The 144179-nt window shown below is 40.8% G+C and overlaps 4 protein-coding genes across 4 annotated transcripts in view; 1 reads left to right on the top strand and 3 right to left on the bottom strand.

Annotated features, from left to right (window-relative positions):
- Positions 1-30582: 30582 nt before the first annotated feature.
- Positions 30583-31737, bottom strand: LOC132118643 (sodium/hydrogen exchanger 8-like). The gene is made up of 3 exons (XM_059528616.1): positions 31724-31737; positions 31420-31567; positions 30583-31341 (listed from the first exon to the last, which is right to left on the bottom strand). The coding sequence occupies exons 1-3, from the start codon at positions 31735-31737 to the stop codon at positions 31228-31230; spliced, it is 276 nt and encodes a 91-aa protein (XP_059384599.1). The 3' UTR covers positions 30583-31227.
- A 48315-nt stretch (positions 31738-80052) lies between these two features.
- On the bottom strand, positions 80053-107951 carry LOC132117855 (sodium/hydrogen exchanger 8-like). The gene is made up of 8 exons (XM_059527171.1): positions 107685-107951; positions 104311-104391; positions 103535-103593; positions 84096-84179; positions 83698-83799; positions 83481-83515; positions 83242-83385; positions 80053-80195 (listed from the first exon to the last, which is right to left on the bottom strand). The coding sequence occupies exons 1-8, from the start codon at positions 107779-107781 to the stop codon at positions 80144-80146; spliced, it is 654 nt and encodes a 217-aa protein (XP_059383154.1). The 5' UTR covers positions 107782-107951; the 3' UTR covers positions 80053-80143.
- Positions 107952-108829: 878 nt separating this feature from the next.
- On the top strand, positions 108830-128345 carry LOC132117856 (beta-1,4-galactosyltransferase 5-like). Its single transcript, XM_059527172.1, has 9 exons — positions 108830-109105; positions 123440-123559; positions 123978-124091; positions 124477-124604; positions 125668-125784; positions 126113-126300; positions 126421-126543; positions 127415-127516; positions 128107-128345. Exons 1-9 carry the CDS (start codon positions 108997-108999, stop codon positions 128252-128254), a joined length of 1149 nt encoding a protein of 382 aa, XP_059383155.1. The 5' UTR covers positions 108830-108996; the 3' UTR covers positions 128255-128345.
- An 8080-nt stretch (positions 128346-136425) lies between these two features.
- LOC132117854 (EMILIN-3-like) overlaps positions 136426-144179 on the bottom strand; it is a 12283-nt gene continuing 4529 nt past the window's right edge. Inside the window, exons 2-5 of the mRNA XM_059527170.1 lie at positions 141808-141930; positions 141093-141353; positions 139819-140353; positions 136426-138182 (exon numbers count right to left, since the gene is read on the bottom strand). Of these exons, the coding sequence (XP_059383153.1) occupies positions 136905-138182; positions 139819-140353; positions 141093-141353; positions 141808-141930 (2197 nt within the window). The 3' untranslated portion in view covers positions 136426-136904. The remainder of the gene's footprint in view (positions 138183-139818; positions 140354-141092; positions 141354-141807; positions 141931-144179) is intronic.

The following is a 144179-nucleotide window of genomic DNA, read 5'->3' as shown; positions in this document are numbered from 1 at the left end:
AATCATGTAAATTTCCTGCACCTGTCATAGACGTCCAAATGACATCCAAAAAATTACCCAGTTCAGGTCCAATGTTGAACGTAAATATGACGTCCAAGTTGGGTCATGGTTGGATGTCCAAATAGTGGACCTAGTTTGGACGTCGAAAAAAATTACCCAGTTCAAAGGTCCAATGTTGAACGTCAATATGACGTCCAAGTTGGGTCATGGTTGGACGTCCAAATAGTGGACCTAGTTTGGACGTCGAAAAAAATTACCCAGTTCAAAAGTCCAATGTTGAAGGTCTATATGACGTCCAAGTTGAGTCATGGTTGGACGTCCAAATAGTGGACCTAGTTTGGACGTCGAATAGATGTCCAGAATTGGTCATGGACCGACGGACCCAATATAGACATGATCTGCACGTCTATCCGACGTCCAATGTTTAGTGGGTTATTTGGAGACATTCTCGAACAAATCCTATGCAGCACTGCCAACAAATTCCTGATGAATTGCATTTATGGCGAGGTCTCACTCTCCTCTGGTCGACGTGCGCAGGCGTGCATTCCCGAGAGAAATGCTCATAAGGAGTTCCACCATCATCTACATCATTAGATCCATGATCAAAAAACTACAGAAACTTGTACAACCCAGAAGTAAGATTTTTGGCACAGAAAACTCCATTCATCCAAATTGGCCATGTTTAGCACGAAAATCCACCTCTTTAACACTGAACAACTCTGAATCCATGAAACACCATTGTAGCCCCCTTTAAGCAATTTGTGATACATACGACTCCTTGCTGCGGCACGAGGAGCATGTAATATGCATTAAAGCTGTGAGTTGCATAATGGAGGGTGGTAGTCCAGCAGGGGAAGCATACACCCTTTGGAAACTTAGGATGATGTCCAGTTTGAATGAAAATGCTCCATATAAACACCTCAGTCAGAATAAAATTGCCCAAGCCGAAAGGGTAATCTGTTGAAAGGGGTGGGATAACCTTCTATAAACCAAACTAAATTAAAATTCTGCCATGTAAACGTGTTAAACCGATTACTTGTATCTATATAACCACATCAATAGTCGTAGTCTTTAAAATGGGAACGTGATGTCGGCAACGCTGTGCATTCAGTGATTAGTAGACATTACAGTAGAGACTGGGAAATAGTGGACGAAAAAGATAAAATTATACAATAACACACATTAGAATGGAATCTGGAATCTCATGACCAGAGCATAAAGCTGATGTAATGAGCAAAATTGACTGCTTTTCAGCTTAGAAACAACACTATGATAGTGAATAGCTCAATGAAAACACTTGACCAAAATTCATTGTCATTGTATGAATTATACAGATTCATATACCCATTTGTAAATGTTGTACGATAGCTCGTTGCAAGCACTATCTGCGTTCATAAGCCGCCCCCTCATGATTCATTGTTTAACGAAACCTGGTGAGAAATCGTGTATTTTCCATGTAAGCACAGAATTATTATTATTATTATTATTATTTATTATTATTATTTTATTTATTTATATCTATTTTTTTAATTTATTTTTTTTTATATCAGAATACAATTCATTTCAGAGCTGCATACAGAAGGTCTTAGGCTGTGGCTAGTTCCCCTTAACCCTTTAATGTTCACTCCAAGAAAAAAACAATGTAATTTTTTTTTTGCATTTTTTAGGTTATTGGGGCACTAATAACACAATTAATAAAACTAAATAATTATATACCACCCAGTTTTTTAAATATAGGCCTCTACCAAATGGTTGAGATGCTGCTTGATGGTAAAAGTTCCTATTATATAATTATAAATGTATAATAGCATTTAAATGATCATTTAATACCTACAAAGACAAAAACAAAGTTGAAAATGTAAAAATACCATGAAACAATTCATGTCAAATAAATTTTATTTCAACAAAAGAACTTCGCTCCCATTTTCTGCATAAAATTCCAACAATTTTAACGACAATTGTATTGTCAAAAACATATGGGGCCCTCTCCAACTTCTCAGCTCTGCTGTGTATAATCTCCAAAGAACTTTTGTTCTTGCATTTAATGAACTCAAAAATTAAACATCTTTCAAATAAAATGCGCAAACAAAATAGGACCTATGGGAACCTTGGCCACGTTATATTCGATGGTATGCTGCGAAGCATTCCCTCTCTCCGATCAAGCACAGGAAAACATTGCACTTCCCACATTTCCATCTTGACACACCCTTTGGGCAGAGGCAGCACCGCCCCGGTTGTCAGTATAAAGTGGCAAATGTCCATAGTTGTCGTAGCGTACATCTGGTTGTGGTTTGGGGGGTCTTCGGGGGAGGCACTTCTTCTCACCGGACATTTGTGGTGCAGAGACACGACAGAACACTTTAAAGCCACACTTGTCAGGTTTATTGGCAATGTATTCGCGGAGATTGCCAGTCCTTGTGCCTTTATAAGACACCATGACTTCATCCACACTGTGCTTGTAGGTGGATGGGATGAGGAGACATTGCTTACGAAGCATCTCAAAAAGGGGTCGGATTTTGTAAAATCGGTCAGGGCTCCCATCACACTGCTGATTATCATTGAAGTGAATGTAGCGACGTAATTGCTTGAATCTCCTCTGCGGCATGATATCAGCAATCACGTTGAAGCGTGATGCTGGGTGCCAGTAGTCCTCCATGGCCGGGAAGTCGAAAACACCCATCAAAAGTAGCATAGCAAGGAAATCTGCAATCTCACCAGGGTTAGTCTTGATCGGATCCCCCAACGCCTGGGCAGAGTAGAGATTTGTTTGATGAGCAATATGTTGAATCATATCATCAGTGAAGATCCCTTTGAAGTATTGGAAGGGTGTCTTGACAGCATCAGGGGGTGCAAAACTTGAATCAGGAACCTGGAATTCCTCAATATCGATATGCTTCCAGATTTTCCTGGCTTCTTTATCTTTCTTTTCAGCCATTTTCTTCTTCTTTGTGACTGGGGGTGACATAAGAGCCACATCCAGCTCTTCCATGGCTGTTTTTAGGGTGTTTTTCCCTTTTATCTTCCTCTTAGCAGATGTCCTTGTTGAGGGCATCTCCTCCTCATCCGATTCAGTGGAAAGATCCCTAATCATTTCTGCTTGTTTGGGCAGATAATCAGGATCCCCTATGTCATCATCATTATCACTAAGATCAGCCTCGGAGTCTTGAGGATCTTCTGGTACAAGGGCCAGGAAATTTCGTGGCCTTGAACCATAAAATGATTTAGTATCCATCTTTTGCTTCTAAAACACAGAAATACAAGGCAGGAATAAGGAAGCGATGCACCATTATATATAAATGCCAGCATGTTACAAAATCATACATATTAAACCATTTAAGTATAATAACACTATAACTGTAACATATTGATAACAATGCATGAACAGCAGTGTTTTTATTCCATGGAAAATAGTGCATTTTAATAGAATTAGCATAACTTCACCAAACTGTTACCATGCGGTTGAGCTGTCATTCCATGCCAAGGTTTACCATGGAGTGCCAACTCAACCGTATGGTCAAGCATGTTTTAAAAAAATTATTTGACCATTATAAGAGGTTTCTATTTTGCATCATTTTACATAATTCCGTTAAGTAACGTGTTAGATTATATAAAATGTTGAAAAAACGAACTCACCTTTGAAAGTACAGCCAAAAATAGTCCAAATGTAAGAGGTGATTTTTCCATTTTAATCTTGCTAGCAGCATGACGAGTGAAAAGTTCTACTGTCAAAAAATAGAGTGACCTCTAGTGGATGTTTGGAGCATAGCATACCTCAACGAAGTTGTAGAGATGACCCAATCAGCTTGAGTTTAGTTCCACACATTTTTCAATAAGATATAGGGACACAAAAAGTGATCTACCAAATGGTTGAGCAGAACATTTAATGAATTAACATGCCTATTTTGGCGTTTTCCAGTTTACCTTCTCATGCAGTTAACATTGTGGATTTTGTATTTTTTTTTCAGCCAGCATCACTACAGAACCTTAATGTTCTCATGCGTCACACGACAGTATCAATAATTCTGTGTCACATCTGAATGGATGAAGCGGATTATCACTTTACATTGTTGCGCAAACGCAGCACTGTGCGGGAGACTCTGTTCTTGCATGCAGCTGGCGGATGCAGTGTGTAGCGCCACTTCACACTTTTTTGGCAGTTTGGTGTGATTTAGAAAACAGTGCCTAATGTGGGGGAGGTTTCCCTTGCTTCGGTGATCAGCTCTCGACTCAACCAGTCCAGAAATGTCCCAGTGCTCCCGATGGCATTTGAGCGGAGTACTCTCGCTGCAGCAGACACGCGCACTCAGTAGATGATGGGCGGGGCAATTTGAAATGACAGAACTGATAATGCACCAATTACAACAAAGAATCACTAGTTTCACAACTGTATGGTACACCATTAAAGGAAAACAATTCATGATAGTAAATTACAGACTTGGGAAGCAACAAAACAAGTGGGTATACTAGCGTATGGCCCCGACAACACCACTGGTGTGGTACGATAGAAGACGGCCTTAGTGTGTATGCAATCATGTTCGGGCCACATGACTGAGCACACGAATGAACACTAGAGGTTCAAATATTAGTCTGTTAATTCCAAGCAAGTGCCAGCAGTTATTAAAGATAATGCAACCATTGGTGTTTATTCTTCTCTGGTAATATGCATGTCATCGTAGGCCACTTGGTATGTCCCAAAATCGAAAGCACGAGCACATGTAAACACCTCATCGGATTAGATAACGTCTCATGTAAACAGTCCACCGAATCTTTAAATCTGAATGAAAAAATAAAATGCATGTAAACGTGGCTATTGAAATCAAGTACTTATACGCCTATGTATAGAAGCCATAGAGGGATAAATGGTGCTTTTGAAGCTGCGTGCATCTGAAACACTCACACAGCTAATGTGACATCAACCTTAGAAATAAACACCAGTGACATTGAGATTTTGCCACTAAATACAGCGAACCCCAGTTGAAACGCTTAAAGGAGAATGCTGGTCTCATTTAACCGTTCTCATGGCCTTATCGGCGTGTCCTTAGAGCGATTGCATGCTCTAGCTGCGTATTGCTCCAGGTGTATGAACACAGATGTATGAATGCTGCTGCTAATATGCTTAATATTTGTTCCTGCAACCGATGCAAAATTATGTTAACCACCAGGCAACATGCACAGTGACATGGATTAAAAGAGCATTCACTTATCTTAGATGCGGATTTCAGATGTTCTGAAACAAACTGGAACAGTTTGATTTGCAAGCAGCGATGCGATCAGTTAATTGCAAGCAGCGATGCGATGGAAGAGACACTGAAGAATGGGAATTTAAATAGACCGCAGGTGATAGGTGTCAAGACTGGATTGGTACACGTCAGGAACAGCTGACTGTCAGCTGATGCAAGCGTGACTAAGTGGCCTGACTGAACTAACGCGATGCTCGATATTTGGTTATTAGATATCTGTAATATTCTAGTTGTTGAATATAGATTCGTAATTCTGATGGGTTACATAGTTCTTGCATATAGGCACTAGGGGGCAGTGGGTGAATAGGAGGTGATGCAATGTATGCAGCAGAAGAAAAAAGGAATTAAACAAGAGACCGCATGTGTAGAAGTTCAAAGAGGAGTCCTGTCATCATTTATAAAAAAATAATACAATACCTAACCTCTATTGTTCTGTATTTGGTAGTGATTTTGATCACTGCTTAGGTTAATACTACCAGTATATTTCATAAAATGTATTAGAGTTTGTCTAGAAAAAATGGTATACACCTCGTCAGAGGACAAAATTGGTTGAATTAACAAATAAAATTTAATATTCAAATAGGGGCCGAGGGCGCCCGCTTAAGGCGCCGCCGCGCTGTTTTGTTTTTATTTTGATTACTAAAATGGGATTTGATTGTCTGCCGGTTCCCGCCTCCTTCTTCCCGTAATTAGGAAGTTTAATGCGTTACAGAGGGATAACCAGTTTGCTATATGATTAAGAGATATCTGTCTCATTAAAAACAGCCTAAGTATGATTTATGACCTCTGGTATAAACATGGAAAGAAAATATACAGAGATTGTGTAAGATGTTATTTTATCTTTTATGGTTATCAAATAATGATAAAAAATGAAAAAGGGGAAGGAGGGCTGTGGAGGAAATGTTATTTTCTGCATTATTTGCTTCAATGTTCTAGAGTCTCTGAGGGCTTCAGTATGCTTGAGTTTTCGATGGGCTGAGAGATGACAGGAAATCTATTTGTGTATGTGTGCAAGATGAGTGTGAGAGAAATGTTATTTCAGTTTCTTAGAAATCCTGGCTACTTAGAAAATGATTTGCATTGATTTGGCTTTTTACAGTTTACATAAGTGTAAAATCTTATATATGATCAATAAAATGCATGCTGTTAACGAAACTTTATTCAGATTTTAGAATGTGCACTTTGTCATTTGTAATACATTTGTTGAGGATCCCGTCCATCTGATGTTCATCATGTTCATTTGATGTTTGCTAAGGTTATGTATATGATGCGTAACTTTTTAATATGCAGGAGAAATTCACAGTATTAAACAAATAACAAAATTTACATACATAGGATGTTTGCGTTGTAAGAACATACAGGAATACTCCCGATATAAAACCACTTGACACAAGACTTGTTAGGTGATGTTTTCTTGTTAAAATCATACAATTTATTCTTAATTCAATAGAATTTATGGGAATACTAGAGTACACCAATATGGCTGTCATGGGGCTGCTACAGCGCAGGAACACAGAGCAAGGAACGAGGAGACCAGGAGTTCAGATCCAAGGAGTTTAATCGACATATAGTAGGGAATCACATGTAGCACATGGGGATGACATAAACAAATACCGGACAGTGCTACTGGATCTTAGTGCTGCGTTTGACACTATTGACCACAACATTCTTTTGCATAGACTAAGATGTCTAAGTGGTGCCCGCAGAATAACACATGTTTCATAGACAATTGGATGAGCTTTTGGGGCAGACCTGACCTGTTGAAAAGAGATGGTCTTCATCCCTTCTGGGGTGGCGCCACTCTTCTCTCTAGAAATATGGAACAGTCTTAGAGTTTATACTTGACTAAAGCCCCTTTCACACTGCCATTCCGGCAAATACACGGGTAAAGTGTTTCGGCAATTGTTCCCGGGTCGCTAGATTTTGCACTTTCACACGGCCAGTGATTACCCGGGATATGTGCGTGCTTTCAAACACAACCCGTAAAAAGATCCCGTAACGGCACGTGACATCAGGCAGTGACGTGTAATTTACGAGTTGAAAACGTTAGGCACGTTATACTTTCACTGAAGCAAGCGAACGATCTCGGCGTCAGCGCGGAAAGTGAGGAACTAACTGATCTCTGCTTCATTACAGTTTGCTCATATATTTTCATCGCGAACATTGATCTTCCTTCAAAACAGGCGGTATCGCGCGTCACCACTTCAACACGGCATTAGATCTGGCTTTTGTTCACACAGCGCTCGTCCCGGGTCGAACCCGGTAATGTTACTAGGTCCCCGACCCGGGTTCAATGCCAGAATCAATCCCGGGACTTGGTTGCTTTCACACAGAAGGCGACCCGGCAATGTTCCGGCAATATGATTACTGATCATAATCTAGATGTGCTCCGTTTGACAGAAACCTGACTAAAACCTGATGATTACATTATTTTAAATGAGTCCACTCGCCAAGATTACTGTTATAATCATGAGCCGCGTCCAAAAGGCAAAGGGGGAGGTGTTGCTTCAATTTATAACAATGTTTTCAGGATTTCTCAGAGGGCAGGCTTCAAGTATAACTCGTTTGAAGTAATGGTGCTTCATATAACATTATCCAGAGAAACCAGGGCACCATACAGACTTTATTAAAGAGTTTGTTGATTTTACATCAGAGTTAGTTCTGGCTGCAGATAAAGTTTTAATAGTTGGTGATTTTAATATCCATGTTGATAATGAAAAAGATGCATTGGGATCAGCATTTATAGACATTCTGAACTCTGTTGGGGTAATGCTTTACATTGTCGGAATCATACTCTAGATTTAATACTGTCACATGAAATTGATGTTGATGGTGTTGAAATTATGCAGCCAAGAGATGATATCTCCAATCATTATTCATGTAATAATCAAAACTCCATAATCATCGGGAAGAAGGAAGCGGGAACCGGCGGACAATCAAAATGAAACTTTAATAATCAAAATAAACACAAAACAGCGCATCAGCCCCTCGTGGATGACTGATGCGCACAAATAAAAACCAAAACATAAAATAAATCCCAGGCCTGGTCCTCTCTCGTCCTTCACCGTCGTCACTCCTGTTTTATATCCTTCCATTTCCTCCATGGGACTCAAGACCAGTGGGTCGAACAGGTGTTCGTTCATTTCCCAATCACTCCACTGGCCTCGCTCGTTCCCACGTCCCTCCGCCCCGCCCTACTCGTATCATACCCCCATCGCCCCTCCTTCCGGGGAGGACCGCTCACAGGGACCTGCGGGAACCTGGGGGTAGGACAGACGAGGCGAGAGAAAAGGAGATGGAAGGAGGAGCAACAGAGACGAGAGAAAAAAAAAAAAATTCCGGTTCCCAGGCGCACTGCTGCTCGGCCCTCCACCAGCTGGGTGATCTCCTCCGCGGTGCCTGGCGGTGGCACTGGACAGCCCTCAGCGGACAACACGACACTCCTCCGCTGCCCGGTGGACAGCGACAGCTCCTCCGGTTTTGGGCAGCCGGCAGGAGTCCCCTGTTCCCTGCTCCTCCCCGTTCCGGCGGATGGCAGCAGGCTCCGGCCCCCTGGCGAACGGCGCCGACTACTCCGCTCCCGACTACTCATGCATTTATGACCTCAAGGTTAGGTAATTGTAATGCTTTACTTGGTGGTTGTTCTGCATGCTTAGTAAACAAACTACAGCTAGTCCAAAATGCAGCAGCAAGAGTTCTTACTAGAACCAGGAAGTATGACCATATTGGCCCGGTCCTGTCAACACTGCACTGGCTCCCTATCAAACATCGTATAGATTTTAAAATATTGTTTATTACTTATAAAGACCTGAATGGTTTAGCACCTCAGTATTTGAATGAGCTCTTGTTTCAATTTAATCCTCCATGTCCGCTGCAATTGTCACAGGTCGGGGTAGCCGTGGCACCGTGCCGACCGACCTCCCCGTTAACCCCTTGGCAGTGCCCTTCCGAGGAGCTACCCCACAGCCCAGAGACGACAGACAACAGAGTATGGCGAGTATGGCACTGGGGGAAAAGCTCTCAAATACAGTGACGCAGATCCTCACTCCTTGTGGCCGTTCTGTCTTTTACGAAGGGGTGGGCGCAGAGGACTCGATGAAGGTACTATTTACCGTTGATTTCTACTTCCCAGGATCCGGATTCGACTAGACGGGCTAGGCACCACTACAGGAGGCGGGAATTCTTCCGAAGACGGGCCGGAACCGACAAGGGAAGGACAGGAAAGTGGCAGCACTAATTCCACAGCAGCAGTTGGACGAGAGTGAATGTGCTCACGTTAAGCATCTGTTCCACAGGGTCAGCCTGGACCGCGGCCGGGAAGGATCATCGGCTTGGGCAGAAACGGCACTACAGGAGGCTCGGGACAGCGTCAATGTGGGTAATTAGCTGTATCATCTATTCTTCGGCTTATGTGTTTCAGGATCAATGCACCACCGAAACGGCCTCAGGCTCTGGACTCGGGCTGTTCGGTATAACTTCAAGAGAGCGTACTCACAATGGGCGTTCAGCTGTGATGGCTCAGCATATAGGCATCAATGCAACAGCATAAAGAGAGGAGACATTCAGAACGTTCAGTGTAACTTCAAGAGAGAGTACTCACAATGGGCGTTCAGCTGTGGTGACTCAGCATAGAAGACAGCGCTTTAGACTGTGGGGACTGCGCATATAGGCATCAATGCAACAGCATAAAGAGAGGAGACATTCAGAACGTTCAGTGTAACTTCAAGAGAGAGTACTCACAATGGGCGTTCAGCTGTGGTGACTCAGCATAGAAGACAGCGCTTTAGACTGTGGGGACTCCGCATATAGATGTCAAAGCAACAGCATAAAGAGAGGAGACCTTCAGAACGTTCAATGTAACTTCAAGAGAGAGTACTCACAATGGGTGTTCAGCTGTGGTGGCTCAGCACAGAAGACAGCGCTTTAGACTGTGGTGACTCAGCATATAGATGTCAATGCAACAGCATAAAGAGAGGAGACCTTCAGAACGTTCAATGTAACTTTAAGAGAGAGTACTCACAATGGGCGTTCAGCTGTGGTGGCTCAGCATAGAAGACAGCGCTTTAGACTGTGGTGACTCAGCATATAGATGTCAATGCAACAGCATAAAGAGAGGAGACATTCAGAACATTCAGTGTAGCTTCAAGAGAGAGTACTCACAATGGGCATTCAGCTGTGGTGGCTCCGCATAGAAGACCGCGCTTTAGAAATGGGCGTTCAGAATGGGCGTTCAGCTGTGGTGGCTCAGCATAGAAGACAGCGCTTTAGACTGTGGTCACTCAGCATATAGATGTCAATGCAACAGCATAAAGAGAGGAGACCTTCAGAACGTTCAATGTAACTTCAAGAGAGAGTACTCACAATGGGCGTTCAGCTGTGGTGGCTCAGCATAGAAGACAGCGCTTTAGACTGTGGTTGCGTTCAACTTAGATGCTTGGATCCTCCGTCCATCGACACGTTGTCACTGCACTCTTTCCCTCGCTGCAAACACTGTACTTCACCCCACACTTCGCCCTCACCGCAATATCACTCTCATTAATCGTGCAAAGTTCAGCAGACACCGCAGTACCACTCCAATTCCCAAAACTAGAACAATGTTCAAGTCCAGCAAGATATTTCCATGCAGGTCGATGGTGGACATCTAGTGAAACAACACAGCTTTACTCCTGATAACACAGTCAAGGATGTTCCTCTACGGTCTCCCTTTTTTTCTCACTACACAAAGTAGAACACTTATCTTTCAAGTGGTATCTCCGTTGTATAATCCTTCCCTCCTCAACTCCACTGCCGGTAATTCATCACCACATGCACGGATTCGCTGGAAGAAGCTGGCCAGATGGACTAAGCACGTCTTCCCAGCACTGCACTTGCTGATTTTTCCCAAGAAACTCGCGCCACAAATTATCAACGTCACAGCTTAAAACACACACACACACTCCTGTAGAACGCTGCTTTTATCTGTCTCTCTCGCATATCACTCGCGTCTTTGTTCTCCTCCCACAGGTGCGGCCAATCTCTCATAATTAATGTGAGCTGTCTCAGGCTCATGCGCAATAGCCACCGGAATCGAACTCGGGGATTCCAGAAAGACGTCCGGGGGGGGGGGGGGGGGGGGGGGGGGGGGCTGGGGCAAAAAGAAAAGTTCCGGCTTTTAGTCAACGCGTGACACAATTTCAAAACTCAGGCAATTTGATAATACCTAGAATATCAAAATCAACTGCGGCTGGCAGATCCTTTTCCTATTTGGCGCCTAAACTCTGGAATAACCTACCTAACATTGTTCGGCAGGCAGACACACTCTTGCAGTTTAAATCTAGATTAAAGACCCATCTCTTTAACCTGGCTTACACATAACACACTAATGTGCTTCTAATATCCTAAACTGGGAACACTTCCCATAACACCCGATGTACTTGCTACATCATTAGAAGAATGGCATCTATGCTAATATTAGTCTGTTTCTTTCTTATTCCGAGGTCACTGTAGCCACCAGATCCAGTCTGTATCCAGATCAGAGGGTCACTTCATTCACCCGGATCCAATATACCCGGATCCATTCTTTAAACTGAACTGAGATGATGACATTACTGAATTCAATGAACTGCCTTTAACTTTCATTTTGCAGTATTGACACACTGTTTTCCTAATTAATTTAGTTCAGTTGCTTTGACACAATTTTTTGTTTAAAAAAGCGCTATATAAATAAAGGTGACTTGACTTGACAGAGAACTGGAAACTTAGAACACTATTTAAAGGCATGACTAGAAAAGGAGAGAGTGAGCTCTGGGACTGGAGCCAACACTGGAGTGAGCTGTGGGGCTGGAGCTGAAACAGGAGCAAGCTCTGGGGCTGTAGCGGACACTGGAGCAAGCTCTGGGGATGACTGGAGATCCAGAGCCCTTTCTGGGCTTAACAGGGAATCAGGAGCCCTCCCTGGGCAAAACGGGGAATCAGGAGCCCTGCCTGGGCTAAATGGGAAATCAGGAGCCCTCCGTGGGCTTAACTCTGGAACAGGAGACAAAACATGGCACAATGGCAGCATGATGGCTACCCTTCTAAGACATCATGAGCAATCCAGTTTTCTATTATAGATCAATGATGTATAAACTTATAATAATGGATTACTACGGTCAAAGGGATTTAATAGACACACGCACACAGTGACCATAAAATCATCAAGACACATCAGATTTTCTCTAATATATCACTTTACCCCAAACATCATGTTATCATAATCCTTGAAAGTCATACTCTTTAAATGTATTGCAATTATCGCATGTAGAAATAGTTGGTAATATACAGTTATCTTGATAATATGTACATAGCAATAATAAATTTTAAGTGTATTTCCTTAATTTTCCCAAGTACCAAAAACAGAACAGTTAACATTAGAGCTTGTCAATACTACAGCCTTTTGTAATTGAGCCCCAGGGCTGGTTTAATACCAGGTTCATTTATTCAGTCCTAGTTACAAAGCTACATAACAGTATATCCTAAATCTGTGTTTTCCAAATATATTGTAATTTTAAAAACGATGAATTTTTTTTTTTTTTACAAATAAATCTGTCTCTCTCAAAAAGCGTACAGCCTCTTCTTTAGCTCCTGAACAAGAAGATTGTGTAGAGTACTTTCTTTCATAAAAGAGTAAGCAAGTGATACATATGCATTATAAGACAACTAATAATGCAGTTATGTCAGTTATTTTATGAAGCAAAATTATATACAAGATTAAAAACTTTTTGACATTGTTCTTTGGAGAGGAACTCCATCTTTCAGTAGATCTGAATTTCACAGTTGAATCTGCTGGTTTTGAAGATGAACTTTATTCACTTCATTTTTTTCTTTGTCATGTCACTTGTAATGTACGGAGCCCCACACATGACATGCAAGAAAAAATAAATAAATTGTGCGCACAATTTATAAATCGATTTACAAAATAGTAAATCGAGGGAAAGCAATAGTAATTGTGTGCACGTTTTAGTACACTGAGGGAACGAATTAGTAAATCATGAACCGATTTAGCCTACTATTTTTTCTTGCATGTCATGTGCGGGGCTCCGTAGTAATGTCTTGTTAGAACAGATTTATCCAGATGATATTTTACGACTTGATGCATTACTGTGTCATATTTGGTGAGGATGCAGCATCAGACATGTAAGTGCTGGATCTGAAGAAGATCTACTCACTGTTTTTTGTATGTCTGTGTAGAGTAGATAATTGACTGAAATGCTCCCCACATTCAGTGCAGTAGTATGTTTTTTCTCCAGTGTGGGTCCTTTTGTCTGTTTTCAGATTTGTTGAATGATTGAATCTCTTGTCACAGTTGTGAACACTTGTAAGGTTTCTCCAGTGTGAATCATCTCATGCCATTTTAAACACACTTACATGCTTTACTATCAGCACCTCAGTCTCTAACCTTGATCCGCATAAAACATGCCAAGAGCTGATCAAGTCCACAGCTTCCCATGGGGAGGCCACTGGCAGCCTGACAGCCAGTGGGTACAAAGATGCTGAAGTCACTCTACTACAAAAATCACAACAAGAGTCTTTCACTTCAGACATTGAACAGTTAAGAGCTGGTAAACCTCTCGCTCATAAAATTCACTTAAAAGCATTGGCACCTGAAATTGACAGTGAGACCCATCTGATTCGAGTTGGAGGTCGTCTACGTCACAGTACCAACCTTGAGCGAGACACTGTACATCCCATCGTTCTTGATGCTAAGCATCCAATTACACAGCTCATCATACAAAGTTATGATACCAAACTCCACCACCCAGGGTATGAGAGAGTGTTTGCTGAACTTCGATGCAAGTACTGGATTCTCTGCAGTAGGGAACCGGTTAAGCAGTTTCAAAGAAGCTGTGTAGAGTGCCAAAAATGGAGAAAGAATCCAGATATCCCCAAAATGGCAGACCTACCTCTAGCCAGAGTACGTTTATTCCAGCCTGCGTTTTACTCCACAGGTGTGGACTGTTTCGGTCCTTATGCTGTCAAGGTTGGTATTGGGACTGAAAAGAAATGGGGTATCATTTTCAAGTGCCTAACCACTCGAGCAGTGTATATTGATGTCCTATACAACCTTGATGCTGACTCTTTCCTCATGGCCCTCAGACGTTTCATGTACGATGTAGAGGTTGCTGGGAACGAGAAATTTGTTCTCTCAAGCAGGCACTGACAGCCACCATTGGAGCTCACTCAGTAATCTGTGAGGTGCTACAAACAGTGCTAGTTGAAATTGAGGGCATTCTAAACACAAAACCCTTGGGCTATACTTGATAATACCTCTGATATTGCAGACCCAGACCCCATTTCTCCAAACTCCCTCTTGATGGGGCGGCCAGATTCCTCACTACCTCCAGTGGTATACCCAGAATCAGAGATCATAAGCAGGCGGTTATGGCATCAAAGCCAAGTCCTCGCTGACCACTTCTGGAAGCACTCTCTCTCTCTCTCTCTTTTACCGAGACTGATTGACATGCAGGCAGCCAATCAGCATTCACTGATCAACGTGCAGGCAAATATCCCACCCTCAGCGCTTAGTGTGAAGTTGAGAGTGAGTCCATCGGAGTGCTGATGCAGATGCTAAACTTTGACATTGCATGTCATATGTAGCTCCACTCATTTTACGGGTTTTGTGCCTCAATGTAAAGTAAGTGTAATATATCTTATCTTTGAAACGATCGTGTGTGTAATATGGTTGACTTAGCTGTATATTACATTTCGCTGTCTGATGTGCTGTAATTGTTATGCTAATGCTTACATATTAACATGTCTTTAGCGCAAATGTTCATAGTTGCTTAAGTTAACGTTATCTATGTACATTTCACTTGTGTTTCTGTGTAGTTTGTTTATTAGTCCTCATTTCTGAGATATTCTAAAGCTGTGAACAACTTAATGCACATCAGCACGGGGCATTTCCAGACAAAGCACCTCTGATACCATATGCATATGTTTAATTATATGTATATGGTATAAAAAGTTTGTTTACTTTAATGTATTAACATGTTTAATTGTTTATTTCACTAAATGTTCATCATGTGTATTCGTGTTTACTCTTCATTTGTGTTTTATAGAAAAACCACAGATACCCTTATCAATCACTGAGTTGTTGTGGTGACAAATAAACGGGTTACTCCCATATAATCCATCTTTGACTACGTCTCTTACCGGACACCCTGTGGCAGGTTTCAACCTAATCAGCTACTTACCAAATGAGACTTTGCTATTGAAACAAAACTATTTTTTTTACTCAGCGAGGGACAAATATTCTCAAAAAGAAAAAGGGCCTGCTGTTTTCTCCTGCTAGAGATAACACCCTTTGCTGCTTTGACTGCAGGGGCCTGCTGTTCATCCCCAGCAGAGGATGAACACCCCTCGCTACTTAAATGAAAGAGGGGCCTGCTATTCTCTCCCTCCTTTTGAGGGGAGAATACCCCTCTGCTAGCCAGTAGGCTGCATTAAGAATATCTCAATAACATTGTCTTTTCTTTTTTGCAGGAATGGAACAATGATGGTTTTGAAGGGTTCTTCTTCAGGCAGTAATACCTCTCATTATGTTTGGGGGGTTATTTTTTAAGCTCTTGTATGTTCAATTAATTTGGGAGCAAGAACCCCCCATAAGGAACCATACCGCCAAAGATAAATTGTGTTCAATAAACTCAAGTAACTTGCCGAAGTGGTCCTGTCTGAAATAGTTTATAGTAGTACTTTTGTCATACATTATGATTATATATTTATGAATTTGTTGTTTTTATTTACAGTGAAGTTGTCTATATGTGATAGATGGTTTTTTACACACACAAGAGTGATGATCAGGTCAACACATTGAGGCATATAAACTCTACACTAATTTAAAAAAAACTTGTATGGTACTCATAATTTCTGTATCGTAGGGTGATAAGTTCTGAAAAAGTGGTATCGAGACAGCACTACAGAACCTTTAATGATCTCATAACACACAACTGTATAATACAGTTCTGTGTGATATCTGAATGGATCAAGCAACTTTTATCACTTTACATTGTGGTGAAAGTGCAATGCATGTTCGTCAGAGCTGTGCAGGTGACTGATCCCGCTCTGCTTTTGCCCACGGATGGTAGATACATCGGGTAGCACCGCACACTTTTGGAATATTTGCTTTTTTGCAGTTTTGCATACAATATAAATTAAAAACAGTGCCTAATATGGGGGAGTTCTCCATCACTTCGGCAATTGGCGATTGGCTGTAGAATGATGCTGTTGACTTAGAGCTGCTTTACAGCAGAATGTGAATTTGATACTATTTTGAAGCTGCTGTGAAACAATCTGTATTGTATAAGGCACTTTAGAAATGAATTTGACTTTCTGATTTGGCTTGTGTGCATGTTCAGTACAGATATATAGATAGACAGATAGGTAACACTTTAGAATAAGGTTCCATTAGTTAATGTTAGCTAAAAATTATAAATTAAAAGGAACAAACAATGAACAATACATGTATTACTGTATTTATTAATTTTTGTTAATGTTAATGAAATGCAGTTATTCATTGTTAGTTCATGCTAATTCACAGTGCATGAACTAATGTTAACAAGCACAACTTTTGATTTGAATAATGCATTAGTAAATGTTGAAATTAATATTAACTAAGATTAATAAATACTGTAGTAAGCTTGTTTTTGCTTAGTTCATGTTAAAAGTTGTTAACTAACATTAACTAATGAAACCTTTTCTAAAGTGTTACCGATAGATAGATAGATAGATAGATAGATAGATAGATAGATAGATAGATAGATAGATAGATAGATAGAAATGCAAGGAGGTAAAATATATATTTTTTAAATAAAAATAACAGTGCGGTTTTGGGGTTTAGCACATCACCCACCTTCAAGAGGAGCTGACATGTGCTCAACGTCGGCACAGACAAGCTGGAAGTGAAAGTTCAAGTGCCCAGAAAGACCTGTTAAAAAGACTCCAGTATGCCGAACAGCTACTAGAGAAAGCTAAGACAGACATCAGAGACAAGAATTCTGAAATCAGTGCTTTGGAAGACCACCTTGAAAGGTAGAGAACTGAAATGGACAATCTGACCCAACAACTAGACGATACCAATGATGAGCTCTACATCGTCAGAAAAGAACTTAAATATGCTTACGAGAAGAAACAAGAACAAAGGAAAGAGAAACATCTCTTAGCCTCATCACTGCTGAGCAGAGCAGAGTCCCACATCCAAGAACTGGCATATGATGAAAGGAGAGAAGGGCCACAACCCAAAACCTCACCTGCCTTCGCCACACAACCCTTTCCTGTCAACGAAAGAAAACCTCCTGTCCAAGCAGACCTTGGAGCTGCACATGGGATGACCATCAAAGACCTCTGCAAGCTGTCTAAAAACATCAGCAGGTTCAAGCGAACTCCAAAGAGGGCCACGAAATTCAGGCTTACCTGCAAGATATCGAATTTCATCTGGAAATGAGACCTCATATGACCAACAGAGACAGGTTATACATCCATGTCCAGTCACAAGGTACAAACTTTCTAGATCGACAGCCTAGTCATACAAAGTGTCTGTACATGGACTGTTGACTGCCTTGGAAACCAAACAAGGTCGAAAAGAGACTTCACAAGTTCCCTACAACCGACTCGACAAGTCTACTTTGGTGCACACAACAAACCTGACCTTGATGAGGATGTAAACTTCAAAAGCCTCTTTCTAAGAAATCTGCACCCTGGAATCAGCCACCATCTAGGCATCATGGCCTGTCCGCGGTCCATGACCATCCTACAGTTGCGTGACCTAACACAGAGGGCCTATAACAAGCAGAATCTGCGGGCGGCAGATCAGAATATGCTTTTAATATCCAAATCCGTTAAAGGATTTTTAGACTGCATTAATTAGGTAAACCGGAACCGGGAACACTTCCCATAACACCCTATGTACTTGCTACATCATTAGAAGAATGGCATCTACGCTAATATTTGTCTGTTTCTCTCTTATTCCGAGGTCACTGTAGCCACCAGATCCAGTTTGTATCCACATCAGAGGGTCACTGCAGTCACCCGGATCCAGTACGTATCCAGACCAGATGGTGGATCAGCACCTAGAAAGGACCTCTACTGCCCTGAAAGACAGCGGAGACCAGGACAACTAGAGCCCCAGATACAGATCCCCTGTAAATACCTTGTCTCAGAGGAGCACCAGGACAAGACCACAGGAAACAGATGATTCTTCTGCACAATCTGACTTTGCTGCAGCCTGGAATTGAACTACTGGTTTTGTCTGGTGAAAGGAGAACTGGCCCCCCAACTGAGCCTGGTTTCTCCCAAGGTTTTTTTCTCCATTCTGTCACCGATGGATAAATGCACAGACACTATTTAACTGAACAGAGATGACATCACTGAATTCAATTATGAACTGCCTTTAACTATCATTTTGCATTATTGACACACTGTTTTCCTAATGAATGTTGTTCAGTTGCTTTGACGCAATGTATTTTGTTTAAAGCGCTATATAAATAAAGGTGACTTGATTTGAATTTGTGAGAAAAACAAAATACAGTTATTCAATAAACTCTTCTCGCAGCCACAGATGTGGAGGAGCCTTCAATGAGTATCGTTCCTGGGAACATTGTTCAACTCAACCCAAATGAGAATGGTGGTTGCGACAGAACACACTCTGATCATGCAACATCCTGCGGCTTCCTTCAAGGCCAGAGCTTCTTGCCCCCTTAAGGTATTTCAATAGATGCTGGGCCTTATGGTCACACCTTTTCCAGTGCTACAGTTCGGCCTGCTTCGTATTCGTCCCCTTCAGTACTGGCTGAATCCATGGGTTCCAAGCCATGCAGGACGTCACAGACACCTGCTTGTCCTGCTAGACCAGGCCTGTGTAACAGCCCTGACCCCTTGAAAGAAAATTGGATGGAACAGGTTGACCTGGTAATGGTCTGCAGGAAAAAGGTGGTTTTGACAGATGCTTGGGGAACTCTGTGCGAAGGAAAACCGGCCACTGGTCTTCACATCAACTGCCACGAAATGCTGTCAGTATGTCAGGCCTGTCAAACCTTCCTACCAGACCTGAGGGGACATCATGTTCTGGTGTGCTCGGACAGCTTGACTGTGGTGTCCTACATAAATCGCCAGGAAGGGCTTTCCTCGAGGTGGAGCGCCACCTGGAATGGGCTCAGCTCAACCTGTACTCAATGAGAGCAGTGCACGTTCCAGGCAAACTGAACCAAGGAGTGGACATGTTGTCATGAAGCAAAGTCCCCTCAGAAAAGTGGATGCTTCATCCGCAGACGGTTCAAAATAATTGGGAGATCTTTGGCAAGGCATAAGTGGAACTCTCATTGCCCAATTTATAAATCCAAGGACACGGACATGGACACGTTGGCCCACGACTGGCCCAACCTCCTTCTCTATGCTTTCAACAGGTAACCAGACGAATCCGGGAACAAGAATGCAAGGTTCTCCCAGTGGCCCTGCTCTAGAGAAACCAGCATTGGTTTTCAGAGCTGTCGCAGCTGTTCATAGTATCCCTGTGGCCCATTCCACTGAGGTGGGATCTCCTCTCTCAGGCTCTGCATCTTTGGCCACTTGACGGGAGCCTGCAAGCCTTTCAGAGTGTGTTCTAAACACCATTTCTCAGACTAGAACTCTGTCTACAAGACAGCTCTATGCCCTTTAGTGGTCAGTATTCTCCTCCTGGTGCTTAACCCACGGTCAAACGAATGGGAGACTTACAGGCGCAGTCTGTGAGCCCTACCTGCCTGGAGTTCGGGCCTGGTGACTATTAGGTCATCCTGAAACCGAGGCATGTTTATATACCTAAGGTGCTCTCTTGTCCAATCAGGGCACAGGTCATTTCACTCTCTGCATTTCCCCCCTCAAAAGAGGGCCAGGAGTTGAATTTACTCTGCCCCATTTAGGCAGTTTGAACAGCTCTTTGTTTGCTTTGGTGGATGTGCTAAAGAGCATCCAGTCACAAAGCAGAGACTTTCTAAGTGGATAGTTGATGCTATTATGCTAGCCTACTCTACCTTGGGCTTGCAATGCCCCATTGGAATACGAGCCCATTCAACTAGAGGTGTCACCTCTTCTTGGGCATGGTCTAGCGGCGTGTCTATTGTAGAAATTTGTGTGGCGGCCAGTTGGGCCTCGCTGTCCACATTTGCTAGGTTTTATAACCTGGACATCCCTGCCTTGCAGGATAGAATTCTTTCTGCATAACTGGCATGTACCTGCTTATGCATTACCGCTATGAGCAGGAGTTTGGCTGTAACATGCTCAAATCAGAGGATTTATTCATGCGCTCTTGGCCCTCATGAGTGCCGGGGCTGTGCAAGTCTTCTGGAACAATCATTCAGGCCGGGCGTGACCTCTGTGAGCTTAGCCAGTTCGCCTTGGGAGGTGTTTACTATTCTTGACCCTTTGGGCTCTGAGGTGCCTAGGGCAAGGTCACACATTTAGTCATTCCTTTGCCATAGCATGGCGTGATTGTACTGGTTACCATAGCAGACGCAGTACAAGTATCGATAGGGAATGTACTCGGTTACACACGTAACCTCTATTCCCTGAGATATGGGAATGAGCAGAATCATACTATAGAGGGCATATATAATTACAGTTATATATCATCTTCTCAACCACAACAACTCACCCTGAAGATGAAATACGTTCTCATCTAGCTCTCATCCATTTTCATGCAATCAGATTATCCATCTTCTACATCACTGCTGTGTGTGTGGGGCTGCCATATCTGATTTGGGCTTTTTATTTTCTGCACCTTCAGAGAAAGACCAGAGGCTGGATCTCTCAGCCTTCATCCTCCTCCTCCTTCTCTGTGACCTTTTTTTCAGCTGCCCCTTTATCCATATATATTGTCAAAACTTTTTTCTTTACTTTTCCCCCTGGCCTTGACATAGTCATTGTGGACACTGGACATTTTTATCTGAAAATCTGTAGCCTTCACCTGCAACATCTGGTGGTTCTGGGGTGGGTTCTGACACTGAAATACCCACATATCTCAGCTTATATTTTCTCATCCCCATTACATCATAATCTCCATCACTGTATTTCTTTTTCCTTTAAGGCTGGTGACACACTGGCTGCATGGCGTGAGCGTGGCATTTCTGCTGCGTGTCAGTTGCGTGGCGGCTGCTTCGCGTTTTCTGTGTCTTTACACACCAGAACCATGCCAGACGCGGCGCTGGTGCGCTGCTGCTGCTGTAGGTGACATGGAGGGAGGCCGCCGACAGACCAGGATCTTGTCTTCATGACAACAATTTCAACTTTTTTTTTACACACCTACACCTTCATGTTAAGCATATATATAAAGCCTACTGATAAAGGACACCGTCAACAGTATTGATCCTCTGCTGAAGGATGAACAGCAGTCCCCTGCAACTATAGCAGCAAAGGGTGTTCCCATCTCCTTCTCATTCAATTTTGCCATCTTCATCTCCATTAACAAAACAGCAGCTCCCCTTTTTTTTCTTTTTTTACATAGCAGCGAGTTTTCTCTCCAGCTGGAGAAAACAGCAGTTCCTTCCTCGTTCTTCTCATTCTCCATCTCCTTCTCCATTCCTTCTCATTCGCCTCCTCATTCTTCTCATCCCCCATCTCCTTCTCCATTTCATTCTTCTCATCCTCCTCCTCATTCTTCTCATCCTCCATCTCCTTCTCCATTTCCTTCTTCTCATCCTCCTCCTCATTCTTCTCGTCATTCTTCTTATCCTCCTCCTCATCTCCTTCTCCATATCCTTCTCAGCCTCTTCCTCATTCTTATTATCCTCCTCATTCTTCTTATCCTCCTCCTCATTCTCCATTTGCTTCTCATTCTCCTCTTCATTCTTCATCTCCTTCTCTATCTCCTTTTCATCCTCCTCCTCATTCTTCTCCTCCTCCTCTTCATTCTCCTCTTTCCCTTGCGGTCAGTGTCTTATTTTATTATTATTAAATGTACGTAGTACGAAATATCCACTGGTTATAACCAACGCTTCTATATTTAACTGTAGATCAGCTATAGACCATTACTCTGCATCACAAGCCTGTCCAAAATCGGTTCATGAGGAGAAACAGACATGTCTAAATCACATACTTATCACTATAAAGTAAATAAAATGCAGAATTGTCAAATACGCAGACATTTCAGAACATTTCGTGAGCACATACTCCCCACTTAATACGGTGCCATATTTTTCAAGAATAAAGTTAACATGATCAAAAGTTTTTTTTTTTTTTTATGCTAATACAGAGGGGTATATATGCTTGATCGGTGTAGGATGATGACGTGACTCAATACAACAGCTGACTACATTAAAAGCTTTTACCGTTCTAACACAGATTTGGGGCCTTTATTGGAACTGAAATGTTGAATAAACCCCAAAACACACATGATCGTAGTTATGTGGTGAGTCTGGCCTATCATGAACAGCTGTGTTGTCATCAGCGCTCCAGCTGTCACTCTGGAGAAACTGCAGGCTGAATCAGCCGGCTGCTCTCGAACGCTATCGCGATACTTGATGCCACACGTGACGGTCATGTGCGTCGGCGCAATCTCAGTCGGACAATATTCTACCCGGTATGAAATGCTTCAGTCAGATTGCAATTGGTTTGCACAGTGCTGGTGAGGCGAACACGCCTGATGCTCAGCGAGTCAGCTGCCTAAGATCGGATGCAGCCAGTACTTCTCACTTCTCTAGTGATTCCCGATGGTTTCGGAGGATGGTTAGTCTTTGTCGCCCTCTGTTGTTCAGAGAAAGGTACACCTGGGTTCTTACGCCCTCGAGTAAATCCAAGCACTTCCAAAGACATTTAATTTCTAGCACTTTAGACTCGGTAAATTACCTTTTTTTTTTTTTTTTTTGCATAAATACTCTTAGTTAAGCACATGCACAGATACCCCATGGACACACTTACTTGTAAAACGTTGGGATTTTAAGGCACATTAGCAATTTCATTGTTCTAGACAAATCATCAAATTGCCACAGGCGGCACATTTGGACCGGTACAACGGTTTGTATGAATGTCCATACAATAATGATGTCCTTAAAATTTGTCACAATAACGATTAATGTTTGTGGGATAATGACACATCATGTTCATACATCCTTCGATATGTGATTTTTGTAGCATAAGAGATGGTTAATCCATTCGGGATTTAATTTACAGAACGTGCAATATATCCCTAATTGATGACTGACGATTCCACTGCATTTTGCGGACTATGCCACAAATTAATCCTTGTTTACATCGTTCCGCTGTTGTGATGATGATGTTCGAGAGAGTCCAGTCAAGTGACACATGATCTGACACAACTGTAGCATTCAACACCATGTGTGTGATTATAAAATGCCAATAATACCTACCCTGATGCTGGGGAACCCTGCATATGATTGTATGCATTGCAGTCTTAGAATGTAGTATAACTGAGCAGGGATAATATATTGTTTTGTTTTTTTTATAGGAGGGCTTGCGTTAATAGAGCACTCCACAGCCACAGGCGCAGACTCAAGTGGAGCTGGTTATAAAATGAACAATGGTTACCCATTCAGTAGAGAGGCAAATATTAACCCAATGCGCGCATTTCCAGGCACTTATTTAAATCCAAGCGCCTATATAATTAACCCTGAAAACACTGCATTAATTTCCAGCATTTTCGAGGATTCGAGCAGTCCTATATCTTGAAAGCAAAGACCTTATTAGTTTGTGGAGTGGGGCGGGATCTCCTACGAAAATAGGGGTAGCGAAGGGTGCTCTATAAACAACTGAAGATCAGCGAGCACCTGTAAAGCAGTACCCTTTTTTTTTTTAAATATACAGTACAGACCAAAAGTTTGGACACACCTTGTCATTCAAAGAGTTTTCTTTATTTTCATGACTATGAAAATTGTAGATTCACACTGAAGGCATCAAAACTATGAATTAACACATGTGGAATTATATATGGAATTATATACAGTACATAACAAAAAAGTGTGAAAAAACTGAAAATATGTAATATTCTAGGTTCTTCAAAGTAGCCACCTTCTGCTTTGATTACTGCTTTGCACACTCTTGCCATTCTCTTGATGAGCTTCAAGAGGTAGTCACCTGAAATGGTCTTCCAACAGTCTTAAAGGAGTTCTCTGTCTGCGGTCCAGCTCACCCCTAAACCATCTCGATTGGGTTCAGGTCCGGTGACTGTGGAGGCCAGGTCATCTGGCGCAGCACCCCATCACTCTCCTTCTTGGTCAAATAGCCCTTGATGCCTTCAGTGTGACTCTACAATTTTCATAGTCATGAAAATAAAGAAAACTCTTTGAATGAGAAGGTGTGTCCAAACTTTTGGTCTGTACTGTATATCAAATGGTCAGCTTTAATTTAGGCAACAGTATAAGCCCTTGTCGGATACGTTTTAGCATTTATACGAGCAAAGTTACGAACTGTACATGTAGTATTAAGCACTTGATCGTGTTTGAGCAACAACAGATCACTGATTAAACCCAGTGTGTTGGAGTAGTCAGATAAGTTTGATGAAAGCATCTCCCATAGATGAAATAAAATGAAAAAAAAATGCTTAGTTTCGTGAAGACGTCCAGAGATGAATTAATGTTGAAATTGGCAGTTGTTCATGGATGCTTGATTTTGTTGAATATATAGCGGGGAGCAGATCTCGTGTGAAGTTGTGAGTCGGTCATATTAGTACACTCTGACGATGAATCGCGTGCGAAGTATCTATATCAAGAGCTCGCTCATATCAATTCGGTCTGTTGCTTGGCAAACAACACGGCGAATTCATTTAAGTTCACAACTGAAATCTGGTGAGATACTCTGTGGGAATCCTGCAAAAACCTGATTTAATGCTTCCTATGGAGATAGATTCGCCGTCTGATAGTTCCTGAGTGAGCAATGGCTCTCGTGAGCAGTTTGAGCCTTTCGAGCCGTTGAGCATACTTACCGAGCAATAGTGCCACATATATATGTCCCGTGTCTAATAGGAGAGTGGTAGTGATTGGAGCGATTTTACAGCTGACCGCATCAGCTGTTTACAGCCTTGCTTCCGTGTCCTGACTGAACTAACAATGCGCTCGATTTGTGTACAAAATGACATATAAACATATTTTGCCCGGAAATGCTTCCAACACGCTTGCGTGTCGTGTGAAAAATAGGCGTCGGTTCTATTTCTAGCATGCACGCGTTTTCCAGAGACGCGCGTTTCATGCAGGCAGTCTGCAATCTCTAACCTGTTAACATGGGAGCCGAATTAACAACGGAGACGCTTACGCCACGCATCCAGTGTGTCACCAGCAGGGGCGTAGCACCAAATTTTGGGCCCTGGGTACAAACCATCTTGCTGGGCCCCCAATACCATAGTGATACCAATGGGTAAGGTATTGCATTTTTATCATAAAAACACTTAAAATGTAAACAAAATAGGCCACACTCTGATTAATATATTTTTGTTTTATTGTCGAAAGTACTACTTACTGAGATGACAAAAGGTCTAGCAGGTCCAAACCTGGACTAAATCAAATATACTGTAAAGCAGTTCTGAAAATGACCATACCAAATGAGAAAAACTTTGGTCTGAAACACAAACTAAATAATGTCAGTTTTTACTAAATGCCCATTGACGGGTCTTTGCATGCGCAAATTTGCTGATCAGGTCTTTAAAGTCCAGTTTTTTGGCCAACTGACTTTCTACAGAGAGTATGCCAAGGCTGTTCAGTCTATCCTGGGACATTGTTGATCTTAAATAGTTCTTTACAAGTTTAAGTTTACTGAAAGCACGTTCCCCTCCAGCAACAGTCACTGGTAGTGTACAAAAGATCCTCAAGCCAATGCAAACTTCTCCAAAAATGCTTTCTAGCTGCATTTTATATATGGCATTCAGCAGCTCCAGTGGTGAATGAGTATTTGGAAATGTGTCTCCATGAATTGCTTTTAAATGAAGCATTTCATTTTCAAATTCTGCTGTAAGGTCTTTGTTGTATTTTTTTTATTAGAGTTTGACACGAAATCTTCATCTGATCTTCTGTCATGTCAGTAATCTTGAGAAAAGCTGCAAATGTGTCACATACAGATGCTGTGGTCTGAAACCTTGCGGTCAAGTCACTTATAATAGAATCCAGTGCCACATAAAATATGTTATGTTTGAATGCTTGTTCTGCATTTTCTTCAGATGTATCCCCTTCTGTCTCGTCATCATACATCCTTTTTCTTCTCTTCTTTCTTTTATCTTCACCTTTGAACTGAGTTGGGATCTCCATTGTCTGAGCAACCAGTGTGGCCTCACCAAGCAGGCTGTCCCATTCATTGCGAAGTGCTTGCATTTACTCTTTTAAACTTGCGATGTTTGCAGCCTCCACATCCAGTGAAATATTTCCTGCTTGAAGAATAATATTTCGATTCTCAATGCACTGCAGAATCTTTACCCATACAGTGAGGAGAAGAACTGCATCAAACTTTGAAAAATAATCTTTAAGACCATTTGCCTCATATTTTGCCTCATTGGTCAGATTGCAGTTGGCAATTACACTGTCTAATGCTTCAATAATTGAAGGCAAATGAGTCGCCACAACTCGAACAGCCGCAATACGAGCACTCCAACGAGTCTCTGACAGACGATGAAGAGAGCAACCAGTTTTGTCTTTCAAAATTGCCCATCGTTCTGGACTGGCGCTGAAAAATGTGTACAGACAATTAATACATCCAAAAAAAGTTGAAACCTGAGGACAGGACTGCGCAGCATGTACTCCTACCAGATTGAGAGTGTGGGATGCACAAGGCCTGTATGTTTCAACTGGGTTTTGTTGTAAAATCTGAGCCTGAACACCTTTCACTTTGCCTGACATATTCGCACCATTGTCATACCCTTGCCCTCGACAGTCTTCCAATGGTACGCCGCTGTCTTTCAACATGTCTAGGATCATTTGTGAAATTTCCTTGCCTGACTTTTTATTAAAGTCTTTGAACTGGAGGAATCTTTCTGTCATCTCCCAAACACCACTGTTTTTGTCTTGATGCACATATCTTAGTAGTAGCACATTTTGCTCTGTGTGAGATATGTCAGGTGTAGAGTCACAGATCACTGAGTAATAAATTGCCTCTTCTCTTTCTGCAAGAATGCTGTTCAGAACTTTTTTGCCACATAGTTCAATGAACTCATTCTGTGTTTCAGGACTAAGGTAATGAGTTAGCCGTGATGCCTTCTTCTTTTCTCTTACTTTTTCAAGATGCTCATGTAAAATGGGGTCATAATGTGCTAACAACTCAAGAGTGCCGAGAAAATTTCCATTATGGACATTGTCTAGTTCCAGGGTTTTGCCTCTGAATGCAAGATTTCTTGAAGCCAAATGAATGGTCACATCCAAAAGCCTCTCCAATAATAATGTGTTCTTTTCAATTTCTGTCAGTATTTGTCGTTCAACGTGACTATCCACACCTCCTGCTGCCAATATGGAGTGCTGAAGACTTTTCCATTTTAAATAGCACTGCTTATGGGGGGCATGTGTCTCATGTTTTGGAAACTTTTCATACATTTTTTTCCATCTGACATTTGCTGTTTTAAGCCCATCTTTGCTATTTAGTGCACTTTTTGATGGTGTTTTCTGCTCATGAGAGAAGAGCAGACATGGGATGCAGTATAGAGCTTTTGCACTTTCACTATATATAAGCCAATCTCTTCTGATTTTCTCACGGCCATTTGCGGACTTTACATACTGAAGGTAAGTTGGGAATGGTTTGCCCCCCATATCTTTAGGTGTGATATTTCCAATACCAGGTTTTGCTCCACCTTCACTGGCTAGCATTTGATATAGTTTTCCTGTGCTTATCAGTAAGAGTTGTTGGCCATAATCCTGGGTCCTCTGACAATCCCTCTCCAGTATCCCTAAGTCTCTCATTCTCTTCTCTTTCCTCTTCAGCTCTGTCCTCCTGCTCCTGACTACCTTCATCACATTCTTCACTTTCCCTCTGATCACTTATATGAATATCAACCTCATCTTCTATTTCTGCCTCTGCTACAAGAGGAAATAAGCAAAATGGGTACATTGTTATTGTACACATTTAAACTTTAAACTGTAATTAGTAATTACACTTTAAAGTTTAAATGTGTACAATAACAATGTACTAATTTTGCTTATTTCCTCTTAACACTTAATTACTAATTACTAAGTGTTAAAAAGCTCACCTTGTCTCACTGTCACACTCACATCCACCTCACTGTCACTGCTTTCACCTAGCCATGATGAGGGGCCTGCTGCTGCAGGGTCTGACTCTGAAACTGAAATATATGTCTTCAAATGGTTGCTAAAATATCCTTTATTGTCACAATACCTTTTTTTTTAAAGTGTAGGCTAAGTACAAGATAATTGATGATTATTTGTCTGTTTAAAATAAATGCAGACTAGACTATAGAATCACAGGGTAAACTAACCGCCAAACTAGACATTCAGTCTTTGAATTATGTTTTAAAATAAGTCATTTTTCAATCATTAAGATGTGCATTATTATACTGAGAACAATCCTGTACTTAATGTAAGAGCGTGTGCGAGCTAATTTGCATAACAATGCGGTAAAATAGGCGCTAACAATCTGTGTTTTCGCGGGTGTTAGATTTTGACAATGGAGGGAAATATACAGTGTTTTCATGTAAACTTCTGACTCTGAGAGTGGGGAGAACTGCAGCAGAAGAGGAGACAAGCGTTTAGGCAGCTGCCTGGAGTGGCAGTGTGTTGAGCTCCGTCTGCTTCTCACTCCCTGTTATTTACGTAAGGGATAATGTATAACGTTAGATTACATTATCCTCCGCTTCGTGTCGGGGTCCTGTTCAGACTGTCGGGGTTGTTATTCGCTATAACGATCGCCTCTCTATACATTATCCCGCTTATTACATGGCTACCCACAAAATAAATAAATAATTTGCCACGAATTATTGATTTAAAAAGGACTTTATTGATTTAAAAACGATTGTATTGCTTCCGCCAAAGAAAATAGTCCGTTCCGCGTCCATAGCAACGCGCTGTTTTTCATGGCAACGGTCTGTTATACTTCGCAGCGGTCTGTTATCAAGAAATAACAGACCGCATTCTACATTGGAATTCAGCCAAGCCATGTAATAATCAGAAACATTGTTTGCTCACTATGAAGGGTGTGATACTATAAAGTATTGGTATATTATTCATAAATGCAAACATAAATGTATGCTATTCTACCAGGAGTAGATATTTATGTTAAAACAATGTCAATGCTTGATGATGCATTTGGAGCTCACCTCTCTTTTCAAAAAAATTTGTGAGCAACTGCTTGCCCTCATTTGCCCTTCTCTCTTTATTCTGCTTCTCTTTTCGTTTTTGAGCCCCTGATTTTCCTTTCTTAAGGAGAGACATGACTCTTCATGGCTCACTCCAGCTCCTGTCTCATCAACTGATTCAATCACCGCGGGTCCGCAGCAGAAGCACCTGACCTGCGGGTTGTACCATTTGCATTGATTCGAGAGGGGTGTGGGGGCCTGCACAGCATGAAAATGACTTTTTTATACCAAACCAGCGCCTAACTACAATTTTAGTTTTGCACAGGAACTTTTTTAGTTGTACATAAATGCTATACAAATGTTAGTGCATGTATATGTATGTATAGAAAACTGACTTCTAAGGGCCCCCCCCCGCCTCGGGCCCTGGGTACTCGGTACCCTTTACCCCCCCAGTCCGACGCCCCTGGTCACCAGCCTAACGTGTGCAAAATTATTGCTTTTCAGTGGCCTTACTGGTGAATCTCTCGGATTTGGCTCAGTTCTGGCTCCTGTGTGTTTATTGGTTGTCACAGGCATAACAGGCATGTGCAGGTACAATGTGTTCAGACCTCCCCTTTTCACATACAACTATTTTGGTACACAATGTCTCGCTGTTTGTTAAGTTTGACAGTGATTCAGAGCTTCTCCTGTGTGTGCTGGACTGCAGAGGGAATCTCAGCACTCAGACAAAACAGACACACATATAGCTCAATTATGAACAGAAAGCAGTCTGAACTGATTTGTCATTGGTTGCTTTAACTTGTATTTGCTTATTAATATTTTGTATTTTGTACTTATTAAATAAATTGGTTATACAGCTAAAACACCTTTATAAAACTATAATAATCTAAGCAATGACTTAATGATCACTTAAATGCAAATATATATTAAAACATTTGTTGAATCTGAGATCACTTGAATTTGCCTTTTTTTTTTTTTTTTTTACATTTTCAGCAATATTAAAAAATACCAACCCTTGTTCAAGAGTGGTGCTTAATGCAGCATTTTCTGAAAGACACACACATAAAATACATTCATAACCAAAAGTGTTTAAATGATCTATGAATACTAAAAACAGTGTTTAAGTTCATAATCCATCATTTATTCATGTTTTTTGCCACTTTCCCACTACAGCTTTGTGCATAACAACACATTAATTATGCACAGACAGAATTCCTTCATTCACAATTTCATTAGAATAAATTATAAACTCAAGTCTGCTACAAAATAGTGTCGAGAAACATTCTAAAATACTTTTTCTCCCATTTAAAAACACAACACAAATAAATATTTAATAAAAAGAAAAAAGGTCACGTTTGTTAAATTAATTCCAAACACAAACATTCATTGGTGTCATTTTCCTGTATGTGTGTGTGAGAAACAAAACCCTCCAGAAAAAGTAGCACAAGAATCACGTGTTACATTACGGTGTTTTATCCAATTAAAAAAATTGAGAAAGGTGTCCAATATTGCTGTTTATTTTTTTGCTTTGTGCGTCAGATTCTCTTCAGCCTTCCACTTTATTTTTTTTATCAGTGTTTTCTTCTAGGGCCTGATCACAACCAGAAACAACCCCAGGCTTTTTTACCACATACTCCTATTCTTTTCCTCATTTAGCTGTGAAGATCTCCAATCTTGGAGTTCTTTGCGAGTCCATCATAATGCAGTAGAGTCCGGATATTGGGCTCGTCTGGGTTCTAACTCAGTCACATCTCTCCTCATATGACTGTCTCAGAGCAGTTCTGCCTCATCGTCCTCATCCTCAGAGCCTGACGGACCCTGCCGCACCTCCTCATACCACTTATTAGTGAGGGTTTTCATCTGAATCCGCCCATGCAGCAGATCCTTAGAGAGGAAAAACTACAGATTTTTTTTTTCTACATTTAACTGGACTAATCTGCATAAAGGTTTGAGCAGTCTCACCTCTTGTGTGAGTCTACGGGTGAAGAAAGGGTTCAGATACTTGGCGTCAAGCCACAGGAAACCCTTCAGATCCTGCTTCTGAAAAATCTGAGCTTCATACTCTTCCTCTGTCAGCTCCGACAAATGTTCAGATTCAATGGCATTAACCCTGAGAGAACAGAGAGAGAGAGAGAGAGAGAGAGAGAGAGAGAGAGAGAGAGAAGGTCATGCATGTTTGCTCTGTTCCAAAACTTAGCTGCTATGCATCTTAATAAATAAGAGCTAGTGAATAAGAAGCCACTAATCTGAAATCTGCATATATTACCCCTCTGGATTCATGATCTCCACTACATTGGGCAGATTTATTAGTATTAGTATTTATTAAATTACATCATTATATTATACATTTAAAATATTTAAAATAAATCTAAATAAACAAATGGCATATACTGTGTTTATTTATTCAAAACCCTAAGCATTTACCCTTTCTTTCTGATTAATGATTCATGTTTTAGTGTTAATACCCAAAGTAGCACAATAGCTTTTATTCTGCATCTGTATAAGACTTATTCATGAAACATGAGCAGATTTCTGTGAAATTTTTTTTTTAATCATAAAAGTATTTATACTTTCAAAACATTAATACAAAAAAATGACAGCTGCTCTGAAACACACAAACCATTTGTAGTTTTTCAAGAGAACTGATGATACTGAATTTTGACAATATTTACCATAATCTTGAGTTTGTTTGCCCATATAAACAATGGAAACGTTGTGCTAACATTCACAGATGTTTTTAATAGAGTGATAACTCTTTTCTAGTTATCTTAGTGTTTTATTGTGATATGTTTATCAAAATAAACTGCTAAAAAATGCAGACCCTACTGGTATTTAATCATTATACTGTAGGTCTTCATCAATCATTACAAAACATTGCATCTGCTTGATCTGCAATTACATACGCAAGCATTGCATGAGTACCACTATGGAAAACAGAAAGTTTCTAACTTTACTTCTCCATTTTCAACTCATTCCCAAAAGTGGCACATCTCGCACAAAGGCTGCATTAACACTTGGCATTGATCATGCAGATCGGATCATCAGTCAAATAGAACACAACGTGTTTACACTTGGCTACATCAGCTTACTTTTCTATCTGGATAACCGAACGGATCTGTCTTTCCCTGACCTGCTCTTATCGCTCTGATCATGGTTGTCTCTCTCTATTAGTGCTATTGGATCTTAGTGCTGCGTTCGACACTATTGACCACAACATTCTTTTGCATAGACTAGAACACTTTGTTGGCATTAATGGAAGTGCATTAGCATGGTTTAAATCGTACTTATATGTCTGCCATCAATTCGTAGCAGTGAATGTAGAGGTATCATATCGATCACAAGTATGGAGTACCTCAAGGCTCAGTACTAGGGCCGTTACTCTTCACGCTTTACATGTTACCCTTGGGTGATATCATCAGGAAACACGGTGTTAGCTTTCACTGTTATGCTGATGATGCTCAGCTCTATATTTCTTCGCAGCCCGGCAAAACGTACCAATTTGAAAAATTAATGGAATGCATAGTTGATATAAAAAACTGGATGACGAGTAATTTCTTACTGCTAAATTCGGAAAAAAACTGAGATGTTAATTATAGGACCTAAAATCTCTGCTTGTAATAACCTAGAACACTGTCTAAGGCTTGATGGCTAATCTGTCAATTCGTTGTCCTCAGTTAGGAACCTAGGTGTGCTTTTTGATAGCAATCTTTACTTAGAAAGCCACGTTTCTAGCATTTGTAAAACTGCATTTTTCCATCTAAAAAATACATCTAAATTACGGCCTATGCTCTCAATGTCAAATGCAGAAATGTTAATCCATGCATTTATGACCTCAAGGTTAGATTATTGTAATGCTTTATTGGGTGGTTGTTCTGCACGCTTGGTAAACAAACTCCAGTTAGTCCAAAATGCAGCAGCTAGAATACTTACTAGAACCAGGAAGTATGACCATATTTGCCCTGTTCTGTCAACATTGCACTGGCTCCCTATCCAACATTGCATAGATTTTAAAATCTTGCTTATTACTTATAAAGCCCTGAATGGTTTAGCACCTCAGTATTTGAATGAGCTCTTGTTACATTATAATCCTTCACGTCAGTTGTGTTCTCAAAACTCAGGCAATTTGATAATACCTAGAATATCAAAATCAACTGCGGGCGGCAGATCCTTTTCCTATTTGGCACCTAAACTCTGGAATAACCTATCTAACATTTTTCGGGAGGCAGACACACTCTTGCAGTTTAAATCTATATTTAAGACCCATCTCTTTAACCTGGCTTACACATAACACACTAATATGCTTCTAATATCCAAATCTGTTAAAGGATTTTTAGGCTGCATTAATTAGGGAAACGGGAACACTTCCCATAACACCTGATGTACATGCTACATCATTAGAAGAATGGCATCTACGCTAATATTTGTCTGTTTCTCTCTTATTCCCAGGTCACCGTAGCCACCAGATCCAGTCTGTATCCAGATAAGAGGGTCACTGCAGTCACCCGGATTCAGTACGTATCCAGACCAGATGGTGTATCAGCACCTAGAAAGGACCTCTACAGCCTTGAAAGAAAGCAGAGACCAGGACATCTAGAGCCCCAGATACAGATCCCCTGTAAAGACCTCGTCTCAGATGACCACCGGGACATGACCACAGGAAACAGATGATTCTTCTGCACAATCTGACTTTGCTGCAGCCTGGAATTGAACTGTTGGTTTTGTCTGGTCAGAAGAGAACTGGCCCCCCCGACTGAGCCTGGTTTCTCCCAAGGTGTTTTCTCCATTCTGTCACCAATGGAGTTTTGGTTCCTTGCTGCTGTCGCCTCTGGCTTGCTTAGTTAGGGTCACTTCATTTACAGTGATATTGTTGACCTGATTGCAAATGATTGCATGGATGCTATTTAAACTGAATTGAGATGATGACACAACTGAATTCAATCATGAACTGCCTTTAACGGTTATTTTGCATTATTGACACAGTGTTTTCCTAATTAATGTTGTTCAGTTGCTTTGACGCAATATTTTTTGTTTAAAGCGCTATATAAATAAAGGTGACTTGACTTTAAACTTGTCTTTTCAATGTGCATACAGGTTGCATGTTAATGCCAAGTGTAAACACAGTCAAAGTCAAACAGACTTTTCATCCCGCCAAAGCCTGTCGGTAGTTTAGCTAGTCTAGACTGTTCCTGCTGGTTCATACTTGACAAACTGTAAATAAGCGAACATTCACACCAAAAATACGAAATGTTTTACATGCACAAAAAAAAAAAAAAAAGACAAGAGTTCTCTCACCATTTTCTCAGTTTTGCTCAAGTTGATATATTTTTTGTTCTTGCGCCGTGATTGGCTTTCCTCAATGTCCATGATGCGGATGAGGGGCATGGTCCCGCCCCCCAGCAGCAGGATGGTGAAGAGCACGATGACTATGGTGGTGGTGGCGATCAGCTGCCGCTTCTCTATGGGCTCCAGACCCAGATGTAGACTGAGGGCGTACGGGATCGCACCCCGCAGACCTGGGGCCTCATTTATAAAGCGTGCGTACGCACAAAACGGGGCTGGAAACGTACGTACGCCAGTTCCCACGCAAAGGTTGTGATCTATAAAAAACAAACTTGACGGGAGAATGTGCGCACCTTTAAGCAAACTTTGAGCCGTGCGTACGCACATTCTGGAGACAAAGGGAATTGGCGACACCGATGGTGAGGTCGTGAACTGAAGTTAGATTGTAGAAAATAAATGTGAGAAGAACGATTATAAGAATGAATGACATTTAATTTTCACTCCATTTCATACGTTATATCCACATTATCATGAAGATTAAATCCAACAGTGTTATTTGTGCCGATTGTTTTAGGCTATATACATCTAGTAAAATCCAAACGTAATTCAAAATGTATTAAAAGTAAAATAAAATAATAATCAGCGCTGCCTTACAGTCACATTGTCCACAACGGGAGCACAGGAGGACATGGCGCGATACATGTGATAGCCTACAGAATAGCATGAAATACCCTTTTATTAGAGAACTGCAGAACACAGTGTAAAAAGGAAATATTTTCCTTAATGTACATAGCCTATATCATAAAATGTCAAAGTCTGCAAATACAGTCATGAAGCACAATCGCTACTCATCATCGGTTCTAACTATTACGGTGTTCATTACAAAACCGTCAAGAAGCATGTGTTCACTATAACATTTTCGTCTTAAATTTTCGCCCACAAATTAATTAAGTGATTTTGTCAAGGTGTTAATGATCAGTCTATTTGCTAGAAACATATAAATTCTCCGGTGACCCGGGTATGTAATGCTTCATGATGGCACTCCTGGCACTGTTGGAGGATTACGCTAATGGCAGAATAAGGAGAGAACGAGTTTTCAGGGACCATGATGATTTCCTGGCCCATGATGATGACTGGCTAATAAGCCGATTTAGATTCCCTAGAGCTGTGCTCTTGGATCTATGTGCTGAATTGGGTCCAGTATTAGAGAGGGCAACACGCCGGAACCATGCCATCCCAGTCCAAATACAAGTCCTCACCACTCTGGGGTTCTTGGCAACCGGCTGTTTCCAGCGGGAATTGGCAGACAGGTAAATTAATAATATAAAAAAACTATAAGTAATCCTCAAATTTGTCTCTAAGACCTTTTTGTATATGAAATAATTCTATTGGAATCTATCATCTCACCCTATAGGTCTGGTATATCACAGCCGTCCCTGAGTGCCATAATATCTGTCGTTTTAAATGGTATACTTAATATGGTTAGTCGATACATCAGGTTCCCCTACACTGTGCGAGAACAGGCCGAAATTAAAACGCAATTTGCAGCAATGTCTGGTTTCCCAAATGTAATCGGCGCAATTGACTGCACTCATGTTGCTATAAGGGCACCATCTGAAAATGAATTTGCTTATGTTAATAGAAAGCATGTGCATTCTATTAATGTGCAAATCATATGTGACTCCAACATGACCCTCACAAACATTGTGGCACGCTGGCCTGGTTCAACACATGATTCCTTTATCTTGACACATAGCAGTGTAGGGAACAGACTAAATGCAGGCGCAGTACGTGATGGCTGGCTTCTTGGTGAGTTTAACAATATTAAAAAGTAGAAACTGTAACAATTTTGTTTTTAATATAATTATAACCTGCAGGCGACAGTGGCTACCCCCTGAGACGCTGGCTCCTCACCCCATTTTTAAACCCGCAGAGCGCAGAGGAAACTCATTATAACGAGGTCCACTCTCGTGCCCGCGCAGTTGTGGAGCGTGCCATCGGCATCCTGAAATGCAGATGGCGTGCTCTGGATGCCTCGGGTGGCAGACTTTTATACCATCCAGCAAAAGTGTGCAAGATTGTCAGGGCGTGTAGTGTTTTGCACAATATAGCACTGAGAAACGGTATTCCTCTCCCTCCTGATCTCCCTCTACCCCAGCATTACGACCCCGAGCCACAGCCCCCTGGCCGACAAGAGGGATATCAACGAGGTGCAAGAATCCGTGAGGATGTCATGCGGCGTTTGTAAAGAAAGACAAAACTCAAGGTTCATGTTTTAACTGCATCTTTTAATGATTGTGCAATTTCTTGCATCACTTCTCTCATCTGCCGTAGCTCATCTGCAACCCTGTTGACAGCGTTTATTGTCTCTCGCTGTAACTGCAGGACTGCGTCAGTGAGTACCCGACCACTTTTGGACGTGCCAGACGCAGAAGGGGCACTGCTTTGAGCCGGACGCTGTGCATCTGCATCTGAGAACCCCTCACCCTGAACCTCCTGTTCATTTACAGCTTCAGACTCCGGAAGGACTGGAGGACAAACAATTGGCAACATTTATCCATTTATCACCCCACACACTCAAATGTACAGCGTTAATGATTAAAAATCGGTTTAACCTTGCTCCTCTGTGGTTTCAGTCACGTCAGTGTCTCCCTCCTTTTCCGACACAATACCACACACGCTGACCTCCCCAATTATAGCCGCGATTTTGCTGTCCACTGATGTGAGATCAGCTGTACATGGGCCCCCACCAGTTGCAGCCACGCTCTGGCGGTGGGAGGACAGTTTTCTCTTTGCCTCCACCTTGAATGAATGAGAATCTTTATTTCACATATTTTGCATACTGTAAGCACATGTAAATAAATCTTTTTGAAAATCAATATTGCTATTTATATAGGTGTATAGCCTAATAAAACACAAATGTAATATGTTGGTAAAAAAAAAATTTGTATACCTTCAGGTCGGACCATTTTTTCTTTAATTCTGCAACTGTCCGTTCTGTCCCACTGACACAATTGACGGCAGAAGCAATACTTTGCCACTCGCACTGCTTCTTTTTATTAGTGACCCCACTGCTGTGGCCACCAAATAACACAGTTTTCCGAGCCTCCACCTCCCCTACAAGTGTTTCAATCTCAGTATCTGAGAAATTACGTTTTTTTCCTCTTTTCTCACCTGTCGCCATTATTAAAATTAGGCTAACAGAAATGCACGTTTTCACTTTCTTGGATTAATTAATTGGCGGGTCGCATGCCAGTTTTCCAGGTATATATGGGATTCCACTCTCATTTACATGCTGATCAGCAATCATGAGGTGATTTGCATTGACTATTTATGGTTAAAAATGGGCGTGTACAGGGCGGGATATGAGGCTGGTTCACGTACGCACATCTGCGGGTGATCTGTGATTTATAAAGGGAACATTGCTTACAGGTGTGCGTACGCACGGTTTTATAAATCGGAATATTTTTTGGCGTACGCCATTTTTGGCTTTTGGGCGCACGTAAACTTTTAGTAAAGATCCTACGCATAGTTTTATAAATGAGACCCCTGAGCATTAGCACAGAGGACGTGTGCTTAGATTCAACTATACAGGCAGTTTCATAACGTTTTATGACACATATACACATATGGAATATGTGTATTTCTAAATAAACAAATTACATATAATAAGGAGCCCGAGATTGTGCGTGAGGTTGAGAGGTTCCGACTAGCGATAGTCGGGCTCACCTCTACGCACAGCTTGGGCTCTGGAACCACACTCCTCGAGAGAGGATGGACTCTTCACCACTCTGGAGTTGCCCATGGTGAGAGGCGGCGGGCTGGTGTGGGTTTGCTTATAGCCCCACCAGCTCAGCTGCCATGTGTTGGAGTTTACCCCGGTGAACGAGAGGGTCGCTTCCCTGCGTCTTCGGGTCGGGGATAGGTCTCTCACTGTCGTTTGTGCCTACGGGCCAAACGGCAGTGCAGAGTAACCGGCCTTCTTGGAGTCTCTGGTAGGGGTGCTGGAAAGTGCTCCGACTGGGGACTCCGTCGTTTTACTGGGGGACTTCAACGCCCACGTGGGCAACGACAGTGATACCTGGAGGGGCGTGATTGGGAGGAACGGCCCCCCTGATCTGAACCCGAGCGGTGTTCAGTTATTGGACTTCTGTGCTAGTTACAGCTTGTCCATAACGAACACCATGTTCAAGCATAAGGGTGTCCATCAGTACACGTGGCACCAGGACACCCTAGGCCGTAGGTCGATGATCGACTTTGTGGTCGTTTCATCTGACCTCCGGCCGTATGTCTTGGACACTCGGGTAAAGAGAGGGGCGGAGCTGTCAACTGATCACCACCTGGTGGTGAGTTGGATCCGATGGCGGGGGAGGAAGCTGGACAGACTCGGCAGACCCAAACGTACTGTGAGGGTCTGCTGGGAACGTTTGGCCGAGTCTCCTGTCAGAGAGATCTTCAACTCCCACCTCCGGCAGAGCTTCGACCGGATCCCGAGGGAGGCTGGAGATATTGAGTCTGAGTGGACCATGTTCTCCACCTCCATTGTCGAAGCGGTCGCTCGGAGCTGTGGCCGTAAGGTCTCCGGTGCCTGTCGAGACGGCAATCCCCGAACCCGGTGGTGGACACCGGAAGTAAGGGATGCTGTCAAGCTGAAGAAGGATTCCTATCGGGCCTGGTTGGCTTGTGGGACTCCTGAGGCAGCTGACAGGTACCGGCAGGCCAAGCGGACTGCAGCCCGGGTGGTTGTGGAGGCAAAAACTCGGGCCTGGGAGGAGTTCGGTGAGGCCATGGAGAAGGACTATCGGTCGGCCTCGAAGAGATTCTGGCAAACCGTCCGGCGCCTCAGGAGAGGGAAGCAGTGCCCTACCAACGCTGTTTACAGTAGAGGTGGGGAGCTGTTGACCTCAACTGGGGATGTCGTTGGACGGTGGAAGGAATACTTCGAGGATCTCCTCAATCCCGCTGTCACATCTTCCATTGAGGAAGCAGAGGCTGAGGGCTCAGATGTGGACTCGTCCATCACCCAAGCTGAAGTCACCGAGGTAGTCAAGAAACTCCTCGGTGGCAAGGCACCGGGGTGGATGAGATCCGCCCTGAGTACCTCAAGTCTCTGGATGTTGTGGGGCTGTCTTGGCTGACACGCCTCTGCAGCATCGCGTGCCAGTCGGGGACGGTGCCTCTGGGATGGCAGACCGGGGTGGTGGTCCCTCTTTTTAAGAAGGGGGACCGGAGGGTGTGTTCCAACTACAGGGGGATCACACTTCTCAGCCTCCCTGGGAAAGTCTATGCCAGGGTACTGGAGAGGAGAATCCGGCCGATAGTAGAACCTCGGATTCAGGAGGAACAGTGTGGTTTTCGTCCAGGCCGTGGAACACTGGACCAGCTCTATACCCTCTACAGGGTGCTGGAGGGTTCATGTGCTTTGTGGATTTGGAGAAGGCATTCGACTGTGTCCCTTGCGGCGGCCTGTGGAGGGTGCTCCGGGAGTATGGGGTCCGGGGCCCTTTGCTAAGGGCTATACGGTCCCTGTACGACCGGAGCAGGAGCTTGGTTCGTATTGCCAGCAGTAAGTCAGACTTGTTCCCGGTGCGTGTTGGACTCCGGCAGGGCTGCCCTTTGTCGCCGGTTCTGTTCATGATTTTTATGGACAGAATTTCTAGGCGCAGCCAGGGGCCGGAGGGGGTCAGGTTTGGTGACAACACGATTTCGTCTCTGCTCTTTGCGGATGATGTTGTCGTGTTGGCCTCATCAAGCCAAGACCTTTAGCATGCACTGGGACGGTTTGCAGCCGAGTGTGAAGCAGCTGGGATGAGAATCAGCACCTCCAAATCCGAGGCCATGGTCCTCAGTCGGAAAAGGGTGGCTTGCCCTCTTCAGGTTGGTGGAGAGTTCCTGCCTCAAGTGGAGGAGTTTAAGTATCTTGGGGTCTTGTTCACGAGTGAGGGAAGGATGGAACGGGAGATTGACAGACAGATCGGTGCAGCTTCTGCAGTAATGCGGTCGATGTACTGGTCTGTCGTGGTGAAGAAAGAGCTGAGCCGCAAGGCGAAGCTCTCGATTTACCGGTCAATCTACGTTCCTACTCTCACCTATGGTCATGAGCTTTGGGTCATGACCGAAAGGACAAGATCCCGGATACAGGCGGCCGAAATGAGCTTTCTCCGCAGGGTGGCTGGGCGATCCCTTAGAGATAGGGTGAGAAGCTCAGTCACCCGGGAGGAGCTCAGAGTAGAGCCGCTGCTCCTCCACATCGAGAGGGGTCAGCTGAGGTGGCTCGGGCATCTGTTTCGAATGCCTCCTGGAAGCCTTCCCGGGAAGGTGTTCCGGGCGCGTCCCACTGGGAGGAGACCACAGGGAAGACCTAGGACACGCTGGAGAGACTATGTCTCCCGGCTGGCCTGGGAACGCCTCGGTGTCCCCCCAGAAGAGCTGGAGGAAGTGTCTAGGGAGAGGGAAGTCTGGGTTTCTCTGCTTAGACTGCTGCCCCCGCGACCCGGCCCCGGATAAGCGGAAGATGATGGATGGATGGACATATCATAAAAAACTGACAAACCACTAAAACTCAAATGTAATTTAAAATGGTGAAGGAATATTAACTAGTTTCTGCAATCTGAAATATACTCTAAAATAATAAAAAAAAATACTTAAAGGGGTCATGAACTGAGAAATCGAAATTCCCTTGATCTTTTGACATTATAGTTCATTGTACTATGAAAACATTATGTAAGTTTCTCGTCAGTCTAAAAACAGCTTATATTGAAGGCAGTCAAAACAACAGCTTTTGGAATTTGCCACTCTATGATGTTATAGTGTGAATAAGCACTGCCTCTGCAGATCAACGCCTGCTCCTACATAACTGTATAGCCCCACCCACAAATTCCACATCACTGCCTGTTTAGCACCACCCACCGATTCTACAATGCTGCCTGTTTAGCCCCGCCCACCAATTCTACAGCTCTGCCTGTTTAGCCCCGCCCACCAATTCTACATTACTGCCTGTCTAGCCCCGCCCACCAATTCTACATTACTGCCTGTCTAGCCCTGCCCACCGATTCTGACAATGCATCACGCCTTATAAACAAAACCATATCTGCATTTGTGATCGGAGAAACGACAAACAACAAGCCTTCTCTACACTATTCAAAACTCGCGTTTTAATCATCAGTGGCAAATCCTTTACAAATGTAAACGTACTTACAGACTGTAAGTCAGAACAGCCAGCATTGTAGTCTTCTCTCCCAGGACCAGCAAACACTCCTCCATAAAATGTGCTGCACACATCTGAAAATTTGGGTTTAACTGTACAGGTACAGTGTTGTAAAAACAACTTAACCACTGATTTCTAGTTGTGTCCTCTTTTGTAAGTGAAGAGGAAGACGTAGAGAAGTGGGGTGTGTTTAAACGAAGCATTGTAGGAGGGCGTGGACGAGTCTTAACTTTTATAAAGAATATCTATTTGGGTTTGAGACTTTAGTCTTTTCAACTTTAAGGATATTATCTATTCATGAACAGCTTGCAACACTCCAAAGAGAAAGGAAAACTTGAAATTGCATCATATGACCCCTTTAGTGAAGTTCTAGACCGCATCAGTAAGAACTTAGTCTTTTGTTCACTTCATTTTACCATGAATACATTTACAAACAAGGCAAAACTGGACGCAGGATTTTCAAAAATATTGAAACTAAAAGACCTGTGCCGAATATATTACAATTTGACAGTAAATATGAATAATTGTTTTTATTACATGGACGCTATTGTTTTGTCTGTCATTACAGATCATTTGATATGTACAGAGTATTTATGCATTTTTAACCTAAATCACAGCAGCGTCCATCTATGAGTAATGTACTGTACAATGTCAAACACAACTATAAGCCAAACATAGCAGTGGACTATTACAAAATAAAACAGTACAAAATAAAAACAGAGGCAGTTCATGACCCCTTTAAGATGTTGTTGAATAAAATGTTTAATAAAAGTCAATTTCCATGTAATTAAGAACTAGCAAGTAAAATGTGCATAACTGATATGTCAATATGATGTTGGATAAAGAAATGTAAATGTTTAAAACATAAAAAGTGAAAATAGAAACGGTTACTGCAGTTTACATTTACATTTAGCAGACATGCTTATCCAAAGCGACTTACAAATGAGGACAATTAAAATATAAAAATTAAAACAGAATAAGACAAACTCACTTAAATCATTCAAACCATATGGAAATTAAAATGAATCATCTTTTGGGGTTTCTTACCACTGAACCACATGATGAACATCATTTTGGGGGTGATTTTATGATCTCTGAAGAAGTTGAGCAGAAAGGAGAGGGGGGAGATATTTACAGCCCGACCAACGAGAACCAGAACCTGTGGAAAACCAGAACAGGAAAACGTACTCGGTTACTAAACGTAACCTCGGTTCTCTCTAGAAGAGCGAACGAGTACTGCATCTTAGCTAAGGCGCTACGGGAAAAGTCTCTTTTCACGAAATACTGACGCAAAAAATTATCCTTAATTTTGTATTTTTGTAAAGCGCATTTGCAGCAGTACACAGCCATAGGCGAGACGGCTCGTTCGCTCATTGGCTTGTTCTGCGGCAACTGCACAGCCTATCGAGCGCAGGCTGATGCAAAATCAGACCAAAATGGCGGCCAGTCGGGGACGGTGCCTCTGGGATGGCAGACCGGGGTGGTGGTCCCTCTTTTTAAGAAGGGGGACCGGAGGGTGTGTTCCAACTACAGGGGGATCACACTTCTCAGCCTCCCTGGGAAAGTCTATGCCAGGGTACTGGAGAGGAGAATCCGGCCGATAGTAGAACCTCGGATTCAGGAGGAACAGTGTGGTTTTCGTCCAGGCCGTGGAACACTGGACCAGCTCTATACCCTCTACAGGGTGCTGGAGGGTTCATGTGCTTTGTGGATTTGGAGAAGGCATTCGACTGTGTCCCTTGCGGCGGCCTGTGGAGGGTGCTCCGGGAGTATGGGGTCCGGGGCCCTTTGCTAAGGGCTATACGGTCCCTGTACGACCGGAGCAGGAGCTTGGTTCATATTGCCAGCAGTAAGTCAGACTTGTTCCCGGTGCGTGTTGGACTCCGGCAGGGCTGCCCTTTGTCGCCGGTTCTGTTCATGATTTTTATGGACAGAATTTCTAGGCGCAGCCAGGGGCCGGAGGGGGTCAGGTTTGGTGACAACACGATTTCGTCTCTGCTCTTTGCGGATGATGTTGTCGTGTTGGCCTCATCAAGCCAGGACCTTCAGCATGCACTGGGACGGTTTGCAGCCGAGTGTGAAGCAGCTGGGATGAGAATCAGCACCTCCAAATCCGAGGCCATGGTCCTCAGTCGGAAAAGGGTGGCTTGCCCTCTTCAGGTTGGTGGAGAGTTCCTGCCTCAAGTGGAGGAGTTTAAGTATCTTGGGGTCTTGTTCACGAGTGAGGGAAGGATGGAACGGGAGATTGACAGACAGATCGGTGCAGCTTCTGCAGTAATGCGGTCGATGTACTGGTCTGTCGTGGTGAAGAAAGAGCTGAGCCGCAAGGCGAAGCTCTCGATTTACCGGTCAATCTACGTTCCTACTCTCACCTATGGTCATGAGCTTTGGGTCATGACCGAAAGGACAAGATCCCGGATACAGGCGGCCGAAATGAGCTTTCTCCGCAGGGTGGCTGGGCGATCCCTTAGAGATAGGGTGAGAAGCTCAGTCACCCGGGAGGAGCTCAGAGTAGAGCCGCTGCTCCTCCACATCGAGAGGGGTCAGCTGAGGTGGCTCGGGCATCTGTTTCGAATGCCTCCTGGAAGCCTTCCCGGGAAGGTGTTAGAAGGGCTTCGCGCCCTTCTTGCCACTTCCCGCCGAAACGGATGTGGCCCAACCTATAAAAGGAGCTCGAAAAGGCTGACTCACCTGATTTATTTCATCGCCGAAGCGAACCAGAGTGAATCGTATGCACGGCAGAGAACGCAGTACTCGTTCGCTCTTCTAGAGAGAACCGAGGTTACGTTTAGTAACCGAGTACGTTCTCTTACGAGAGCTCTCTCGTACTGCGTCTTAGCTAAGACGCTACGGGAACCCAATGTAAAACGCCGTGCGCGCAGGGATCACACACCAATTAACCTGAAGCAACGCCAAGGAGCAACCTCCAGGTTATAGAACCTGATAAATGTAGACGGCGAGGCCCAACCTGCCGCCATACATATATCCTACAAGGAGATCCCAGTAGACCACACCCACGACGAGGTGACGCCTCTTGTGGAGTGTGCTCTGACGCCCAACGGGCACTGAAGGCCCCTGGAAGCGTAAGCTAACGCTATGGCATCAACTATCCATCTGGATAGAGTCTGTCTCGAAACAGCCATTCCCTTGGAACGTCCACCGAACGAGACAAACAGCTGCTCCGTCTGCCGAAAGGCAGCAGAGCGAGACACGTAAGCTCTTAAAACCCTGACAGGGCAAAGAAGACTCGAGTCTCCATCCTCCCCTGACACTGTCAGGGCAGACAGGGCAAAAACCTGAGCCCGAAACGGTGTGTTGAGGGATTTCGGCACATAACCGTGCCTAGGTTTGAGTATGACCCTTGAGTCATTGGGCCCAAACTCCAAGCACGACTGGCTCACCGAGAGCGTGTGCAAATCACCCACACGCTTCACAGAAGCGAGAGTCAACAAGAATACTGTCTTGAACGACAGATGCTGAAGGCTAACCGATTGGATAGGCTCAAAAGGGGGACCCTTCAAGGCCTCCAAAACCGCCGCGAGGTCCCACATAGGGACTGACGGAGGTCTGGGAGGATTCAGCCTCCTAGCTCCTCTGAGGAACCGGATGACTAAATCGTTCCTTCCTATTGACTGACCGGACGCCGTTTCAGAAAACGCCGCGATGGCCGCCACATAAACTTTGAGCGTGGATGGGGCTCTGCCCTTATCCAACAGCTCCTGTAGGAAGGAGAGGACCTCCGTCACCTCACAACTAAGGGGTGAATAACCTCGAGCTGTGCACCAGCTGGAGAACACCGACCACTTTGAGGCATACAGACGTTGTTTCGACGGAGCTCTAGCCTGAGTGATGGTATTTAGCACTCCCACTGCGAGATCAGCGGGTAACCGTTGAGCGCCCACACATGGAGGGACCACAACTCCGGTTGAGGGTGCCAAATCGAGCCCCTGGCCTGCGAGAGGAGGTCCCTCCTCAACGGTACCGGCCACGGGGCGACATCTAACTGCATCAAATCTGGGAACCATGGTTGGTTCTTCCAAAGAGGTGCTACAAGCAGTATTGAACATCTCGTTTCTCTCACCCGTTCTATCACCTGCGGAAGGAGGGAGACGGGAGGGAATGCATAAAGCGGGCAGCACGGCCATCTCCGTGACAGCGCGCTTTCGTTCTTGGAAAAGAACGCGGGGCAGTGAGCGTTTTCATGGGACGCAAAGAGGTCCACCTCCGCCATGCCAAATCTCTCCCACAACAGCCGGACTGTTTGCGGGTGTAGAGACCATTCGCCCGTAGGAACATTGCCTCTGGACAGCCTGTCTGGACCCAGATTCTGCAGTCCAGGCACATGCACTGCTCTCAGCGAGCGCACGTTGCGCTGAGCCCAAACCAGGAGGCGTTCACTCAGCCTGCACAGGTTTCGGGACCCGAGACCGCCCTGGCGATTTATGTAGGACACCACGGACATGTTGTCCGAACGGACTACGACGTGGTGATCCTTGATATGGGGACAAAAGCGCATCAGCGCGTTCTCCACTGCCAGCATTTCCAGGCAGTTGATATGATGGAGCTTTTCCCGTTCTGACCATAGGCAAAAGGACGGTATGCCTTCGAGCAGCGCTCCCCATCCCGAAATGGAGGCCAGACGCCCACGCTCTGCGCGGCACCCGAGCCTTCAGCCAGAACTGCAGGGGGCGCATGCAGAGCAGGCCCAACCGCAGAACCGGAGATGCTGAGGCCATGAGACCCAGCATCTTTTGACAGTGTTTGAGCGACACGGTCGCGCCGCAGCGGAAAGAACTCGCTGCGCGCTGAATGCCCATCGCGCGCTGTGGTGACAGCCGCGCCGTCATGGAACGCGAGTTCAGAACTATACCCAGAAACAGGATCGTCTGACTGGGGTTCAGCGAACTCTACGCCCAATTGACACTGAGGCCAAGCTTCTCGAGGTGATCAAGTAAAACGGCCCTGTGGTCCACGAGCTCCGCTCGTGATCGGGCCAGAACCAGCCAGTCGTCCAAATAATTCAGCACTCGTATGCCTCTGAGTCTGAGAGGAGCGAGCGCTGCATCCATGCACCTCGTAAACGTACGAGGAGCTACGGACAAGCCGAATGGCAGGACTGTAAACTGGTATGCCTGGCCCTCGAAGGCGAATCTCAAATATCGCCTGTGGTTTGACGCTATCTGTATTTGAAAATACGCGTCCTTCAGATCTATTGACATGAACCAGTCCCCTCTGCGAATCTGAGTGAGGAGCTTCCTGGTCGTGAGCATTTTGAAACTGCGTTTCATCAATGCCTTGTTCAGCTGTCTTAGATCCAGTATGGGCCTGAGACCCCCGTCTCTCTTGGGCACCAGAAAGTATCTGCTGTACAGCCCCCCCTCGCTTTGAGCTTGAGACACAGGCTCTACAGCCCCTGTGCTCAACAGTTTTGATATTTCGGCACGAAGTATGTGTGCTACTTCTGTTTTGACCGTAGTTTCGGCGCGCGCTGAAAAGCGCGGTGGGCGTCGAGAAAACTGTAGCGAGTAGCCTCTCTTTATAATGCCTAGCACCCAATTCGAAACCCCTGGAAGCGCTGACCATGCATCTGCATGAATGGCTAAGGGCTGGATGCGAAACGCGCTCTGTTGACTGGGCAACGGCGGCGCTCGAGTGTGCTGCGCATCTGAGGCGGGGAGCGCGCTGATCACAGCGGGCAGATCGCTCTTCCTCGACCCCGTTCCGGCGCTTAACCGACTGGGGGGAGGCTGAGCGGGTCCCGTGGGACTCGATATATCTGCGAGTAACCGTGGGCTGCATGTGTGCACATTTACCAATTTCAACTCGCTGTCTGCCTGTGCAGAATGTACGTGCACGGGCCTCGTTTTTACAGAAGCCCTGCGCCGTATGTGACATAGTGTATGTGGGCACTGGGAAGTGGGCACGTTTACTATGCGGCGCGCTCGACCAATCTGTGTCGATCTTATGTGCGCTAGCCCTGTGTGCAGGGCTGTGCTTACATGTGGAGATGGGCACTGGGTAGTGGGCATCGTCACCGCATTTATAGCACCATCGGCCGTGGCCGGACCAGCGTGCACGGGTTTCGTTTTTACAGAAACCACATGACGCGTGTGACATAGTAATTGTGGGCACTGAGGGGTGGGCACGCTTACTATGCAGTGTGCGCGACCGACTTGAGTCGACATTATGGGCGCAGGCCCTGTGTGCAGGGCTGTGCTTACATGTGGAGATGGACACTGAGGAGTGGGCATCGTCACAACATTTATAGCACCATCGGCCGTGGCCGGAACACCAGAAAAAACACTCTTTTTGTGAAACATCTGGGTAGCCGTGATAACGGCTTTTGTGTGCAGGCAAGCGGGCACTCGTGCAGGCTTGCGCATTGCAGAAGACACTGAGGCAGTCACAACACTTGGAACTGCAACAGCGGCGCGCTTGGGTGAGAGCTCGGCCACAGCGGAACTCGAACACCGGCGTTTTCCCAGCAGTGCTAGGATGCTTTCGGGGCTTCTGGCTTCACCGCAATCCTCTGCCGCGGCTCCCTGAGAGCTCTGTGGGGCCGGTCTAGAGCGGCTAGCTGCAGAACCGGAGCGCTTCGGCAAGAAGTGCTCGAACACCTGCGAAGCTTTCTGGTCCTCGGCGAATCTCTCCACAAACTCGTTGACGGAAGATCCGAAGAGGCCGGCAGGAGTTAGCGGCGCATCAAGGAACGCAGCGCGCTCAGACTCCTTGATGTCAGAAAGCGTCAGCCACAAATGCCTCTCAGCCACCGTAGCGGAAGCCATAACCCGTCCCATGGCCTGTGCAGCGGACTTAGTAGCGCAGAGGGAGAGATCCGAAGCACTCCTCAGATCCGCGAGACAGATCGCTTCAGGTCCCATCTCATCCAGCTTACGGAGAAGATCGCCCTGGAAAATCTGTAGCGTAGCCATGGTGTGTAACGCAAACGCAGCCTGCCCAGCAGCAGAGAATATCCGTGCGAGCAGCGATGACGTCATGCGGCAGGCTTTGGATGGCAACGCCGCCCTAGTCCGCCGTCCAGCAGAGGGAGGACAAAGGTGCGCTGCTATAGCCTGTTCCACCGGCGGAAGTGACAGGTAGCCTCTGTTCTTAGCGAAACAGATGAGCGGATTCTCGCTGAGAATGGAGCGTCCCAAGCTTTCGCCACTTCTTCGTGAAGCTCAGGAAGAAAAGGGGTGTGCTTTGAGCTTGAGGAAGAGCGCTCATCCGGAAGATAGCTACCATCCAGCCGGGAACGTGAAGGGGGCGCTGGTGCAGATCACTCAAGGCCGAGGCTCGCCGCGGCCAGCAAGAGTACACGCATCAGCTCCTTATCGATATCCCCCCGTCTGCTGGGCCTCTGAGCAGTGGGCGCGAGATCCACGGAGCTCGCCCAACCCTCACTGCCCGAAGCAAGCAGAGAGCACGTGTCTTCTTCCTCCGATGCGGGCCTGAGATCCACTTCCTCAGATGACGGGAAGTGATGCAGGGGAGGCCGGCGAAGCGGAGGGAACCGGCGAGCTCGGCCGAGCTGGAGGCGGTTCTGGTAGGCGCTGCGAGCGGCGCTTCTTACGGCGCAGCGGATGATGCAGGCTTCGAGAAGGATGCCAGGCGAGTCCTCAGAGTCACCATAGGCATTAACTCGCAATGAGGGCATCCGCCGTCAGCGAGCGCGAGCGCTGCATGGTCTTCACCCAGACAGGAGACGCAGATGACGTGAGGATCTCCTTTGCTGAGCGGGGCTCTGCACGAGCCGCACGAGGGCATTTTTAAAAAGACGCAGCTCTTTTGTGAATGTGCGTCGCAGGGCGAACACACACACAGGATATAACAGAACAAGGATGTAAAGGATATGGGCGCCGGATAGCGCAGCAGGAACGGCAGTGGAAGGCGGCGATGCCAGCGGCTACAGGATGGCTCGTCCTGCTGATATGCTCTTCCAGACGGCGCTTGCTTCCTCGTGATCCAGTGATGCGTGAGCTTCGCTGAAGAGATGAAAAATCAGGTGAGTCAGCCTTTTCGAGCTCCTTTTATAGGTTGGGCCACACCCGTTTCGGCGGGTTATTGGTCTGATGTTGCATCAGCCTGCGCTCGATAGGCTGTGCAGTTGCCGCAGAACAAGCCAATGAGCGAACGAGCCGTCTCGCCTATGGCTGTGTACTGCTGCAAATGTGATTTACAAAAATACAAAATTAAGGATAATTTTTTGCTTCAGTATTTCGTGAAAAGAGACTTTTCCCGTAGCGTCTTAGCTAAGACGCAGTATGAGAGAGCTCTCGTAAGAGAACCCAAACGACTAAGTTTGGAATTTTGATTTAAAAGTGACATCAGATCAAATTCCAAAGAGCCAGTGACATATCACACATTCAGCAAGCATTCATGTTTCATGAGATATTAAATAGCAGAAAGAGCCATTATGCTCTGGAATGAGACAGACAGGTGAAAACAAGCACTTTGGCAACACGTACTAGACACCAGATGACAAAAGACAGCTCGAACTTATGAGGGAAACTGAAGATAGACAACCCCAGGAATGCAAACACACACGTTTCTGTGGAATCCAAACACAAAAGAGAAGAATAAGGTTCATGTTAACTGCAGCTCCTTCTGTAGCAGCAGGTTTGTGAGGCACTCACCGCACATGAAGGCCATGGTTCGAAGAGTCTGCTGCATGAGAATCTGAGTGGCTGGCGATAAGTTATGATGAGTGTAATGAGAACAGAATGGCCATGATCCCTACAGACAGAAAGAAATTCAATTCTAATGAAATTTGATGCTGAAATCACAACAGTATTTCACTAATAAAATAGTATTACACATGTCTCAACTCAGCAGGATCTGTTTTTAAACTCACCGGAGAGTTTGATGCCCTCAGCGAGACCATAAGGTAGGTATGCAAATATAATCATCATCCCAAACTCCAGAGATGGTGTCTTCCTCAGGTCAAAGTGTTTCAGAGCCTGCATACTCTCATTCAGAAATGTAATCACAGGACCTCAGTAGAAATCTGAGTTCTTAAAATAAACACTCATATAATATCTATCTATCTATCTATCTATCTATCTATCTATCTATCTATCTATCTATCTATCTATCTATCTATCTATCTAATAGTTTGTCATTGTACCACTCTGTTTGCAGTACTTCTTACAGTGAGTGTCCAGTATCATTTTATAAATATTACTGTTTTGTGTCACTGCTGTACTGTAATTTGTCCTGCTGATGCATTTACCCTCAATTTTACCTATTAATTATAGCCATTCAACATTACAGTATAATTGAAAGCCATTATTTTAAACATTTAATAGGCTCTGATATATATTTATTTTAAATATATATATTTATACAACATTTAATTTAAATGATTTTAAAACAATCTTCACATAATTATATGATATATGCATAAACTATACATATGAATCTTTATTCAAGCTACAAAAGTTAATCAGCAAATAGAACCGTCCACATATCTGACACATATCCGATTTTCTCCCAACTCTTTACGGTTATTTAAGACTTTATAACGCATTTAAGACAACGTTTACAAGGTTACCCACCAAAACCGCGCATTTTGATATAATTGTGTGTTTTAATGGGCTGAAGCGCTACTGGTGCGCTGTCTAAAGCGGCTCCGAATACAGCCGAATGCGCAGCCTTTCAAACTATACTTCACTGCACCGTTTAGGTGGTGTAACCTCAGGTATGTGTTGCTGCATTTTCAGCTTACGAAGTATAAAGAAAGAAATAGTTAATCTTCAGAAATGAAGCATCAGTATCTTCTCACGTAAATGTTATTAAAACTGTGTCTAGGGACAAGCTGGCCATCACTGCTCTGATTTTATCAATGTCAATGTCAATGTCACCTTTATTTATATAGCGCTTTAAACAAAATACATTGCGTCAAAGCAACTGAACAACATTCATTAGGAAAACAGTGTCAATAATGCAAAAATGAGAGTTAAAGGCAGTTCATCATTGGATTCAGTTATGTCATCTCTGTTCAGTTAAATAGTGTCTGTGCATTTATTTGCAATCAAGTCAACGATATCGCTGTAGATGAAGTGTCCCCAACTAAGCAAGCCAGAGGCGACAGCGGCAAGGAACCGAAACTCCATCGGTGACAGAATGGAGAAAAAAACCTTGGGAGAAACCAGGCTCAGTTGGGGGGCCAGTTCTCCTCTGACCAGACGAAACCAGTAGTTCAATTCCAGGCTGCAGCAAAGTCAGATTGTGCAGAAGAATCATCTGTTTCCTGTGGTCTTGTCCTGGTGCTCCTCTGAGACAAGGTCTTTACAGGGGATCTGTATCTGGGGCTCTAGTTGTCCTGGTCTCCGCTGTCTTTCAGGGATGTAGAGGTCCTTTCTAGGTGCTGATCCAGCATCTGGTCTGGATACGTACTGGATCCGGGTGACTGCAGTGACCCTCTGATCTGGACACAGACTGGATCTGGTGGCCACGGTGACCTCGGAACAAGAGAGAAACAGACAAATATTAGCGTAGATGCCATTCTTCTAATGATGTAGCAAGTACATAGGTTGTTATGGGAAGTGTTTCCGGTTCCGGTTTACCTAATTAATGTAGCCTAAAAATCCTTTAACGGATTTGGATAATAAAAGCATATTAGTATGTTATGTGTATGCCAGGTTAAAGAGATGGGTCTTTAATCTAGATTTAAACTGCAAGAGTGTGTCTGCCTCCCGAACAATGTTAGGTAGGTTATTCCAGAGTTTGGGCGCCAAATAGGAAAAGGATCTGCCGCCTGCAGTTGATTTTGATATTCTAGGTATTATCAAATTGCCTGAGTTTTGAGAACGTAGCGGACGTAGAGGATTATAATGTAAAAGGAGCTCATTCAAATACTGAGGTGCTAAACCATTCAGGGCTTTATAAGTAATAAGCAATATTTTAAAATCTATACGATGCTTGATAGGGAGCCAGTGCAGTGTTGACAGGACCGGGCTAATATGGTCATACTTCCTGGTTCTAGTAAGAACTCTTGCTGCTGCATTTTGGACTAGCTGTAGTTTGTTTACTAAGCGTGCAGAACAACCACCCAATAAAGCATTACAATAATCTAACCTTGAGGTCATAAATGATATATATATATCAGTCCATTTGTATCCTTTTATTTAATTCACTCTCGTCGCTTATGACAGAACAGCTAACCAATCACATTATCTTGTCTTATAAAATGTTTATTTTATTCATTTATGTCAGAAAAAGTGAATCTCTTTAAAAACTGGCTGTTATTTTCACTTTATTGTATTGTTATAATTCGTAAAAGTTGTACCTCTGTCCTCTGCACAATCTGACTTTGCTGCAGCCTGGAATTGAACTACTGGTTTCGTCTGGTCAGAGGAGAACTGGTCCCCAAACTGAGCCTGGTTTCTCCCAAGGTTTTGTTCTCCATTCTGTCACCGATGGAGTTTCGGTTCCTTGCTGCTGTCGCCTCTGGCTTGCTTAGTTGTGGTCACTTCATTTACAGTGATATTGTTGACTTGATTGCAAATAAATGCACAGACACTATTTAAACTGAACTTTAAAGTATGATAAAGTATAAAAAATTGTATTAACAATTTATTAATGATGCACTCATAAAGCTAATTAATAAAAACCATTAATAGATAAATGTAGTAATGTTTCCAAATTAATAAATGGTAAATTAACCCATTACCTACCAACCAAAATACATTAAAACACAAAAAATCATTAGGATACAATAGCAGAGATGAGACCAGTGAGTGTGCCCAAAGCTGCCGACCCAAAGAACATCTTCAGGAAGTAGCCAAGCGCTTGCATGAAGGTTTCCCAGCCTGTAGAGACATCTGAGCCTGCAAAGCCCTCCGCTGTACTGAAATACCAACAACAACACAAACATCAACCACTGCTCACATCTACTAACACAATAAAGACTGAGAGCCTTATCATACACCCGGCGCAATGTGGCGCAAGGCGCAGCGCAAGTGTGTTTGCTAGTTTCAGTCCGGTGACATTCGCATTTTCCCATTCAGCGCCAAGTCGTTTATTTAGCAAATGCATTTGCGCCCATGGGCCTGCTGGTGTTAAAAAGAGGTGTGTTCAGGTGCATTGCTATTTTAAGGAGCTAAAAATAGACTGCGCCATAGACCAACTCAAACCTGGTCTAAAGTGTGGCGCAATGTTTTTTCTTTGTTATTTGAAGAGTGTACACACTGCTTATTAAACACAGGGATGCACAGCAGCACACAAACATGCCAAATATTAAAAATTAAAGGATTGCAATATATATATATAAATGCCTACATGTCATAATGGATAGTCATCGCATGTATCAGAATTAGGCTGTTTGCTCGTACACGAGCAGCTCCGCTTCATCTCGGAGACGTGTTCTGTCTTTGCGCTTGCCAAATTCTGCCGTGTAAATAGCAAATCCGTCCTGGCACGAGCGCAACTGGCTCTTAAAGGGAATGGAAGATGAGACTCTGATTGGCTCATTGCACGTTACGCTCAAAAAACATCCATTACTCATTAAGAGAGTAGGGATAACCCGTTTAGACCATGTGCCCGGCTGCGCCAACCGTTTTTCCGTCGTTAAAATAGCAAAAGTGGTTTTGGACATGCCCTGAGTGCACCTGCGCCGTGCGCTTTACACTTTGCGTTTATATCATTAAAATAGGGCCCTGAAAATGAAATAATAATATGACTGAATTGTTCCACATTTAAATCAGGGCCTGCAACATGCACATCGGACAATTTTTACAATTAGAATTTTGTAAATAGTATAAATGCATTAACCAGAAAGCAGTTTTGTAAAATGATTAACTGAATTATATGCATATTGTTTGTACCATCCTCTAATTACTTACTTGTCCAACAGGCACACTGATCATACCTAATCTTTAACAAATAGCTTGTATTTGGTCAGCAGGGGGCATCAGAGTCATAATTACATTCCTACTGTACATTCATGGGCAACAACAGGTCAAACACTGGAGTGCTCATTTCTCAACTTCCACCGGGAATATTACATACTACAAAAATTCAGAGCTTGAACCATGAGATTCAATGACTGAGCCACATTGAGCTGTTGATACTTCAAAACAAAGTGTCATATGTTGAGTATCCAGCAAATGCATTAATTTGTCTCTGCTCATTTAACCGATAGGAGAAAGTATTTTAAACATTGAACAGATTACATCACAAAATGATAATAAAACCATAATGATGGGTAGAAGGTAAGATCTTTTGTTTATTTGTTTAATTAAAAAATCCACTTATCCATAACTATAACATGGACCCATGCATTGGAAATGCCCATTTCTTAAAAAAAAAAAACAGTTCACCCAAAGGTGAATATTCAGTCATCATCTAGTAACCCTAAAGTTGTTTAAAACCTGTATGATTTTCTTTCTTAAGCTGATAACAAAAATTTTATTTCGAAGTATGTAGGTAACCAAACAATAGGTTGTAGCCATTGACTTCCATGGTATTTTTGTCTATTCCATACATCTATTCAAGTTGTAGCAGGTCATGATAAAGATCAACAAATATCTTATCATGCAGGATAGTTTGGTGCATGGGTGTAAAACTACACCTAGAGAAGAATTACTGCTTTCTAGGAAACACACAAACAGCTGATAACAGCAGCTCCACAGACTCATCAATTATGAATGAGATCATTTTACTAACCAACACTCAGGAGATAGTCATAGTACACGCTCACAGTAAACACTCACAATGAGCACAGACAACTCTCCAGCTGAGCTGAGAGGAGACTAGATGAGGAGAGACGTGACGGGTAGGGCTGCAACAAACGATTATTTTGATAATCGGTTAATTTAACGATTATTAGAACAATACATCAACTAATCATTGATTATTTCACTGATTAATAAGTTGACTTCATTGATTATATATCTTCTGCAGTTAGTTAAAATATCAAGCTATAACAAATAAATAAAGGTAAGCATTTCAGCTTTTGAAAGTCCTTATGTAATTACAATTACACAATTCATTTATACAAATAAATATATCTGGCACACAAAATAAGGCTCTTTCATTAGGTCATATGAAATCAAACAACTACTTGACGACAAAAATATTTGTTGACAATTTTTTATCGTCAATGTTTTCGATAATGTTGACTGCCCTTTTTTTCAGAAACAAGACAAAAGACTAGATGAGAAGAGAATAAGACAAGATGAGGAGAGACAAGGGACAAGATGAGGCAAGAGAGGAGAAGAGGCAAGACAAGTAAAGACAAGTGACAAAAGACAAGAAAAGCCATGATGAGGCAAAAGAGACTACACTGTAAAATCCATTAGTTTACCTTGGATATAGTTAGTTATCTTTACTTAGTTGTTATACTTGGTTTAATTAAGTTACAGCTAATTTTAGGCAAGTAAAACAACTTGCTGCAATGAGTAACTCTTAAAATATTCAAGTAGCCACAACAAAACCGATGACATTAATTCACCAGTGAGAGGCAGCAGGGCGCTAATGTGTTGCTAATGCACCATAAAACAACAGAAGAAGAAATAAGGACAGTAAGAGAGCAAGTGCAACAAGCAACAGTTTGATTTGAATAAGTGCGCCAAATTTGCTGAAACTGGTAAGAGGGAGAGCGACTGCTTATTTGCATTTTTACCACTGGTAAAAAAATAATAATTGTGTGTCAGTGTATTTTTCTGTGCGCTGCACATTTCAACGGACTGACCTTGTCAGCACTGGTGTTAGCTAACAGATACCAAAGATCTTTGCTGTTCTGCTGTTAGAACAAAGACTGTAGAAATACAGAACTTGTGGCGAATTTAAAACGTAAATTTTCAAACTGAAAAACTTGTAACGTTAAAGCATGAAAATTCCTAAGTACAATTCAAGAACATGCCAGAAGTAGTCAAGATGAGCTCACAGCAGGTTTTAACATCAATCTTTATGTTGCACATGTGCCACAGATAATTAATTGTTTACTGTAATCTTTTGCAGTGTTCCCTCTGTAATTTTATAACACTGAAGCTTTGCTCACTTTTCAGATTAAAGTTATTTTTCAGTTTATAATTTTATTGTCAATATTTTTTACTACGTCACAATCATAGTTATTACGCGATCACACATTTAAGGTTTAATCTGGGTGAGATTTTTGTCTTGCTGTAATGACTTCGCCGTTGAAACACTTCATATATAGACAGATATAGATATTTATTACTTATACTGCAATACAGACAAAATGCTGCTTTTCAATTGGTTTTACAACTGAGGCCTTAATTAGATATGTAGAAATTTGCTTTCTTTCTTGTAAATCATGCAAATATCAAGGAATTAATGTGTCTGTAATCTACAATTCACAACAATAGTGGAACTAGTCTTTAAATGAAGAATTATTTGTCATATTTAAAAAAATACTTGTGGCATCTGTCTTCTCTGAACAGCGGTCTGAACACTGAAGGTACAGTGTTTCATTTTTAAACTGTTATACAGCAGTAGAACAGTTTTTGGCTCAGTTGTGCTACACTTTATTACTTTTCTTTCTTTCTTTTTCCAAACAGATCTAAGAAAACACTAAAACACTTCACACCCTACAACCTCTAAAAATGTATGTTGTATGTTTAATAATAATATTTAAAATAAACATTGACTTCTTTATTGACACTTTGACAAACATATTTGTACTGTAATTTTTGAATGTCTTAAACTTTGTTTTTCTATTTTTACTTCTAGAACCCAGGTTTGACAGAACCCATCTGAGGCCTACCTGTTTTACTTCGTGATCACCCCAGATACTTCTCCAACTAACCTGCTTTGTAAGATCTCATAGCTACACCTTAAAGAACATCATTTGGGGGAAGTTTCCTGTGTATTTACTTAGATACTTTTATAAAGATTAACATTAATTATATACATAGTTCAACAAAAAAATGAAAACTATTCCACTTAATCTCCCTCCTCTCATTTTATCCCATAAAAAAGTGTGCATCTTCAAGACATTAATGAAGATATTAAGCCCAAAACTTTGAAACCCAAGAAACCATAAAATAAATCCATATGAATGGAGCAGTATAATCTACTTTTGGGCTAAACTGTTCAATGAAGGTAAGGAGCAGTTTCAGTTATATTTCCGCTTGAACTTGGTTTGGCATAGTCTGCTCTGGAATTAGCTGAACACGCTGAACCGTGCTGTAGAAAGCCTGCTGTGACATTGCTGCTCAGGATTGTCATTTGCCTTTTACTTAGCCAACAGTGTCTCTGTAGCTGGCAAAGCGTGCCATTTGAGTGAAGTAAACAAGTTAATAGTAAAATTTAAAGAAATATTTCATCTTTCATAAAGTGTGCGATTTACACTTAGTGCCGTATCTTAAAGGGTTACTTTATAAAATGAACATTTTGTCATTAATCACTTATCCCAATGTCGTTCCAAACCCGTAAAAGCTTCAGAACACAATTTAAGATATTGAAGATGCACACTCTCTGCATCACTGTAGCAACATTTTGTAGAATATGACCTGAACACAGTCAGCGTACACTCTTCTGTGTCAGCTGCGCAAATCAAAGGCGCTACAGTGATTCGAAGAAACAGAGGAGACGAATTGTTGAATAAAGTCGTTATTTTTGTTTTCTTCGTGTGGCAGATTGGTTAAGTTCCCTCACCTGCATTTAAAATGACAGCCAATCAGAACCAGGTATGTGTAATATAAGGGCTGGGAGTAGGCCACCTGGTATGCCTCACTGCTAGCTCCGGCCTTTGGGCGTGTGGGCTTCTGCCTAAAAGGTATGTTTTTAGTTGTTTGGTAAATGTGACGTGAACTTGTGCATATCAAATGATGTTATTTACTTATTGAAGTTGGAATTGGATCTTGTTCGCAACTTCGCGATGGTGTATTTGGTGTATTATGGTGGCTGTATTTTTAGTCTTGTGTTCCGATAATTGTAAACCTAATAAACATGTGCATTAATACCTTCTAGTCTCTGCCCTAGCTGGTAACGAACCTGTGTCTAAAAATCTGTTAATTTGTTAGTTCCCCTCACTTTGAAGGGGTGGCGTAGTCAGCATTGATAACCTTAGGGTTTTAGTATTCCTAGGGTCCTATATTAAGCTCTTCCCGCCCTGCTACATTCGCATACAAAAAGTATTTTCATCACTTCATATAGTTATAGTTGAACAACTGATGGCAGATGGACTATACTGATGATTTCATACTTTTCTGGACCTTGACAGTGTAACTTACTTGGTAGTTAATGGCACAGTCACAAGCCTCCCGGTTTTCATCAAAAATATCTTAAATTGTGTTCCAATGACGAACAAAGCTTTTATGGGTTTGGAACGACATTGGGGTAAGTGATGACAAGAATTTCAAGTTTGGATGAACTAACCCAATGGCATATGGCAGTGTAGGCAGGACAGATAACAACTGATCGTCCATCATTTCCCTGCTAATATTGTTTTTATTTGGTTTTATACAGGTGTCTGATGTTTATGCAGTCTGGGCTCTAGTATCTGTTGGGATGCTGACTATCAATGAAGATGAAGTACTTCTCCAAATCTTCTCTGCCTTGACCCTGTCTTTTCTGCCATCATTGTTCAGGGTAGTACTGCAAAGAACAGTCTCCAGAATCTACCTCGAGCATTTGTTTCCAGACCGTCATGTGCTATGTTTGGATCACTGTTACATTTGGACCACTGCTACATTTGGATTACCCTAGTACTGTGAAGAACACTGACAGTGTGAAGCTTGACTCGGGACAGAAAAAAAAAAAAAACATTGGCAAATTGTGCGGCCACTCCAGTGCCAAACTTAAACTCATCATACTGCTACCTCCACTGTTTTCAAGAAGCATACCTAAATCAGATTGTTTTTGCTTTGTTTCAAAATGTTTGCAAGAAAAATTAAAACTGCATTGAAAAACAAAAAATACATTACCTTTAACTTTGAACTGTCACTATCTTAAATTTGTGTAATGGTATGTGTGTGATGAATTGAACATTGTTGTCAGTAATTTGTAATGGATGTTTGAAGCACTTAAGTTACTGGAGTAATGCTAACTTTTTTTTTTTAAGGAAATCGGTTTGTATGCTTTTAGCAAGTAAAATAGATTGCTGTTCAAGTAAATAAAATGTAGAAATTCCAAGCTGCAGGAAATGTTACATGAGTTAGCTCAACTTTAATAAAAGTTGTTTGAAATACGCACATAGTATATTGTACTTATTCATTTAGTTGTGGAAAATAGTAATTCTGAGTTACCATAACTTGCATGTAAGTTTACAACATTAAATAAAACTTTATGAAAGCAAATTACTATTCTTATTTCACTTTACTTTTTTTTATTTCAAGGCAATCGATTTGCTTACTTTTTTTAAGTAAGGTTTACTAATTGGAATTTACAGTGTACATGAGAATAGACAAGATGAGAGATGAGAAAAGAAATGTTAAGAAGAGACTAAGAGAAGACATGAGACAAGGCTAGAAGAGAAGAGACAAAAGACAAGAAAATAAAAGACTTAAGAAAAGACAAGACGACATAACAAAAATAAAATGAGAAGATATAATGAGAAATATGATGAGGCTTGCTGAAATGGAATGTTCAAAAGACTAGCTGAAAAGAGACAAGATGAGAACCAAAGAGAACAAGAAACGTCACTATGACGAGTGGGGCGGGGCCAAGAGCCGTGGGAACGGAGCGAGGCCGGTGGAGTGATTGGGAAATGAGCGACACCTGCTCCACTCACCGGTCTCGAGTCCCACGGAGGAGATTGGAAGGATACAAAAGAGGAGCGACGACAGTGAAGGACGAGAGAGGACCAGGCCTGGGCTTTATTTTGTGTTTGGTTTTTATTTGTGCGCGGCAGTCGTCCGCGAGGGGCTGTTGCGCTGTTTTGTGTTTATTTGGTTATTCAAGTTTTATTTTGAATGTCTGCCGGATCCCGCCTCCTCCTTCCCGTGGTGATGTTTTTAATCCGTTACAGTCACGAAGAGACTACAAGACAAACAAGATGTGAGACGAGACCAAAAGGAAAGAGACAAGAGAAATCAGATGATCTGAAAAGAGAAGATACACAAGATGCAACCATTAAATACAAGATGACTTGATTAGAAGAGACATAAGACGAGATGAAAAAAATAAAAGAAGGGATGAGAAGCGCAAGGTAAAAGAGACAAGATGAGGAGTGAGAAGAGAACAAGAAACAGACTACAAGATAAAGAAACATGAGACAGGACTAGAATGAAAGAAACAAGAAAAGAAAATAAAAGAAAACAGATGATTTAAAAAGTGAAGAGAGACAAGCTGAGATTAGACCAAATGACATCAGAGACGAGACTAGATGAAAAGAGATATGATTAATCTACCACAAGACATGAGAGAAATAAAAGGGATGGAAACAAAATAGATTAAACTATATAAAATAAGAGAAAATAAAAATAAGAGACACACAGAGACTGAAAAAAGTCAAAACACACAATACGGCTACTGCAAACCACACTGAGCGACTAAAGATGCATGAACGTCAGTATGTGCCACAGAGGACCACATCTCACCCTTCCTGTTCAACTTGTTTGTAACATGACATCCTCTGGATACATGAAGCTGTCAAGTTCATTCTCATTCATACCGAGAACACCTGTGTGAATCTACAAAAACACGGGTAACATGAGGGTCAAATGTCCCATCAACAAATGCCCTGTACAACATTTAAGAAGGATATAATAAACAAGTCACAGTACGTAAGGCCAAGAACTCCTCGCACATTACCACTCCCTGTGAGGTCAGCGGGTTAATGATGGTTTTGATATTCCATTAGAATCAGCAGTTTCTACACACACAGAGAACTGGGTACAATCCTGTTGCTACAACAAAACCAGCATGATGGTGTGTATTGCCTAGTGGACTGACATTAATAATGTGTGTAAAACTACACAAGCACAAAAATAAGTCCTTCAAACATTGTTTAATGGAAGATGTGACACTGTATAAATGTACAGATGAGTATGAGCCGGTTATAAATATAGAAACGCTCATGTTATATATGGATCTGATTTAGTTGTGCTCAGCAAATTCAGGATTGGCCCAGCCGCCCTGATCCAAATCCACAGTTGTAATCTCCCATGATTCAAGAGCTTTCAAAGTGTTGTCTCGTGCATCTAATGTTCAGTTACTGCACATTATTATAAAGGACCAATATTTCCTGGAACTACTCTAATGAGCCTGATGTGTCCAAACACAAGAAAAGAGTTTTGACAATTAGAGGTATTCAATTCCACCCATTAGTCATAAGTGGATCTGATGGCTAATTTAAGAACATGTCTTGAAAGACCTCCACAATAGAGCACTAAATGACTAAGCAAACAGGTCAGTTAAGCATCATATATTTGGTTTTTATTAACTGTTTTTTTCTCTAAACGGACTGTTAGTTTTTCCACCCTCTCTGACGTTTGTTTTCCAACTTTAAACTTATGATTTCCGTACGTAAATGACTACTTTTATGACTGGCTGGCCTCAAGACTTAGATTTCACCTCAATCAGAAATACAGAAACTTTAATAAAAAGGGATTTAAGGAATATTCAGAATTAAAAAAATGCATTATGATCTCACCTTTAATGAATATTTTTAGTATATGAAGTGAGTTCTTGCTGGTGCAGCTGGGATTAAAGTGGACTAAAGAAACAACCATACATTTATATCAACTACATGGGGAAGAGTGTGGACACCTCCTTCTAATGAATAGGTTTGGCTTTTCCAGTGAATACTTACTTTTAAACTACACCACACAAATTACATTCTAGAGATCTGTGTGGAAAGTAGAGCTCTTTAGCCATAGAAATGTTGTCTATGTTTGGAGAAAGAAGGCTCAGATGCTCAACCCAAAGAACACCATCTCCAGAGTGAAACCATCTCCAAAGAAATCATGAAAATGGAAGACTTTGAGAAGATTTTGATAGACATCCCAAGGCAATCTGCAACAAAAGATGATTTTGTGTGACATTTTGTCTTCCAGCATGATAACGACCCAAAGCATACCTCACTTCTGGTGAACAACTACCTCCGAATGAGCAAAGTGAACATCCTTGACTGGCTTGCATGAAGCCCAGATTCGAATCCAACAGAAAATCTGTGGATCTTGAAGACAAGAGTCCATGCCAGGAGACCAACAAATCTGGAGGAGCTTGAGAGGTTTGCTAAGGAGGAATGGGCTGCAACTCCTCAGGAGACATGCTTGAGACTTGTTGAGAAACACTACAAATGACTAAAGGCTGTTATCAAGCAGAAGGGATGCCCCATTGGATATTAACATCAGAGGGCTAATAATTTTGACATCTTTAATTCGGTTAATTATGGTTATAATTTTGTTTTTATTTGTATTCCAAACACGCCAAGCTTCCTAAATAAACTATTATTTAGAATTAGATTTATATCTATTATTTATTTAGTTTAGAAATACTTTGTTGAAAAAATCTTCTCTCTATTAAACAGCACTTGGGAATTATTTAAAAAATAATTAAATATTCTAAACAGGGCTAATAATTTTGTCCTCAACACCGGACCTGAACCCAATCCAGATGGTTTAGGGGTGAGCTGGACCGCAGACAGAAGGCAAAAGGGCCAACAAGTGCCAAGCATCTCTCCGGGAACTCCTTCAAGACTGTTGGAAGACCATTTCAGGTGACTACCTCTTGAAGCTCATCAAGAGAATGCCAAGAGTGTGCAAAGCAGTAATCAAAGCAAAAGGTGGCTACTTTGAAGAACCTACAATATGACATATTTTCAGTTGTTTCACACTTTTTTGTTATGTATATAATTCCATATATAATTCCACATGTGTTAATTCATAGTTTTGATGCCTTCAGTGTGACTCTACAATTTTCATAGTCATGAAAATAAAGAAAACTCTTTGAATGAGAAGGTGTCCAAACTTTTGGTCTGTACTGTATATATATATATATATATATATATATATATATTAGGGGTGTAACTGTGGGGGCAGGGTTCATGTCATTTTACCAGCAATGCTAAGGAACAATAGATTCACTTAACTTAATAATAACAACATAAAAATAACTTGACTTTTTCTTTATTAACTTTGGCTTCACATTTTTAGTGCAGTCAGCATAACCGAGTAAACAAAAATGAAATAAGTACTTCCAATTTAGACTAGTCAGAATAAAACATTTATCTCTTAAATGCAGTCAGCTTACTTGAGTAAACTAAAATTAAATATATAACTCCAAGACTAGTCAAAAATAAACACTGGCTCTCTTTGTCCTCCCACCATGCAAATGGACTTGACTCCACTGGAAGAGTTGGCACTTTCCTATAACGCTCTATAACCTTGCTATAACCTCTTCTTTAACCATTTGATATGGAGACTTGGATGCAGGAGTGCACTGGAAATAACTTTCCAAACAGTTCAGAGATTTGGTGCCTTTTTTGCTGGAGGATCATCACTGCTGGATGCCACATCTAACTGCTCCTCTGAGAGCAATTTTCACGTCATAGTTCAGACGCGGACCGGGCCTCCAGCCTCTTTTAGACTTCTCCTTACTTTTATATTTTAGACATCCATTAATTAGTGATGAAAACAAATTGCCTTGCTGGTGGAAACAACATGAGACCGTGCTACCGCGACTGTCAAGAGCGACTCGGTGGTGTTTAGTGTCCCGCAGCAGCAGCGCAGCTCAACAGTTCTGCGTTCAAATACACACAATAGGCTTAAGCTTGCAAAGCACCGGCAAAGGTAAATACCATAAATGTGACAGGGGGAAATAGTAAGGAGATATTTGAATTACTTACTAATAAAATAGTGTTTTCTGAGTCTGTGTCACAAGGATGAAGTTGCCTGTCTCGCCGTCTCCTTATTAGATGCGCCGAGAAGAGCATCTTCACAGATTATGATTATAATGAAAGTTTTTGTTTTAGATTTGTTAATTTCATCAAGTAGTCATTTAAAGCTTTCTATAGATATATTTATCATGTCTGTGAGGCATGTTTTCACTGAGTGTCGGTTCAATTTTGTACGAGTTATGAATGATATCCGTCATTCTCAACAACGATGTTGGGGTGATGTCTCTGGAGATGCGCTTGCATATTAGACGTGTTTCCGGTCGTATAAGTAAGTTTTGAGAAACCGTTATGACAGATTGTGTGTGCTTTGTCTACGACACAAATTCCATTCCTGTACTCCACTGGAAAACCAAAATGTTCCCACACAAGAAATGTGTCCGGGGGATCTTCAATCTCAGGCGGAGCAGCCATCCTGCGTATACAGTAGTAACCGAGTGTGACGCTCACTCCCAAGTCACGTGACATGACATGCACTTGGAAAACAGTAACTTTGGAATATAATATTTAGAACAGAATTTAAAAAGCTCTTAGATTCCTAATCTAAGAATTAGTCGTTACCAATACAATTTAATCAAATGTATGGAAAGAAAATTGTTTAAATTAATAGATTAGTTAGAGATAAGTGACATTAACCTCAACAATGGGCAGCAGGAGAGTTCCCCAGTTCGTATCGTGGGTGGTGTATCGCGATCTTTCGGTTCGGTTTGTGATATTGTTACACCCCTAATATAAATATAAAAATAGCATATTTCATCCGACCAATAAAAGAAAAGTGTTTTTAATACAAAAAAAAGTCAACCTTCAAATAATTATGTTCAGTTATGCACTCAATACTTGGTCGGGAATCCTTTTGCAGAAATGACTGCTTCAATGCGGCGTGGCATGAAGGCAATCAGCCTGTGGCACTGCTGAGGTGTTATGGAGGCCCAGGATGCTTCGATAGCGGCCTTAAGCTCATCCAGAGTGTTGGGTCTTGCGTCTCTCAACTTTCTCTTCACAATATCCCACAGATTCTCTATGGGGTTCAGGTCAGGAGAGTTGGCAGGCCAATTGAGCACAGTAATACCATGGTCAGTAAACCATTTACCAGTGGTTTTGGCACTGTGAGCAGGTGCCAGGTCGTGCTGAAAAACAAAATCTTCATCTCCATAAAGCTTTTCAGCAGATGGAAGCATGAAGTGCTCCAAAATCTCCTGATAGCTAGCTGCATTGACCCTGCCCTTGATAAAACACAGTGGACCAACACCAGCAGCTGACATGGCACCCCAAACCATCACTGACTGTGGGTACTTGACACTGGACTTCAGGCATTTTGGCATTTCCTTCTCCCCAGTCTTCCTCCAGACTCTGGCACCTTGATTTCCGAATGACATGCAGAATTTGCTTTCATCCGAAAAAAGTACTTTGGACCACTGAGCAACAGTCCAGTGCTGCTTCTCTGTAGCCCAGGTCAGGTCAGGTGCTTCTGCCGCTGTTTCTGGTTCAAAAGTGGCTTGACTTGGTGAATGCGGCACCTGTAGCCCATTTCCTGCACACGCCTGTGCACGGTGGCTCTGGATGTTTCTACTCCAGACTCAGTCCACTGCTTCTGCAGGTCCCCCAAGGTCTGGAATCGGTCCTTCTACACAATCTTCCTCAGGGTCCGGTCACTTCTTCTCGTTGTGCAGCGTTTTTTGCCACACTTTTTCCTTCCCACAGACTTCCCACTGAGGTGCCTTGATACAGCACTCTGGGAACAGCCTGTTCGTTCAGAAATTTCTTTCTGTGTCTTACCCTCTTGCTTGAGGGTGTCAATGATGGCCTTCTGGACAGCAGTCAGGTCGGCAGTCTTACCCATGATTGCGGTTTTGAGTAATGAACCAGGCTCGGAGTTTTTAAAAGCCTCAGGAATCTTTTGCAGGTGTTTAGAGTTAATTAGTTGATTCAGATGATTAGGTTAATAGCTCGTTTAGAGAACCTTTTCATGATATGCTAATTTTTTGAGACAGGAATTTTGGGTTTTCATGAGCTGTATGCCAAAATCATCAGTATTAAAACAATAAAAGACCTGAAATATTTCAGTTGGTGTGCAACGAATCTAAAATATATGAAAGTTTAATTTTTATCATTACATTATGGAAAATAATGAACTATTAGCATATTGTGATAAAAGTTCATTATTTTCCATATATATATATATATATATATATATATATATATATATATATATATAGTGTGTGTGTGTTTGTGTGTTACCAAATGTTCCTTCTGCCTTTTTCCTTTTAGGTAACATTTTATAATAACTTTCATTAATACATCATTAACAAGCATTAAGTAAGTCTTAATGTATCAATAGTTAATATATATTCTAAACATTAAATAATGCGCTTGTTAATGTTCACTAAAAACTTTATAAAACATTAACTAATAATTTAATTTCCATTTAAATTAAAATGCTTAAAAATCTCATTAAACTTCTAATTCATATGTTCATGCACATCTTGTAAATCTACAAATGATTTTAACAGATGTTATACAATGATTGAGAGCTTTTGCTGCTGCCGAGGTGTGATACGGGTAAGGGGTTAGTAGTAGGGCTGTCAACATGGCTGACCAAAAACTAAATTCAAATTTGCAATTAAATATGATTAATTATATTATTTAATTATATTCGAATTTAAAATGCATAATTTCAGTTAGGGTGAAGAAAAGCTTTTGGCTTCTCTTCTGAGGCCACAAGAGGGCGCATCGAGCAAAATATTAATAATGCACGTTTATTCTAAGCATTAGAAAATATGACTGTGAGAAAAGTGCATAATATTTAAAATAGTTTATAAACCCATTATAATTAAGCTTAAAGAACTATAAACAAAACAGCATCATGTGTGCATGCATAGTTTAATACAAAGGGGTGAAAGCCAATCACACAGACTAGATTTTCATTTAAACGAGATGCTGAATAGAAAATGTGTGAAATATGCGTTCTGTGTGAATGGCTTGGTTTAAGTTTTGACCCAAGCAAAATCTTTTCCACACTGATGTTCTCTTTTTCCGCAATATTTTAAATGAACATCGCAGTAGCACTGCATCTAATTGCTTCAAATGTATAGGTTTACAGAAACATTATAATGCAATGATAGTTTAATATTGTCATCGCATCTCGTGCGCCACTGATAAAGGCCAAAGTATAATTTGTCCGTCCGCATCCACGCACCATCCACATTATGTCATTTTCGTCATTGAGAGGGCTCGTGGACAGCCGCGCATCCGTCCACGCGGTCTCAAAAAGTGCCTGCACGTGGACGGTGTGCAGCTGTCAGTGTTGCCAGACGTACGATAATTATCGTATTTGTACGATAATTTTTACCTCTGTACGATGTACGATCAATAATGAAAAAAATCCCGTAATGTACGATAATTTCAGAATTTTATGAAAATTTAAATGATGGTAGTTGCAGTCATAGGGCTTCTTTACTCATACACGAAATCGGCTCATTACAGACACTCTAAATGCGTTCGTGTGCACCTCAGAGTGTGTTAAGAATGCAGGAGGGTGCCCTGCTTTAAAGCCAACGAGCACTAGTTGCGGTCCATGACAGAAAGAACCCCTTCAACATCTGGCAGCACGCAGGATTCCGATGACAGCGGCTCAGATGTGGAGTTAACTGCACCACGCAGCAACAGATAAAGTCCTTCTTCACTGGATGCGACAAAGCAAGTGTTAAAAATCATTTAAATATGTTTTAATCAGGGGCGTAGATTACGCGGGGGACTCGCACTTTTTCGGGCAAGTGTGTTCGTAAAGAGGTTTTCAAATGTGAATAAATATATATTTAAACTCAAAGAAACAGGATAGTCTGCAAATAACCTGATGTTTTTTTCTGACCCAGAAGGCGAAATGAACATCACGGAGCGCTAAACACTCCTGCAGTGTGTGTGTGTGTGTGTGTGTGTGTGTGTGTGTGTTTCATTCATAGTCGAAGCCGGAGGGCGCTCTCGCGCAGAAAGCGTCCACCTATCGCTGTTTGAAAACAATTGTTTTTTTTTTAAGTCCAAGAAAATCTCCAGCAGGTGATAAATAAAGTATATGAATAATGTAGTGCTAACTAACATAGCATTTATTACAGTATAAAAACTATTCTGCCTTATTATGTGATAAAAAGTGTTTGTAAACAAATCATTATTTGTTATTGTCCAGCAGTTATATATTTCTAGCCAATTAAAAGCTAGAGATTAGAGAAAAATTAAAGTTGCCTATAGTATCCACTACCAGTCAGAAGTTTTTGAACAGTAGGCTTAGCTTGTTAATGTTTTTAAAGAAGTTTCTTCTGTTCACCAAGCCTGCATTTATTTGATCCATGTACTGCAAATCAGTGAAATTTTGAAATATTTGTACTAGCCTATTTAAAATAGCGGTTTTCTATTTTAATATATTTTAAAATGTAATTTATTGAGATTTCAAAGCTGATTTTTTTAATCATCATTAGCCTACTCAAGTCACACAATCCTTCAGAAATAATTCTGATATACTGATTTGCTGCAAAAAAAAAACAAACAAACAAACAAACAAAAAAAACCTTGTATTATGATAATGTTGAAAACAACGGAGTAGAATTTTTTCTGGTTTCTTTGATGAATAGAAAGTTCAGAAGAGCAACATTTATCTGAAATATAAATCTCTGTAATCATTGTAGAAATCATTGTAAAATGATGTCTTTATCATCACTTTTGATCAATTTAAAGAATCCTTCCTAAAAAAAAGTATTAATTTCTATAATTTATAAAAAAAAAATAAAAATCACATAAATATTGATCTGAAAGAATGCTGAAAAAAAATTTACTCATACGTTTTAAATGTTGATAATCAGCAAATCATCATATTATAATGATTTCTGATTAATGTGACACTGAAGACTGGAGCAATGATGCTGAAAATACACCTTTGATCAGAGGAATAAATTACCTTTAAAATTCAAATAGAAAACAGTATAAATATTTCAAAATATTACTGTTTTTGCTGTACTTTGGATCAAATAAATGCAGGCTTGGTGAGCAGAAGAGATTTCTTTCAAAACATAAAAAATCTTACTTTAAAAAAAAAACTGTTTACTGGTAGGCTATATAGATTACATAAATGTTATATCGTAATGTTTTATGTGTCTGTGTGAGTGTGTAATTTCTGTCCCCCTCACTTCTGAAAAGATGGCTACGCCCCTGGTTTTAATATGCGCCACGCCGGAGACAGTCACTGAAAATAATGGGATAGTATTTTGTCTCACTGCCTCCGTCCAACAATACGCCTTGTTATCTATCGTGGAAATTTGCAGGTCGTGTCGAAATGTTGTTGGTTTAGAATAGACAAATAACTCTTTTGACTCGTGTACGATAATTTTCTTCCAAATACGATAATTTTGAACTTCTGGTACGATACTTGGGCATTTCCAATCTGGCAACACTGGCAGCTGTCAACAGCGCATCCACGAGGTGAATGATGAGACAGAAGTGATACTGCTTGTCCAGCTCGTCAGCATTTTGAAAGCTGTGCTCACGAGGCTGTGTGTGAGACGGAACAAAACGCAGAATGTGAAGTATACCCAGGGCGGGCCTTAAAGCAGCCTCCTTAACGGACACCTAAAATTCGAATGCCATGATTTTGCATTTGAATGAGGATTTTTATTTAAATTCGAAGAATATTCGAAATTCTATTTTTTTTTTGACAGCCCTAGTAAGCAGTGAACAGGGGTCAATTTGATTACTCTAAGGGAACACGATTAAATCTTTTTATATTGCCTTGTTTGGATAAATGATGAAGTATAAAGTAACATTTACAAATGATCAATAATCTCCACTTTAATTTGGTTAATGCAAAAATATGAACACATTATTAAAAAATGGTTTGTAATGATGTGAAAACAAGGTGAATTCCGGTCATTTAGGACACTTAAAATGAGGTATTAATGATTAGTAAATGTTTATAAACATTTACATTTGATGAATAACTTCCTCTTTGGATTGGGTACTGCAAAAACATGAACAAATTATTAATACATTATTTAAGTTGTGCAAATAGTAGAAGTCTACACAAAAAAGACCAAATACATGACCTTCACAGGCTGTGATTATTAGTTAATGAACATATTAACATGAATAATTTGTGTAGTGCTGAAAATGACTAATTAAGTTATATTTTTACATTTGTAAATGTAAAAATGAGCATTAGGTAATATGTGAACTGAAGTTTAATGACATTTGTAAGCATTCAAAAGTACATTAACACAAACTTGTAATCATTTTATAATTTCAGTTAAAACCATAACTAGATTTTTTAAATGCACTGACAGTTTAATGATGTTTGTCAACATGAACTAATGATATGTTAAGCATTATATGATGTTTGTTAATGATTTATTAATGAAAGTTATTATAAAGTGTTACCAATAATTGTATTAAAATAATGTGCCTAAAGCACACGCACAGTACCAGATATTTAGTTTCGCAGATTTAATATGGGTATTTCTGTATGTGAAAGCAAATTCATCTCTCACATGCTGCCATGTCGGTTCGTGTTCTCCCTTACGTGTGGTCATAAATCATGAGACATGAAAGCAGAAAATGAGCAGAAGGCTGAAACCGACAGAATGAGGATGTCTGCAGGCCACAAGGCCAACGGCAGCTTGGCCACAAACTAGAAAAGGAGAGTGCCTGACACACTGCATGGCAGCCTGCTGAGATACAATGTGTGACCAGTTTATGGGTGAGATATCAGATACAGCAACCCAATCCTGCCACACAACAGTTTCTCCCAAATGTTGCTGGTCGAGGCTCAGCCAGATTGTCTGTGAAACTCTCTTGAACAAGTCTGCATTTAATTACTATTGCTATTGCTACTTGAAATACAGTGGGTACGGAAAGTATTCAGACCCCCTTAAATTTTTCACTCTGTTATATTGCAGCCATTTGCTAAAATCATTTAAGTTCATTTTTTTCCTCATTAATGTACACACAGCACCCCATATTGACAGAAAAACACAGAATTGTTGTCATTTTTGCACATTTATAAAAAAAGAAAAACTGAAATATCACATGATTGAGTATTCGGACCCTTTGCTCAGTATTTAGTAAAAGCACCCTTTTGATTGAATACAGCCGTGAATCTTTTTGGGAAAGATGCAACAAGTTTTTCACACCTGGATTTGGGGATCCTCTGCCATTCCTCCTCACAGATCCTCTCCAGTTCTGTCAGGTTGGATGGTAAACGTTGGTGGACAGCCATTCGTGCTCTCCAGAGATGCTTAATTTGGTTTAAGTCAGGGCTCTGGCTGGGCCATTCAAGAACAGTCACAGAGTTGTTGTGAAGCCACTACCTAGTTATTTTAGCTGTGTGCTTAGGATCATTGTCTGTTGGAAGGTGAACCTTCGGCCCAGTCTGAGGTCCTGAGCACTCTGGAGAAGGTTTTCGTCCAGGATATCCCTGTACTTGTCTGGAGCATTCATCTTTCCCTCGATTGCAGCCAGTCGTCCTGTCCATGCAGCTGATAAACACCCCCACAGCATGATGCTGCCACCACCATGCTTCACTGTTAGGACTGTATTGGACAGGTGAGGAGCAGTGCCTGGTTTTCTCCACACATACTGCTTAGAATTAAGGCCAAAAAATTATATCTGGGTCTCATCAGACCATAGATTCCTTCAGGTGTTTTTTAGCAAACTCCATGGGGGCTTTCATGTGTCTTGCACTGAGGAGAGGCTTCCATCGGGCCACTCTGCCATAAAGCCCGACTGGTGGAGGGCTGCAGTGATGGTTGACTTTCTACAACTTTCTCCCACCTCCCGACTGCATCTCTGGAGCTCAGCCACAGTGATCTTTGGGCTCTTCTTTACCTCTCTCACCAAGGCACTTCTCCCCCGATACCTAAGTTTGGCCGGACGGCCAGCTTTAGGAAGGGTTCTGGTCATCCCAAAACGTCTTCCATTTAAGGATTATGGAGGCCACTGTGCTCTTAGGAACCTTAAGTGCAGCAGAAATGTTTTTGTAACCTTAGCCAGATCTGACCCCTGCCACAATTCTGTCTCTGAGCTCTTCAGGCAGTTCCTTTGACCTCATGACTCTCATTTACTCTGACATGCACTGTGAGCTGTAAGGTCTTATATAGACAGGTGTGTGGCTTTCCTAATCCAGTCCAATCAGTATAATCAAACACAGCTGGACTCAAATGAAGATGTAGAACCATCTCAAGGATGATCAGAAGAAATGGACAGCACCTGAGTTAAATATATGAGTGTCACAGCAAAGGGTCTGAATACTTAGGACCATGTGATATTTCAGTTTTTCTTTTTTAATCTGCAAAAATGTGTGTACATTAATGAGGGGAAAAAAATGAATTTAAATGATTTTAGCAAATGGCTGCAATATAACAAAAAGTGAAAATTTAAGGGGGTCTGAATACTTTCCGTACCCACTGTACATGACTTCTGTATGGATTACAATTACATTTCTTATGATTGGCTGGCCTCCACATCTCATTAAAGGGGTCATGAAACCAAAATTCCCTTGATCTTTTTTTTTTTTTGCTATTTTGTGTTTATTTTGATCTTTCACTTCAGTACAATCACAACACAATATATTTCAGTTTACATAATGCTCATTACGATCACAAAGTGTTTTAACAAATGCAGGTATGAACATTTACTTGCTGTGTTTTAAGTATGACTTGTACTTTAGGTTTGTTCGATTGTTTCAATATATAATTTATTTTCCTCTTTTACAATTTTTTATAAAAAAAAAAAAAAAAAAAAAAAAAAGGGGCAACAAAATAAAAATAGAAACTATATACATCCAGGGAAAGAACATGTGTGTTGGTTAAACTCAATCCTTAACAACCTCAGATGACTTATTCTATTCTCAAATGACTTATGGAAATGATTATTACATACACATACAAACATATATTATTAACATATACATTATATATTAATCTTGATCTATTTAAGTATAGAAGCAAAATCTGATCTTCTTTCGGATACATATGCAACCCAATTCCTCTATTTTTCCAGAAAAACATATTTTAAGTTAACAAAAAGGTAATCTTTTCCATCATATAAATCTCTATGGTCACATCTATCCAGTCATCTAATGTCGGTCTCTCTTGTTGCAACCATTTGCGAGTGATTGCCTTCTTACTGGCTGCTAAAAGGACGCCCATCAGATATTTGTTATCTACTGCAATAGTTTCTAAGCTAACACAACCAAAATACAGTAGTTTGAATTCTAAAGGTATGTCTCTTCTAAAAATATGTTCAAGAGCATTATTTAATTCTTTCCAATATTCCTGAATATGTAGGCATTCCCAAAATATACGATAATGGTTTGCTTCATTGCATACACAGTTTCGCCAACATTTTGAAGTGTTATTACTGTATTTGGCTGTTTGCATTGGTGTTATAAAATATCTAATAATGTTTTTCCAACAATACTCCTTCCAATTTAGTGACCTAGTTGATTTCCACTGAAATTTCCATACAGTTGACCACTCTTCATCAGAAAAAAATATTCCACTTTCTGTCATCCATTTCTCTTTGATATAACTTGTAGAGTGTTTTTTCATATTTATTAAGCTCTTGTATATCTGAGAGACTATCTTATATCTAATACCTGATGTATATGCTTTTTTAAGCAATTCTATTAGTGGATTAAGATTATCTTTGAATTTTCCTTTTATTTTTTTTATCATAACTTAGAGCCTGAAGGTATCTGTAAAAATCTTGATTTTCTAGTGAGATCTTTTCCTTCAATATTTGAAAGCTTAGGATTTCGCCTTTCTCAATGATTGTGCAAAAAGAAGTTATTCCCTTATTTGTCCACAACTTGAATCTATTATCCGACTGATTTGGAGTGAAGTCTGAATCATAAGCAATCCATTTAAGAATGGAAGTATATTCCAATAATTTAAATTATTTTATCACAGATGCCCAAACATTTAAAGTAAGCTTTGTTCATGGGTCTTCTAGCGTATCTATATATTGTCTTAAATTATTATCTGCTAATATTACTTGTACAGGGATATTCTTTGTAGTATAGTTTTCCATATCCTTCCAAGGAGCATTATAATGTGGGTCACACCAATTCACCACTGTCCTAATTTGTGCTGCTGTATAATAATCTTTTAATGAAGGAAGAGCCCACCCTCCTTTTTCCTTTGGGAGCTGCAATGTTTTAAAGCGTAGTCTGGGCTTTTTCCCTTGCCAAATAAAACGTGAAAGCAATTTATCCCACTCTATGAATTGTTTTCCGGTTATTTCTACAGGTAGGCATTGGAATAGATAAAGATATTTTGGTAATACATTCATTTTAATTGCTTCAATCCTTGAGCTAAAACTAAAAAAGGGAATTAGATTCAATCTGGCTAAATCTTCTCTGATTTTTACAGTTAGTGGATCAAAATTCTTTCTTTGTAATTTTTCTATATTTTTCGTCAAATGGATACCTATTACAAACACGCCAGGTTCCACCTCCACGCAATCACTACGCACGCCCTCACCGGAATACTAAGCACATCCACCTGATCCTCATCACCACCCAATCACCTCGGCACCATAAAAACCACACACACGCACTCAATCGATGTCCGGTCTCGTTCGCGACAAGGTCTTACCTGTATGCTAACTCTAAGGACTAACTCTTCTTCTACTTACCTCTCTCCATCGATTATCAGAAGATCCAGATCCCCAGTGTGTATGTGTGTGGTTCACCTTCCTCCTCTGACGTCTTCACCCAGCCTGCACGGATCCATCCCTCACTCCACCCTACACTACCTGCTCCTCTGCTTGTGTCTGTTCAATAAACCATTCTGTCTGTTACTCCTCAGCCTCCCGAGTGATCCGTAACAGAAGACCGGAACAACACCGCCAGGCACAAGCATGAGCCTCACGGACCCCTTTCAAGATCTGGTTAATGCACTCCGAAGGACACTCACGGCTACAACTACATCCCCAACACCAGCGAGCACTTCCGTCAACAATGCCAGCACTTCCTCACCTTCCGTTCACGCCAGTCCCATGGCCCGGCCAGCGCCCTACTCTGGTGTGGCAGAGGAATGCAGCGGTTTCCTCCTACAATGCTCGCTGGTCCTGGAGATGCAACCACACTTGTACCCCACTGAGAGATCTAAAGTAGCCTTTGTAATTTCTCAACTGCAAGGTAAAGCACTACTTTGGGCTGATTCAATATGGACTCAAAATAACCCAGTTATCCAGTCTTATTCCAGTTTCATCGACCATTCCGTGAAGTTTTCGGCAGACCATCTTGGGACTCTTCCATTGGTGAGAAGCTGTATAATCTCAAACAGGGAAAAAATGTCTGTCAATGAATATGCCCTTATGTTTAGGACTCTAGCGGCCTCCGGTGGATGGAACGAACAGGCTTTACTGACTACCTACTGTCAGGGAATGGAACCTCGAGTGCGGTTGCATCTCACTGCATTCGAGGACACCATCGGGCTAGAACGATTCATCCAGCTGTCCATCCGCTTCGCCACTCGTATGCAGTCATGCCTCGAAGAGCACCAGGGCCAGGCGTATTCCTCTAAGCCACTCTGCCGACCAGAGGCCGTCAGCTCCCCAGAACCAGCCAGTGAACCCATGCTACTAGACTCCTATCGTCTCTCTATGGCTGAACGACAGAGACGGCTGGCCCAGAATCTGTGCCTCTACTGTGCAGCCCCGGGGCATGCCATCGCTGTATGCCCCGTCCGTCCTCCTCGTTCCATGGTGAGTGCCATTCTCCCTTCAAGATACCAAATGAAACCACTGACCACTGTTGTGACACTTACTGCCGCTGACATATCTCTTCCAGTTTCTGCCCTCCTCGATTCTGGGTCAGCCGACAACTTCATCTCCTGCGCCCTCTGCCGTCAGCTCAAGCTCGCTACCACGGCAACGCCGTCAGCCTACCAAGTCCACACTATCACCGGCAAGCCGTTAAGCATGAGATGCGTGCGTCATAGTGTGGGTCCCATATCCCTCCAAACCGGACTACTCCATCATGAGGAAATCCATCTTCTGGTTCTGGAGGAATCCACTGATGACGTGATTCTAGTGCACCCGTGGTTAGAGCAGCACAACCCCGTAATCTTCTGGAGGACGGGCGGAGTCCTGAAGTGGGGCAACGCCTGTTTCAAGAGCTGCATCTCAGGTTATCCAGTTCCAGCCACACCTTCCCCTGAACCTCTTCCAGTCTGTTCCACATCAATAGAGAGCCCAGTGGAAAACCAATCCATCGCCATCCCTCACTTCTACGCCCCCTTCAGTGACGTCTTCTGCCCCAAACGGGCCTCCAAGCTGCCTCCACACCGGCCATGGGACTGTGCAATCGATCTGCTGCCGGGTGAACCAGTGCCTAAAGGAAGGATATACCCCCTATCCATTCCTGAGGAGAAGGCCATGGAGGAGTACATCAAGGAGGCGCTGGCTCAGCGTTATATTCGTCCATCGACCTCCCCTGCTGCTTCGAGTTTCTTCTTTGTGGAGAAAAAGGACGGAGGTTTAAGACCATGCATTGATTATCGGGCTCTCAACAATATAACAGTGAAGTTCAGGTACCCACTTCCCCTCGTCCCAGCTGCCTTGGAACATCTCCGTGGTGCCACTGTGTTCACCAAGTTGGACCTCCTCTGGATACGGTCCAGAGGAACGTTCCTGGGTCCCACGCAACGACATCCTGGATGCTAACTTACTCGACACCTTCCACTCTAATCATCCTGACCGACCAGCTCCCAGGGGAAGAGGACGTCCACCACGTCGTCGGGGCCTCCCGAGTGATCCGTAAAAATACCTAAATATTTAAATTACTTTGTATGCCATTTTAACAAATATGTATTTTTTATATTTACAGGGGGATTATAATTATATGAAATTATTTCCGTTTCATCAATATTTAATTTATATCCAGAAAGAGGGCCAGAACTCTGAAATTGTTTCATTAGTTGAGGCAAAGACTTGGTTAGATCTCCAAGATAAATCAGTATATCATCTGCATAGCAGGCTATTTTGTGTTCCCTTGATCTTTTGACATACAGAAAATCACTGTAATATAAAAACTTGTTATTCTGAAAACTACTGAGCCCCACACATGACATGCTAGATAAAATAAAGAAATTGTGTGCACGATTTACTAATTCGTTCCTTTGATGTACTAAAACATACACACAATTACTATTTTGTTCCTACAATTTGCTAAATTAGTTTTGTGCAAACTTCATATAGCCAAAACTGTAAATTCTACATCTTGTTACAAGTATGGTAGAACCATCACTTCTACCACAAAAGACTGCTTTGTAAGTAATCTTCCTGATGTATCCGAATTCCTTAGCATATCAAAAACCTCAGAACAACTTGATGATGTAACAAAAACTATGGACTTTCTCTTTTCTAGCATTTTAAATACAGTTGCTCCTTTACGCTTAAGGAAGGTTAAGGAAAACAGTCTGACACCATAGTATAATGTGCACTCTCGCACCATAAAGAGAGCAGCTCAGAAAATGGCGCCCAGCTGGAGGAAAACAAAACTAGAGGTATTTCGTATTACATGGTGGGAAAGTAACCTATCCTACAGAAAAGCATTAAAAACTGCTAGATCCGATTACTTTTCTTTGCATCAACAAGTGTTGACATTTCCCAACATCACAGCAGTAATGACTTTATGAACTATTTTAATTCTAAAATCAATACTATTAGAGATAACGGGAAGTCGTGGCCTAATGGTTAGAGAGTCGGACTCCCAATCGAAAGGTTGTGAGTTCGAGTCCCGGGCCGGCAGGAATTGTGGGTGGGGGGAGTGCATGTACAGTTCTCTCTCCACCTTCAATACCACGACTTAGGTGCCCTTGAGCAAGGCATCGAACCCCCAACTGCTCCCCGGGCGCCGCAGCATAAATGGCTGCCCACTGCTCCGGGTGTGTGCTCACAGTGTGTGTGTGTGTGTTCACTGCTCTGTGTGTGTGCATTTCGGATGGGTTAAATGCAGAGCACAAATTCTGAGTATGGGTCACCATACTTGGCTGAATGTCACTTCACTTCACTTCACTAAAATTGTAACCATTCAGCCATCAGCTACAGTATCGCATCAGACAGTGCACTATAGACCCCCTGATGAACAGTTACACTCATTCTCTACTATAGGAGAGGAAGAATTGTATAAATTTGTTAAATCATCTAAACCACCAACATGTATATTAGACCCTATTCCATCTAAGTTCCTAAAAGAGGTGCTTACAGAAGTCATAGATTCTGACTATTATTAATTCCTCATTGTCATTAGGATATGTCCCCAAAACCTTCAAACTGGCTGTCATTAAGCCTTTGATCAAAAAACCACAACTTGACTCCAAAGAACTAGTTAATTATAGACCAATCTCGAATCTATTTTTTCTGTCCAAGATATTAGAAAAGGTAGCATCCTCACAATTATATTCTTTCTTAGAGAAAAATGGTATCTGTGAGGATTTCCAGTCAGGATTTAAACTGTATCATAGTACTGAGACTGCTTTCCTTAGAGTTACAAATGACCTGCTCTTATCATCTGATCGTGGTTGTATCTCTCTATTAGTTCTATTTGATCTTAGTGCTGCATTCAACACTATTGACCACAACATTCTTTTGCATAGACTAGAACACTTTGTTGGCATTAATGGAAGTGCATTAGCATGGTTTAAATCGTTCTTATATGACCGCCATCAATTCGTAGCAGTGACTGAAGTCTTTTTGGTTTTGTTTTGCCGTGGCCACGAGATAAATGCATAAACAAACCCGCGTGACCAGAGCAACCTGAGATTATCAGAGATTGATAAAATATTTTTATCCATCCCAAAGTCCGTTGATTATATCACTGCTGTTTAACCCCGTCCACCTATTCTACATCACTGCCAGTTTGGCCACACCCACCGATTCTACATCACTGCCAGTTTAGCCACGCCCCCACATATAATATGTCACTGCCTGTTTGGCCCCGCCCACTGATTCTACATTACTGCCTGTTTAGCTCCTCTTTCTGATTCACACATGTAGTGTTTACGTGAGCCGCAAATGCAAGTTTACACAGAAACCAAATGATAAAGATGCTCCGAATACGAGATGCTATTTAATTCCAAGTAGAGGTCTTCACGGGTCCAAAGATTTGTGCCCGAACCCGAAAGAGACCCGTAATGTACCACACCGAACCAACCCAGACCCGTCTATTATTTCAAAAGCTGGACCCGGACCCGTGTAGATTAGACCCGATTGTCACTTATTCCACCTTAAATTGCTATTACAAGTCTTACCTAATTTAAGTAGCCGTAGTCTCTCTTCCTTGTACCTGACTGCCTGTGATGCATTACAATCCTCAGACAAGAAAGTTATCGATGTTATTCCTCTCGTTATTCCAAGTCCAAGCTTAATCCACTCATTATTTCAGCTTCAAAAGTAGGGCTGTGCGATATGGACAAAAAAAAGCTTTCACGATTTTTTGATCAATTTTGCGATTTCGATTTTAATCATGATTTTGACACACACAGGCATTTACAGTAAGAAATGCATTCAGTATAAATTTGAAACATATTTCCAAAAGAAAACCAATGAGAGCTTTATCAAAAAGTTGTAACATGTCTCTAGAATAGACTTGTCAAAATAATCACTCAGTAAAGATGTCAAACAAAATCTAGACACATGGCAAAAAATTATAATTAAAAAAATAAAATAAAACGTGTTCAGGGATGTTTTTTTTTTTTTTTTTGCCATGCATTGGTCATAAAGCTCACTGTAGCGGTGCCTCAGGTGTTATATGTTTTGCCCAATATATTTATTGCCCAAGGTTCACACGTACTCCGTTTGCAGTGCGTATACAGTAAGTCACGTGTACGCAGTTCAGAAGCAGCAACGAGAGCGCATTATTGTAACGCGAAAGCACATTAAAATAATGCACGAGCCGAATCGATCCGCTCACATTCAGATTTCCTTTGCTCTGTTAACAAAACCAGATGCGCGTGCTCAGATCATAGACTGTACAAGGCTCAGATACACGCTGCATTACAACGTGTCTCCTCTCGCTCAACCTGTGTCCTGTGCACTCACAACTCTCTCTGTGCTCATGCGCAAGATATTAAATCTTTTCGCACCTTTCTATTTATAACCTTTTCTGTTCTCATCTTTTTACCGAGTGCAGTGTGAACGTTCTGATCCGTTAACATGGGCTCGAAAAAAAAGGCTACGCATCACAGACAGAGTGTGTGAACCTGGAGTTAGGCATATGACCAGTCTGCTCTGTTCCTGATTGGTTCAGATAACATACTGCAGGGGGTCGGGGCTGCGAAAAATCGTGCTATAAAGCCATTTATAAATCGCGCACACTCAAATCGCGATTTTATTTCGATTTCGATTAATCGCACAGCCCTATTCAAAAGTCCACTTGATGTCACGGTGACGTATGACAAATACAACTGTGCACATGTACATTCTGACTAGAGTTAACTTCGACTGTTTGCTCTTTTGAACTATAATAACGATCGCTCGTGCAATACCATGGCCGCTGACGTTATTTATTTGCTATCATCTCTATGCTCTCTGCTCTGCGTCGAGTCTGAATCTGACCACTAAAACTTTAAGATCTAACGGTTTATTTATATTAGTATAAAAATGGGAGAAAATGTAAATCGCAGTTTGGCGGTCGAAGTCATTGTGTCCCTTACTGGTTGCCATAGAAACATGACACGCGCTTGAGACTGAACATGCGTGCTAGCTGGATCAACCTAAAATACGCTTTTTAACGTAATTTGAGCGCAATCGAAAACATTCATGTGACTGTTCACCTCATATCTTGTTGCAGATTTGAAATATATTTAACATGAGTGTGTCAAGTCTGCAAGCATTATTACCGTGTGTGCACTTGCATTAACTCTGAGTCTGTGCGCTCTGCTTCTAACGGCAGAGAGAGAGAGCACTTTTCTTTTCTTATTTTACAAGTTGCAAGTTACAAAAAACACAAGCAATGTCTGATCACGGCCGGGTATTCTCCGAGTCCAATGACTCGGATCGCACGGTTATTACACATAATGTTAAACAGACCCGGCACCCGAAGTAATAGATTTGGACCCGACCCGGCTGATCATTTAAAATATAGGCCCGAACCCGTAGGGGTCCAGGGTCCGGTCTTCGGTTGACAGGTTTTGGGTGTACTGTGAAGGCCTCTAGTTCCAAGTTGTGGAAAAACTTTCTTTCTGATCCTACCGTTAGGAGTGAATGAACTTTATTTTTTAACAAAGATCCAGTCAGAACTTGGTCCTTTGTTCACTTCATTTTACCACAGATTTGTTTACAAACAAAGCACAATTCGACGTGGGTTTTTTAAACTAAAATACTATATTGGAATATACTGGATTTAACAGTATACCATAAGGAGTGAATTAAATATTTTTTAACGAAGATCCAGTCATTACTTGGTCCTTTGTTCACTTCATTTTACCACAGATTTGTTTACAAACAAAGCACAATTCGATGTGGGTTTTTTAAACTAAAATACTATATTGAAATATACTGGATTTAACAATAATACTGAAATACACAATAACTGATGTTATTTTGTGGTCACTATGGCTTTCTCTGTTATTATACTGTAGATCGTTTGATATGTATTGAGTTTTTATTAGTTTTTAACCTACATCACAGCAGCGTCTATCTATGAGGAATGTAGGTTGTCAAACACACAACTATTAGCCAATCATAGCAGTGGGCTTTTACTTCTGAGTCTACAATCCTCCAGGCCTATATTATAAGACATTATAAGTGGACCAGTTCATGACCCCTTTAAGACCATCAGATTAGATTTCACTTCAATATCAGAAAAAAAGGCTTTATTTTTATGGGCTTTTTTATTTCTTTTAATTGCGACAGAAACGTAGAAAGACAATAGGAAAGCACTGGGTGGAGAGAGGTGAGCTGGATCTGCAAAGGACCTAACGAACTCAGGTCACCGTGAGAGCAATTGCAATATATGTCAACGCATATCACTATCAAAGTCTCAAAAGTTGATGACTGGAGAGTAACCAGTGCTAACAGATATTTCAACCCTATAAATAATTAACAGTGTTATTATTTAATTATTGTTTCCTACAAACGTCAGTAAGGGTGAAACTTCACACGCATGGCAACAGGCTATTAGTGGTATATCAGTAATCCAGAAAACTAAATTCCTTCACCCTTTTAGATTTGATTTGTTTCCATGATTTTTCCATGTACTCCCTATAGAACCCTATAGAGTAGTAATTCAAAACAGCGTTTTTGGCTTGTGGAGGACATTATACCACCCATGGCTAATAATAGTACTTGACAGGTCCTGGTTCAAGACCAGCAGGCTTTAGAGGCCCGTGCAGAGCTGATTTTATTACATTGTAAACATGCAGAATGGGGATGGGACTGCACATATGTTTCAGTAAAATCGTCAAAAATATTTTATAGAAGACATAAAGAGAGTTTGGCGTACTTTGTTAACACGATGGACACTGCATCATTCAGGATGCTCTCTCCAAACACCAGCATATTGAGCACAGGATCCACATTCAGAGCGTTAAATATGGCGATAGTGGCGACTGGATCCACGGCGGAGATCAGAGACCCAAAGGCAAAACTGGAGAAAAAAAACGAAGACATGTATGTACATGTCGAATCCTCTTAAAACACTTTGCTCAATAGTTTCAGGAATTGCCCGAGCCAAATTCTCACCTGTCAGTCATTGTCATCTTGTAAATAACATCAGCCTATTGAATAGAAACATGGAAACATAACAGTCATAATCACTGAGATATCATACCGAAGGAGCTGTTAAGGTGTGCCAACTAGTTGAACTAGATAAACCACTTAATGAACTCACTTTTACGTCTGTTTACATGGAAAGACATTGGAGAAGCTGTTAATGCCTAACAAAACAGAAATAGGATACCTGTCCCAGGAAATAGATTCCTCCTCCCACGATGAAGGCTGAGATCGCTGTTCCAAAAACGGCAAATAATGTGATTGAGCCTATGTTTTGGAAGAAATTACCCTGCGAAATAAACAACCGATTGACCAATCTGTTTATATCAGTATCACAGTTATGTGTATAACAAAAGTTGATGACTTGAGGGCAACCAATATGACCACAAAACTACTAATATTGTTTTTATTTACAAATTTCTGTAATGAAGTTGTAAGGGAGAGACTACACACATACTGTAGCTCGTTAGGGGAAAGCAACAGAAAGACATGCTTTATTGCTATTCTAACTTTCTTTTTATCACTTTCAATTCAGATTCTTTCTTCCTTCTAAAAATTATTAATATTATATATAGTATTGCTTACCTTATGTAATGAGTATCCAGACTCAAAAATGATTGGCGGTAAAAGTAATAGGAAAAACATATTGGGACGAAACATCTCTTCTTCCTGTGAAAGAAAGAAAGAAAGAAAGAAAGAAAGAAAGAAAGAACAATTACCATGTGTACTTGAACAAGCAGACTCGCACTTCATTTTGGATAATGTTCATATATAATTTATATTGTAATCATTTATAGTATATCAATCATAACTCGGTTGACTGCATGACAAAGTTGGTTGTCTCTTCCTTTTCAAATTTCCTATAAAGTTGGGTTGAGAGCTGGGTTGCGAGCTATGATGACTTTCACCTTGATATTTTAGCGCGGATGTATACCTAGCCGAATCTGTAGGGGGCGAGAACCTTTAAACTCTTTAAAGGTCTTTAAACCTGTGTGTATGCCCACTGTGAAATTACCACATCAAAGTGACGTGCTAACATGGATGCAACTGAAGCCTGCGAGTTTGCGTGAACGCTGGAATCCGTTAACATGGGTGCGTAAAAAAAATACGCAACGCATACGCACTGCAGACGAAGTATGTGTGAAACAGGACTAAGGTTGTTTGACCTCGTGCAATGTGGAATTCGTTTACAGCTTTCTCAAGCAGTTTGTGATGCATTTTGGAAACAGGAGATGAGCCCCTGGTCTAATGCACCACCTGGCTTGAGCAGTGTTCAAATTGAGGGGGGGCTGGGGGGGTCCGGGACCCCCCATAAGCATCAAGGGACCCCCCCATAAGGCCCAAAAAAATGATCTTGGGGGGGGGTTCCCCTGGTTCTTCATTAAAACTAAAATAGAAACAATATTTGGCATAGCCCTATCTATTTTTTATCAAAGTATTGCGCTGCCGCTCACATAAAACGCTACTTCAAATTAGATGTGCGTCTGAAAATACGCTCAAGTGCACCACACACTGTGTTCTGAAAGAATTTACAGACTGCGGACGCGACGTTGCTGTGTGATTGGCTGACAGAGTGATCCTTCCTCGTTATTTTACCTCACGATGACGGTACGATAATATTTATTTGTTTTATGATTGTTTGGTACACTTAATTTACTGATACTGAATAAGTGTTTATCTTAGAATCGGACAGTCACTTTTATTATAATCTTGGTCTGTCAAATAATTGTTGTTTTTTATCTTATGATGCTAGCTCACTATCGGATTGTTAGTTGTAAATTAGCCATCTAACGTAATTCTAAGAAAAAAAAGCTAGCATTGCACCCATTCTGAATTAAACAAATGATTTTAAATCTAGTAACCTTAAAGCTGCATGTCCACCAAAGCGGTTTTCCCCGCAGCTAGCATATTTTTTCAGTTGCTCTCAATGGGAAACGCCAGGAGCGTGCCGAGCGATGAGCGTTCGGGCGTCTTTTTCTCACCCCGAGAGTTGAAGAATGTTCAACTTTGGATAAAGCGCTGCGCTCATCACTGTCACTTTCTAGTCATCTAACCAATCAAGAGTGCAGGAGGGGCGGGCCAAATTACACACAGATCAACTATCACAACTGTCATTTTGTTACAACCACATGTCAACAAGCGCAACAACAAGAAAAATGGAATAGAAATGAATATTGCTGGTTTCTGAGCATCCAGAGCATTTAAGTCAGAAACAAATTATCTACCAAATCAGATACAAGTAACAGTTTAGCGGTTATTCCATATCATAGCAACCAAAGCATCTCAACTGAAAAAAACGCAGCCCACAAAAAGCGCTCTCAATAGCTCACAGCTGGGCTGGCTAAAAACAGTTTGGTGGACACAGGACCTTACTGCTCAAAAACAGTGTTAATTTAATTAAGGAAAATTTTACTTATGAACATATTCATCAGGTGAAGGCTTTTTTTGTGTCAACGATGACAAAGCAGGGTTGCTAACTCTCACAAATTGTGCGTGAGACGCACATGCATTGATTAGTACACCGAAGACAAACATGCAGATCAACCGTTTTTGTTATGAATTGTATCCTATTTTCCGTTATTACGTATAGCATAATACAATTAGTGTATTAGGTGGGTGACCCCCCAAGAGCTTTGACACAATTCGAACACTGGGCTTGAGAAACCCCTTCTCAAAGACTTTATTTTATTTGGGTAGCACACATATTCTGAATGCCATCGGCAGAATTCAAATGAGCCATTTTAATCTAGATTAATCTAGATTAATTCCAAGATTACAGTGAGATTAATCTATGCCCACCACTAATATATATATATACACACACACACACACACACACATATATATATATATTAGGGATGTAGCGGTACGTGTATTCGTACCGGACCGTTTCGGTACAGGGCTTTCGGTACGGTGCACGTGTGTACCGAATGACCGAATGCAATATTTTGTGTGCAGAATATTTTTGTGTTTCCAAACGAACATATTAAGTGGCGGAAGTCTCCGCGTTCAGCTCAAATCCCGCCCTGCAGCTGATTCTAAGGCCGGCGACACACTGGCTGCGTGGCGTGAGCATGGCATTTCTGCTGCGTGTCAGATGCGTGACGGCTGCTTCTCGTTTTCTGTGTCTTTACACATCAGAATCGTGCCTGACGCGGTGCTGGCACGCTGCTGCTACTGTAGGTGACATACAGGGAGGCTGCCGACAGACCAGGATCTTGTCTTCACGACAATATCTATACTTCATGTTGAGCATAAATATAAAGCCTACTAATAAAGGACACCGTCAACAGCATTTGCGGCAAAATAGACTATGTTTGACAGGTGCAATATGTCAGTGTGTCACCGGCATAAGGTTTTCAAAAGGCATCACGAGAGTGTGAACATCACTACAACTAGGAAAAAAACGATTGTAATTCAAACGCAGCTCCCGTCGGCATTTAAACAGACCTTTGCTCTTAATTCTGATTGGTCCAACGCAATAACGAAATCTGAGCAGGTCTAAAAACTGAAACTGTTGATGCTGCATTTTACACTTTGGAAAAGTTATATATATATATATATATTTTTTAAATATGAGCAGGCCTACAAGCTGGGATTGGTAATGCTGCACTGTAATCATAGTTATTTATTTATATTTTTCATTATATTTTATTATATGATATTGGTTTGAGACTGAGAGTATTTTATTTAGTGGAGAACTTTGCAGCAGTATTTTATTTCTTATTCTTTTTTTATTTTATATATATTTTATTAAAAAGTATTTTAAAAAAGTGTAAACAAATTGTTAAAAAAAGTTTATAGTAATAAACAACCTGCAGTTTAATGTTTGCAATTTTTTCCCTTACTGTATCGAAAATGAACCGAACCGTGACTTTAAAACCGAGGTACGTACCGAACCGTGATTTTTGCGTACCGTTACACCCCTAATATATATATATATATATATATATATATATAGAACGGTCAATGTGCATCTTGTATAGCCGTACAGATTTATTGTCCTCTAAAATAACTCAACATACAGCCATTGTTGTCTAAATAACTGGCAACAAAAGTGAGTACACCCTAACATGAACATGTCAAAACTGTCCAAAGTGTCAATATTCTGTGTGAGCACCATTGTTATCAAGCAATGCCTTAATCCTCCTGAGCATGGAGTTCACCAGACCTGCACAGGTTATAGCTGGGATGTTCGAAACACGGTGCTTCTCCGATTGAGGATGCCGCACTGGTGCTTAATAGGGTTCAGGTCTGGAGACATACTTGGCCACTCCATTATCATCATCATCTTTCTCAGCAAGGCCGTTGTCATGTTGGCGGTGTTTGGGTTAGTTATCATGTTGGAAAACTGTCATTTGGCCAAGTTTCTGAAGGGAGGGCATCATGTTCTGCTTCAGAATGTAACAGTACATGCTGGAATCCATGTTTCCCTCAATGAAGCACAGCTCCCCAGTACCAGCAGCACTCATACAGTCCCACACCATGATGCTACCATGTTTGATTGTAGGCAAGACACTCCTCTCAAGGGTGTCACCACACATGATGGACACCATCTGAGCTAAACATGTTTAGACCAGACATGGTTCCAGTAATTCTTTCTTTTGGACAGGTTGTCTTCATCAAACTGTTTGCAGGCTTTCTTGTGAGTTAGCTTCATAAGAGGCTTCCTTCTGGGACGATGGCCATGCAAACTGCCCTTCCACTTCTGCAACCTCTAAAGCAATGCAAGCAGCACTCATGCGTCTGTTTTTGAAGCCAGCTTCTGCACCTGATGCACAGCACAAGGACTCCACTTCTTTGACTTTGACTCTTGCGAGACCTGTTCCAAATGGAACCCATCTTTGTAAACCTCTGTATGACCCTGGCCACTGTACTATAACTCATTTTAAGGGTGTTACAGATCTTCTTATAGCCTAGGCCATCTTTCTGGAGACCAACAATTATAACTCTTAACTCCTCAGAGAGTTCTTTTCCATGAGGTGCCATGTTGAGCATCCAGTGGTCAGTGTGAGAGAATTTTATTTAAAGCACCAAATTTTAAATGCTCTAATTCAAGATGCACAAATTTGTATGGTCCTGTTAAGCAGACAAAAACATTAACATGATGAATAGGACATGTTGCTTGCATGGTTAAACAACATACAGCTGTTGTCACTTAGGGTGTACTCACTGTTGTTGCCAGCTATATTGACAATAATGTCTGTATGTTGAGTTATTTTGAGAGGACAGTAAATCTGTACTTCTATACAAGCAGCAAACTGATTACTCTAAAATATATCCAAGTTTCCTGTCTATAGTATTGTCCCTTGAGAAGATATACTAAAATGGTTGATGAAAAGTGAGGGGTGTACTCAATTTTGTGAGATACTGTATATTATCACACTTCATTTTAAAGGTCTAATTCTCGGTATTAAATAATAAACCATTAAGTATGACTTCAGCCTTAAACTCATAATTTGCTGCTTATTAATAGTTAGTAAGGTAGTTATTAAGTTACATTACTTGGTAGGATTAGGATGTAGAATATGCTCATGCAGAGAGTCATTGGTCCATTTGAGAGATAGGTGGCGGTAATGCACTTGCACCTGCACCTGCTTGAGAACGCGCACAGGAGGACGCGCTCAGGAGAGCTGTTACAGTTTGGACACTATGTGAATCAGAGGTAAAAAACTATATAAAAACTGTTCAGTTTTTTGCACAGACCAATCGTTTTGTATCTTTACACATCAGTGTATAGTCACGAGCCGCAGGGTTTAATTTGGTTTTGTTTGTATATGTTTTTTGTTTAGCCGTGATTCCCATCCACTTCCATTATAAGAGTGATATTATGAAATGGTTTTAGCTAAAAATCTCAGTTTGTGTTGAACTGAAGAAACAAAGTCACTGACATCTTGGATGCCCTGGGGGTAAGCAGTTTAACATCAAATTTTAATTTTTGGGTGAACTATCCCTTTAAAAGTGAGAATTGGTCCCTTTACCTAAGTGTTACCAAGTATATGTGTGTGTGCATGTAAATACATACATTACACTTGAGCACAAAGCAGAACTATTTCTCTGTGATAATAATGGTATGTGTGCAGAACTGCACAAAGACACACTTTATGCCTTTAACCACCAGTGCAACACATTGAATCATTTGCATGCTCTCATTCTTCAAGTTCCTGTTCAAGGAGGCCTTGCTCTAACATATTCTCTTTCAGTTCCACAATGATCCATTACTTTTGGAGATCAATGAGGGGAGGGGGGGGGGGGGGGGGGGGGAGCTACATTTCTGGTTCATGATAGCTTCAAAAAAAAAAAAAAAGCATGGGAACTAAAGCTGTTTTTAGTGGTTGCTAACCAAACGTTCATGTTGCAACAATGATTGATAATGCAGCATTTCTTCTGATTGCATCTCAAAATCTTTGCTGGGACTGCAAGAACATTTTAAAGCATTATAGGAAAGCTTCTGATGCCAAAGTTGTTACAATTAGAAGGCAGCAAAATCATGTACACATGTAGACACCGTTTCCATGAAGAGTATTGCTTCTCAAATCAGAAGCATTACTATTCATGGAAACGGTGTCTACGTGTGAACACAAACACTTTTAGAAGCTCGAAAAATATGTCAGAACATGTTTCATAACACAAAGGAAATGCACATTGCATTCTCAGAGCTGTCGCAAGTCCTACTTCAGCGAACTTTACTAAAACCACAGGGATTTAAACTGTTCCTGGAGCCCAGGACAATCCCAGGATGCATTGCAACAGGAAATTTTAGCTTGTAAATACTGAACAAGAATGATAAAATTTATTTTTAATTGGATTGAACTCAGCATTTATATGCAATGTTTTTGTGCTTTAGTATAGTTTTTAGTTTAAAATCTGACTTTTAAAACACTTGGGGAATTATATTAACATCAAGAGCTAAAGGTCTATTCATGCCTCAAGCGAAACAAAAACAGCTGTCAACATGTTATTCCTATAAGACCTTGCACATCTTTGAAAAAATACAAAAACTAAATATTTGCATTGAAACCTGAGAGATTTCTGTACCTTTTGTTGGAAGTCCATTCCACCAAACCTTGATGCTTTATAAAATGTGGTTTAATCCAAGTCTTTTGAAGAGACTATTCATTTGTGTTTTGAAATTGAATTAAAGTCTTGAGGGTTTGGAATGGCTGTGAGTGAGTAAATAATTTTTATTTCCAAAATTAAAATTTTTCTGTGACTTAAATTTTTTCACATGTACAACATTTTGTCAAGACACGTGGTTGCATGTGCATCGGGTGCGAAGTATGAGTATTTAGGCCGACGAGTAAAGGTGCACAGAGTCCATCTGTAGCAGTGACAAGACAACAGCATGTCATAGCCTCAGGAGGACACGCTGCTAGCAAGAACCAGCATGTTATTCTGAGGTTAACCTCAATCAATCAATCGCTCCAATTTATTGCAAACTCTTTTTTGTTTTAGCTCAGCTAAAACTGTGTAGCAAATTATCTCAAAAGGGAAATGTATATAAATATTAAAAAATATATATAATTATTTATATCAGCTGCCAGTAATAACTGTAGCAGATTTAATATTGTCACCAACTAACTGTTCGTCCAGCGAACATTCAATGTAATTTCATATCAACTCGTGACCACAGAAAATAACCTTTTTATAGTACTACTGCATTAGAGCATTTTAGCTAGATCGGAATCGTAAAGAGACATTATTCGCAAGCAGGACCAGAAACTCATGTAATTTGTGCTCAAAAGTTTTATTAACTAAACACTAGCACACATAACTAATTTAAACAAACAAACATACAATCACTCATACATGGGGGAAGGGCAAATGAGACTTGATGGATGAAACCATTAGGAAAACCAGAGAATAAAGCCCTGAAAAGAGTCAGATATCCACCTGAGTAAAACTATCAGTGCCATTTACAACAGGGACTATAGCTTACACTAAACCTGTTTCGTTTAATTAAATGTACAATACTTGCATTGCCTTGTTCTTTGCCTTGTTCCGGATGCAGTCTCGAATGAAAGTCTCGATGGTTTCAAGGTTTGGACTTGCGATTACGTTCTTCTGAGTTTGGAGTGATGAACTCCAAAGATGTTCTGAATCGATGGTGACTGGGAGTTTCTTCCCAGGTGGAAAGTGAAGAAGAGCTAAAAGAGACATCAGCTGAGATCCTAGGATCTTTGATGAATGGAAGGTCAAGGCCAAAGCCTGGTTCAAACTTAAGGGCTCCAGAAGAATTCTAGCTCAGCATCCCCATCTTCTATGAATCTAACAGAACCGCATGCTGGTTGTGTAGATGTCTGCCAGGGACACCGCGGTGCTCTGGCCCTAATAAGACATTCATGTGTAGTCAGTTTCACTGATTATTGGGAGTATTAAAGTGAACTTAAAGTGAACAGAAGTAACTGACAGGTTCAGTAACTATAAAGGCAGCACTCTTAACTCGCCTTCTGTATATAATCCATTCATTTGACATTTTATTTTTCATCCCATCTGAAATTGTGATGATACATCAATAACTACAGCAAAGGACCCTCAAAAAAATAATATATTGTCAAAATATATCTGTTCATTAAGTCTTGGAGTGTATATGTAGACAAATGGGTTACATGATCATGTTTTTTTATTGATTGATTGCATTAATTAATAACTCACTTTACTAACTTTAATATTCTGTATTCTTACCGAGCGGTAACCTCCCACTCTCTTTTGTAAAGCCAACAAGGTGTCACAGTGTCTGGTCTGTGTTTCCCTGGGGGTCCACTAGTGGTCTCACTTCCCCATAGTCACCCCACTGAAGGCACTACATTTCCCACAAAGCCTTGTCCCTTCATCACTGTTAATTGCACACCTGTTAATTGCACTCAGCTGTCTCCACTTTCATCGTTTTCACCTGTCTATATAAACCGGTCTGTTTCTATCGGTTTCATGGAGTCCTTGTTTTCTGTCACCCGGCTTTCTCTTGTTCCCTTGTGTTTTTCTTGTTTCTTGTTTTTGGACTGATTTTGTGGTTATGACCTCTTGCCTGTTTTTGGATGTGATTTTGGATTACCCCATTAAAATACTGTGAGTGGATCTCTCGTTTCCTTTGTGCATTCGTTACAGAAGGACTCCATCAATGCCCAGATCCAGCAGTGTGGGATTTCATATCCGTTCCCCAGCCAGCATGGAGGAGCGGAGGGGGAGGTTCCTAAATTTGATCACCCTCCGTCAAGAGGGGAGTGAAGTGGGTGGTTTGGCACAAAGATTCTGGACCATGGCGGTAGGAATGGGATACAATGATGAGGCACTTAAAGACCTTTTTAATGCCTGCCTTCATAACCCTGTGCCTGAGTGCGAGAGGAGCTGGAGATCCTGGATTTTTGGGGGTTCACCATGTACCTACAACATCAGTCTCAGTGGGATACCCCAGCCACACCTGTCTCTCCAGGTGTGATGGCCGACTCTAAACCTGTGTCTCCAGACAGGAGGACCGCCAGCCCAGCGCCACTGCACAGGGTGGTCGCCAGCCCAGCGCCACTGCACAAGATGGCCGACAGCCCAGCCCCACAGCACAAGGTGGCCACCAGCCCAGCGCCACTGCACAAAATAGCCACCGGCACAGTGCCACTGCACAAGATGGCAGCCATCCCAGCGCCACTGCACAAGATGGCCGCCAGCCCAGCACCACTGCACAAGATAGCAGCCAGCCCAGCGCCACTGCACAAGATGGCCGCCAGCCCAGTGCCACTGCACAAAATAGCCCCCGGCACAGTGCCATTGCACAAGAAGGCAGCCACAGGTGACCCTCCAGAATCTAGCCAGGTCCCTGTTGACCCTCCAGAGTCGAGTCAGGTTCTCGTTGACCCTCCAGAGTCGAGTCAGGTCCCCGTTGAGTCGAGTAAGGTTCCCGTTGACCCTCCAGTGTCGAGTCAGGTTCCCGTTGACCCTCCAGAGTCGAGTCAGGTCGCCGTTGACCCTCCAGAGTCAAGTTAGGTCCCCGTTGAGTCGAGTCAAGTCCCCATTGAGTCGAGTCAGGTTCTCGTTGAGTCGAGTCAGGTCCCCGTTGAGTCGAGTCAGGTCCCCATTGACCGTCCTGAGTCAGGTCAAGTAACCATTAACACTCATGAGTCAAGTACTACCACAGTTAGACCTCAGGAGTCAAGTCAAGTCACCAGTGTTCTTCATAGGCAAGGTCAAGTCACCAGTGTTCTTCATGGGCAAGGTCAAGTCACCACTGTTCTTCATAGGCAAGGTCAAGTCACCAGTGTTCTTCATGGGCAAGGTCAAGTCACCAGTGTTCTTAGTGGGCAAAGTCAAGTCACCAATCTTCATGAGCAAGGGCAAGTCACCAATGATCTTCATGAGCAAGGGCAAGTCGATAAATGATCTTCATGAGCAAAGTCAAGTCACCGTTCATCCTCCTGAGTCAAGTCAATTCACCGTTGATCTACTGAAACGAAGTCAAGCCACAGTTGATCTTCCTGAACCCAGTAAAATCACCAAAGATCTACCAGAGCCTCTTCACATCTCTGCTGAACTACCAGAGCCTCTTCACGTCTCTGCTGAACTACCAGAGCCTCTTCACATCTCTGCTGAACTACCAGAGCCTCTTCACATCTCTGCTGAATTACCAGAGCCTCTTCATGTCTCTGCATAACTTCCAGAGCCTCGTCACATCTCAGCTGAACTTCCTGAGCGCTCGTCCTATCCTGTCATGGCCAAGATGGCCACCAGCCCAGCGGCACTGCGCAAGGTGGCAGCCAGCCCACCGCCACTGCACAAAATGTCCGCCGGCACAGTGCCACTGTATAAGATGGCAGCCACAGGTGACCGTCCAGAGTCGAGTCAGGTCCCCGTGGACCCTCCAGAGTCGAGTCAAGTCACCATTAACACTCATGAGTCAAGTTCTACCACAGTTAGACCTAAGGAGTCAAGTCAAGTCACCACTGTTCTTCATGGGCAAGGTCAAGTCACCAGTGTTCTTCATGAGCAAGGGCAAGTCACCAATGATCTTCATGAGCAAGGGCAAGTCACCAATGATCTTCATGAGCAAGGGCAACTCACCGTTGATCTTCATGAGCAAAGTCAAGTCACCGTTGATCTTTTCCTGAGTCAAGTCACCGTTGATCCTCCTGAATCAAGTCAAGTCACCGTTGATCTTCTTGAACGAAGTCAAGCCACAGTTGATCTTCCTGAACCCAATCAAATCACCACGGATCTACCAGAGCCTCTTCATGTCTCTGCTGAACTACCAGAGCCTCTTCGCGTCTCTGCTGAACTACCAGAGCCTCTTCACGTCTCTGCTGAACTACCAGAGCCTCTTCATGTCTCTGCTGAACTACCAGAGCCTCTTCACGTCTCTGCGGAACTTCCAGAGCCTCTTCATGTCTCTGCTGAACTACCAGAGCCTCTTCACGTCTCTGGGGAACTTCCAGAGCCTCGTCACGTCTCAGCCGAACTTCCTGACTGCTCGTCCTATCCTGTCATGGCCATGGAGGCCATCCAGGAACTCACCGCCTGCCCTGTCATGGCCATGAAGACCATCTACCATCTCATCAGGGCCACAGAGGCCTCCCTTAACCTGTTCATGTTCTCTATTTCAGGCTTACCTAACCAGACTTGCTCTCCTGTGCCATCGATCCCACTGTGGTGGTCTTCTGCGCCACCCTGGTGGGTTTCTGTCTCGACCACACGGCTGTGGTGGTCCTCTGCGCCGCCCTGGTGGGCTTCTGTCTCGACCGCCAGGCTGTGGTGGTCTTCTGCACCACCCTGGTGGGCTTCTGTCTCATCTGCTCGCTGTGGTGGTTCTCTGCGCCGCCCTGGTGGGCTTCTGTCTCGACCACATGGAGGTGGTGGTCCTCTGCGCCGCCCTGGTGGGCATCTGTCTTGTCTGCTCAGCTGTGGTGGCCCTCTGCTCCACCCTGGTGGGCCTCTGTCTCGAACGCACGACGGTGGTGGTTCTCTGCACTGCCCTGGTGGGCGTCAGTCCCGTCTGCTCGGCTGTGGTGGGCTCCAGTTCCATCTGTGCCATCCCGATGGGCTCCAGTTCCACCTGCTCCACCCAGGATTCCTGCCCTGTCGGCTCTGCCCTGGGCCCCTGAACTTTCCATTCCCTCCTGACCTCCTGTTTTTTTTCACTTCCGGTCTCTGTTTCCCTCTATGGACCTGGCCCTCCGTCCCTCCCCCTTATCTTCCACCAGTCCACCTGACTGATGACTGACGTGAAGATGACGCACGAGCTCAGTCTGCAGATAGAGATGGATCAATGTTTTATTAATCAATTGCCGTATTTAATAAATAAGAAGCAAATATATAGCAGACAATGTAATGAGGCGCCTGCACGATCACTTGCATTGCATGTGAACTGGAGGGCGCCAAAACTCAGCTTGTGCCTCACAGATTTGAGAAAGATAGCCTATATATTACAGAAAGCTTGAAATGTCTACTTTTAAACGAAAATATTCAAACCAAAATAAATAGGCTACTCTCTGATTATGTAATTCATATGAAATGTCCATTTCTCTCTGGCGTTCATGGCAAGTCCGCATCGTCAATTTCACCTTTGCAGCGACACAGATAACACAAGTTTATTACTAAACAATTAAATGTCTCCTTGCTAATTTAGACACATTCATAATCATTAATTTAACCAGAGCTTTATGTATGCGGTCATAACGCTTATTATCCTGTAGGCTATAGCAGGGCCGTATTAAGACAGTGTGGTGCCCCTGGGCACTATACCTCAAAAGCTCATGTAAGTTATTAACTTGTCCAACTACCGTATTTTTCGGACTATAAGTCGCACCTAAGTATAAGTCGCATCAGTCCAAAAATACGTAATGACAAGGAAAAAAACATATATAAGTCGTACTGGACTATAAGTAGCATTTATTTAGAACCAAGAGAAAACATTACCGTCTACAGCCGCGAGAGGGCACTCTTTGTTTTCAGTGGAATATTCAGAAATGCGCTCTCCTCTCACGAGCTCTGATCGGAAACTGGACCTCACTGTCTGCTGAACTTGCAGAAACATCAAAATAGACATAGCCAGACTAGACTATTTTAGTACATATTATGAGCTTATTGAAGAATTTTATTTTATAATTATCGACAAAATTAGAATATATATATATTTTTTTTTTTTTGCCTAGTTCCTATGTCTATGGCCCAATGACGCTACGATGAACATTTACAACTTTTAAAAAATGCGGGTCAGGAAGTGGGTTGGGCAAAATATTTTCTTTTTCTTTTTTTGCGGCCCGAGTTGCGGGCGGGTTAGTTGAAAATGTTGGTCGGGTGCGGGTTGTTTGTACATTGACCCGCGCATCACTGATGCCAACACCACTGGACAAATGTCTTGGAGTTTTGAAATATGCATGGGGTTGTTAACATTTTTTTAAATGTGTCTCATGCTCACCAAGGCTGCATTTATTTGATCAAAAATACAGTGAAAACAGTATTGTTGTGCATATAATTTTTAATACATTTTTAAAAAATACATGTATTTCTTAAATAGAATTTATTCTCTTGATGCAAAACTGAATCCCACCCCTAGGGATGGGTAATGATTGTCAGCTACAGTAACTATCCAACCACCAATTAGTTGACTGGCAAAAACAGATATTTAATGTTTTTCCTGTGTTTGTTTCGATATCTCTCATGCCTGCTGTGCTTGAACTGTTTGCTTAGAATAACCCTTCCAGAGAAGAGAGTTGATTGTTTACATTTATGCCCTGTAAAGCAGCAGTATCGAGGACCGGTCCCGGTCCATGCGTCATTTGGTACTGGGCCACACAAGAAAGAATAAATAACTTACATTAAAGCTGCAGTCAGTAACTTTTGGCGCTCACGTCTGGCGGAAGAACATTGTAGCCAGAGCTACTTCTCTCTGTTTACATCTATGGCGAGTCTTGCAGGTACTGTGCTACTCTGCAGCGTTGCCAACTCCAACCAGACTAAAATAGTCTGAATATAAACACTTATTATAGGTGTACCACAGTGATTCAGGATAAGACAAAAACACAGTTTGGAAAATGGATTCATTAGGGGGCAGAGAGGATGTTAGTCATGTTATGTAGTTGGCGCGATGTTACGAGGACGCTCGTAATAAAGTTGCATACGAATACATAGTGGATTCATGTTTATTATTATATTTACAATATACCACAGTTTTTATGCCAGTCGAATCATTTTATTTTGTTGTATTTATCTGTCTAACCTTAAAGCCCGGTCCGTGAAAATATTGTCTGACATTAAACCGCTCCTTGGCGCTAAAAAGTTTGGGGACCGCTGCTGTAAAGCACAGAGAAAAGATGGAAACAGCTGCTGCATTCCTTTTTTTTTTACAACATGTCTTACACCATGAGGATTGAACTTTTAAGAAGGTGTGTATATAGAAAGTTAAAAATAATTCTACTTCTAAAAAATCAAGTTGAGCCTCCGCATTCTCTTCACCCAGCTGTTACTGAACACAAGAAAACATCTAATGTGACGATAACCTAAGAAAAGTGCTCAGATGAACCAAAATTCCATAAGGTCTTGCAAAATGTACTTTAAAAGTGGAAAAAAGTGGCTGCCTTAATGACTTTCAGTTTTGAAAAGTTTTGTACACTTGTACACTTACACCTGCCCATGCTTGAGTGCACTGCAAACACAGGAAAGAGTTGGAGCACAGTTCAGAGGGGATGAAACAGAGACACGCTCCAGTTGAGCCGTTTACTGAGAGGGTCTCTGGTTACCCAAACACAGCAAGAACTGAGAGGCCTTCTTGACCTTTAGACTTCCTGAAACAAAAGGACTCTCTGTCCTCACAGAGCCTGGCACCATCTCACATCAACAAAAAAATGCTAATTAAAGCCTGAAACAGAGAGAGATGAAAAGATGGAGAGAAAGGAAAGGCATGCATGAGAGGAAATGCGAACGAGAGAAAGAAACAAAGACATTAAGAAGCTGAGAGAATGAAGCAGGACACAGAAAGAGAGTGAAAATGTAAGAAAAAGGCAAGGAGGAATCACATGTCAGAAAGAGGTATGGCATGTGGTATCAATTCCTCTGCTTGCAAAACTAAAATTTCCAACATGCTTAGGAAAATCTGTGCAATCCTCAAAGTGCAAAGTGCAGTGAAAAAAGTGCAAACCTCATTATATCATAGTGACATTAAAATATTTAAAATTAATAAATTTCCATGGAAAAAAAATTCTCAGTAAATTATCATTGTATTTTAGAATTGTGGGTTTTGTTTTTACTGATTTTTATTGAGTAATTTAAGAAAATAGTAATGTATAGTGCACTGTTTTCATTTAAAAGTACTGAAATATGAACAAAACTCTAATGACATTTGGTTTGCAAACGCTTTAAAAAAAATAAGGTGCTTTTTTACAGCAGTATTCCTTTAACATAGTAGCAGTTAAAATATTTATTGTAAATCTCAACTTATAAAATCAATTTAAATCAAAATCAAATTGAATATAAAACCAAAACTATTTGCCACTGCCAGGGCATTAACATTTTTTAATAGAAATAATTTATAGTTTGTTATAGAAAAACAAGTTATTCTCAGAGACCAGAGCCTCAATCATAACATTATAACAGGCATCTTCAGAATAGAGACCTGCATGATCGCGGGACCCATCACAGCGGAGTACGGCGGGACAACACTTGATTGGGGTGCGGGTGGGGAGAGACTTGTGTGTGTGGGATGCAGGAGAATAAGGGTGTATCACACTAGGCAATCTTAACCGTGCCTGGTCCGTTTGACTAGTGTGATTGCTCAGGTTCGTTTGGCTCGGTTGGAAGAGGTGGGCCAGACTGCAGTTTAGTTCAGATCTTCTGATACATGCAGCATGATTGCCAGAACATTTCTTAGTGGCAAAAGTAAAAGATCCGTGAAGCAATATATTGTGAGAGGGCTGTGTGTTACCGCATCCCTAATGATTCAAAATAATAAACCACAAAGTTTATGTTTATGAGCATGTTGCATTCTTTTCTATTCAAAATAACAATGAACAGTGATGTGTGAAGGTTGAGGCTTAGCCTAAATTATTTTATCAGGAACGTTCATGAGCGCTCTGTGAAACTGGAGGAGCCAACGACAGACACAGTGGGCTTGGCGTCAGGCCTCGGAGAGACTATTCGGTCCGGGGCGCGAGGGGCGGCGGCTTCTTCTAGCGGTCGCATCCTGCTTGTCGGCCGCGGAGCTGGAAGGGGATGGACGGCCCGGCATCCTGGCCCGTTGGCTGTGTAAACGGGTGCGGTCCACATCCGGATTACGGGTCCAGCAGCTCACATCTCTAGTGGCGCGGGAGTCCCTCAACGCACTTTTCCTGGACCCACGAGGACACCAGTGTGCATGCACGGGGAAGAGACCAGTCTCTCGAGGAGAGGCGCGTTGGGCTTTTAAACAGCAGCGGTGATGAGGCTCCATTCACATCAGGTGTGCCCCATCACACGCCGCCAGCCCTGACTCGTCCAGCGCCCCTCCTCTCACACCGCTCCTGTCGGGAGCCTGGTGAAGGGCGGCTATTTAGGACAGGGTGCTGATGATAATCAGGGAGGAGGCCGCGGACTCGTCACAGCTGCTGCACTCTTAGGCCCATCCCAAATTCTCTCATTGGTTGAGACACGTGATGCCGCTCATTCCAAGCCTGTGCTGATCAAAATCAGTGAAATAGAATAGTATATTAGGGCTGGTAATCTAACGCGTTATTAGATTAATTATGGAGAAAAATAACGCGTTAAAATTATTAATGCATTTGATGCACTTGCCCCGCCCCAGACCTTTGTGGATCATCTGCCATTTCATACAGTCGATTGATGACTAATATGAGGCAGGGAAACAACATACTGCATGATAGAGCTTAGAAAATGTCCCTTCAATTCAAGATATGGGGCAAAACACTCGTTTGAGATTGTGTCTCATTTTTACATCACTTACTAAAGAAATATCACACAAGAAGTGCAATATCACATGAGTGCAAATGTGATACTCATCTTATGCAACAGTTCATTAAGTTGTTAATATTGTGTTATTTTAAACACAGTGTTGTCTGTTTTGGTCAATTTTGCCAACCAGAAGATAAAGACAAAGCAGAACTGTTAATCTCTGAGCAACCCACAGCACATTTCTTTTCTTAATCCACGTTTTGAACGAATTTGGTGAACTATTTGGCGTGTTGAACTATTGGCATATGCGTTGGCTTTGAAGTGGCGCTGCACAAACTGATCGGTGTATGACATCAAAGTACCGCGAGAGGGATTCAAAAGCACAAGGAGACGTCTGCTCTCTAAAATCTTGCGCTACTTTGATGTCACACACCGATCGGTCCGATGGCGATGACCCGCTTCAAGTCGATAAAGCCTAATGAATCAATGAACCATTCATAAAGAACCCTTTACTTCACTCCTGAATGAATCAGCCATATGAACGAATCAAATGAATGAATAAATGACTCGATGACTCAATCATTAAGACATTTACCACCACCTACTGGCAGTTTTAGTTTATTATTTAGAGTATCATTTCATTAAAGAAATAAGTTCATATTTTCATAGTAATAACAATAAAATTAAGAAAATAAATTATTATAGTTCACCCAACCAAAAATTATAATTCGGTCATCATTTACTCACATGGTCCAAAAGAGTAGGCTATATGTAATACATTTTATCATACAAAATATTTCTTGCTGAACTTACTTTTTGTAATGTCTGTTTGATGCTTTACACAACAATGACTTAAAATTATCTTTCGGGAGTGATTTCTCCAAATTTGATGTGTGATTAATTTGATTCATTAATCACCACATCATGTAATTAATTAGATAAAACATTTTGATCACTTACCAGTCCATATATATATATGTGTGTGTGTGTGTGTGTGTGTGTGTGTGTGTGTGTGTGTGTGTAAAGTAGTATATCAGTCACCTGCTAAGGTGTGTGAAGAGGGTTGAAAGGTCACGACGGTAATCACTCACTGGCCACTCCTCTGTGTATCTGATCCTGCATCTCTCTACTCCCATTGACAAATAGAATTAATCACTGTTAAATATTTGAGTACTTAAAGTAGGGAACGTTTGATGCTAGTCTTTTTTACTTTAATGTATGTGTTTGTATGATCACCTTTGATCACCGATCACTCAAATCAATCACAGATGTGGACATATTTGTTCACACTGCATCGCATTTGTATGAGATTTGCATGAGAGTCTGTACCGTAACTTTTAATCAATTTAATGTGTTCTGAAGTATCAGCTTCTTAAAACAAAAAAAAAAAATGAAAAATTACATTTTCATTACTAACGTAATGTTCAAGTGTAACCTTCATAAAACTGGTTGGCCAAAAGACACAATGTGTGTCACAAATATGATCAAAGGCGCTGTGAAAATAAATCTGCATTGTTAATCATCTTAATCTTTTATTTAAAAAAAACAAATCACATAAATGTAAACTTTAATTTGAGAATAAGAATTTAAAATGGGGGAAAATATCATTCTGACATAAATGCTTTTCTCTAATACACATTGGATACAATTAACGGTACCCTTTTATGCAATGCTGTTGAAACCTGTTGAGAGCACCTGACAAGAGATCAGAGACCATTCCTTCATCCAGAATCTCTCCAGATCCTTCAGATACCCAGCTCCATGTTGGTGCTTCTCTTCTTCAGTTCACTCCTCTCATTTCCCCTAGGGTTCAGGTCAGAGGACTGGAATGGCCATAGCAGAAGCTTGGTTTTGTTCCTAATTAGCCATTTTTGTGTTGTTTTTGAGGTTTGTGTTTGGATTATTGTACGGTTGGAAGATCCAAACATGGCCCATTATAAGATTTCTAACACTTCACTTAATGATTTTTTATCTGTAGGTATTTGATAGAATCAAAGATGCCATGTATCTAAACAAGATGTCCAGGACCTCCAGCAGAAATATAGGCCCACAACATCACAAATACAGCAGTATATTTCATTGTACACATGGGGTACTTTTTATCTCTGTGTGTTTGCTGCTAAAAAGCTCATTTTTTAGTTACATCTGACCATAGAAGCCAGTCCCATTTGAAGTTCCAGTCGTGTCTGATAACAGACAGGTTTTCAGGTTTTCTGACCCCGAGACTCAACTATTTTCTGCAGTTCTCCAGCTGGAGAGTCTTTAGCTACTCAAACTCACCATGCATTAGGTCGATATAGACACACGTCCTCTTCCAGGCAGATTCGTAACATTTTCTGTTAATGGGAAATTCTTAATTATTGCCCTTATGCTGGAAAAGGGGATTTTTACTGCTCAAGCTCTTTTCTTAAAGCCACTTTCTAATTTGTGAAGCTCAATTATCTTTTGCTGCACATCAGAAACAATATGAATGGTAAAGTACTTCAGAGATATTTTTCTCATAATAGTTTCTAGGGGTGCCAATAATTGTGTCCAATGTGTATTTGAGAAAAACATTTATTTCATAATGAGATTTTCCATTTTCAATTGTTTTAGTTCGATGAAAGGTTAGATTTATGTGATAAAAAAAAGATCAAAATGATTAACAATGCAGATTTATTTTCACAGACTTCTTTGATCATATTTACCAAGGGTGCCAATAATTCTGACCATGACTGTATATCTGATCAAATGCACATTGTCATTCTTTTGTTCGTGTTAAAGACACCATCTTTGCTTGGTTGGAACAGCAGCTATGCTAAATTCATCTCTATTTATTTCTCCATTTCCAAGTAACTATAGTAATAGTTACTTTATAGTTACTAATAGTTACTTAGCTTCAGTCTGGATCCAGCCCTTGCAAAGACCTGAGATGACCGAACATAATCGCAATGTTTAATTGCAATCACATAGTTTAATTACGACATATAATCATTGCAGTTAAAAGTGTAATTTGTAACTGCATGATTCTGACTGTACATTTCTACCATAGTCACCACTAAAAACATACTCCTAAACATAAAGCAGACACTTAGTATTTTCTGTAAAGCTGCTTTGCAACGATTGGTGTTGTGAAAAGTGCTATACAAATAAACTTGAATTGAACTGAATTGACTAGAATACCTTCCAGTTGGCCAACTGCTGTGACTCGATGATCTTGATGAACGCGCCCATCAGAATTCCTGAAAAACAAAGGCCAGTCACAAGTAATGAGCTGCTACAGTATATGGATTATTAACAGAAGACTACTTTGGATGAACCAAGAGGAACAATATTGTGTAATTTGTGACAAACATATATAAAGAGAAATTGTTCTTCTATATATATATAAAATAATACAAGTAAAAAACAGGTCTGAAAATTGTGATTTTTGAAAATTGCACATGATCTAAGAATAATGATGTCAAACTAAAGTGTGACATATCTTTTATAGGCTTGCACACTGAGAGGAACTGATTAATCCATACGTAATTTTAGAAGAACTACCGTTGCGTTCGTTTCCCAACACTGTGAAACAGGACAGGCAGGCGTAAACCGTTACAAACACTCCTACTCTTGAGCTGATGAGGGCTTATTCTCAGCAGTAACTGATTAACAGCTTCACATGAATGGAATTTGTGGAGTGTGTGCGCTTCTGATCAATTCGTCCCCTCCCTGTTTTGTCCTCGCGGTATCTTACGCAGGTCTGTTCATTATTGATCAGTTATTGATTGCTCTTAAAACATTTCAAAGACACAGCGCTTAGTCATATGCAACAGGAACACATGCTGTTTTGTGACAAATTAACTTCTGTTTTCATCATTATGACACTCAAAGGCTTCGGCCAGCACTGAATGGAAGAGTTTCAAGAGAAACTGTTAGGTAAGAGTCTAAGAGAATGAGGTAATAAAGTCACTTACCCAGCGAAACCACAGCCACACTCTCAGGCAAAAAGTGAAGCTTGAATTTGATCAGCAGGTGCACCAATATAATACAGATACCTGAGAAAACAAATCAATGCTTTATTTTTGAAATAAATACAGCCTTGATGAGAAAGAGACTCCATTAAAAAACTAGGTTAATTATTTATTAGTTTTATAATATAGGCCTAACATAATATAATATAAGAAATGAATTTATCATAGTTTTACAGAAAAATGTAACAGCTGTTTTCACTGATAATTATAAGCAGCATATCAGAATGATTTCTGAAGATCATGTGACCCTGAAGACTGGAGTAGAGATGCTGAAAATACAGCTGCGCAGCACAGAAATACATTACACTTTAAAATATATTCAAATAGAAAAGTTATTTTAAATTGTAATAATAGTTTTTAGTTCTTACTGTATTTTTTATCAGACAAATGCAATCTTGTTGAGCATAATTAAAATTTTATAAATCTTTCTGACCACCAACTTTTGAACAGTAATATATGGGTAATAATAAAGGGAACATTTTTAAGTTTTATATTTATGTTTTTATGCTGTTATGTATATAGCTGCATGTATTTGCTTCTTCCTTCATCACCATCTCTTTTGTTTCTTTTTAATCTGACATTTTGTGTTCAAAATCATTAAGAAAAATTATAAATAATAAACACAGCAAATAAATATCATTATTCAATATGCAATATCATATGTCTATGTTCCCCGAAAGGTAAAAGGTCTAGTCAGGTATAAAGAGATAAGTTACATCAGAAGAATTGTGATCGTCATGTGTTTAGTGCAGGTTTATAAAATACACTTCGATCTAGATTAAAGATCTGGTATCCAAGACATAATGAACCGATTCGTCAACACATATGAACAGCCTGTCAGTGTGTAAGACTACACTCAGAGCACACAATACAGACAATGCCCCAAACACAAACACACATGGCAGCGGTCAGATGACATCACCGCCGAGGGCCCGTCCCAAAACAACAACACATTACCTGACACCTGACGAGTTTCAGTGGTGTCGGACACACAAATACAGCCTGAGTCACCAACCATCTTACTGAGATCCAGAAAATGGCATGTTTTACATGGAAAAAGTAATATTAGCCCTGCATTCTGAGAACAGAACATTCAAAAGAACAGCATATATATGAATCATTTTGTTTTGCATCTTTGCAAATACATGCATCCATATATGAATGACATCAAGCCTTTAAAAGTAGTGGATATATCTGATGAATGTTAAATACAGTTTCATGGATGCTAAAGGCACAGTTCACTCAAAAATGAAAACAATGCTTCAAAACAAATCTTCTTTTATGAATGGAACAATGTGAGGGTGAGCGTATGTTAACACAAATTTAATTTGGGGGTAAACTATCTCTTTAAGAAATATTCCACTGCTGGTGAATTGTCTAGGCCAAGGTGTTAAAAAAAGTTAATTTTGGACCTCTCCACCATTATATTCAACAGGACCAGGACAGGGCCACGGGAGCCAGGTGAGTCCTCTGCACAATCTGAATTAGAGTTAAACTGCTGGTCTCGTCTGGCCACTATCTCTCTGTTTAATACTGTAAAGCTGCTTTGACCCAATCTGCCTTATAAAAAGCACTAGAATTGACTTGATTATATTCCCATCATCCAAACTACCTTCAAAAAGCCCTTAATGCACTGTTTACTGAGACTAGATAAATAAGTGGCCAAGTCTGATAATTGCATGAGGAAGAAGAGCTTTACAAAACCTGACCTCTTAGTCTAAATCCTACTGTTTGACTGTATAATGGAAAAGAGAGTTATGTGCTTTTAGCCTTGCTGACATAGCCTGGGTAGGGCCTTTTCTATCCCAGCAAGACAATACCCTTGTATAGAAATGGTTTACTGAGTCGAACACGTGACTGCCCTCCCAAAGCCCAGACCTCAGGCCCACCACTACACACTTTTATAATGAACTAGAACACCAACCAGGTGTCAGACCCCATCATCGCCCAACATAATGGCCTGAATCACTGACGCTTGTATGTGAATAAAAGCAGAAAACCTTCCCAAAAGAGTCTGGGCTGTTATATTACACATACATTACCTTCACGACTCAAAAAGACTTCAAAACATTGATCATCTCCCATGAACAGAATCAGCCTCTCTCTCTCATAGACACACAGTGAACACTGAGGAAATCCAGCTGCACCCTGGAGAAATGCTTAATATTCTGCTGATGCAATAAAATCATAACTTCAGTTTTTAAAAGAAATAAGACCAACACGTTGTCAGTGTCACACTAAGGTCAATTCTAACTTTAAAAGAGCTGGCTCTACCCACCGATGACCAGCAGGCTGAAGAAGATGCTCATCCCGCTGGACTGCTCCTCCTCCTGGGCCTTGACGCCCATCTGCTCCGGCAGGATGGGCTCATGTTTAGGAGGCTCGGGGGTCATGGGCTTGGGCGCAGGTGTGGTGGTCTGCACAGTGTCATTGCTGGAGCTCTCCGTGTCATTTAACCTGTCCGAAGAATACATTTCCTGTGCTATTTAGTGCTGTCAAACGATTAATCGCATCCAAAATAGAAGTTTTTGTCAATATAATATATGTGTGTGTACTGTGTATATTGTGTATATATAAATACACACACATACAGTAAATATTTTGAAAATATTTGCATGTATATACATTTATATTCTTATATTTTATATTATATATATATATATATAATCAACCTATTTTTCATAAATATATACATGCATGTGTTTGTATTTAAATATACATAATAAACATACACAGTTTATACACATTATCTAAACTATTTTATTAATTTTTTTTGGATGTGATTAATCGTTTGACTGCACTAATGGTATTACATCAAATAATATGACATTTGACTATAAAATCTCTTTTGAAATGTAATATACATTAATTTACATTAAAAGATTAAGATGGTACATCTGAAAATACAAGTCTGTAACAAAAAGTGGCCCACTTTATTCTACATTAAAATAAAAAATTTATCAGACAGAGAGAGACAGACTTTCTAAATGGTCAAGATCAATTAAGTAACAGACAGACAGAGAGAAGAATCATTATATTCATACACCATAACATGTAATGTTAGGCCTGTAACTGTAAATAGATCTATACTCTGGCTCTATCTGATGATAATACCATGGAACCTTGATTTATACCTTGATACAGGATCGTTAATATGGAGGGGGAAATGAAAACACAGAAGACAATGGCGTCTGTTGGATAATTGTAATAGTGATGATTAACATTGAATATGCGCCACATCCCATCACAGCTGTCACTCACTCACTCTTTCTGCTGTTAAACTGTAAGCAAACCGATGTTATTTCATAAAGCAATACCTGAACAGCTGTCCATCAGCAGTATTCTGATCCTATACATCACTGACAGCTCTATTACTGTCAGAGTTCTCATCGCTTTTACTGTGTGTCTGATCATCTGCTGCCGCAAACCGCCCGAGATCAGCCGTCAATATAACTGACAACGCCGCGAGCACAGCAGCGCGATTACAGAAAGTCATCGTGTTCACAAACACAAATAATCATTAGACATTAGAAGGGAAAAATCGCATAATCAACTCATGTCGCCACAATCCATGTTTCGTGGAGTACATTTGTCGTCATCATTACATTCCCGGAAATCCTGGGAGATGTAGTTTCGGTGAGACGCGAATTTGTAGTTTCTCCCTTTGGGTAGTTTTAAGTAATGCAATAAAACATAGATATTGTGTTATATATATATATATATATATATATATATATATATATATATATATATATATATATATATATATATATATATATATATAAATTATTGTTGCTGACAGGTAAATTGCAGTTTAAAAACGGACGTGCTGACGTCACATCAGAGTAATGGTTGCTGGGCGTTGTAGTTCAAATAAGGTGGGCGTGTCTGCAATGCGCAATTCTGTGATGCATTCATTTGGAATGACATCCTGATGAAAACACAGGCTTTCCACTTACACTTATTTGACGTCTTAAGATGAGCAAAGCCATTAATTATTGGGAGATTCTGTGTGGATGTAACACTGGATCTCATACGCTACCTAGTTTGCAGTAGTCATTATTAAAACAGTACATTGTTCTATTCTATTCAAATTTATTATTTTATGTTTTTGTTTTTTTTTAATCTCTGCTTTATTGTTTTGGCTGGTCAATGTCCACCAGGACAGATGGAATAATTGTTTATTTGAATTTTAAGGTCTTAAATAATATGCTGCATTAATGGGGTCATTCAGTTTACCCTTTGGTGATCAGTATGCGCCTTTATACTATAGCCTGCCTGTCTGTTTCACAGCCTCCCCGGGAAAACTGGACCATGATGCTTGCAGCGTTACGTAATCAAGTAAAGTCATGCATAGTAATTTTCACACAGTCCCTGCTTTGCAGACGGTCCCTAGAACATTGGCCAGATATGTGCGTAACGCATGCTTCCATTCATTATCAGCGCGCAGGAGGGTGTGCGTGTGACACACGGAATGAAGATGATGAGACTCCTATAGGACAAGTGAACCTTCTAGATTGGATACATTTCGGGGTCGGACCTGATCAGCGTGTCTCCATCCGCGTCCATTAAGCGGACACATATCTGCCCATACCGCCTACATTTAGAAGAATATCTGCGTCTCTCTGTATGATGCCGACACATATGAGATTTCGGAGAAGGTCATTTCTCGGGCTTATATTTCTATTCTCGCTCTCCACTTCGGCACTGTACTTCATCTATTCAGCTCCTGGCATAGGTAAGGCACTGAAACATTTAGTCATACAAGAAATAACATCTTTTCTGAATAGGCTACATGTGGGTGACAGCTGGTAATTGGGGCTGGTGTGTTTTACATAGGATTGTCAGTTGATGATGATTGTATGACGAATAGTGATTGTTTTTAATGTATCATGTATACATTATTATACAATAAGCCAGCGATCGCTTGTGTGTGTTTGGAGAAGCAAGTGTGCCAGTGTCCCCATCAGATCCGTGTCTCGTGCTCAGCGTGTAGACCTCCATTATAGAGAACGCTTCATATCTCCAGGCAAACAGCATAAACGAGCCTCATCTGGCTGAATTAGGCTTTGAGTTTAACTTCGTTGATAGATAGTGTTGTAATAACATTGTAAATTGCGCTAATATATGCTATCTCCGGCTTTCCGGGAGCGTTTTAATCGCTGCTTCGCGTAGTTTTTGGTCAAATCCCGCCCCACAGACGCGCCTTCCAGGCAGCGAAACTCCGCTTCCGTCATGAATATTTCATTAGGATATGCTTTCGTTACTAAGAACTATTAAATCTTGTATTTTAATACGGCTTATAGTGGGATTGGTAAATTCATCTTGGCGAAGAACTTCCCATTAACTTATTTATTTATTTATTTATTTATTTAAAATAATGCAATAGCAAACATTAACATTACATTCAAAAGTATTATCTTACGTCAAGAATATTCGTTAATCCATATGATTTAGGCTACATGTGTCGAAGTGTACGGTATATTAGGTTACATTAGGTTGATATAAACGGCCTAAAATGTGAGTGAGAATATAAAACATTAAGTAGCCTACATAGGCTAATAAACATTGAGATACAATTTGAGGCAATGCAAAGCTGTGGTTTTGCAGCTTTAGAGAAGAACTTAGTGTGGTCAAGTGTGTGATCTGCCTTGAGAGTGTTGCCTTCTGTGTCTTCTTGATATTTCTTTGTCATATAGTCTATATTCAACCCTTTCTCCTCTGTAGCCTTCATCTGCATTTCCTCAACTTATTTCTAAATTGGCTTTTAAAAAGCATTTAGCTTCCTTCTGAGTTCCCCGTGTTTAAAAGAAGAACAAGGACCAGCAATTGTGTTAATAATGAATGAAGAGTTCTGCAGAAGTGTGTTTGTCCCAGGAGGGGGGGGGGGGGTGGGGTTTGATTGACATGTGAAGGGAGTGAAGGGAATGCCCTCTTCTGGAAATATCTTTATTTAAAGCTGGGAAACACTGTCCCTTGTGTCTCTGGTAATTGTGGGGCTTTTTTCTGGCTTTGGCACTAGAGGACATTCAAAATATTTCTTTGGAAATCAGTGACTTTAGGTTATCTTCACCCAGAAAACAATGTTGTGAAGGAATTTGAAGGAAAAAAAAGATTCCTCAAGTTTAGTAATCTTACTATAATATGAAAGATTGTGTCATAATTTGCTCACCCATTCCCATATGATTATTAACCTATGGAAGACAAATAAGACAATTTTTAGTATTCTCTCGTTATCAACCCCATAATTTATTGTTGGTATTATAATAGTTTATAATACTTAATATTTACTGAGAAAAGACCCCAAATGATGACAGCTTAGACAAAAGCTTTGCACAGACATGCTGATTTTTTTATTGTTAGTTAAAAATTATGTATATATACAAAAAATAATAATTAAAGGACATGTTATAGTGACATATGTGAAGTGTCATAAGTGACATATCTTTTCTTCTGTATTGTGATATACAGTGCTTTCAAATCAATCGTTCCATAACATGCACTTTTAATTTCATGCTAACATACCATTATTACATCAACTTCAAGCTTTCACCCGCTCTAGATATCAAAACGGTGGACAGTGTGCCAGGAATTACAGTAGATACAGTTGACCTCAATTTGGCCAAAGACACACTATCAGAGTGCTGTGTATCTCTCTATATTTATCTCAGTGGTGAATGCAGTGGAAGCATGGAGACACATGTCTCGTGTTCCCATGGAAACAAAGGCAGCAGCTCTGTTAGCCCTGAGGGCTATTTAATGTCTGTCAAGGGAATTAGGTTCGTAGGTCACGGAAACCTACAGTAAACCACTTACTGCTCATTTGACAAGCGCCGCGGCTCAGGGGAGCGATCGTGGGCCACAGATGTGTCTGATTGCTGCAGTTTATTGAATTAAACCAAGAGAAATCCTGCAGGAGCTCACTGGAGCACAGATCCTATTTATAGTCGCGGACCCCATGGAAACCCAGGTGCCTCAGTTCGTCCTCTGAGCAAACCACTGAACGCCCGACAGAAGACCAAAGGGGACGAGGAACCGTCTTTCTGCAGGACTGCCTCCATCCCAGTCCTGAATGTGCAGTCGAGGTTCAGAAAGTGAGGAATGCATCTGACATAATCCTGATGTTCATGATGTTCATGAAATCATTGTTGAGCAATGTCTCTAATCTATGACTATGGGATTAGATCCAATGATTCCCATGAGATGGTGGTCCTATATGAGATTATGCCAAGTAGGTCCTGGAAACACATTCAAACCGAACAGATTTTTGGGTTACATTTATGAGGTTTATCAGTCTGTTTTTCCCTTAGATTTTAGGGGTAGTTAACAGTTGGGGTTGTTTGACAGAAATGTTCTTGAGCTAGGAACAGATCCCTGAAAAAACAGATTCTTCTTCATGTCTAGCAGCTAACAGCATAGTGTACATGGTGACCTTCTTTTGTCTGTTTTTTTAAAGGTTATTCATCAAACCACATTTGCGTGTTCCACTGCACAGGATCTTGCACCACTGTGTGTTGGTCTTTCTGAACAGCAGTCTACCATACTTTCCGTGAAGCCTGTTGTTTCGACTGACAGACTTGTGGTTATGTCGGATTTTGTGTGTGCCAGAATGTTGCATGCTGAGCCACAGCACTCATGTACATAGGTTATTATTTAAAGGTGGGCTTGAAAACATTATATGATCTTTATCATCGTATATGAATATCATGTCAAAAGGAAAAGACAGGATTTGCTGTTGTTTTTTGTTGTTGTTGTTTTTTGAGTGGCTTCTAGATGAAAAGCTATGTTTCCAACCAAAGATGGAAATGTAACTTATGTGCAAACCTGGGACATTGCATAAGACATTTGTGAATAAAGCACCATTTCCATCCAACAAGTCCTACTCAATTGTGCATAAGTTTTTGAATGCACATTTTTACCATTTATGCATCTCCACCCATCCATTTTTTTTCATGCAATATTTCAAAATGTGCATAAACATAAGTTGATGGAAACAAAGCTAATATTAAGGTGTTTTGTTGTTTCTAAATGCTTGCTGACAGATCTAAGTCAAATAGGCCCTCCCCATGACTGAATGATATTCTGGGCTTCACCAGAGGTCTTGAACCCTGCCCCTGAAGACCCACTGCAGAGTTTAACACATCTGAACCAGCTAATCAAAGTATCTTAGGCAGTTGTGTTGGAGCAGGTTTGAAATAAACTTGAAATAGACTCCAGGCGCAAAGTTGAAGACCTCTGGTAAAAAGTTTGAAATTTTTACCTTAAGGAGCTGTTTTTACCTGATTTAACCCATAATAATTTGTTTTGTTGGTAAGTTGATTCAGTGTAACTAAGTATTTTGTTATAATTTTTTTCCCCCATTTTATCGGTGTATATGAAGTGAAAAAAGATTAGGAGTATGCATGCATGTAAGAAAGGTTAGCACTTATGCAAACAAGTATGCATGACTTTTACTTTTTCCCTTTTCAAGCTTTGTAACCACATAGGTTGCCACATGCGTTGCACTTTAATACCTGCACATATATGTGCAATGCATGTGGTAACCTATGTGTTCAACTCCGCAATCCCCAAAAACCTACTTAAACGAACGCTCGTGGAGACACATGCAAATGCTTTAAAGCTACAAAGCCTAGAACCGTGCAGAAACAACATGTACTGAAAGAATCATTCACGTCTTCCTTGTAGTGGTGTGAGAGGACGTTTATAATGCAGGATCCTACCAACCTCACATCTACATTGTTTTATCTTGTAAAAGTCAATGAACTGTGTGAATGGCTTGACACAGAGTGGCAGGGCATTCAGCTGGTCTCTGGTTATTTGCATGGCCATTTGTTTACCGAAGATTAGGGCACATGGAAACGCAACTCCGAGGATCATGGGTAAAAGAAGGGCAAAAGCTTCCAGCATGTCATTTTGTGATAGGTAGGGAAATATCTGTTTGCCCACCTGTAGTTTGATCCACATGATAGACAAAGAAAAACAAACATGGATATAAAAGATTTAAATAATTAGTTATTTGTGAATATCTTTTTTTTATGCATATTTAGTTATTCATTTATTACAAATGATTGCAGTGTAATTTGTTCTGCAGTAATACAGGAGATGAATCTATAAATACTGAACCCTTAGACACTCAGACTGTCATATTCTGTCTTACTTTGGTGAAATGCTCACAGTTATAGGATGTTATTAACCACATGTTGTACCTACATTGAAAGCATGCCCACTAGAGCTACAGTCTAATGCCCAAGGACAGTAATGTGACACTAAATGACATACTAAGAATGGAATTTGGTTAAATTGGGAGCAGATAGCCATCCTGCTGCTGGGTTATCGCCCTTCTCAACCCTTTCCAGCTCTCCTCCTGTAAAGGCCTCCATGCTCTTGAAACTGTATTGTGAGACACACTAAACTTCCATGCGATGGCATATATGGTGCACTATCTGTGCAGGTACTGCCTCGTGCTACGAGTAAAGAGAAGGACCCTAGCAAAACCACCTGAAACACCATTGCCTTTTTTGGAGTTGTCTTGCTTTTGCCTCTCTAGTGCATTTACATTTATGCATTTAGCAGACGCTTTTATCCAAAACGCCTTACAGTGCATGCAGGCTGTACATTTGTTTTTGTTTTTTCCAGTATATGTGTTTCTTGGGAATTGAACCCACAAACAGAGATCCCACAGATCTACTGTAGATTCAAAGGAAAGCCTTTGGCTTGAGTTCAGAAGGTATGGGATAACACTAGTGTTGAAGTTCTCAGGAAATATACTGACACTGTGTCAGAGAGATTATATAATATTTGCTATAATTATTATAACCAAATTATTATTTAACCAAATATTATAGTTAAAAGTGGATAAAACCAGTACGACTCACTTCATCTGATATACAGCATGTTGTGCTCAGAGCAACCATCTCTGCATGTTTCATGAACATTATGAAATGAAGTCGTGTTTTGGAGGCATAAAATGGGTCAATATTTACAGATCTGTCAGGTGTTCTAATACTTTTGGCCACCACTGTATACATAAAAACTACAAACTGGAGAGTTTTCTGTTAAAATGACCTAGAAACCTGCAGTGTACAATCAGAAAAGAGTCTTTATCTCTTACACACGGCTGAAGAGGTTTGGTTTTGGAGGCAGTGCATGTGTGTGGGTGTTCACAGGCAGTGACATGCAACATTACTCTCATTTGACTGCCACCGCAGCGTCCAGAAATGAGGAAACTCCGGTCATGCAGGATGAGTTTGTGTGGCTGATCCAAACGTTGCATGTTCCAGCAAGAATTTGCCTTCTTTAAATCATTCTGGACCGCCTTCCTTCTTGTCAGGTTTTCAAATAAACATTTCTAAACATAAATGGAGCAGTATCAAAGGCCAATGGTCTGGTGCCCTGCTTTGACCAGCTGGCAAACTGAAATGTGCTACTCCGCTTAACAGCCTGCAGTATAGTGATAAACTCTCTCGTGTTAACTTACTATGTCGGGAAAATGACAAGGAAATGTGTGTCAGCCAAAGCAATTATCAGTTTTATGGTGTAATATTCAACCGGTAAGTTTTGATTCACATGAACTAAAACTAAACATGAATGTTCACGCACAGAACGGATGCAGTTTGCAAAGAATTACAACTAAAATGTATAAATATGCCACTAATTTGTCAAAACATAATTGCCACAAGTGTGTTGGTGTACTCTTTGTTTCTAGGTCTTGATCGAATTATCCTGGGATTTACAGTAACAATCACTGATCTATAAAATATTAGGTAACACTTTAACATAAGGACCAGTTCTCACTTTTAACTAGATGATTTATTAACATGGCTATTATTAACATACTGGCTGTTCATTAGTGCTTATAAAGCACATATTCTGCATGACCATATTCTACATCTATACTATTAATAAGCAGCAAATTAGGAGTTAATTGAGGCAAAAGTCATAGTTAAAGGTTTGTTATTAGCAAGAATCGGACAGTAAAATGAAGTGTGATCTAATGTTCCCTATTATAGATCAGTGTCTTGGCTTTGACATGTTTGTGTTTGAGTTATTTGCATCCCAGATGGTAGCCTGGAGGGGTGCAAGACTAATTAAACACAGTAAGCAAGTGTTGTCACAGCAACAGGAGCTCTGTTGATACTGTAGTCATGGCAGCCGGTGTCACATGCCTGCCGTGTCATAGCAAAGCAGCAGAAATCAGGGTTTACTCTCCAGCTGATTGGTTGCATCTGAGAGCATCACATTCTGCTGTTAAACTACAAAGCATATGCCACAGAAAGAAAAAAGATGGTGTGCATTTGCATTTATTCATTTACTAGACATTTTACCCAAAAATGAGGAATACAATTAATATTATTTTTCTTTTGAAAAAATATTTAAATATTAATTGCAATCATTTCAATATTTCAAGACTGTTAGAATATTTCTATAAAAAATCATATAATTAAGGAGTCATTTTCTGTTATTTGAGGTTTTATTTTTTATTTACTTTATAATTTCTTTTTATACAGGCCGGAAGTTATGTCATTATTCACTGAAAACCTTGCCCTACCTCATAGTTCTCAAGTTTTGCATGTGTGTGTGTGTGTGTGTGTGTGTGTGTGTGTGTGAGAGAGAGAGAGAGAGAGAGAGAGAGAGAGAGAGAGAGAGAAAGTGTGTGTGTGTGTGTGTGTGTGTGAGAGAGAGAGAGAGAGAGAGAGAGAGAGAGAGAGAGAGAGAAAGTGTGTGTGTGTGTGTGTGTGTGTGTGTGTGTGTGTGTGTGTGAGAGAGAGAGAGAGAGAGAGAGAGAGAGAAAGTGTGTGTGTGTGTGTGTCAAGAGGTAAGCAGGCTTAGTTAATTTATAGAGTACAGTCATAAGGCTACTTTATCTGAGTTAAATTGTCACATGCATACACACACACATACACACACACACACACACACACATACACACACACACACATACACACACACACATACACACACACACACATACACATGCATATTTGTTTTTGTGTAAAGTGTGTTCATCCCATAGGCGTAATGGTTTTTATACTGTACAAACTGTATATTCTATGGCCCTACACCAACCCTAACCCTCACAGGAAACTTTGTGCATTTTTACTTTCTCAAAAAAACTCATTCTGTATGATTTATGGCAAGATGATTTATGGCATCTCATGGCAAGATGGCGCCGCACATGGCTGCTTCAGTGCTTGGCTCTCCAGTGTTTGTACTGTTTTTGTTCGTTTTTCCTGTTTTTTGTTTAACAAACACGATCAGTTTCACCAGGGATGAACTGCTGAACATTCGGCAGAACACACCACATGATATTTTTCCGGATTTCTATTATACAGACGTTTTACTGAACATTGTTATTGGAGGAGCAGCAGCGCTGATCAAGCGCTTCAGGACGCGCAGACGGGGAAAGCGAGCGGGAGCGCTCGTCAGACTCAGGAAGCGCGGATTTCGAACGCCGTTGCCTAGCATCCATCTCGCAAATCTCCGCTCTCTACCCAACAAAACGGATGAACTCCTTCTGCTCTCTCGGACAAATAAGGATTTCTCTCACTCTGCTGCTCTGTGTTTCACGGAAACCTGGCTGAATGACGCCATACCGGACAGCGCACTCCATCTGCCGGACTTTCAGCTGTTTAGAGCGGATCGCGACGCAGAATCAACGGGGAAATCGCGCGGCGGCGGGACATGCTTTTACATCAATGAACGGTGGTGTACAGATGTAACTGTGTTAAAGAAGATGTGCTGTCCTGATCTAGAAACGCAGTTTATCAACTGCAAGCCGTTCTATTCGCCGCGGGAGTTTCACTCGTTCATTCTGGTTAGTGTTTACATCCCTCCTCAAGCGCAAGTAAGTCTGGCTTTACAGAAACTCGCTGATCAGATCACAGACACAGAACAACAACACCCGGACTCTGTTTTAATCATTCTTGGGGACTTTAATAAAGCCAATCTCTCCCGTGAACTGCCAAAATACAGACAGCATGTTACCTGTCCCACCAGAGACAGTAATATACTGGATCACTGTTACACCACAATAAACGATGCATATCACTCTGTTCCACGAGCAGCTTTGGGACGTTCTGATCACTGTCTGGTTCATCTTATACCGACCTACAAGCAGAAACTTAAATCTGCTAAACCTGTAGTAAAGACTGTGAAGAGATGGACCAGCGAAACAGAGCAGGACTTACAATCTTGTTTTGACATCACAGACTGGAGCGTTTTTGAAGCTGCTACCACCGATCTGGACGAACTCACAGAGACTGTAACATCCTATATTAGTTTCTGTGAGGATATATGCATTCCTACCAGGACTTATTTAACATTCAACAATGATAAGCCATGGTTTACAGTAAAACTCAGACACCTTCGTCAGGCCAAAGAGGATGCCTACAGAAATGGGGACAGGGTCTTGTACAATCAGGCCAGGAACACACTGAACAAAGAGATTAGAGCGGCTAAAAAGACCTATGCTAAAAAGTTGGAAGACCAGTTTACTTCCAACGACTCTACTTCAGTTTGGAGAGGACTGAGAGCCATCACAAACTACAAGACACCATCCCCTTGCACTGAGGCTAATCAACGACTTGCTAACGACCTGAATGAGTTTTATTGTAGATTTGAAACCCCCAACACCCACTCTGACCATCTCCCTACACAACCATTAACACCTCCTGCAATCCCCCTCTCCATACCTCCTGCTCTTCAAATCTGTGAAGATGATGTGCGCCAGGTCTTCAAGAAAAACAAAAGAAGAAAAGCACCAGGCCCAGATGGCGTTACACCAGCCTGTCTGAAAATCTGTGCTGACCAGCTGGCCCCCATCTTTTCACAGATCTTCAACAGATCTCTGGAGTTGTGTGAAGTGCCTTCCTGCTTCAAACGCTCCACCATAATCCCCATTCCAAAGAAACCCAAGATAACAGGACTTAACGACTACAGACCTGTGGCTCTAACGTCTGTCGTCATGAAGTCGTTTGAAAAACTGGTTCTGGCTTATCTGAAGGACATCACTGGACCCTTACTGGACCCCCTGCAGTTTGCGTACCGAGCAAACAGGTCCGTGGATGATGCAATCAACATGGCATTGCACTTCATCCTGCAACATCTGGACAAAACAGGGACTTATGTGAGGATCCTGTTTGTGGACTTTAGTTCGGCTTTCAACACCATCATCCCAACAACCCTCCAGACCAAACTGACCCAGCTCTCTGTTCCTAGCTCTATCTGTCAGTGGATCACCAGCTTTCTGACAGATAGGCAACAGTTAGTGAGACTGGGGAAATTCATGTCAAACAGCTGCTCCACCAACACTGGTGCCCCTCAGGGATGTGTTCTCTCCCCTCTGCTCTTCTCCCTGTACACCAACGACTGCACCTCTAAAGACCCCTCTGTCAAGCTCCTGAAGTTTGCAGACGACACTACAGTCATCGGCCTCATCCAGGACGGTGACGAGTCTGCTTACAGACAGGAGGTTGAGCAGCTGGCTGTCTGGTGCAGTCTTAACAACCTGGAGCTGAACACGCTCAAAACAGTGGAGATGACTGTGGACTTTAGGAGAAACCCCCCTGCACTTTCCCCACTCACCATCATGAACAGCACTGTGGCTGCAGTGGAGTCATTCAGATTCCTGGGAACCACCATCTCTCAGGACCTGAAGTGGGTCAATCACATTGGCTCCATTGTGAAAAAAGCCCAACAAAGGTTGTACTTCCTTCGCCAGCTGAGGAAGTTTAACCTGCCACAGGAGCTGCTGAAACAGTTCTACTCAGCCGTCATTGAGTCAGTCCTGTGTACTTCAATTACTGTCTGGTTTGGTTCAGCTACAAAATCAGATATCAGAAGACTACAGAGAACTGTTCGGACTGCTGAAAGGATTATTGGTGCTCCCCTGCCCACCCTCCAAGAACTGTACACATCCAGAGTGAGGAAAAGGACTCAGAAAATCACTCTGGATCCCTCACATCCAAGTCACCCCATCTTTGAACTTTTGCCATCTGGCCGGCGCCTCAGAGCCGCAAATACAAGAACAGCAAGGCACAAGAATAGTTTCTTCCCCCAGGCAATCTACCTCATGAACAGTTAAATGTTTCCCACTTAAACTTATGCTTATGCAAAAATGTGCAATATCCTTATATTTATTTGTTACCCCTCCATCCTAGAACATTCCTGCATCTCACTCAATCCTATTCCATTATCATTTATAGCACAATTGTTTATACACTTATTTATTTGCCAATTTGTAATTCTCCCGTAATTTTTTTTTTCTTTTTTTTTCTGTGTGTTGTTGTGTGTCTGTTTACTGGAAGCTTATGTCACTAAAACAAATTCCTTGTATGCGCAAGCATACTTGGCAATAAAGCTCTTTCTGATTCTGATTTATAAGCGTTTTGAAAAATGGGGACATGGGTTATGTCCTCGTAAGTCACCCTCTCCTTGTAATAACTGTGTCATACCCATGTCATTATACAGAGTTGTGTCCTGATATGATACAAAAACAAGAGCACACACACACACACACACACACACACACACACACACACACACACACACACACACACACACACACATACACTCACACACACACACACACACACACACACACACATACACACACACATACAGTACACACTTACAGTATGCTTGCTTAAGGTGGTTTTATGCATTCCAGTTTGGTTTCAGGCTAGAGCTGTGTGTGTTCTTGTCTCGAGTAATGAGCGAAGATTAGAAGCTATTCTTTTTTCAGGTTTTTAGTGTATGTGTGTGTGTGTGTGTGTGTGTGTGTGTGTGTACTTAACCATCTTTTGGTGGCAAATATTTTCCCTGAAATGAGCTACATCTGACAAAACCTTTTTTAAACTGTAAATATGCAGACATTATTTATAACTAGCTGTATATAGAAACAGTCTATGGACTGTTCCTGTTTGATAGCTAACGTGTGTGTGTACAGGAAGAAGATATCTGAGGCCTGTTAGGGAGACAAAATCTCTTCCTGCTTCATTTTTCATGTGCCTTCAAAATCACATGTGCTATTGTTGTTAATAATTGTTTGTTCATGAATATTTGTAGTGCCTGAAGAGCAAGTCCTGTATTTAAAAATGTTGACTTTTTAAGCTGTACTTTTGAAGAAGTTTAGGATTTAATATTTTAAGATGTCTATATGAATAATACCATCTCATCAAATTATCATCTACACTTTCATTACATCAAATAAAACATAGATTTTTTACATGCACACTGCTTATTTTTAAGTTAAGCGTTACATCCAGTGTAATACTGGATGAAAAAGTAAAAAAAAAAGATATATAATTTATGTCAATTATAGAGAGACATGGAGTGTTCCTGTAGCTCAACTGGTAACGCATGCGCAAGGTTGGGGGTTCGATTCCCCGGAAACACATGATTGTAGAAAATTGTTAGCCTGAATGCAATGTAAGTCGCTTTGGAAAAAAGGCATCTGCTAAAAGCATACATTTATTTTTATTTTTATTCATGTCAAGATTTTCAGATTGAAAAAAAAAAAAAAAATTCTAGCTATATTGTATGCTTTGGTTTGAGTAATGTGTCATTAGCTTTGCAACATACCAACATTTGTGTATATCTAATAAACTCTTTGTATAGAAAAGACTAAACATTCATTAAACAAGAAAAACAAATTAATTAATAGAGGACAATTTTGAAAGCATTTGCATTGATAAAGAGAAGACAGAGACAGATGAAGTTATTCAGCTGGCTGTTCTTGTGAAAGTACACTAGATGGAGATCAGTTAGATAAGAAATATAACCAGACAACTTGAAAACTTCATTTCAACATTTCGGTCGTGTGTGTGTATGTGTGTGTGTGTGGGGGGGGGGGGGGGGGGTGTAGTAGTGCATGGGTGGGCTACACTTCTGCCTTATGAGTAACCCATGACTGGTCTTCATGTGATCTGGTCCACAAGGTCCGATCAGGTCGTTGCTAGCATATGACTCTGTGCTTTATATTTTTTATACATTATTGCTTAAAAGTTTGGGGTCATGATACATTATTATTACTATTATTATTATTATTCCGCAGTATGATGCATTCAGTTGTTTAAAATGGACAGAAAGGACTTTTACACTATAGGTTACCAAATAATAATAATAATAATAATAAAAGCTTTCAGAATAATGCTGTATTTATGAATTTGTATTTATAAGAAACTGTTCACTGAAGACTGGAATATTGGTGCTGAAAATGTAGCTTTGCCATCGCAGCAAAAAATTACGTTTTACAATATTTTCGAGTACACATCAAGTAGTTAAAATTGTAATAATAGTTCACAATATTGCTATATTTATGATCTCATAAATGCAGCCTTAGTGAAAATATGAGACTTATGAGAGATTAAAACATCTAACTGACCTCAATATTTTGAATGGTGGTGTATCAGATTTTATTTTCTTTTTTTCAGGCAGTACTTTTATTAATAGCGCATCAGATCCATATTTAGATGGAGTCGGCTGATTTTGTCTTTTGTAGTTGTTCAGTCAGAAAGCCCCACCCCAGCAGCAGCATGATCATGTGATCACAGCTCACTGAAGTCACGAGGCACTGTATGGTCGTCTGGAGCGTCTGAAATGCTGGAATACTGCTGACAGGACATCAGCTGGTTCATGTCACCATAAATCAATGCCAGCGTCCAATTAAGTAATAAAATGTGTGCTGATATTAGTCAAACAACTCTCCACCTAATGCTTACATGAATGTAATTATATCGTATTACACCAATGTTTGAAGAAGAATCTGGGCGGGGGTCATCAGGACTCATGAGATATGAGATGAGGCAAACACAATCATAAAGATTTATGGACATGTTTTATTGTTGTATTAGTGCTATAAACTGGTCTTAATAAAACGCTGATTGATGCTCTGTACTGTAGTTTATAGGCCATGAGATGTTAAGCTAAAGCTTAGTGTGCTGTTGTGCTTTGAAAAGAAATGCAATTATCATCTAGTCATTCCATTAGAAAGAAAGTCACTAATCAGATTCCAGCTTATTTTACTGCACCATTCAAAAGATAATGTTGTAATGTTTTGGGAATGTGTAATCACAGTATTTATATGAATCTATACAGCAGCTCGTATATATTTATAAGATATGCCTTGAGGAGGTTTTATATGTGCTCAGCATGAACAAATCTGTTTTGAAAAAAAAAGAAGAAACATGGAAGGTATCCATTATTAAGCACAGCCATGTACCACCCATTCTCCCAGTGTTTCTGTATGAAATGAGGTTTGTGTTCATGTACAGTAAACGGGTGCAGTGTGTTTAAGGGAGGAATTGCACAGTTGTAAAACTGTTCTAAAGATGCACACACACACACACACACACACACACACAGTTAGAGTGTGAGCATAAAGATGTGTGGGATATCTGAGGGACGGTCCTACCAGCACATAAAGAGCCATTGTTTTCTGCTTTATCAGTATGGCCTTGTGACTGTGCAGGACACACACACACACACACTCATAAAGTACGGAGTCCAGCACTGCAGGCTTGCACTTATTTTATCCTTGTTAATGCAAAAATTAAACATTAAAGCCTGAAAATGAGGTTGTTGTTTTACAGCATGTGAAAGTGTGTGGAATCTATTAAACACACAGTCTGTGGGATTCTCACCCAACCAACACTAGTGTGTTGTATTTGGCAGAATTACAGTATGTGTCCATAATTATTATACTGTATATTGTTCAAGATTATTACTGCATTTGTGTGGACTACTGTTATGGTATATTTGTGTGTGTTTAACATCATCTAGTCACCATTTACTTATGGTAAAAGTGAAGCATGGGAATCATTTTTATCATCTCCCTTTTGATCTACATAACATAAGATAAGAAAGAACATTTTCTAGGTGAAACATTCCTTCTCTCCAGAAAATATTCTTCTCTCTTGTTGTTGTCTTGCTGATGGTCCTTTAGAAAACGAATGTTAGAGCGCCGATCTCACACCAGCTGCAGACCGAGGGCATGATCATGATGTGTCGTGTCAGTATATATGCAGTTGTTCTGTTGATAATAACTCTCTCTTTTTCTCTTTTTCTCTCTCAGTTAATGAGTACCTGTTCATGGTTCAGGCCCGTGGGATCCAGATCCGTGAGAATGTGAAGTATATGGGAGCACAGGTTCTTGAGCAGGTGGTGCGCAGTGCCTACAACGTCAACAGCACAGGTACTGTACCAAACCTCACGGAGAGCAGAGAACAGCCCTCTTATCTTCCTTCCTATAGAGCGTCCCGTCAGCAGAGAGCATTACATCCTTCTGAAAACAGCACAGTTAGCCCATAACTATAAGGGATTTAGTGAAAATCTTTAATAAGATGTATTATAAAACATGTTTGCATTGTGTCTTTGAATGTACACTAGTAAACGTATATCTACAAAACCAAAAGAGGCGTTTTCATGGCCAAACCCCAAACATCTCTGCAAAGTCCAGGGTGGGATAACACCAGGGTTTATGAAGTATGTGGTCTCACAGAGAAAAAAAAAGAAAGAAAGAAAGAAAAGAACTGCTGGTTCTTGGGAAGATTCAGCAGTTGGGGTGTTTGTAATGTGTTGCTGTATGAATGTGTGATTCTCTTGTTTTCTAGACTATACATATGAGTTTAACTCGAGTGAGACAGATGTCCCCAGCACTCCTTACCTCCCGGAGGGCTTCACGTACAAGCCTGATCAGGTCTGCCCGGAGAAACTGCCCTCCATGAGTAAGTGCAGGAACTTGAGCTTTCTTTGCTAATTTCGGAAACACACTTCAGATGCACTGTATGACATTCAGCCAATGAGCTGGTGCAGCTCCTAAGAGTCATTTCCTCAGTGAATCACGTTGCTCTTTGTGTTTGTTGATGAAAGAATGAAGAAGTTGACAAAACCAGATAATCATCTTGTCTCAACCTGAAGGGAGTTATTACGAAATAACGAACCGACGTTAAATATTAAATGGCTTCTAAATAAACATTTTGAAACTGGTTTTGGAATAGAGTTTGTTTCTGGTGACTTTAGCTGTGATTACAGTGAATGTGCTCACAAATACTGCTATGATCGACGGCAGTTGTTCTGACGATTTGCATGTTGTCTCTTCCTGTCTGTCAGAGGGCAAGATGAAGGTGAACATGAGTGAGATCGCTCTAGAGGAGGTTGAGAGACTTCTCACGAAGGCAGATCCAAGTGTGTCACTCGGGGGCCACTGGAAACCCCACGACTGTCTCCCACGCTGGAAGGTGCGTCCTAAAAAACGGAAGCTGTCTCTCCCCTTTTCTTTTTTTGTTCCTTTATGTGGTTGTAAGTGTGAAAGTGTGCTTCACGAAAAGTTATGTTGCAAGGCGGGTTGAGTCTGTTACTTTTTTTAAAGCTGCAGTCCGTAACTTTTCACTCTAGCGGTTAATAAACTGAACTGTGTCCGTCTTGCGGACGAACATTGTAGCCGGAGCTACTGTACTTCTCTCTGATCACACAGGTACTGAGCTACTCCGCAGCGGTACCTATCCGAACCATTCTAAATAGTCCAAATATAAACACTTATTATAGGTGTACCGTAGTGTTTCAGGACAAGCCAAAAACACCGTTTGGAAAATGGATTTGTGGTGTACTCGCTTATTATAGAAATTCACAAACACAAAAAAAGTTACAGACTTAAATGCCTGTTAATTGCTTCTCCAGTTTTCATTTGGGAATTAATGCTTCTGTTAAAAACCGTTGTTGCCAAATTAAACTGTTTTATGCAAGTAGCAGAAGATTATTATTATTTTTTTTAATCAAATGTAGTTTTGTAAACATGCTTCGATATAGTAATACACAAATTGTTATACGTAACCTCACATAAAAAAAAATCTAATTTCTAAGACTATTTAAAACACATATGGGACAGTGGAAAGAAGCAGTTTAATCATATAATCTGACTTAGGAAATAATTAACTGAAATGGAAAAGATGAGTATTTCATGGAAATGAATAAAACTGTTATCAGTATTTCATTTTTTTATTTAATTAGCCATTCATTCATTGCTGTAGCATTTGTGAATTTGAAATCAGATACAAAACTGGGACAATCTTAAAAACACATCTGAACAGAACGTGCGCTAAAATCATGAAGATATTTCCAATATTGGATATTTTTCTGAAAAAATAAAGAACACCAAACATATCTTTAAAACCTAGCCCTGACTCACACATACAAATGCATCTTAGATATTGTAGCAGTTTTAGAAATGTGGTAAAATGATGAACTTTGAGGATCTTTGACACTGATAACTGATATTTCTTCATTTTTCATGCGATCATTTAGGTGGCCATCTTGGTTCCTTTCCGTGATCGCCATGAGCACCTTCCCATACTTTTCCGACATCTGATCCCAGCGCTTCAGAGGCAGAGACTGCAGTTCGGTTTCTACGTCATTGAACAGGTGAGGAAAATCAATCTGTCAGACTGTACAAGCTTCTGAAGATTTGTACACTGCAAGAACTGTTTGTGTAGTATGGTAGCATGCTCTTCTGACCCATAATATCTGTCACACCATTTGTCAAACTATTCAAAATCGTCCCACTGAAACACAGCACAACATAAGTTGACTTGTACAAATGATGTATGCACTACACATTAATTCAGCTCAGCTTCTGTGAATGTGTTACTGTCTGTATCATGAGCAACACTAAAGCAGTCCTGTTCCATTGTAAACTCTTTTGTAAGTATTGGTAAGACGTAAAGGAAAGAATGTTTGTGTGTGTCCACAGGCAGGAACTGAACCGTTCAATCGTGCCATGCTGTTTAATGTCGGTTTCAAAGAGGCCATGAAGGACTTGAACTGGGATTGTGTAATATTTCACGATGTCGACCACATTCTGGAAAACGACCGCAACTACTATGGTTGTGGTGACATGCCGAGACACTTTGCAGTCAAACTCAACAAGTACTCTTACATGTACGTTTGTATAACATGCTGTTTTCTCTACGTGTGATTTTGAAATGTTGTTCGGTCTGCGTATGAATTATGAATGATGTTTGGTGGAGAATAAAGATGGGTATCTCTGTGAACATGCAGGCTTCCCTATGAGGAGTTCTTTGGTGGTGTGAGTGGACTCACCGTGGAGCAGTACAGGAAGATAAACGGCTTTCCCAATGCATTCTGGGGCTGGGGAGGGGAAGACGACGACCTTTGGAACAGGTACGGAGGTGAAATTCTTTAGAGGGATTGTGCAACGCAATTAACTCCGTAACTGTTTTTTTCCGAAAGAGACACTCCCACAAAAGTGGTCTAGCAGCTGGTTTACTGTAAAAGATGATAATAACACTTCCTGTACTGGACTGGACTATCTGGATCCCAATAAATGTACAGTACTTACTATAAAAGGAATGACTGCCAGCGGACGTTAAAGGTGCGCTCAGTAATTTCCCCTCAATTAAGATGGATTACACTGAAAACAAATGAGCACTTTTGATTTTCAAAGCTTAATTTTGTTTCACATGGCTACCATTACTCTTAAAAAGAAGAACACTGCCATTTCATTTTATTGTATACTTAAATTATTTATTGTATTTAGAAGTAAACTTGAGTAAAGCTCAAGGATGTTTTCTAAGTTTCATGTAGAAAGTATACTAAAATCAATTTAATGTTAGTACATTTGTATTAAACTGACATCATGCTTATAGTTTATTAAGAATTGTGAATAAGGGGAAGTTGTGGCCTAGTGGTTAGAGAGTTTGACTCCTAACGCTAAGGTTGTGGGTTTGAGTCTCAGGCTGGAGAGATCACGACTGAAGTGTCCTTGAGCAAAGCACCGAACCCCAAACTGCTCCTCGGGCGCCACTGCATAAATGATGTTCAGTGTGTGTGTGTGTGTGTGTGTGTGTGTGTGTTCACTGCTGTGTGTGTGTGTGTGTGTGCACTTTGGATAAGTTAAATGCAGAGCATAATATCTTTTGCATGATGTTGCATCTATACAGTATAGTTTGTGTCATAAAAAGTAAATAATGTCAATAGTTCTTCACTTTGCAGTGACTGGAACATAGTTGACGCTCGTATGTGTTTTATCCAGGGTTCAGTTTGCTGGCTACAAAGTAAGTCGACCTCGTGGAGACACTGGTCGTTATATGTCTATACCACACCACCACCGCGGGGAAGTCCAGTTTCTTGGCAGGTATGATGAGAACAGCCCTTTCCAAATATTTATTTTGTCATATTTCAGACGACATCCTGAGCGCATGCAGTCAACATCGAATAGTTGGGTAATAGAATGCAATGGTTCTTACATAAACAATTATTATGCAAATTGTTGCACTGAATTGAATTTCATTGAAAAAGCCCAGTCTTTCATAAGATTATGACTTATTCGTGAAACACATGTACACCAGATTTCTGTGTTGATCTTTCTAAAATCCATTGTTGTGTAAATTGAACTAAATGAATAGCATAAAATTAGCATATTTTAGATCCCTTAATCCTGCACCGTACATTAACATAACAACTACCACACTGACTACTAATATGCAGGAGTTTACGGAGGGAAAACTTATAGTTAATAATGAGACCCCAAACTAAAATGTGAAATAAAATAGTTTTACAGACATCCATTCTGCTCATGCTTTTTTTAATGGTTTACATAAAAATGTAATAACTATAATTACATTATAATTTGTTCTGCTTGTTTTTCAATATTGGGCTGAAAGCCCATGCTGAATAAGTTTTTGACATGCTGCTGAAATCACATTTTCTCCCTTTGTTTTTCAGATACAAGTTGCTCCGTAGATCCAAGGAGAGACAGAGCCTGGACGGCCTGAATAACTTGAATTACTCCCCTCTAGTGTCCCGGAGGAGTCTGTACACTAATGTGTCAGTGTCGCTCAGTCGAGACCTGGCTCCCATCACCGACTACTGACAACACACACGACAGACCCCCTCCACATGCTACGACATCTTTATTAGTTATTATTGGGAGGTTTGGGGGAGGGGGGGATTCCTTAAATCTTTTTTGCACTGAGCATTTTCTTTTATTTTTTTGATGTCTTTTTTATTTTCTTTTATTAATGTTTTAAAATGTTCGAGCTAATCTGACCACAGTTTTGTTTTGTTTGTTTTTTTCCTTTGTCACTGTCCGTCTGTCATGTGAAAGGGTCTGCTGGTTTATCCTCATCAGATCCGACATGTCTTCTTCGCCTGGGGGGGGGGGGGGGGGGGGGGGGGTCACATGTTTACAGCATGAATGAGAAAAGCTATTGAACAAGTTGATGACAATTATGCTAAACGACTTCAGAATAGCCATTGCAGGAGTTGAGGGATATGCCCTTTTCTCTGCCAGAAACATGCACAGCTGGTTCTGTGCGTTAGGATAGAAACTAATAAATGCAGATTAAAATATTTATTAAATATAGAATAAATAAGCATGCACTGATACTTACGGTAGATGCTACTAACATCACGGGTTTAAGTGTGAGTATTCACTCATGAAACGTGGAAACGAACACCCTCGATCATTTTAGCTGTACAATACAAACACGCTCATCTACCACAATGCATACCGTTCAGCACAGAGCTTTCTCGACAGTAGCTTTTAGTTTATGATTTGCTACTTGCTATTTCTAATCAGGGGCATGTGGCATTGAGAGGTGGACATTCAATTGAGTTCAAATTTACCCAGAGGAAATTTTGGCCTCATCTTTGAAGAGATATTCTCATTTGTACGGACATTTTTAATCCTTCAATTTGCTAAAGTGAGTTTTCTCAACTCTTCGGAGTACACCAGCACATCAGATCTAATAGATGTGGCCTAAATCCACAAAACAAGGTCTTAAGAGCCGTACAAACCACCACAATGCCAGCGAAATGGGGATATGTGTCATTGGAGCTAGATTAGGAGCAGCTGACTTGTTAGTTTTGAGATTTGTCAAGCTGTACTAATGTGGGTCTGCTGGTCATTTAAAAAACACTGGATTGTCTGGCGAACAAACATTCTGTTGTTTGTGCTAACACAGGGAGATTTTTCCATTAGTTCCTGCTTACGTTGTGTAGATAAGTGTTTCCCATGCACTGCCCTTCACAGTCAAATCCACATGCTTTGCATTTTGAGCAATATCCTGTTGCCTCTCTGCATGTGTAGCCACCTCACCTCTGATGACATTATAAAAGGCTATTGAGTTTTACTAGAGCAAATATTTGACTCTGTTTAATTCTGAGTGTTATTGCCAGGTAATCTCTTGAACTGAATTCGGATGAACTGACTGAGCAACTCTATTAGAGACACTTTGGGCCTCATTCGTGAAACCACTTGCATTCAACACTTACGTAGAACACATGCAAATAATATAGAGATAGTTTCCATTCGTGAAAGCAGGCTGAATTTCTGTGTCGTCATTCATGAAAACATTATTGCGCAATTAGTTGCATTGAAATGAATGCAACTTATTTTATGAACAGAAATTGGTCCTGCGTGTGTTTTATAATATCGATGTCCATGTCAGTCATTTATAAACCATAAATGAGGCCCTTTGCTTTCATTCCACTGTAATAGCACATTATCATCACATGTGTTTTGTCGTTTAGAGACCTTAGAGGCTTGGTAATGCGTATTCGTGTTCGTGTGCATTCATCAAATCACAGAGGCCGGACCTCGTATTTGTTCATTCCTTTTTTATTAATATTAGTTTTAGTTCATTTTTACATATTCCTATCTTGTTTTACTGAAATTGTGATTATTTTGAGGGAAACAGATCAAGAGAGATAACTGTGATGTAAAAACAAGCACTGAAATATGTTTTTATCGTGTACAATGTGAGGCTGATCGTGGGAAGAGAGTCTGTTGCTGTTAAACTGAACGGACGACTGTTTCGGATGATGACACGAGAGAATGAGACGGTTCTTGAGCGCCCAGTGAACGTATCCTGCCCTGATAACCAATGGTGCTGACCTCACAGACATTAGTACTGTGCTGCCGTGGTACTTCTGTCTTGTAACAGATAATTAGATGGGATTGAATCTAATTACACTCTTGCCTCATTGACCATCTCGGCAGCGTAATCTATCCCTGTAGCAGGTAAATTGTGTTTAGCTGGACGTGCGCTCAAGCAGATCTGTCTAATGTTTGATTCTCTCTGTGTCTGACGCTCGTGGAGTTTTGCGCCAATGTTTGGGGTCCTTTATCTCGTTTAACTACTAGCGATTAATATTCTCACACAATCTGTCCAAGCCCAATGCAACATGACAAGATCCCAGCATGATGCCACAAACCAAGTGACCAATAAAACGAGCTCTTGCTTGTCAAGTTTGGTTTGGAAAAAGAATGTGTTGCTGTTTTACACATGAAAATACACTCTACATTGTGCGTCTGTAAAAATTGGGCACATTGTAGGAAATTAAGGATTTTTTATTTGATTTTATTATTATTTTTTATTATTGATTTTTTTAAAGAATCAAATAAGGATTTGAAAATTTCCAAAGAAGTTTCAGTTTATTCAACAGGATTTTTTTATTTTTATTTTTTTTGATTCCTTGCTTCTAATTTATGATTAATATCCATAATGATTTGTTCCTCACTTTATAAGATAAGTGTTATATGTTTTATTAATGGTATCAAACCTCTTGCTCCCGCTGGGTTATTTAACTTACAGATAAAAGAAAATGCAACACTGATCTCAAATCAGAGATAAGACACAGAACATCCTACGGGTCCTGCCCGATTCTTCTTTAAGGGCCCCGTCATTGGCACACTCCAGCCCACTGTATAACCCGCTCTGCTCCAGATGAAATGACAGGGAGGGCCACGAACCATCCCTTGAACAACTGGCTGCCTTAAAACCTGCTAATTTATTCAATATAATCATTTTTTTATTTTTTATAAGCAAATATATTTAATATGTTAATGTGTTTATTCACTTGTGCATATTGTGTAGTGAGTTTTTTTTTGGGGGGGGGGGGGGGGGGGGTCATATAAAGGAACTTCAAAGACTGACTTACTATTAAGAAAGAATTTGGAGCCCTTAAGTCAGACAATGATTTGGTGCCATTGACCTCTCTGTGAGTGCCATGAGCGGTACGAGCTGGGATTTCTAATCTATTCTCTGCAACATTTGTTTCCTTTTAATCATAACAGGCCTTAAATACTGTTTTTATGATCATTTGTGATGATAATTATGACATTATCATGTATCTTACTTTGTCTGCCAAACACATTCAATTTCCAAACCTTTGTATCTGGAAATGAAACATTCAACATAATTTGTATATTATGAAGACAACTGAAATGTTATGAGAAAATAAGATGTTGTCGTCCATTATAAGGGGATCAGGTCTCCTTGAAGTGAAGCCATCTGCCACTCGTACAATACGTCTCAGCCTTAGTGTTTCTGTATGAACATATCTTTTAGTAGAGACACTTTCTATGATGTGAGATCTTTTTTTTTCTATTATCATTGTTGAAATGGCAGATGTGCACCAATAAAAGTGACTTTAAGCAATATCTTTTGTTGTTTGGTGTGTTTGAATGCTCAATCAGCTGAAGTGGATAATATTCTAGTGCCAATAAACTGAATTGCAAAGGTTGATAATAAAAAAGTTGTAATAATGTTCTGAATGAAAAGTGTGCTACTCCCATAGGCTACTCCCAACATATATGTATATATATGTGTGTGTATTGGCATGATGTGGATAATGTGATTTAGGTAAGAATCAATTGCATTTTTTTTATAACATTAGGTTTATAAACTTTTGCTATCTAACGTAGTTGTATTCTTCAGTTATCTTCTGTAAATTCCCCCTGTCCAGTATATATCTGTTTGATGTTTGTAAGTGTACAGTGCAAATGTTTGACAGCGTCCTACTATACATGAAACATTTGCTACCAATGTAAACCAGTTTGCAACCAAAAAAAAAAAAAAACCAACGGGGACAGGTTTGAGTTTGGAAAGTATGAAGGCTTGGTTTTTGAAGCAATGAGAAAATCGTTACATGCTTTTCCCTTCTTCTGATGAACAGCAGGCTTGTGCCAGTGAAATGTGTTAAGAAAGTACTGTAAATAGTTTCACTTGAAATTATGCTGAACTTTTCACTCACAGTGTCATCATCCGGTCCCCATCTGCCATTTAATCAGATGCTGCACTGAAACAGAGAAAACCTTTGAGTCATTCCCTAAAAATAACGCTCCCCCTTTTAACAGCATTCAGTGCTCATCGGCTTCTTTTCAACAGACAGCTGCAGAGACTCAAAGAGCTGCAGAAATACAAAGATCATGACTGTCAAACAGTTTTCACTCAGCATGAATGAGTTTCTGAACGGACCTCTTCAGGTGTGCATGGATAAGGAAATAAAACAGCAGTCATATAGCTTCATGGGACATGGATGTATGTACATATATATTTATAATTTCTATTTTACTTTCTTTTATATATATAATATCAATTATATTAATTAAACATATAATAATAATAATAATGATAATTGTTGCAGTCACCTAATTCACCTGACCTGCAAGACATTCTGCTGCCATGATCAAAAACTGAAAACAGTTAAACCAAGGCATCAGCAAACTTTAGAAAGTTTATTATGTATTATACATAGTGATTTTGAGGACACGTTGCATCAGCAGAAAAATGTAATCTTATTTGCTTGAAACATTCATGTACAAAACGATTCAACCCCAAAAAGTTATATTTTGTAGAGATATAACTTTTTTTTTTTATAAGTCGGACACCTGAATGAAAAATCAGCCAATCATAGAGACGTTGTCCTAAATTTGATCAAATGAAATTTAAAAACTCTTCAACTAATACAACAGATTTAAAATAGTAGTAATATTGTAAATATAAAATATAACCAATAGACTAACCAAAACTGAATGATATGAACATTTAAAATGTAATATTGTTTAACTTTTTTCTCGATTGTCATCTAAATTTTGTTCCTCTCATCGTTTTTCCACTCCAGATTCAGCTTTGCGTATCGCCTTCCTTTCTGCTATCTCTTTCCTTTTTTAAAAAGGACACTCATATGTCGAGTGAGGGTCTGAAACCATGTTCAGATTTCATTCATTTAAACTAAAAGGACAATCCAGTAGTCAAAATGAGGCAATGGTGATGCACAAAATACATGGGCAGTCCAACATCGAAATTAGGCTGAGAGAACAATCCCCTAGATTTCAGGTTAAGTTAGACCTCTGGTGGCATCGTTGAGAAATGGCAGATGATGTGACAGAACACTCTTCTTAAGGAGTGTCTCCTGATGCATCATAGACTCAAACGACTCACTCTCGTTTTATAAGTGCTGGTTTGACAGAGTGTTTTTGATGAAAATCGAATATTGGAGAGGTCTTCAAAATGTCAGTTCCCTGACCAAGAATTCCTCTTCACTGATATCCCAGCATGCAACAGAAATTGATTGGGGATGTTTGCCTGAGGTAAGGCACACCTTGAAGGAAATAAATTGGCTTCCCTGATCACAAACCATTTCCTCCAGGATGCCTAGTTCTCAGCAGTTTCTTTAGTAGTACGTAGTTTCAGGCGGGAGATAAAGTGAGAAGGAACTCCGCTCTAGGAACTAGCCAGCAGGGTCGTTCCTGCAGGACTAATTTCCCCCTCCAGCCGTTTTGCTAGTTGCATTTGCACCGGCAGCAGGAACTTTAAAGTTTTAACGTCTTTATTTGCAGCCTGGATGGAGGACGCTGTGATAAGAGCTGTTTATGTTGTGCGTTGTGAGTTGGAATGTAAAAGCACAGTTTATGCGACTGAAAGAGCATGAAAATCTAACTAGATTTCCTATGACAACTTGAAGTGTTATATATCATCGAGGCTGAGAAAAGAACACAACATTGCAGTCAACAAGTAAATGTCATTATATCACTGATTTCCATGTTCGTGGAAAAAATATTTTTACATGGGTTTTAAAAAATGGTGGGTAGCCAGTGTTTCACATGGGTTTGTCAAACAGTGTACACTTGCGTCACTGGTATTTCCTATAGTACTGTTTTAGACCCTACTCTGAAGTAGGAGCTAAATTAGTTCCCCCAACCAGAGTTCCCAGAACTAAATACATTCCTGCGGTGCGAACACACCAAAAAGCAGGTACTTCGCCAGTAGTTCTAGGAACCGGTGAGTGGAGCAGGTATGTATGTAATGTATGTATGTAAGTATTTGTATGTATGTAAGTATTTCCACCAGTACTATAATGGTACAATTTACTCAAGCCAATTACATTTTTATTTATTTATTTATTTTTGGTGAAATTAAAAATGTTTTTAGAATAAATGTACATAAATAAGTTAAGCAAAGCAAATGTGATGATTTCTGAGATCTTTATAACTGCAGGCATACATTATGCTACAATACAAATATCTTTATATTCCCTTATTCTGTCCTTTATTTTCTTATAAAGAATCCCAGTTGTACCTTATTACCTCCATTTCTGAAGTTAATTGGCAATCCTAATGACGACGTAATTATCTTTTGATTACCCTTGCCTTCCACTATGTAAGGACAGCTTTATTCCATTATGCCAAATGATAAATCTACATGGCCTATGAGGGAAGTAATGAACTCAAAGGGATTTGATGTAGTTTAAATTCCAGAATTGAAAACACAATCCAGTATATACAATATATCAAGAGAGTCTGAATTAATGGAGAATTGTGTCTTTACAAAAAAAGATAAAAATAGGTTATGATCACTGCTTGTACAATGGATAAATGCAGATTTAAAGATGGATTTGGTGAATCAAAACACTGAGATATGATGAGATCAATCATGCAAGAAGCTTTGGATGAGATCCGATCAGTGTTTATGAGTGTATGATTTCAATGAAACGGGAGCTTTTGAATTCACAAGAGTGCTCCTATATTTGTTCTTTATCCTCTTATCCCACATATAAACACTCTCCTGTTGAGAGATATCCATAAGCTCAAGCAGAAATGCACACAATTCTCAAACAAATATTTAGACATGTCGTGTTTGCTCTGCCTTGTAATAATAGTGGTATGTACAATGGTGTATGTATACATCCTGTGCCAAAACATTACACACAATGCCCCCATCAAATACAAAAAGCCTGCATGTCTATGTTTGTGTTAGCACGTAGACAAAGTAGTGATGAATATTAAGAAGATAAGCATATGTTACAGGGAAAGGGTCAAACTAATTCTGGTTTTTGGATTAACAATACATACAAATTGTACTATGATACTAAAATGATTTAATTAATTCTAAAATTTAAAAAAAACATTGTAATATGGATCTCATGCATATGAAAGATTGCCTTTAATAACAAAATGTTAATACGACAAACTATTTCTCTGGAATTCTCTGTAGTGACCACTTTTGACAATCAAACTGTCCTTGTCACCTTTTAGATCTGCCCTAGAACATATATTTAAAAATGTATTTGGTTGCATTGTTCCTTTCTTCATCTCCTAAATTCACTTCCTCCATTTAGTTCCTTTCTCCTCTGTTATCTTACTTTATCAAGTGGTTGCATCCAAAAGCTGAAATGTGTTGCCTGCACAAGAAGCAGCTAATTAAGAGTGTATTGAGACAAAAGTCATAGTTAATGGTTTGTTAATAGCGAGAATTGGACATTAAAAATAAAGTGTTAGATGTCATTTCAAATATGAAAGAGTTCTGTAGTAATTCAATATTTATAATTAAATTATTATGCTGCCTGCAAAGTCAGTGCCTGATAGGACAGCAGGAAAACAGCTCAGATGCCAAATCCTCGCCTGTTTCTTGTTTTGTTCCTCATTTACCTGTGTATGCTAGACTGTATTTGTAGCTTGAGTTTGTAGGTTATTGTTGATGTTGTCTTGTCTTAGTTTAGAAAGCTTTGCTCTCTTTTGCTTCTCCTGTGCCTTTGTGGATATTTTCATTTTATTAGATTAAACTCTAAAAGGATCCCTTTCTCTGCTCGTCTTCATCCCTGCTGCACCGTGATAGTGCTAGTGTCATGTTTCAGAAGCACAGTGGTTTTCAAACCTGTCCTGGAGTAGGTTCTTGAAAACACAAGATATGGTACATTAATGGTATTTCCTCAAATGATGCAAAATCCTAACAGAATATAAAGGAAATACTTGACAACTTTCACACAGCCCACTTTTATTAATGAAAATTATAATCTTCTTAGAAAACATTTTAATAATGCGAAATATATATATTTTTTAAAGAAAGTATTTCACACACATGGAGCATTTTTATAAAAATGTGTAGCTTCGTTCCTGTAACAATACAGTAATTAAAACAGTAATACAATTTGGAGATGATTTGGATGCTGAGATGAGAAGGTAGTGAACAGTATTTGCCATTAGAAACCCGTAGCAGCTTAGTAGTGTCATAACATTTGCTTTCCTGTTTTTTGCATATTTGTTACTTCATTTAACAAATCGTCAAAAAGGTTTAATAATGCAGTCACACTTTCTTCTTATAAGTTAACAAAACTCAGTTAAAATCGATATAAATGCTTAAAACAAAGAAATCGTAGACAAAATGCCCTGTTGAGGGAACAAAAATATTGCAAATTTGTACATCCTCAGGCCTTGTGGCTTCTCTGTATAGTAAGGTCTAGTGACGAGTTTCGGGGTCCGTTTTGCTCATGCAGTCTTTAAGATCGTCCTTCAGTTGGACCAGCTGCTCAGAATGGTTCGCTAGCGTCCCATTGACTTGCGCCAGGAAGCTGTCCGAATGTCTCTCCAGCTCACCGCGGATTCTCTCAAGGTCATCAGCTAGCTCCCCCAGACTGCTGCACTGTCCTTCGACCTGGGTGATTCGACTTTCCACCCCCATCACTTCTTGCTGCATTCCCTGTGTTGTACTGCGACATCCCTGCAGCTCCCCGGTTAGCCTCCGTCGCAAGCTCTGTAGCTCCCCCTTCAACTGGATCAGCCTCCGCTCCCCAGATCCAAGCATAGATGCCTGTCGCTCCACCAGATCCGAGATGCCCTGCACCTGCGTGACCAGCCGGCTTTCCCGATCCTGCCAGGTGGAATTCACCTGGCCGACTTCTCGAACGAACAGGCTGACCGAATCACGCAGCCCTTTCAAGGTACGGTTGACAGAGTTGACGTTGATCTTGAGGAGTGTGATTTCCCCCTGGATGGAGCCCTCTGTGTTCTCCTGGGATAGCTGTGATAGGATACCCTGCAAGGTGCTGTTGAGATGGTCCAGTTTGTTTGAGTGCTCATCCAGGCGGTCCAGCATCTTCTTTTCTGTTTCCTTACAGTTCTCCACCTCAGTCTGGATGAGGGCCATCTCTGGACCAGAGGCGGGGGAGCAGGCGGAGGTGCAGAGGAGCTCAAGGACGGACATCTGCTTCTGCATCCCATCTAAGTCAGCCTCCACCCTCCTCCGGATGCTGTCTATCTCTGTCTCCAGCGCCGGCACCACTTGCCCCTCTAGCAGCGCTGGTGCTGTGGCATTGCTCAACTCCTCAACTGCTACAAACAAACGTCGCTCCAGTGTCTTTAGCTTATCATCTAACAAAGAATTAAACCCATCAAGGGATCCAAACTCATCTCGGTGTCCGTGTTCAGAGGCGTTAATTTTACCTTCCATGTCCGCCAGCCGGGTCTCCAGCAGGGTCTCGACATGGAGCGTCTGGTCAGTCAGGTCCACTTGTAGCTGCCTATGGGACTCGGTGAGGCCCGTGATCGAGTCCTCCAGCTGGAACATCCTCTGGGTCAGGCTGTTTATCTCACCACAGCAGCTCTCGGTCACCGTCAGACCCTGGATCTGTGCCTGCAGTTCACCCAGCTCTTTCCTCAAGCCTGTCTCATGGCCGTCCAGTGAAAGTTGGATCTGTTCTTGGCCTGTTAGGTGCTCTTTGTGACACTGCTGCTGAACCTAGGGACAGGACACAGTAAACCTTATTTTAACAACTGGAAGGATTAGGTGAAGCAATTTTGGTTCATTCATGATCACGTTCCGGGGAGGGGGTCCCTTGGTCTGTTTGTTGCAGGGACCCCTTAAAGCACGGGGCCTGGTGCAACTGCACATGCTTTTTTGGGGGGTGTTAAATAATGGTGCAAATAACTGTAATTGGACAAGAGCAAATTTTAGTAAATCACGCTGCATGATTCATTTTAATAATCTCCTCCCATGAATTTACCAGTCGAAAGGGAAACTCCTAAAAATGCATATTTAATAAGGTGAATCGCAAAAATAACTATGTCCACGCCTTTTCAGCACTAATTTCCCACTGTGTGTCTTTAGTAAATAGTGACAGAATTTATTTAAAGGCAACTGAGGGTTTGCGCTGGGCTGCAGGCACAAGATAATCTGTCCCTTAGATTAATAAATCCTAATTTATATGTATTATATAACTCATGCTTCCCAGGGCTCTAAAGTGTACGAATTTCAAAAACACTACACGAGTCATACAAAGAAAGAGCTTTGCAATATGGGCAATATGACGCAATAATGAATGCATGTGTGAATGTTGATATGTTAATCTAATCCAGAGTTCAGTTATTAACATTAATTAACAATTAATATTTGCAAGCTTAATTACAAATAACAAATGTGTGGTAGCTGGAAGCTGACTTTCAAAGCTGAATTTTTAGCATCAATACTCCAGTCACACGATCCTTCAGAAATCCTTCTGATATTCAGATTTTCTACTAAAATAAATGAATAAAATACATTTATTGTTCTCATAAATAGTACAAATATTGAACAATATTACTGTTTTGGCAAACTGGTATTGACTGGTATTGGGTCATGTTGAAATATATAAATGAACATCACATTACTAGCATTTCCAAAGTGATTGCCATTCACATCCATTATAAGATTGACAGACTGCAACAGTTTGTTTTAAAAATCTCAGTTTGTGTTCTTCTGAAGAAACAAAGTCTCCTACATCTAGGATGCCTGTAAATTGTGGATGAACTTTCCCTTTAAGTATAATTTGTTTTCGAAATTGAGAATAAAGAAGCTTTCCATTGATGTATGGTTTAGTAGGATCTGACAATATTTGGTCGATACACAACTATGAAAATCTGGAATCTGAGGGTGCCAAAAATTCAAAATACTGAGAAAATCATCTTTGAATTTGTTCAAATGAAGTTCTAAGCAATGCATATTACTAATCAAAAGTTAAGTTTTGATGTATTTACAGTAGGAAATTTACAAAATATCTTTATGGAACATGATCTTTACCTAATATCCTAATGATGTTTGGCATAAAAGAAAAATCAATAATTTTGACCTATACAATGTTTTTTTGGCTATTGCTAAAAATATACCCCTGAGACTTAAGCCTGGTTTTGTGGTTAAGGGTCATTATATATATTATGTGCCCTTGTAATCTTAAATCAAGAAGCTCTTCTTTTATCAAAAAGCTTAGATAAATTTCAAATCAGGAAAGAAAAGTCAGTAGCAATTTCTGGTTCATGCTGACTTGAATTAGAACAAATAAAATTACATTACTCACAACACTCCAACTGGTTCTTGGCATAAAGTTCAGTGATCATCTTACCTGACCGATTCTCTCATCACAGTGGCTCTCCAGACCCGTCAGTCTCCTCTCAAAGCCATCGAGGACCTCTGCCCTCACTCCGGCCAATCTGGAGTCCAGAAGATCCTCTAGATGTCTCTGATCTCCAGGGATGGGCGTCCCTGTGGCCGTGTCTATCAGCTTCTTCAGCTGCCCATCGTGTCCTATCACCATCCCACGGATCTCGTCCAGCATGTCGCTCTTGGTCCTCAGCTCATCTTTGACCTCCATCACCCTTCCCACCAGCTCTCCAAACCCAGGCAGGTTCTCCTCCCCGTCAAAGCCGTTCGGCGTACCCTCTGGGATCAGCCCGAAGCCAACAGAGGTATCCAGCAGCCGCGGGACGCCACCGAGCAAAGTGGTCAGAATCTTCTTAGTGTCCTCACGAAGAGAGACTCGCAGACGTTCCTCCATGCCAGTCACCAAGACTTTCAGGGTGTCCAGATCTTGAGAGAGTTTGCGAAGGTTTTCTTCAATGCGGTCTAAACGTTCACCAGAGACTCCCGCCTTTGGACCTTGGTAGAGGTGAGTAAAACATAAAACTACTTTTAGGCGTAGTTCAGGGCTTCTCAAACAGGGTTTGTAAGGGAACTGCATGTAAAACTAAAATAAATAAATAAATTGGGCTGCACAATAATAACACAAATATGGCAAACTCCATCTCTGCATGTGCTGAGTTTAGCATACCTTCACATAGTTTCCAACATTTTTGTGTGACAAAAGTTTAAAGGAATTCAGAAGTATCATAAATAAATAAATGAACAAAAAGAGGATTTAAACATTTTAAAGCTTGAGAGTTTGAATTTTGAAAGTGATGAATTTAAAGACAAAAATTATTATTTTAACTGAAATAATAATAAAATATTATAATTATTATAAAATATTCATGTTTATTTTACAGTAAAGTTGTGATATGAGGGCCGTTTTTCTTTCATTACAAAAGTGTTTTTTTTTTTTTTTACAAACCTATTAATCAACAACTGAGAATCATAAATATGTAAATGTGTCACATTATTATTGATAATAATTTTAAATCATAGGCTGGTTCAAGAAAATATTTTGCATTTAAGAGGTATGGCTCAAAAAAATGTAGATAAAAAAAATGATAATAGTGCCATATTAAACATCATTACTTTGTAATAAACTATTTATTATACTTTACCCTACTGTTAAGATTAATGGCGGTGTTCACAGTCAAATTGCTAATGCTGGAGCTGTGTAATCTACACTCACCATAACTTGTTTTTGAAGTTTCTGGTGGCAGGAATCCACTAGGGATGGGTTTGTTGTCAGGGTGACCTCCAGGAAAGGGGAATGGGATATTGGGATGACCCCTGGGGTAACCCTTCACCCCGGGCCGAGGGAAAGAGCCTTTGAAGGGTGGCATCATGGCATCAGAGTCAGAGGTTGGCCCATTGCTGCAGCTCTCTCCAGAGAAACCCGGGCAACAGCGCCACTCCAGTTCAGTGATGGTTTTGTAACCGACTTTGTACTGTGGTTTAAAGAGTGTCCGGTACCTGTCAGAATTAAACCAGTGAGGAGATGGGCTTCAGGAGCTTTATTCCCTGACATTCAGACATGACATACGTTTTAAAAACACATACCTCCACATTAGAGATGGAAACGCTGTTCGAGTATCTCACACATGTTAACATACAGATGCCACATCCTATCACTAGCTTCAGCTCTCTGAGTGTGGCACTTGACAATGAATAGTTTTCTGATATGCCACTAGAGGGCAACTCAAGGACACAATAAAAAGACTGCAACTCTGCAAATGGTATCAATCAGTGTATGAATGGGAAAATAGCTTCAAACACATAGCATTTTCTGTTTTTCTTTTTTTGAAATATCTGACACCAACTTTTTCCTACTATTTTGGAAAATAAAAACCCATTTAGATCTAAATGTTGTTGTAACTCTAAAATCACTTCATGTTACTCCATTCAAGATCCATAGTGCTTTACTTACATGAGCACAGGACATTTCTGTCCCCATATGCACTTGGTAGTGTACTCTGGTTTGACATATGTGGCCACTCCATCCTGCATTACACAGGTGATGTTCTTCTGGACAACGTAGGCACAGAAGTTCCTGTTATGAGAAAAGAGACACACAAAAATCAAAGTCTGAAAAAAAATATATAATAATAATTTGAGATGTTTTTAACAGGGTTACTAGTTTCATGAAGGATTCATGAAATTTGTACTTATAAAGGTAAAAGTACAATCACTTTTTCACCAGGCAAAAGTAACATTAACTATATACATAACACAAAAGAATAGCCACGTTTGACTATACATACACACTGTACAGCCCACATATACATGTGTCTTAACCCACAGAATGTCCATGGTAAGAAGAGTATCTGACTGAAGAGCAGTCATGCGTTGCTGTACTGGAGTTGGCATGTTCTCAAAGTCCTGCTGTTCAGGAGTGGTTCTGCTTGAGAGATCTGGACTGTTACCCAGCTTCAATCTGTTCAGAGTTCAGGTGGAGTGAACCCTGACATTAATGAATCTAATTACAAGTGTGCCCAGTGAACTAACATATCTTGAAGTCTAGTGTGTCTTCACATTGCTCTCTTAAAAATATGTACACTGCTGTCCAAAGGTTTGGGATCAGTAAGACTTTTAATGCTTTTTTTATAGCAGACTCATAAGTCTCAGATGCTCATTAAAACTGCATTCAATAGATCTAAAACACAGAAGAAGAAGAAAGAAAACTGTACTATTGTGAATAATATTACAATTTAAAATGAGGATTTTACTTTAAAAATAAAAAAAGTTGAATATAATTTATTCCTGTGGTGGAAAAGCTGTATTTTCAGCAGCTTAACTTTTCAGTCTTCAGTGTCACATGTCCTTCAGAAAATATTCTAATATGCTGATTTGTTATCATTGTTGGAAACAGTGTTGCTTTTTTTATTATTATGTTTTTATTTTAGTTTCGTTTTTATTCATTAAAGAATCCAGAAAAAGTCCTATAAAATATTAATCAGCTGTTTTTTAACATTGATAACAAATCAGCATATTAAAATGCTTTCTGAAGGATCATGTGGCATTGAAGACTGGAGTAATGATGCTGAAAATTCAGCTTTGATCAAGCCTTCATGAGCGTAAAGAACATTAAAAATGCTCTGTTCCCAAACTTTTTTTTTTTTTTTTTTTTTTTACATCTGGTCAGCTGATGGGTGCCAAAAAATTGCATTACACAGCTGAGCATTTCATTTTACATCATTTACATAACAGCCACAGTAAGAGGCTAAAGATTTTAACTACTGTAACTGTAATACTGTAATATTTACTCAGTTTTATGCATTTTGACTAAGCTTACCAGACATTTATAGAAATACATATATATATACATTAAATATTTCCTTGCAAACACTGAGAATGTAGGGAATGCAAATAACTATGTGCAGAAGATCTATAATCTTTGCCTGCGAGTAACGAAAAGCAGACTTGGGAATTCAGCATTTGTTTGTCAGGTGGGCACACACCTTTGGAAGAAAAAGGACAAGCTCTGTAAGCAAACTGAGTCCATGTGTCCAATGTATACATAACCCAGTTCAACCATATCTGCACGAGTTGATTCAATCAAGATAAACCTGACACATAAAGTGTGTGTTCGTCTTAGACGTGTTGACGTTGCAAGTATTGCTTAAATTTCTGTCAATGACTGCAAAAACAAATGTTCAACAACAAAAGCCCTTTACAAGAATTTAATGCATTTATTCACATGAAACAAATAATTTATAATGCTGCTCAAATTACAGTAATTGTGACTTGTGAAAGGACAAATTAACACAATGTCAGGCATGTAAAGTGATCTAAGAGTCTCCTGTGATGTGTTAAACAGTGCCTGTGATCTGTGTATTGCATATGAAAGACGAATATTAGCTGTGCAGGCTGATCTCCCAAACCACAAAGACCACACAGCATGAGGAAAACGTATGTTCATCTGTCAGAGGAATGGTGTAAAGATGCATTTGAGGCTGTTGGAGACATCTTTCAGCTGCTGTGCCTTCTGTGTGCGCCACATTCATCTCAAGAGATAAAATGGAGTGACGAATGTATAATAATGTGAGAGGGCTCAGTACATACACCTGATGTATACCACTTGAAGACTGAGGCGTGAAACTAGTAAAAAAAACAGCCACATTACTACCAAGCCACACAAATTGTTTTAGACTTTTATGTAGCTCAGGATTTGGCATTGGATTTTCATAATCTAAAAATATAAATGGCCAGCATTGTTTGTAATGACCCCCAGTCACCCTTGTGTAATGCACAGGCATGTCAAAAGCTTTTAATGACACTTAAAGCTTACAGTTGTGAGAT

The sequence above is a fragment of the Carassius carassius genome, chromosome 37 (genome assembly GCF_963082965.1).
Source record: "Carassius carassius chromosome 37, fCarCar2.1, whole genome shotgun sequence".
In the NCBI taxonomy this organism is placed as follows: Eukaryota; Metazoa; Chordata; class Actinopteri; order Cypriniformes; family Cyprinidae; genus Carassius; species Carassius carassius.
This window is presented reverse-complemented; position numbering and strand designations above follow the sequence as displayed.

Coding starts and splice junctions, on each gene's coding strand:
- LOC132118643 (XM_059528616.1), bottom strand. Junction 31,342..31,419: donor CCCGTAGACTCACACAAGAG/GTGAGACTGCTC, acceptor TTCCTCTCTAAG/GATCTGCTGCATGGGCGGAT.
- LOC132117855 (XM_059527171.1), bottom strand. CDS start 107,781: ATGATCAGACACACAGTAAAAGCGATGAGAACTCTGACAGTAATAGAG. Junction 83,386..83,480: donor AAGATGACAATGACTGACAG/GTGAGAATTTGG, acceptor TTTTTTCTCCAG/TTTTGCCTTTGGGTCTCTGA. Junction 80,196..83,241: donor GTGTCCATCGTGTTAACAAA/GTACGCCAAACT, acceptor CATATCGCACAG/CCCTACTTTTGAAGCTGAAA.
- LOC132117856 (XM_059527172.1), top strand. CDS start 108,997: ATGATGCCGACACATATGAGATTTCGGAGAAGGTCATTTCTCGGGCTT. Junction 109,106..123,439: donor CTATTCAGCTCCTGGCATAG/GTAAGGCACTGA, acceptor TTTCTCTCTCAG/TTAATGAGTACCTGTTCATG. Junction 124,092..124,476: donor GGAGAAACTGCCCTCCATGA/GTAAGTGCAGGA, acceptor CCTGTCTGTCAG/AGGGCAAGATGAAGGTGAAC.